The 121,367-nt window shown below is 33.3% G+C and overlaps 13 protein-coding genes across 18 annotated transcripts; 7 read left to right on the top strand and 6 right to left on the bottom strand.

Moving 5' to 3' along the window:
* The first annotated feature begins 30,311 nt into the window (after positions 1–30,311).
* LOC118035214 (uncharacterized) lies at positions 30,312–33,639 on the top strand. Its single transcript, XM_035040734.2, has 3 exons — positions 30,312–30,469; positions 30,682–32,348; positions 32,890–33,639. The coding sequence occupies exons 2-3, from the start codon at positions 30,811–30,813 to the stop codon at positions 33,137–33,139; spliced, it is 1,788 nt and encodes a 595-aa protein (XP_034896625.1). The 5' UTR covers positions 30,312–30,469; positions 30,682–30,810; the 3' UTR covers positions 33,140–33,639.
* Positions 33,640–40,043: 6,404 nt separating this feature from the next.
* Positions 40,044–43,217, top strand: LOC118035270 (transcription factor MYB119). Its single transcript, XM_035040807.1, has 3 exons — positions 40,044–40,492; positions 40,605–40,731; positions 42,336–43,217. Exons 1-3 carry the CDS (start codon positions 40,044–40,046, stop codon positions 43,215–43,217), a joined length of 1,458 nt encoding a protein of 485 aa, XP_034896698.1.
* A 611-nt stretch (positions 43,218–43,828) lies between these two features.
* LOC118035271 (GDP-mannose transporter GONST2) lies at positions 43,829–47,541 on the bottom strand. Of its 2 annotated transcripts, XM_035040808.2 has the most exons (9): positions 47,355–47,540; positions 47,059–47,266; positions 46,771–46,910; positions 46,420–46,549; positions 46,040–46,138; positions 45,738–45,892; positions 45,531–45,647; positions 44,527–44,624; positions 43,829–44,447 (listed from the first exon to the last, which is right to left on the bottom strand). In XM_035040808.2, the coding sequence occupies exons 1-9, from the start codon at positions 47,513–47,515 to the stop codon at positions 44,404–44,406; spliced, it is 1,152 nt and encodes a 383-aa protein (XP_034896699.2). In that variant the 5' UTR covers positions 47,516–47,540; the 3' UTR covers positions 43,829–44,403. The 2 variants fall into 2 exon arrangements, with proteins under 2 accessions (XP_034896699.2, XP_073267315.1); XM_073411214.1 differs by having other exon boundaries at positions 43,829–44,624; positions 47,355–47,541.
* A 4,088-nt stretch (positions 47,542–51,629) lies between these two features.
* Positions 51,630–53,242, bottom strand: LOC118035215 (uncharacterized). The gene has a single exon (XM_035040735.2). The coding sequence runs from the start codon at positions 53,049–53,051 to the stop codon at positions 51,900–51,902; it is 1,152 nt and encodes a 383-aa protein (XP_034896626.1). The 5' UTR covers positions 53,052–53,242; the 3' UTR covers positions 51,630–51,899.
* Positions 53,243–63,831: 10,589 nt separating this feature from the next.
* Positions 63,832–69,180, top strand: LOC118035216 (probable anion transporter 1, chloroplastic). Of its 2 annotated transcripts, none has more exons than XM_035040736.2 (10): positions 63,832–64,277; positions 64,444–64,551; positions 64,649–64,804; positions 64,896–65,111; positions 65,402–65,611; positions 66,342–66,479; positions 66,712–66,813; positions 67,113–67,178; positions 67,425–67,509; positions 68,733–69,180. In XM_035040736.2, exons 1-10 carry the CDS (start codon positions 63,897–63,899, stop codon positions 68,828–68,830), a joined length of 1,560 nt encoding a protein of 519 aa, XP_034896627.1. In that variant the 5' UTR covers positions 63,832–63,896; the 3' UTR covers positions 68,831–69,180. The 2 variants fall into 2 exon arrangements, with proteins under 2 accessions (XP_034896627.1, XP_073267495.1); XM_073411394.1 differs by having other exon boundaries at positions 64,137–64,277; positions 64,430–64,551.
* Positions 69,181–69,549: 369 nt separating this feature from the next.
* LOC118035217 (cytochrome P450 86A1) lies at positions 69,550–71,510 on the bottom strand. Its single transcript, XM_035040737.2, has one exon. The coding sequence runs from the start codon at positions 71,371–71,373 to the stop codon at positions 69,838–69,840; it is 1,536 nt and encodes a 511-aa protein (XP_034896628.1). The 5' UTR covers positions 71,374–71,510; the 3' UTR covers positions 69,550–69,837.
* A 3,116-nt stretch (positions 71,511–74,626) lies between these two features.
* LOC118035219 (uncharacterized) lies at positions 74,627–75,249 on the top strand. Its single transcript, XM_035040738.2, has one exon. The coding sequence runs from the start codon at positions 74,832–74,834 to the stop codon at positions 75,102–75,104; it is 273 nt and encodes a 90-aa protein (XP_034896629.1). The 5' UTR covers positions 74,627–74,831; the 3' UTR covers positions 75,105–75,249.
* Positions 75,250–77,304: 2,055 nt separating this feature from the next.
* On the bottom strand, positions 77,305–80,262 carry LOC140955959 (josephin-like protein). Its single transcript, XM_073411433.1, has 4 exons — positions 79,960–80,262; positions 79,868–79,927; positions 79,573–79,700; positions 77,305–77,716 (listed from the first exon to the last, which is right to left on the bottom strand). Exons 1-4 carry the CDS (start codon positions 80,260–80,262, stop codon positions 77,305–77,307), a joined length of 903 nt encoding a protein of 300 aa, XP_073267534.1.
* A 1,790-nt stretch (positions 80,263–82,052) lies between these two features.
* On the bottom strand, positions 82,053–83,317 carry LOC118035220 (uncharacterized). Its single transcript, XM_035040739.2, has one exon. The coding sequence runs from the start codon at positions 83,213–83,215 to the stop codon at positions 82,292–82,294; it is 924 nt and encodes a 307-aa protein (XP_034896630.1). The 5' UTR covers positions 83,216–83,317; the 3' UTR covers positions 82,053–82,291.
* Positions 83,318–86,436: 3,119 nt separating this feature from the next.
* Positions 86,437–98,871, bottom strand: LOC118035222 (phosphomethylpyrimidine synthase, chloroplastic). 3 transcript variants are annotated; one of them, XM_035040742.2, is made up of 15 exons: positions 97,910–98,871; positions 96,741–96,806; positions 96,519–96,653; positions 96,318–96,383; positions 95,615–95,800; positions 95,439–95,525; positions 95,238–95,351; positions 95,032–95,156; positions 94,808–94,942; positions 90,081–90,359; positions 89,864–89,991; positions 88,595–89,421; positions 87,609–88,291; positions 87,130–87,226; positions 86,437–86,985 (listed from the first exon to the last, which is right to left on the bottom strand). In XM_035040742.2, the coding sequence occupies exons 1-13, from the start codon at positions 98,714–98,716 to the stop codon at positions 87,611–87,613; spliced, it is 3,636 nt and encodes a 1,211-aa protein (XP_034896633.1). In that variant the 5' UTR covers positions 98,717–98,871; the 3' UTR covers positions 86,437–86,985; positions 87,130–87,226; positions 87,609–87,610. The 3 variants fall into 3 exon arrangements, with proteins under 3 accessions (XP_034896633.1, XP_034896632.1, XP_034896631.1); XM_035040740.2 differs by lacking the exons at positions 86,437–86,985; positions 87,130–87,226; positions 87,609–88,291; ... (1 more) ...; positions 89,864–89,991; positions 90,081–90,359 and adding exons at positions 91,343–91,895; positions 92,335–92,458; positions 92,533–92,853; positions 93,430–93,555 and having other exon boundaries at positions 94,834–94,942; positions 97,910–98,868; XM_035040741.2 differs by lacking the exons at positions 94,808–94,942; positions 95,032–95,156; positions 95,238–95,351; ... (4 more) ...; positions 96,741–96,806; positions 97,910–98,871 and adding an exon at positions 90,439–90,668.
* A 2,225-nt stretch (positions 98,872–101,096) lies between these two features.
* Positions 101,097–106,589, top strand: LOC118035273 (uncharacterized). Its single transcript, XM_035040809.1, has 6 exons — positions 101,097–102,270; positions 102,347–103,362; positions 103,614–104,564; positions 104,808–105,125; positions 105,424–105,912; positions 106,218–106,589. The coding sequence occupies exons 1-6, from the start codon at positions 101,097–101,099 to the stop codon at positions 106,587–106,589; spliced, it is 4,320 nt and encodes a 1,439-aa protein (XP_034896700.1).
* A 2,008-nt stretch (positions 106,590–108,597) lies between these two features.
* Positions 108,598–110,649, top strand: LOC118035223 (sugar transport protein 8). Its single transcript, XM_035040743.1, has 4 exons — positions 108,598–108,733; positions 108,851–109,170; positions 109,473–110,099; positions 110,197–110,649. Exons 1-4 carry the CDS (start codon positions 108,598–108,600, stop codon positions 110,647–110,649), a joined length of 1,536 nt encoding a protein of 511 aa, XP_034896634.1.
* A 2,588-nt stretch (positions 110,650–113,237) lies between these two features.
* On the top strand, positions 113,238–120,062 carry LOC118035224 (uncharacterized). Of its 2 annotated transcripts, XM_035040744.2 has the most exons (9): positions 113,238–113,693; positions 113,835–114,039; positions 114,208–114,298; positions 115,027–115,172; positions 116,415–116,658; positions 117,009–117,113; positions 117,204–117,386; positions 118,028–118,229; positions 119,075–120,062. In XM_035040744.2, exons 1-9 carry the CDS (start codon positions 113,534–113,536, stop codon positions 119,566–119,568), a joined length of 1,830 nt encoding a protein of 609 aa, XP_034896635.1. In that variant the 5' UTR covers positions 113,238–113,533; the 3' UTR covers positions 119,569–120,062. The 2 variants fall into 2 exon arrangements, with proteins under 2 accessions (XP_034896635.1, XP_073267568.1); XM_073411467.1 differs by lacking the exon at positions 113,238–113,693 and having other exon boundaries at positions 114,021–114,039; positions 114,216–114,298.
* The last annotated feature ends 1,305 nt before the right edge of the window (positions 120,063–121,367 follow it).

The following is a 121,367-nucleotide window of genomic DNA, read 5'->3' as shown; positions in this document are numbered from 1 at the left end:
TTTTATTGTTTGTTTAGGTTAATGAAACTACTTGAAAATGATTTTTATGATTATCTGTATATATGTAAAATAGTGTTAAAATGAAAAAAAAAAAAAACAAGAATAAGTTAGAGATTGAGTTCATGATTTAGTATTTGTTTATAAGTGTATTAGATATTGCATTTTAAAGTATTTTTTTATTTGAAAATATATTAAAATAATATTTTTTTATTTTTTAAATTTAATTTTTAACATCAGCATATCAAAACAAGTAAATAATATAAAAAAAATTAAAAAATAATCAAATAACAATTTAACCGCAAACACCAAACAAATGCTTAAACATATGGTTTGTCTTGTCACAAATGTTCATCTCTTGAGAATTATAAGTTTATTTTTCTATAAAAATATTTTTTATTAATCAATTTTTAAAATTGCCAAACTTGATTTTTAGTTGAAACAAACAAAGCATTAGATATGGAATATTTACAAATGTAACCTAACATACGGGACCTTGACCTTTTCTTTTCAACCATATATTATCCGTGCATTTTTTTATGCTTTAATTGGTTGTTAAGATACTGGAAAAAAAAAAATTACATGTTACGATAAACTCATACACAATTACAACAAATAGTTATGTTTAAGATGATATTCCAGAATCCAAATATATATAAAATAATAAATTATTTAATATTTGAGATAATAATTAATTAATATATTAAAATAATACATTTTTTTCTTTTTAGAGTCTTGGAATAAGAATTCTAGGTCAATAGTAAAAGTTCAAGTGATTGCATAAACAGTCTTAATAGAACTTAAAATATTGAGAATGTTTATGCAAGCACTTGAACTTTTACTATTGGCCTAGAATTTCTTAGTCTAAGACTCTAAAAAGAAAAAAAATTATATTATCTTAATATATATATAATATAAGCAATAAATAACTTAAAATAGACTAAACTTCAAGGAATAAATATGTTTGTTCTTAAATTTTAAAATGGTTAATGATATGAAATTTATATAAGTTTATTTTAAGAGATAAAAAATGTCAAACTCTTACCTGAAATGGTTCGGGCGGTAATTTGTACCCCCTAAACCTTATCTTTTTTAGTGAATAAAAAAACTAAAAAAGTCCTCTATTTTTGTGACATTAATAATGAACAAATATATCATTTACATATTATTAATGAAATAGTAAGCATGGTAGGTCCTTTAAAAGATATTGTGTACACCTATAAATATAGAAAAATCATTACATTGAATACGAATGACTCGCATAATTGTTCAGATGGAGAGGCATATGAGTTTATCATGCCTACAATACTTTTAATTTAATAGATCATTTAAAATCATGTATATAATCTTAGAACTTGATAATGGTTGAATTTAAATACTCTAGTTCTGGCATGTTTACCAGACCTACAATACCTTGAGCTTGACTAATTATTGAACCCAAGTACTTTGGGTTTGACATATTTACAAGACCCAAGCTACCTTAGGTTTGGTTAAACGCCGAGCCAAGGTCCTTTAAATTCAACATATTTGTCAGACCCCATTTTGTTTTCAAAAATTGATCTAACGGTCCTAATTGATATAGATATTTGCTTCGAATGTGATAAGATACGTTGGATGCTTAGTATACCAATTGACGTGGAAAAACAAGATCAAGAGATATATTTCTTAAGGGTTATGATGGATTTAGGTTTAATTTAGTGTGGTAAGCTTTGTTAGATTAGATTCAGTCAAGGGTTCAGATCTAGTTTTTACAACATCAACTGATTGTTATATTTTTGATATTTATTTAATTATTTTTTATTTCAATATCTTACTAAGGTGAAGAAAAACTAAAAAAACATGAATAGTATCTTTCATTTCTTAAGAGTTGTATTACATTCATCTTCCTTTTTATTATGCCAACTTTGCATTGTCTTTTATAACTAGTAGTTAAAAGACATGATATTTATATCTAGGAGACAAGACATAGAACATCTCAAACAAAATTTTCACATTTACCAACTACTTGTTGAAAGAAAAAAAATTGGATGAACACATCATACATAATACTTTTTAAAAAAATTAGAGCTTGTAGGTCTATGTAAATCATCTCTATCTATCCTTATCAATAATATAGCCCCTCTAGATAATGTCTTCTTCACTACATACGAGCTCCTATAGTTTGGTGCCCACTAGCTTCGGTTTTCACTTAGTAACTGTAAGATTTTTCCTAGTACAAGATCTTTTTTTTTTTAATTCTCGGTCAGATATTTCGGTCATATACTTTGGTCATTCTTCTTTGATATAACTAGTGATAGCAAATTGCAACTAATCTCTTATTAATTATCATGTTAAGCAGCTCTATTTCATTTTAGTCTATTCAGCTTTTTTTAGTTTAGATTCTACCTGCACTTATAGAGATGAGATTTCTACTTTCAAAAGTATTACCGCTTTCATCTTAAATACCAATAAGTAAGTCGTAGCTCTAATATATAAAAATTGATATGATAGTCCTGATATATATTTGCTTCAATATAATAAAATGCACTAAATTCTTGGTACATCGAGTAACATGTCAAGATAAGATCAAATGACAAATTTCTTAAGGGATGTAATGGATTTGAGTTTTAATTTAATATGGTAAGCCTTATTATATTCAAAACAATCAAGAGTTTAAATCTAATTACTATTACAAACTAACGGGTGAAATGTGTTTTTTAATTGTTTTTTAAAGTCAATATCCTACTAGGGTGCAGAAAAACAAAAAAAAAAAAATGCACTTCTTAACTGTCCATATTACGTATTCCTTGTCCTTATTTCCTATTCATAGCTGGTGGTGAAGAGACGCAACATTTATATCTATGAGACACTACAAGAGACATAGATCATCTTGATGAAAATCTTCACCTGCATCAACTACTCCGTTAAAAAAAAAAATCTTCGGTATTATTAATTTTTGTTTTATTATATATAATAATAAATATATATTCAAGTAAAATTTTAAACTCAAATCAATATAAAAAAAAGCTTGTTTCAATCATTAAAAATCAATTTTAATTACAAAAAAATTCATTTCAAATACCAATATTTTTCAACTAGTATCAACTCAGTTAATCCGGTTTTGAATGAAAATAATGGTTTGAACCCAAAACGACCCAAAACTTATTTTTTATCTCAGTCAACATGGTTTGATTCATATTAACCTAATGGAGCCGATTTTAATAAAAAAAATTAACAATTTTAACCCTAAACAGTTTGAAACTAATTTCTTACCTCGGTTAACATGGTTTTACCCATATTAACTTGGTGAGATTTGTTGTAATCGAAAATGATAGTTTTGACCTAAAATGGGCCGGAACTCATTTTTTATCCCGGTCAACATGATTTGATCCGTATTAACTCGGTGAACTCGATTTTAATGGATAAAAGGCGGTTGACCCAAGAAAAATATTTTTTTGAATTTGTAACTTTTTTTAATTTTTTGGATTCATCTTAATAAAAATAAAAATAAAATAACATGTGAGAAAATTTTGGAAAATCCGAAATTGGGTTATCACATATACTATGATCTTTTATTTGATAGAAATAAAAATAATTTACAATAAATCTATTCGACAGATGTACATATTAGAAGAAAATTTACATGTTACATTTGATGTCACATAGCTTTAGCAAGATTAATTATTTAATTTAATTTAATTTCTAAAAATAAAGCAGCCATTCATATATATATATATATATAACGTCAATGAAAGAAACAAAAAACAAGTTTCCCCGGGCAAAACAAAATGGATCGAATTCCAATGCATGAAACCCAAGCGACAAAACTTTTGTCTTTTTTGTTCATATGTAATAGCAGTATCATGTATATATACAGAGCAACTAAGGTAGTGGACTACTGGGTATCAATCGATGTCAAGAGACAAGAACATCAATAGAAAGCAAAACTTTGTCACAAAAATTCGTTGGCTCGCAAAAGCAGAGCATACTTAAATTAACAACCACTTGAATAATAATATCTAATAAAAAAAAATTTTAAAAAAAATATTTATCATTTATATTTATGAAAAACAAAAATTATTCTCACGCGCAAAATAAAAAATTGTCCAAGACCAGCCCTCCCTTACCAGACATATAAAAATAATAAAATATGTTTTAAATTTTTTAAAAATCTCACTTATAATTTTATAAAAAAATCACCATTCATATTAAGCGGCTATGCTCGCAAGTGAGAATATGTAATTTATATTTTGTATGGACTTGAATGGCCATGGCTCTTGAACAGTACTAGTGGTGTGTGGGATATCAAACCATGGCCAAGGAACCACCATCTGTGGCGTGTGGCCACCTTACAACGACACGGTGGCACCGATTACTTTGAATGTCGAAACGCCCACCTCAATAATACTTTTATTTGATCGCTATATTACTAAAACCCTTTTTCCTGCTCTATACTCGCCTTACAGAAATCAAAAAGCCTTTTCTGCTCATCCTCACGACACCGAACACTAGATGATATGGAATTCCATCGGGTCGGAAAACCCCTCCACTTCCATAACCGAATAGATCATGGGTTTTTACCCGTTTTCGTGAAAGAAAATTAAAGTCCCTCCATTATAATTATCATCCTTGCTTATGATGGATATTCTTGATTGTTTTTATCACAAAACCCGGCCCTTTAATATATTTTTTTTTAATCTAAAAATCCTAAAATAAAAAGTTTTTTCATACTAAAAAAAATCGAAACCCTGAGAATATTGTGATGAGTTTTTTTTATATATATAAAAGATTTTTTTAAAGGGGATTTTCGTGATTATCCACTCCAGTTAATTATTTACCTATATGGTTAAGAAATATCTTTTGCTCTTAAAATATTAAAAAAAAAAACGTTTGAATTACATAATTTTCGATCTCTTGTTAGCTAGTTTCTAGATCATACAGAGACTTGAGCAAAAAATGTAAGGTGAATAGCCTAAAAATTATTTGGTTAATTCTAAAAAAAAATTACGTGCGAGTATTTTTTTTTATATATAAAAAAAAGCTCATTAAAAAATATAAGATAATTAATAATCTATTATCATACAATGCATAGGTTAATTTTATTTTTTGTAATCATGCATAATTTAACAAATATGTTTTCGCCTTTGAAAAAATAACTAAAGAAAAAACTAAAAAATATTATCCTTTTTTTTTTTAGTTTTAACGTGGGGGCCAGCTTGCACGTGCCTCGACTAATCCCACGGGCCCTGAAGTTAACGACCATGTAAGTCTCTAGTGGCAATCATATGAGCAACCTAGAATTCGAACCTGAGATCACAGAAAAAGCAAACTTCTTAATCTCAAGCTCTTACCACTGGCCACCACCTAGATAGTTAAAAATATTCTCTTTTCATATGCTTTTCAGAGTAAATGAGCTAACCTCGAAGACTGTGTCTAATTAGACCAAATCAGTCAATTCTTAGTTTCAATTCAAATTAATAGGAGTTAAGTGGACCCGCAGAGCATGCGGGCTTATTCTCTGCTTAATGACTAATCATAGTTTGATCTAATTAATTATATCTATATCAATGTTTGTATCATAATGTATATATAAACCCGTGTTATGCAAATTAATTTAATTATATTTTCCTATATTTTATAAACTTGTTTATAATTTAAATTATTTTTATCTATAATAAATTTATTTTATATCCATTATTAACTATTTGCATATTTTGTTTATCAACTGAATTTGAATGAGAAAATTAACATCACTAACTATAAATAAAAAAAAATCATTAGATTTTTTTTAATAAAAATATGCATACAAGTTATTTTATATACATTCGATGCATGTCTATTTAAAATTATCAGTTATACTCTATTTTTAAGAGAGAAACGATTTACTGCTAATTATATTACACACGATTTAATAATCTCATTTAGAAAGAATTCAATTCGAAAAAATAATTAGAGTATGAATGAAGTATAATTCAACCTCTATATCAGGATAAAAGTTTGAGACAACTTAAGAAACTTTAAAATGGATCGATATGATACCAGAGAGACAATTTACTTGTTTTATATTTAAAAACTAACACGTAATATACATTTTAAATTAATGAAAACTTATAATACGATCTTTTATTTAATAAAAACAAAAGATTTTCATTCATAGATCTTTTATTGAAAAGTTGAAGATTATTTTCTCGCCCCGCTATGCATGTTTGTAGATAATATTTTATATTTTACATTCGATGTCTCGTAGCTTTAGCAGGATGATTAACTATTTAATTAATTTAGTCTCTAAAAATATAGCAGCCGTTCATTATATATCTAATTAACGTTATGATACAGGCAATGACTTGGAGTGAAAGAAACAAAAAACAAAGTTCCCCGGGTAAAACAAAAATGGATGAATTCAAGCGACAAAAACTTTATCTTTTTTGTTCATATATATAATAGCAGTATCATGTATATATACAGAGCAACTAAGGGAGTGGGCATCAATCAATGTCAAGAACATCAATAGACATGAAAACCTTGGCACAAAAATTCGATGGCCCTCGCAAGAGAGAAATTGTAATTTATATTTTGTATGGACTTGAATGGGCATGGCTCTTGAACAGCGCTAGTGGTATGTTGAATATCAAACCATGGCCAACGAAGAATCAACCGTGGCCCCCCTTACAACGACACCGTCGGTGACAACGATCACTGGCGTGTCGAAAATCCCACCCACCTCGCTGAGATATTTTTATTAACTGCTACATCAGTATAACAGCCTCGCCATTTCTTCAAGAGAGCAGAAACTCGAAAGACATATGTAATGATGCTTAATTTACAAACAAAATCCTGATAGTTGTTTATATATATATATAAGAAATCAACTGTTTAGAATTTATAAAATCCACATTTTATCAGCGATTATATGGAATTTGTTGTAAGAAAATTGTTAGATTAATAATATTGATTTATCAAATACATGTACCATGCATGAATGCAGACTTCCAGCTCGGCGATGAATTTGTAAATCTCAAAGTACCTAATGATTCTTACACGTCTTGATAAGCACAAGCTGGAAAAAATAAAAAAAAACATGTTGTCGATGAAAGGGAAGGTGTTTTTGTCATTTGGAGTGAAAACGGAACCAAGAATTGCTGAGAGAGAACGATGGAACTATCAGAGGCTTTTTATTGGGCGGGAGAGGAAGAGAGAAGATCAGTAGATGAGGAGATAAGGAGATTGGCGTGGCATCGGTGTCTGCATGTCCCTGTCCAGTCTTCGTGCCCCATTTGAAACAGAGGCCACTCTCGACGTTTTCCTTCTGTTGGCTATCTTCTCTTAAACGACAACAATCGAGTCTCGACGAGCTCATCCGTACTCTCTTTTTTCCTATTGTTTGAACAGTAGACAAGTTCGAGCTCATTAAACATGAGAATTCCTGTCAAGCTGGTTTTATATATATATATATATAAAGTCGAATTTTATTGAAGATTATAGAACTTCATTAAGTGTATGTAGTTCTGCCTGAAGAACATATTGAAAAAGAGAGCAAGAATGCGAGATTACATTTACTATACATGTTTGTTCATTTCAGAATTTTTTCTGGACTTCTGAAAAGGTCATTTCCTGTGTATAGAACTATTGATAATGACTTTAACCAAACTGATAACATATGAAGTGTGAGATCGAACATTTAGGTCTGATCATGGCTTTCTGTAAAGCTGCTTGCTAGTGCAGGGGACATGAATCGCATCTCTAAATGGCTGTTGCATATAAAAAAATATCCAAGATCTCAACCTAATTCTGCCGAGGGCTATCCACTATATCTAGTTATGATCATTTCTCATTAATATATGCTCATATATATACACAGATCACAGTACTATGAATATTTAATTTTGTGCCCAAGTAATCATTTACCGTGGTTTCAATCTTCTTGTTAAGATCAAGCTCTTGAACTTAAGCTGTATATATTATATAATTTGGCTTCAGAGTTTTGTAGAATTAATGAAGGGAAACGGTAACCTTTTTACCCTTACCAGCTTTGTGAATGTATTTGTTGTTTAAATTTCTAATAGAAAGGAAGAGAATTTCTTGCTAGAATTGTGATTTAAAATTATAATTAACGATGGTGATTTTTAATAGTTAATAAATTTTATTGACTTAATAGTTTCGAAATAAACCTGGTAACTTTTCCTTAAAACCATGTTATTTTTTCTTAAAAAATAAATTGTTCAAGTAGTGGAATTGTAATTGATCACACGGGTAGATTCAAGGGCTTATAAAAAAACAATTTTTTTTCAGGCTAGAAAATTATTTCATTGCTAACTCAAACCTAGCTCCTGGCTTTAGCCTGAGTTTAGTAAATTAACTCGTATGGGTTTAAAACAAACCACAAGACTTCAAATAAATTCACTAACCATGTTCTTAAACTAATTTTTCAAAACTTTTACATGTAAATTATCTTCTTACAATGACTGCAACTGATCACTCCACTTCTCCATTCGAGCTGAGAGTTCTGGATTATGTTGTAGTAACGTCATGTCTAAAAGCTTTGTCTGGAAGATCGTCTTACATGGAAGGGATAGCGAATCCAAAGTGATAAGAAGGGAAGGAATTTTTTAAGATAAGAAGTGGAGTGGATAGAAATCTATTGGGAGACGTCGGTCAAATAAAAAAAAAGTGAGATTAACTGCAAAATCATATTATAAAATAATATAAATTATATTTTAAAATTTTATTTAATAATTTAAATTATTAATTGAAATAGTTTTTTGATATATATATTATAATTTTATTAATTAAACCATTATGAATTTCAATATCATCACTTATATATTATTTGATAATAATTAAACACAAATAAATATAAGTTTATACAGGTTTCAAGTTTAAAGTGTTTTTTATTTAAAAAAATATATTAGAGAATTATATAATTATATTTTAAAATCTTATTTAATAAATTAAATTTTTAAATTGAATTGATTTTTTTTATATTTGATCTCGAGATCATATGTTAGAGTGAACATAAGTTATATTTTCAGTTATTATATAATAATTTAAATTATTTTACTGAGATAATTTTTTTTCTAAAAATTAATTACTCGGATAGATATTATTGTGAGCACTCTCACTTTGATGCAAGAAAGGTTCCAAATTTGAAAAAACCTAATAATCTGACCTCATTAGCGAAAAGGATGTTTTGTCACGCCTAATTTGGCCACGGCATGGAATCATATATACACTAAATCATTGAAACTAGACACATGACCCGCGCGATGCCGCGGGTCATTTTTTTATATAAAAAAATATTAAAAAAATAAAAATTTAAAAATTTTAAGTTTTTTTGCAAGGCCATACCAAAAAATCTTAGGTTTGGCTGCAACGCCTGACCTAAAAGTAATATTTATAATATTAATAATAAAATTAGACTTGCATGACCCAAGTTTATGTGAGCTTGATTGCAACACTGGACTCAATAATATTGGATGTGGGTCTGGCTATAAGGTCGTGTTATAAAAGTGTGATAATTAAATAGACTAATTAAAAAAAAATAAAGAAAAAAAATCAACATGAAGGAAAAAACTAATGAAGAAAAAAAAATGAATTAATTGGGTTAACCCTTTAAACCAGGTTATCCCGTAAAACCTGGGATTTGCGTCATAAAAGTTTGATAACTAAATAGAAAACAAATGACGGGTTTACCCAGAATTAACTGGGTTAACTCATCAAACCAAGGATACATGCCATGAAAGTATGAAAGTCTGATAATTAAATAGAAAGAAAATTAACTTTAACAAACTAAACTAAATGAAAAAAATAACTCGTCAAATCAGGTCAACTCATCAAACCCGAGATCTGTATCATGAAAAATCTGATAACTAAATAAAAAAAAATTAACATTAACAAACTAAATCAAACAAAAAAAATTCATTAAAAAAATTAAAAAGAAAAAAAAAAGCTAATATTGTAGTAATCCATAGTGTTTTTGTTTTTTTTGAAAAAAGCTATAAAGCTAAGTTTTCAACCAAATCAATATAAAAAAACGGCAAAGACTATTTAAAAAAATAATTCAATTTTGGGTAAAATAAATGAAAAAAAACATGTAAAAAAAAGAAACGAAACGGGAAAAAAAACGTGGGGAAAGCTACAGTGTTTTAAAGAAATAAAAAAAAAAAACTAAATTTTCAACCAGCTCAATAGTAAAAAAAAAAATCAACAAAAATAATTCTGAAAAAAAATATGTAAAAATTGACAATTTTGAAAAAAAAAACAAATAAAAAAAAAACATGTGGGGAAAGCTAAAGCTAGATTATCATTCAACTCAATATTAAAAAAATAAATTTGATAAAAATAATTTTTAAAAAAAATATATGGGGAAACACTGTAGCAAAACAAAAATTATGCAGGGAAGACACTGTAGCAATCCATATTATTTAAAAAAAAAACTACAAAGCTAAATTCTCAATCAACTTAATATATATAAAAAATAAAAATCTACAAAGACCATTTTGAAAAAAAATAAATAAATCATAAAAGAAAAAAAATGTATGAGAATATCATAGCAATCCACAATGTTTTAAAGAAAAAAACTACATAGTTAAATTTTCAACCAGCTCAATATTTACAAAAATTAGTAAAGATAAAAATTAAAAAAAAAAAAAAAACAAAGACAAAGAAGTCAATTTTGGGTAAAAAAAAAAAGAAGAAAAAAAAACATGTAACAAAAAAAAAAAGAAACAAAAGAAAAAAAATTGCTACAGTGAAAAAATGCTACAAAAAAAATAAATATATATATATATATATATATATATATTACAGTGAATTTCCTACGCGTTTTAGATTTCTTTAATATATCTAAAACAAGTCTTCAATTGAGAAATATTTTTAATTATTTGAACTTTCAAAGGGTTGGAAATGTTAGGAAATTAAATGGAAAGAATTAGGCAAACAAAACAAATGCAGCCAAGATTTTTTTTTTTATGAAATAAATAACTAAAATCAATGATAAAAAAACGCTACATTTTACACAACAATAATTTTAAATACAATATAGTATTTAATTCTCTAAACTTTTTAATTATCAGTATTTTTTGCGTATATGAGCTAGTAGGGTGTAGACAGAAAGTAAAATGAAACCTGAGAAGAATATTCAAGAATATGTCTCTAAATATTTGTAGATAGATGATAAACTAAATACAATGAGAAATTATTTTTTTTTCTAAGAAATTATGATGGTGAGAATTACACACTTACCATCATAAACACATGCCCCACACACACACACAATTCAACAAAAATATTAGTTACCACATATATTTAAAAAAACTATATTTAATAAATTTAATAATTGACGCTAGCCTATTAAAATGATTAAATATTAATCATATTAATGCTAATTATTTAAATTTTATACAACACCATCAAAATTCTTGTGTTATGATGGGTATCTAAGTGTTAAAAATGATGGGAATTAATTAGGCATCAAATTTAATTTTAAAAATAAATACAAACAGGGTTGAAAGGGTTGTTAAGGACTTGAGCTATTAGCTCCTTTTACTTCCTTTTCCTGTGTTTTTCTTGCTCTTTCTACTATCCATTATAGAGCTCTAGGTTTTTCTTTCCATACAGGGATTTTGAGTCAGTTTTTCAAAGTTTTTAACAAATTCCAGTGTTTATTACTGTGATCGGAAAATATTTTTAAAAAAAGTTTAAATTTTATTTAAAATTAATATGTTTTTAATATTTTTCATATCATTTTGATGTGTTAAAATTAAAAATAATTTTTTAAAAATAAAATTATTATTTTAATTTATTTTAAAATAAAAAATATTTTAAAAAAATTCCCACCTCCAGACAGTCCTTAAAATTGTCAGGCATGAACAGGAAGGGCAATCTGTTGCCGTGGCCAGGCTGCCTTGCTGTGTGACCACTGATTCAGGGGCCGGCATGAGATCACCGCTGCTATTATAGCCTTAGAAAGTTACAGGGAAATTCCGTACATGATCGAGGTATGTGATGGGACCGGTGACTTTACTGTGAGATAATACAATACATACAGTTAATTTGATGTGCGCGCGCATACAATACCTGGAGAGGTAACCGGTGCTTACAAACCGTTTGCTAACGTGGTGGCTTCAACGTTTCGTGTGATTTCAATCAACAAGCCGTTTGGTAATTAAAAGTGTGTTTGGTATTGCAGTAACTATTGTGGTTGTGGTTTGAAAAAAATTATTTTGTAAAAAGTATTTTTAGTTGAGGTTGGTTTGAAAAAATAGATGTTTGGTTAAAACTGTGGTTAAAATTGAGGTTGAAGAAAAGTAGTTTTAATGTGTTTGGTTAAGAATGCTTTTGAAATTGAGGTTATAAAATAATTTTAAAAAATATATATTAATATTGATGGTTTTTAATTTAAATTTTATGGATTTAACTATTGCTATTACATAATGAAATAAATCATACTTAAAAAAATTACTTTAACAAAAAATTATCTACAATTCCATTACATACAAAATTCATTTGAAAAAACTACAAAATTAGATAAAATATTATCAAGAATAAAATTAAGATTACACTACGAGTAAATTTAATTCACCTTAAACTAATTTTTTTTAAAAAAAAAAATTGTTGTTCACGTGAAATAGCACGAGTGAAATCAATTAACTACATTGGTTAAAAAAAAACTGTTCAGCGAACAGTGGAGGCATGCTCCACTGTTCACTGAACAGTGCATGCCTCCACTGTTTCAAAAAAAAAAACTGCAGGCATGCTCCACTGTTCACTGAACAGTGCCATGCAAAAAGCAGTCATTTGCTGCTTTTAATTTTCCTGCGGCCAGAACACAATAAATTAAGGGACCCACGCATAGTAAATAGCTGTTTTTATTTAACCAAACACTCAGTCATTGCGTTTCTTCAGAAACGCAACCTCTACCTCGTAGCCAAACGGGCTCTAATAAACGCGAGTTACTGTTTATTGGGTCCCACGTGCAGCTGCGTTTAAAACGCGAGAAAAGAAGAAACAGCTCCTGCCTGCTTTTTGCGCGTCCAAACTCAGGCTACTGTTGTGAACAGTGGATCATGCTCCACTGTTCACAAAACAGTTTTTTTTTTTTATATTACAGTGAAGGCATGCCTCCACTGTTCAGTGAACAGTGGAGCATGCCTCCACTGTTCACAGAATACTTTTTTTATTTTTTTACCTATGTAGGTAATTAATTTCACTCGTATTATTTACGTCAACAACAATTTTTTTTTGTTTTTTTTTAATTAGTTTAAGGTGAATTAAATTTACTCGTAATGTAATATTAATTTTATTCTTGATAATATTTTACCTAATTTTGTAGTTCTTGTCAGATGAATTTTGTACGTAATGAAATTGTAGATAGTTTTTTGTTAAAATAATTTTTTTTATATAAAGTGTCATTTATTTCATGATGTAATAGCAATAGTTAAATCCATAATATTTCAATTAAAAACCATCAATATTAATATATATTTTTTAAAATTATTTTATAACCACAATTTCAAAAGCATTCTTAACCAAACACATTAGAACTACTTTTTTTTAAACCTCAATTTCAACCATAGTTTTAACCAAACACCTATTTTTTCAAACCAACCTCAACTAAAAATATTTTTTATAAAACAACTTTTTTAAAACCACAACCGCTACCGCAATACCAAACACACTCTTAATCTACCTGTTTCGGTTCCATCAATAAGGAAACAACCTATCAAGATCTTTTATTTTTTTATTTTAAAAAATATTTTTTTAAAAAAATAAATGTTATTCTACTTTCTTATTTGTTTAAAATTAATTTTTTTATTAGTATTTTTAGATTATTCTAATATATCAAAAAATCAATTCAATTCAAAAATCTAAAATGTTAAGTGAGATCCCAAGATATAATTTATATTATTCTCTAATACATCTCCCTAAGTGAAAGTTTTTTAGGTTTGAAACTTGCACAAAGTCCATATTACCTTATGTTTAATTTTTATCAAATAAATAGGGATAGTGAGATTCAAACTCGTGAACACTTTTAGTCATCAAAGCTCTGATATCTTATCAAAGAATCAATTCAATCCAAAAACTTAAACTGTTAGATAAGGTTCTAAGATATAGTTTATATTATTCTCTAACATAATATACTGATATCAAAAATAAATTTTTAAAAATAAAAAAAAAATATTATTTTGATGCATTTCTAAACTTAAAAAAAAAATTAAAAAACAACTATTACCACAATATCAAACAGACTCTAAACACTCTGTATTCTAGATGGGAAACGTGAGCTCGACTCGGGGGTGTTTGGAAGTATAGTCTGACCGTGTTTTTTTAAAAATTGATTTTTTTTCTTTGATTTTTTGTGTTTTTTTTTATTATTTTTATGTGTTAATATCAAAAATAATTTTTTTAAAAATTATACTTCCACATATATAGTAAGTACATGTCTTGGTTTGTGTGTGTGTGTATTTCTCAATTCTAAGTTTTTTTAAAAAAAACTTTTGAACAGCTATAATTTGAAGTTCATTAACAAGATAAGTAAATGTGTATGTTGCGCGCAACTGACGCTGATACGAAATAACCTGGCTTAGTTACTTAAAAATCAAAACATGGAGTTTAATTCTAGTTGAATTAGATAATATATTAATATAGCAAAACCTAGTTAACTGGGCTAGAATTTTAATAAAGGGTGAGTAAAAAAATAAAAAAAAACTGATTAAATAGAGAAAATTAGGAAAAAAATAATCAAAAAAACCAAATCATGAAAAAAATTGATTAAACTGATTAAAATTTTAAAAAAATTGGTTGGTTTGGTTTCGGTTTTATAAGCCTAAAACAAAAAAAAGGGAACCGAACCAAACACAAATCGAAAAAAACCGAAAACAAAATCGAGCCAAACCGGAAAAAATCGAGTCAAATCGGTTTGAACATGTTTTTATCCAAAAAACCGAACCAAACTGAAACCGGTTTCGGTTAAAAAAAACAAAAAATTTCGGTTTGGTTATTTTTTTATCTAAAAAACCGAACCGAAACCGGTCAGTTTGAACCGGTTTCGGTTAAAAAAAAACGAAATATTTCAGTTTGGTTATTTTTTTTATAAAAACTAAACCGAACCAAAACTGGTCAGTTTGAACCGGTTTCGGTTAAAAAAAAAACAAAAAATTTTGGTTTGGTTATTTTTTTTTATAAAAACCAAATTAAACTAAAAATAATCACCCCTAATTTTAATGATTCAATAGAACATGGTAAAGTTAAAACGAATGAAAAAAGAAATTATGGACAATTAACTTGATTAACATATAAAATATAGCAGTTAACAAAAATCATATAGTGTTTTTCAAGTAATGATGATGTATAATGTAGCTTGATAAGTTGATTTATTGAATATCATCACGTCAGTATATTTTTCAACGCAGCACTACACTGATTTGTTGATTGTCATATTAACAAATCAATCGAAGTGTCTTGTAGAGGCACTTAAGCGTCACAGGCCTCCATCCCTCCATCACTGCCGCTTTAATTAACGGTGCAAATTCACACGCCGCATGGATTTGTAGAAGCCTTAGATCGAAGACCCCATCATGGAAAATTTAAAGAAATAGCTTAGTGGTAGCTGAGCCTTCTTTTCTGTGTATCAACTCAGCTGGAACTGAGCTTTCATTAATTTCTGTACAGGTGCATGATGATATAAATTAGCTGGTCCTCAAGGGTGTCGCGTGATGATAAAAAATTTAAAATCTATATAACAAATTTCGAGTTTAAATCAGGATATATATTTTCTGGGATCTTAAAAAAAAAAAAAGTAGATATAAATTAGCTGATGATTCTATATCTTGTTGGATATGGATTAGGGTTCCTCCAGCTTGCACTTTCTTTCACCAGCTAAAGTGATCGTCTCTGTCTTGCCCGTTTCCTGCAATTCTGAAATAACCTATCCTTCATTTTCCTCTGTGATGCATGGACTCCATTGCCACGAGTTAAAATTAAGAAAGATAATCTCAAATTTACTGCAATATTGTTTTAATCCATGCCTGCCATAGATCATCAAGTAACCGGAACGCAGACAAGAAGGAAATGACCTGGTGTTTTAGTTCACTAGTTTCAACTTTTAATTCCTTAGAGAGAGACAAGGTCTGCAGAGGCAGGCAAGAGAGGCTTGCTGATGCACCTAACCCATTAACTCAGAGCAAATAATTGGCTAACAGCTTCTTGTCTATGGTCCCAAACTCTAGCCGTACCCACATGAAGGTGGTCCACTTTGGTTATCATTTTTCTTTCGCATGAACATTTAATCTGTAAGCTCCACCAAACTGATCAAAGATGGAAAAGGATTTCGGTAGGGCATATGTTAGAGAATAATATAAATCATATTTTAGAATCTCATCAAACAGCTTAAGCTATTAAATTGATATAGTTCTTTAACATGGTATCAGAGCCTTGATGACTAAGTGGTCACGGGTTCGAATCTCACCATTCTTATTTATTTGATAAAAAAAATTAAGCATGAGGTAATGTGAGTATATGCAAGTTTTAAATTCAAAAAGCTTTCACTTAAAGAGGTGTATTAGAGAATAATATAAATCATATCTTAGAATCTTCATCTATTAGCTTAAACTATTAGATTAAGATGGTTCTTTAACAATGTAGATGTGCATCTCATGCTCATCACTACAGTACGCGCTGTTATTTCCCATTTCCCATCCTCTATAATGGCTATTTTCTTTTTGACTATTTCGTCCATGAGCATCAACGATAATACTTATTAATTGGCCTTTTCTCTCTGCAATTTCTTGTTTGTCTAGACCTTCCATGCTCCCATCATGCAGTCGGAGTGCGCTACACTGCTCCTTGCAAGGGATAGGTTATATATCATGTGATGCGTCTTTCAGCCAATAATTTTGAGGTTCAAAATGCATTACCTCTTCCTTCTGAATTTGCATCATGTCTGGAAATTACTGGAGGAAATAGAGTAGTTTCTTAATGATTTTCTTCGAACGTACATGAATTCTTTCGTCATACTCAACCAAGATAATTTAATCCTATGTTGACTTTTCCTATGGTTAGAAGATAATCTCAAGGTTAATTGATTCAAACCATGAATGGCAGTAATTTAATCATATATTAATCTACTTTTGTTTGAAAAACTATTCGAGGAAAACTGAAAAACAAAGATCAGTCCTTATGAATTGTTTTCTTAATTTGGATCTGCAGACAAGTCATCTGCCATCATCCCTATCGACCCACGTAGCCCACCACGGACAGCTACTTTGCTCTCATCCTTCAAATTATTTTTCAGGATTTTTCTTGGACCTAGCATCCCAGAAGAAAATAATAAAGACTGGACAGCAACGACCAAAAAAAAAAAAAAAAAAAAACACGACGGACAGTTTGAGTCGATCACCAATTCTGAAATAACACAGAATCTTTGAAGATGACACTGTACGCGCCTGTTTGATCAAAACGAGAACCAATCGATCACCAGATTCTTCAGTGGGAAAATCTGGAGTCCTGAGGGGTGCCAGCCTGTCTATATATTCTGTGCTCTAGTTTTTCTAATTTTTTATTATTAATAATTTACATGGATTGGAATATTTGTCCCTTCTCCCTAGAGACCCGTGGTTGCAACTTGCAAAGAACCTCTTTTTTTTTTTTTTTTTTTTTTGTTGGGTTCAAGTTGATCCACAGGGCCCATGGATGGGCCAATAAGCTGTATGGAAAATCAAGAATGGGAGTCTACAAAATACTGATGTTTCTACATACACTATTAAATTATGAGTACAAATTATAAATAAAAATTGCTTTGGTTATGGGCCCATAGGTCACTGACATAGTTTATTTTTAATTGATATTTTTTTTAATCTCATCTATTAATATTAGATTGATCGAAAATTAAACTTTATAATTTATTTTAATTTATTTTATATAGAGTTATTTTAGTCTTATGATCCGAGTAGTTGGTTTAACAAGTTGACTCGAGTCACTTTATTTATTTATTTATTTATTCATTTATTTTTATCTTTTAATATTCGGTTGATTATAAATAAAGCTTTGTAATTTATTATGATTTATTTTTTATGGGGTTATTATAGTCTCATAATCAAAGTTATGGACTTGACATGCTAAATTGAGCTGACCTAAGTCAATCCATTATATTGTTATCTTAATATTAAAAAAAAATTAAAAAAAAATAGTCAAATTATATTTTTACCGGTAATTTATCTTTTTTTTATTATTATTTTTAAAGTCAACTAGGTCACGTTAGATTAACTTTCACACAGTTTAAATTTAGTTTTCCACTATAATATCTCAATATTTTTTTATATTTAATAAAAAGGTAATGCAACCCGCAGTAAAATATGGATTAATAATATAGGAGTGTTTGAGAGTGTGATAAATATTGATTTTTAAAGTTTTTTTTATTTAAAAACATATTAAAATAATATTTTTTTAATATTAAAATTATAAAAAAATTAAATTTACATTAAAAAAATAAAACAAAACAGAAACAGAAAGTCGAATCGCAGCTATAAACAGACACGCATTATTCTCCGTATGAACGAATGATTATGAGTGATTGTAGTAGAGAATTGATATAATAACCACGTGGACTGTCATGGTAGGAAGTAACAAACGATTTGATAGAAGGATTGAAAAACGAAAACAGTGTGTTCCAACTTCCATGTGAAATCAATTCTAGCCGTCAAACGGACGTCCGATAAGAACAATTATATTCGTTAATTTTAAAACTTAAAGGTGTCGCCATCACTGACAGCCTATTTCTCCTGATGTAAACCTTGGTGGGCAAGTTGGGTGATTTTGGACCGTCCATGCCTCACCTCTTAGCTCTCCAACTAGATATTTGTCTTTGCATTTTATTTGTCCTTTTTCACAGATTTTATAAATAATTAAACTCGAAGAGAATCAAGTAATAAAAAAAACACACCAGGTGTCATTTTTATTGTTTTTATAATGGAGATATTATTGTTTACCAACTTGTGCAGAAGTTCAATTAAGAAGGATATCTTTCCAGATATAGTACGTAAATCACATGTTCATGTCTAAACCATTTTTTTTATTTATTTTCTTTATATTTATTTATTGTAGTTTACTTAGATCCATGACGGTAGATATTAAAAATGAACAAATTCGCACTCGAGGTCTTGACCCAGTGGTTAAGGAACTTGTTCTCTTTCTTTGTATTCTGGGTTCAAATCTCATCGTACACGCCTGTCACCCTCACGGTGTCTTACATGCTCACTGGGTTTGCAGGATACTCAGTGAGCTGTGGGATTAGTCGTGATGCGCGCAAACTGACCCAAATACACACGTATAAAAAAAAAAAAAAAAAAAGGAACAAATTCAACAATACACACATAGCCATGGAGGCTCAATGACTCGTAATCTTTTTGAATTTCTTATCTTGTTGTTTATCATTTCTTTTTGTCATGGAGGCTCGATATTCCTATTTGATAAGAGTAAATTCTTGCCTTAATGAATAATGATATAGGTTGCATTTGGTACGTTGAATCTTATATTCTTTCTCAACCTAACCCCTAAAACCGTGATTAATTGTTGGAAATATTATTATTTTATTATTTTTATCTTGTGACTTATTGAGTTGTTTTGATTTCATGATAAGAACATATAAATTAAAGAATTGTAGTTGTTATTATTAAAATTAAATTATAAAACATGTAACAAGTTATTTGAAGCTAAATTATATGTGAGATTCGTTTGTGGTTAGGATGTTGAGTTTTATAATCTAATTAACATAAGTAATTTAATATGAAATTTTAACCTGATTTAAAATTCCATTAAAAATGAATGAGAATTGTTCTCAAATAAACTTTGAATAACAAAAGTTTAAAACTCAAAATAACTTTGTGAATTGGACAATGGATCAATGAGCTTGTTGATATGAACTTGAGTTTCATTAATGAAAAATATTTGTTATCAAGTTCTTGTATAGTCAATAATTGTTTTTAATCCATAAATTATCTTAATTTTCTAGTCAACACATTAATTATGTGATGAAAATTAATCTTATTATAAATAATTTATGAATTATTAACATTCATGAATATATTTCATAAGTATATATATTTATGAATATGAACATTCATCAAAATTAATAAATATAAATTAATCAAGAAGATTAATTAATTATGAAGATTAAGAAGAGAAACTAATGTTTTTGATTCTTAAGTATTGTAAATAGTGTACTGGATGTGTGGAAAGTCACATGAAACTTCTAGAGTTATTTCCTTCATTTGCTAATTATTTTTCATAGACACTTTTTTTTTACTGTAGAGTTTATGTTTGGTCTTTGTAAAAAAAAGTTAAATATAATTTCATTAAGTTTGTTGAACTTTATTTAAAAGTATATTTAAATAAATAGGGAATGTTTGAATTCTGAAAATCTTGTTGAAATTAGTGATTTTACACTAAATGAGAAATAATAAAATTTTAATGATAAATAATTAATTATCAACAAGAACAAAAATTTTAATTTGGTTAAATTTTAAGAGTTTCCACAAGTGTTTTGCTTGCTTTTACTTGAAGTATCATTTCAATGTATGTTTTAGTATAAATATTAGGATTTAATTTCAATATCTTATATATGATTCGATGATTGTTTTGCATGTATACTAATCTTATATTATGATTACAAGATTATAAAACCAAACATTGTATGCTCTGATATTTAATTTTTTGTGACAATTTGGACAGGAATTATTAGAAACAATGTTATTCCCATTCGTTAGTTTGCTAGCCATACTCCACCATCTACTTTAATTAATTATACATACCATGATATCCTTAATTCATATTTTTCACTAATAATGATACTGAAAAAATGTTGGCATTAAATAAAAAGTCTTTTACAGTACAGATTCAACCTTCTTGGTCATTTCCTATCACAAAATTTAATTTGTTAAAAAAATTGTCATACTGTTTTTTTTTTGTCAAGTATTTTGGTTGTGTTGGTAGTATTCAAGAAAGAATAATTTATCTCGATTTTTCTTTGTATATCATTAACAATTAATTTTTTAATTTGATTTAACTTTGGAATTCAAAAATAATAAAATATGTGAATGAAATCTAATTATTTCAAAATTATATATTCCCGAGGATGTGTTGAAGACAAAGACAATATATAACCTATACATGATTTTTTTATATATATTAAAAATGGATTGAGGTCAACAATTAGCAAAATTAGAATAGCATCATCCTATAATTAAATAAATAATCGACATTAAAAATTAAGGTTACCTTGTGAGATGATTGGATGGGAGTTTTTTTTTTTTTAAAATAAAATTGAAAGATGCTTTCCGTGCCAAAAAACATCAAAACGAAATTTTTTTAAATTATTTTTAATATTAGCGCATTAAAATAATTTGAAAACATTAAAAATATATTAATTTGAAGTAAATAAAAAATTTTCAAAATTTTTCAAAAGTGCTTTTGAAACACAGAAACAAACACCATTTGATGCTTTTAAGCATCCCCGCGGTTGTTTAAAAGCTTATTTGAGAGTGTGGTTGTAATTGTTTTTTAAAATATTTTTTGTGCCGAAATACATCAAAATGATATTTTTTTTTATTTTTAAAAAATTATTTTTAAAATCAACGCATTAAAACGATTCAAAACATACAAAAAATAATAATTTTTAACAAAAAAATTAATATTTTTAAAAACATAGGTACACTAAAACAAACTGGCTAAAGCATGGCATGGAACATGATATCTTCTTTAAGCATCCCCAGTGCATTTTATTTTTATTTTTTTGCATCGGTTTTTGCTAGAGCAGAAGTGATATAAATAGTCATTATTATAAAAAAGGAGATGTTTTTGCTGTCGAGGAGTGTAGAATTTTACCTTTCAATTGAAGAGCACGAATCAGCACTTGTTCAAGTGTTATCTCAAGTTAATTGAATAAGTATAGTCTGCTCCAATTTATTGTCAACGAGAATGGAATTTTTGTAATTATCTTGATAATAAGCCAATTTAGACCAATATCGAGGCTAAACCTTCAGAGGAAGATTCAGTGAATATTCATTTTTCTACTTGAAAAACACGTTCCCAAAAAATATTTTTCCTTCAATCTTAGAATTTTCAACATTTCGAGAAAATATGAAGAGTCAAGCCTACAGACTAAATCCATCGTCCATGGCCCAAAAATACGCAGCTCGTGTGATTTTGGAAACAATTTAATGTGTATTTAGGAGTGTGGCTGTGGTTGTTTTTTAAAGTGTTTTTCATTCAGAAAAATATGCTAATAATATTTTTTTATTTTTTAAAAATTATTTTTAAGATCAGCATATCAAAATAATTTGAAAATATCAAAAACATATTAATTCAAAGCAAAAGAAAAAATCAAATTTTTTCAGAAATACTTTTAAAAAGTACTCCCAAACAGCCTCTTAATAAAATTCTTTTGTTTTGTTTAGAAATCATTAAGTATATTTTATTCTTTATGAAATTAAATATAAGATGTACTACATTTGTCATAAAACATCATGTGTTTTTACCATTTAGTTGCTCATTATTTAAAGATATTTTAAACAGTAATAACATTTATTTTTTAAAATATTTTTTAAATTTTTTTATTAAAATAATATATTTTTTAAAATTTATTTTTAATGTCAACACATTAAAAATAATAATTATGCAACGACAAACATTGCTTTACAGTAATAATATGCAAAATAACTGGACCACATGTATCATAATCTCAAAAAAGAAGTTGACTGTTGACCTGTATCATAGCATGAAATTAACAAGAGAGAGCATGCATGTTCAAATGTATATACATGTATACTCTGATGGGGACACCGAACCGGAAATATTATTTATGCATGCGTATGATCATAGACGATGGAGGATAGTCCAAACCATTGAGAAATTAGGCTTTAACTTGTGTTTTGGGTTTAATTTATATGAACTTTTAGATGGGTTTTATTATTTTGGTTTTATTTGTTGGGCTTGATTTAATTAATGTTAAGTATTTTATTTAGTGGGCTATAAGCCCAACCCCTTATTCTAGTTAGGGTTTTAGTATAAATACCCTACTTCTCTAAATGTTAAGGGACTTTTGAATGAATGAAAAAATGCAGATTTGCACATCTCCAACCCCTCTCCTCCTCTTCTTTAGCTTCTTTCTTCTTTAAAGCTTGTTTCTTTTTCTTGCTTTAATTCTTTTACTTATTGTTCCGCGTCAAATTTGGTATCAGAGCACGGCTTTTAATTGTTCTTACAATTAATCGATCCATGTGTTATGTTTAACCCTAGAACAATTTGGGGGAAAAAAAAAAGTACTGTTCATAAAAAATTTTACTGTTCATCCGCCGGAAAAAAGCCCCTGTTCAGAAACCCACTGTTCACTGTTCAAAATCGCTGTTCACTACCGAAGCTCTGTGCATCACCGCCGATTGGAAACTCTGCCTCAACGCCGGTCAAACCAAGACCCACGGCGGCAGACTCTCCTACAAAAGGCCACTCTCCACGCCTTTGACAGATCGCACCAAATCATCTTCAACGGCACCTCCACAAGACCACAGCAGACCTGTGGCTTCAGCTACCATCGCCCTCAACCATTAGCAACCGACAGAGCAGTAGAACCAGCAGGCGCACAAAACCCATCACAGCCAACGTCGACTCGGGGTTTACAGCAGCACCAGCCACGCCTTCTCTCAACAACCACCAAGATCCACGCAGCAACAGATCTGTCATCAGTGGATCTCCGGCTTCAGCAGCACAAAACCACCGACAACAACCCATCTTCGGTTCCAAACCATCAGCCGCAACCACCGGTATACCTGCACATCAATCCCACAGATCGATCGGCCATTCAACATCAGCGCCGGTCACAGCCAACGATCAAAGGGACACGCCGGTTCACTGCCTTAACAACCCGCGGCGCCGCTCCCACAGCAGTTCCCTGTCTTCAGTTCCAAACTAGCAGCCGCAACCACCACAGGCACCACCACCTCTTCCCTTGCACTGCCAGACCCATCAGAACCAGCAGGCTTCGTGCGCCGCCGCCGACAACAACAACAACAGGTCACAGAAGCCAGCAGCAACAAATCGCAGCAGCCAAGGAAGAAAGAAACATACGCTGAATTTTAATTAACCTAGACACGTCAGCTGCCACATCATCAGGCTAACCACGTCAGCATCCTGGAGCCACATCATCCGCCACGTCATCAATCCGGAACCACATCAGCAGTTCAGACAGCTACACCACTGTTCGCCACGTCAGCAGAATCGCCATGTCATCAATTATTACCACATCAGTTGCTGCATAATCTACGGTCCATCCGCGATAAATTCCACAACTAAATCTTGGTCGGTAAATTACTCTACTCTTTGGTTTGTTGATTTTACTTCTTTGGTATTGCACTTAGTATTCGAAATTATCATTAATATTTCTTTTTGTGCCAAAAAAAAAAAAAATCCTCATCAATATTTTTATTTGTTAATTATGTTCATCAACCTCTTTCATTAGTGATAGCTAATATCTTGTTCTATTTGATAATTATAAGTTCTCGCTTGTGACATCGTGTTTGATTAATCATTTACAAAAAAAAAAAAAAAATTCTAGTATTACATGCTTACAATTTTATTAGTGTAATTTGTTCTTGATTAATCTCCACATTTAAAAAAAAAAAAAGATAAAAACAAAAATTAGCTTTATTTTTGTATTGTGATTTTACATGCAAGAACCCTTTGTGATCTCAATTCCATTTATAAGTTAGTATTGCATGCATTTGTGTCACGATCATCTAGTGTCTAAGCTCAAGTTTACACTTACCGTAGACTCAACCTTTAGTGATACCCTGATGATCATTTCAAAGGAACTGCAAACTTAGGTGATCAACATGTTTAGAAGAATTGAGCCCCAAGAGAGTTTTCGAATAAGGTACTCAAAGACCAATAAATATCACAAGAATAATCATTATGGACAAGATCACTCTGAGCGACACCAATATGACCATCATTTAGGTTACTCTAAACATGATGACTTTGATGAGCGAGTCTTGAGTCCTAACAAAATAGAAGCCCCCACTTTTGACGGTCGTCATGACCCTTGGATATTTGATATGTGGATTCGTGATATGGATCAATTCTTTGAGTGGCATAATTTGTCTGATAATAAAAGAGTTAGATTTGCTAAGATGAAACTCATTGATAAAGCCAAAATTTATTGGAGAGACGTTGAGGATTGTTTAGAGATGAGAGGTAAACCTCCTATAACTGATTGGATCAAAATGAAACAAAAACTTCAGGAAAAGTACCTACCCCAGTCTTATAGGAATAAACTCTTAGACCAATGGAACAATCTAAAACAAGAGAATAAGTCTATCAATGAGTACATCAGGCAGTTTAACGATTACATGATTAGATGTGCCATAAGAGAGAGTGAAGCCATGACTTTGCGTAGATTTTATAGAGGCTTAAATGATGATCTTAGAAGAGAAGTTGTATTTCAAAGTGTATCTACCCTTGACCAAGCTTATACCTTAGTTAAAGACTACAAGTTGATCACAAAGAATCAGTGGAAGAATCGTCAAGACTCTTATAATATCCCTACCAGGTCCCAATTCAGAAGTAGTGATTCTTTGTTAGGTGCTTCAACCTACAGACATAATCCTAGTAGCGCCCAACTTTGTAAGAAAGATAAGGGCAAACGAGTTGCCAATGAAGTGTCTAAAGTGAGTTCAAAGGTTAAGTGTACTAATTGTTTAGGTTTTGGTCATATCTCTTTAAATTGTACCTCTAAACCTTTAGTCATCCAAAAATTTAGGGATATAGGTAAAGAGGAATATTGTAGTGTTGAAGTGTATGAGCCTAATCTTGAGGATTTTAGTGACCTAGGTGACGAGGATGTGCAAGAAGAGGGACCCAACACAATAAGTCCCAATGAGCTGGAGAATGAGGTTAAGAAAGAGTCTGATATGTCTGCTTTAATGGTAGAGGAAGTTTTAGGAAACTCTTCAGTGGAATCACCTATAGAGATAAGTATGGTCTTAGAAGAGTCTCATGATATTAGTTCTCCTGAATTATCTGGTTCCTCACCCCACATGCTTGGTGTCCAGGACATCATAAGTTTAGAGCAACATGTTGAACTTCTTGACTTCTTACCACATGCACGTGATGAGGAAGATGAAGATAATCCTAGGTTACTTGATTGTGTCCATACCATATCTACACAGGTTTCAGACAATGCTTGTCTCATTCCACACCCTCAATCATTTAGTGTTCATAGTTACAAACCTGAGGAACTGATAGAACACCTTCCCATATCCCCTCACAATAGGATGTCTAAGTCAGCTGAGTCATTACCATGTAGGGTTCATAATTTGCATATTGAGATCATGAAACAAATTCAAGCAAGTAATGAACAATACAAATTTCGAGCTGATTTACTTAAGTATCATGATGCACTTAATGTTGGAGATTATTTCATGATACAGATTAGACCTGAACGGTGTCCTTTGAAAACCGAGCATAAATTGCAAGTAAGTAGTGCTAGACCATTCAAAGTGTTGCAAATGATTGAATCAAATACTTTTGTCATTAAATTGCCATTAAACTTTGATATTAGCTCTACTTTGAACATGAAAGACCTCAGTATTTATAAAATACAACCCATCCCTGATTCTCCTTTTGATACCCCTACCTCATTATCCATATCTTTGGCACAAAAGGAACATATTAATGCTACTTTGAATGCACAAGTTGTTTTTACCAGGGATGGTGAACTTCAGCAAATCCCAGTATATGAATTCGACGACCAGATTCAGACTATACTTGGATTATCAGAGGAACATCACAACAACTTGATCCTTGTCATTGAGAGCATTATCGGAGCTGTCTTGACCTATACTCGACGGGGTCGAGTTCTTCCAACCCCGGGAGAATTGATGGGGACACCGAACCGGAAATATTATTTATGCATGCGTATGATCATAGACGATGGAGGATAGTCCAAACCATTGAGAAATTGGGCTTTAACTTGTGTTTTGGGTTTAATTTATATGAACTTTTAGATGGGTTTTATTAATTTGGTTTTATTTGTTGGGCTTGATTTAATTAATGTTAAGTATTTTATTTAGTGGGCTATAAGCCCAACCCCTTATTCTAGTTAGGGTTTTAGTATAAATACCCTACTTCTCTAAATGTTAAGGGACTTTTGAATGAATGAAAAAATGCAGATTTGCACATCTCCAACCCCTCTCCTCCTCTTCTTTAGCTTCTTTCTTCTTTAAAGCTTCTTTCTTTTTCTTGCTTTAATTCTTTTACTTATTGTTCCGCGTCATACTCCCGACGAGAAGATGAACAAATGATTTGAACCAGAAAGAAAGGTAATTATAGGTATTTCTGTATTGAATGAAAGTGGAAAAGATTCCAATGCATAATATAGGCCAATATGTCTTTAAAAACAACTTGTTATTTGTACCTTTTTTAACCTTTTAAAGAGTTATAGAGTATGTGAAAGGATCAATAATTTGGCAGTGCATGCTCTGAGAGATGGCGGCTTGTTTGTGAGTTAGGTTATGATTGTAATTTAAAATGAATTTTTATTTAAAAATATATTAAAATAATATTTTTATTTTTTTAAAAAATTATTTTTAAAATTATTATGTCAAAATATAAAAAATTAATTTTTAACAAAAAATAAATTAAATTTTTTAAATACACGAGTTGACCCATATTTTCAAACGGGCCAACCCTAAACATTAGCAAGTGTGATTAATAATCAATTCAATTTTTTTAAGTATTAAATTAATATCTTGATATATTTATATGAAAAATAAAAATATAAAAAAATATTATTTTATTGTATTTTAATTAAAAAAATTCAATAAAATTTTCTTATTATCCAAAAAAAATCTGAAGTCATTTTTTTTTGAATTACCAGCCAATCTCCTTTGCAAAAATGGTCAGAGACTATCTATTTTAAAAAAATATAGCAAAACTCACTTTATCCCTCCTCACGACATCATCTCTCCCGTTTGTTTGTTTTTTTCACCATGCAAAACTTTCATCTCATTGTCCACCTACAACATTCTAGTTATATTTTATTTTAGGGTCTCTATAATTATTTTTTTTAAAATAATGACAATCTTATAAATATTTAAATAAATTTTGTTAATTTTTTAAAAAGAATATAAAATGTTGTTTAAATACCAAATTGTACAAGGCAAAACGTGATTTTTCAAATTATAAAAGTAAAGCGTTATTAAAGTATCAAACTAAATAAAAAATTTTAATTTTCAAATTATAGAGATAAAATGTTGTTCATGTATCAAATCACAAGATGCAAAGCATAATTTTTCAAGTTATTGAGGTAAAATGTAATTTGCATAAATGTAATTTTTTAAAAATTTCTTTTGTTAAATAAAATTCGAAGTTTCTCCTTTACAAGGACAATTTTGCAGAAAATTGAATTAATTCTTTTTTGCGAAATGCCGGAAGAAAAAAGAAAAGAAAAAAAGAAGGTTAACATTTCGATAAAAAGGGTAGCCAGTTGATGATCCCTTTTCTCGACGTAAGAGTTAAGACTACAGTGGAAAATTACATCACGCTCCTCGTCTGTACAGTTCCTGTGCTCTCCATTCCCGGTCACCATTAACATTAATTAATTCTGCTTTATTTATTTTCTAGGTGCTTTAACTACATTTATTAATTTTGCAAACAGCAACGAGAGAAAAAATATATATACTGACACGTTGTCAAAGGAGCAAACTGTAGAGTCGGCGAACCCACGGTCTTACCGTAATTTTTAAATTTTTTAAATTATTTTTTATAAGAAATTTAAATCAGTATTTTTTAGTTTTTTTATACACTATTTTTTAGAAAAAACATATTATTTTAATTTATTTTTAATTAAAAAATAATATTTACAACCCTCCTAAACATGCCGGTGAACTCACGGCTTAAAACAGTAGAGGTCGGTGTGAACACGTGGCGCAATTTAAGAACGGCAAAGATGAGATCCAAATCATCCGTGAAACGGGCCGCTCAGAACTCGAAAATCAGGTTCCTCGTCTTGCTTACCTTACATGGTGGCAGCTGACCCGGATCCAAATTAAAACAAACATTAACAGAAACAAAAACACCCATTGAGTAATCAAATGACTGGTTACCCGCATTCCCTGTTTACCCTTCAGATCACACAGTTTTTTTTTTTTTTTTTTTTAATTTAGTGCATAATTCATACAAAAAGATTTTTATTTGTAAATAAATTAAAATATATTTTATATTTTTTTTTATATCAGCACTTTAAAATTATAAATGCAACTATTGAAATTGCATTCCAAATCACGTTTGATAAAAATTTAAATTTATTTTACTTAAAATTATCTTTTTAATGTTTTTTTATCGTTTTAATATGCTCATATAAAAAATAATTTTAAAAAATATTATTTTAATATATTTTAAAATGAAAAATATTTTGAAAAGTAATTGTTGCTAAAATCTCAAATACTTTTTTAATGCATGTTTGGTATTATGGTGCAAAATATTTTATATTTAGATGTAAATAAAAATAATTTTTTTATTAGCAATTGAAAATTATCAAAAAAATACTAAAACACGTCAATTTAATATTTTTTTAAAAGCAAATATATTTTTAAAATGCATCAAAATACAAGGAAAAACACAACACCAAACAAACACCTAAAAAAAACCATAGCTTTTAGGTATGGATAGATTCTGAAAATAACATATGAAATGGTTATGTTATTATTTTTTTAAAATGTTATTAAACATTTAAAAACAACAACCACAATTTAAAACAAAAAACCATATCTAAATTGATAATTTATGAAAAGGCACTTAGCGTGTTATTTATATTATATTGTAAGGTAATTTTTAAAAGTATTTTTTATTTAAAAAAATATTAAAATTTTTATTTATTTATAATATCAGCACATTAAAATCATTATAAAATAATAAAAAAATAATTTTTTTTTTTTTAAGTCAAATACACTTTTGAACAAATAGCCTATTAGTCTTTTAGAAGGTATTTAGTGCCTCTTTAAATTTTATTATTAGATGTTTTATAAAAATATTTTTAGCTGAAAAAGACTTCAAACTAATACTTTTTATAGTATTTTTATATGATTTTGATGTTTTAATATAAAAAATAAAATAAAATATTTTTTATATAAAAAAACTATTAAAGAAAAAAAACAATATACGCGACAGTCCTCAACAACCACTTAAACTGCAGCTGGCTTCTAACAGAACTGGCTACAGTCTGGGAGATTTTTTTTAATAATAATAATAAATAAATAAATAAAAGACGAAAGTAGCTCGCCTCGTGCGTGGGTGTCTCAGTGGGGTTTATATATAAGGGACAGAGATAGCCTCTCCTCGCTCTTCTTGATAAGTGAAGATACGGTTTGTACTTCGCTTCTCACTCCTCAGTTTCTCGCCGGATTCCATCTAAGGATTTCCAATCGAAAAACTGTTCATCAAATCTAACGTAAGTTCCTGCAAAAGTCTCTCTTGAACTTTGCATCATTTCTTGGATCTCACTTCCTTTTTTTCCATTGTTTTTCGTGCCGTTAACTGCGTTTTCCTATTCCTTTTCCGATCCGATTTTCATGGAAAGTAATGATTGTTTACCGGGATTCAAAGTTTTTTTTTTTTTTTTTGATATATTGGCTTATTTTATATTCGTTGTTTATTTTCTAGGCTCCTGTGAATTAAAAGGAGAGAAAAGGAACGCAAAGTCTTTAACCAGCTGCAGCAGATCTAAGGGAATTTGATTCTGTTTTTATAAGCTTCCTTTTAGCTTTTCTCGGACAAAAAAAGAAGGAAAAAATGGGAGTGAAAGTTGCTACAACGACCTGTTTTCAATGGTCGCAGCCAATTACAAATCATTCACCATCTTCCTCTCAATCTCTAGCCTCTGCAATTTCATCTCCATCGTCTAAACGACAGCGTCGTTTCGATGGAACTGGAGGTTGTGTGCTCCTGTGCAGATGCTTACAGAGACTAGACCGACGGACTCTGTTTGGAACTCCATTAACAACAAAGCTACAGAGGGCTCGTTCTTACGAGTTTCAGAAATCAAGAGGTCAGACTATAAAAAGAGCTAGCAGTGCTAGCTTGGATGCCTTTTCTGATGAAGAATTTTCCAAGAAAATTCAAGATTTGGCTCTCAGGTTCCAGCTTTCCGACGACGATGACGATGGCAGTGATGCAGTGGATTCCGAATCAGAGATTCTTTCTGATTCTGGAGACAACCTTGGCAGTATTAATGGCGGGGACATTTATAGTAACTTTATCCGTGAAGATTCGTCAAATTTAGTGCAGGACCAAAGGCAGTTTCCTCTGGATTCAATGGAGCCTCCGTGGCCAGAAATCCGGCAAGAGCCACCAGATTGGTCAGGGAGAGATGATATAATTCCAGCAAGTATTGAACGGAAGGCGAATAGTGTCGACCTTCCACTTTCGCTTCGAATGATAAGGAGAAAGATGCAATGGCAAGAAGGTTTTAGAGAAGCAGGGGAATCTGCTTATTGTTCAGTGAAGAAGGCGTTTTCTTCCATGGTGTTCATAATTCGAGAACTTCACGCTTTTAGTTTGCAAATGAGAGAGTTTCTTTTCACTGAAGATTTGCAAGGGATTCTTGCTCGCGTACAGATAGAAATGCATGCTTCTTTCGTTTGGTTGTTTCAGCAAGTGTTTTCACATACACCTACTCTTATGGTGTATGTGATGATTCTCCTTGCAAACTTTACTGTACATTCCATGGCCAATAACACTGCACTTGCAGCTCCACCAAATTCAGGGTCCTATGCAGCTACAACAGAGAGTATATCTGTCGTTGAAACCCCAGACCAAAAGAATCAGAAGTTCGATTCTTCATCAGTAAAAATGTTTTCGGTATCATCTTCAAGTGGCAAAACAACTTCAATTGGGGGCAATAATGGCGGTGGCGGAAAGGTCCGGCCGCTCGCCAGTGGCACTGAAGGCGATGGATGGTTCGACCAGTCGAACCAAATAAGAACAATTGTCCCAGACGGGGCATCTCAATTGTCATCTTTAGGGACATCAAGGGAGGCCGAGTCAGCGTCAGAGCAAGTGAGTAGAGAAGAGGAGTTGAGTCGATGGAATTCAATCGTAGAGGAGGCTTCTAAAATGCAATATTTTCCATTGAGAGATGAATCCCTTGATCATGAGACCATTCAGAGATTTGTTTCACCTATTAACGCCAAGATCGAGGCGGATGATTATGCAGAGTATTTTAGAACAGATTTACAATATCAAATGGGATTGTCTCAAGACCCTAACAATCCTCTCCTCCTTGCCAATTACGCTCAATTCCTCAACATGGTCGTCCACGATTACGACAGGTAAAAGCTTACACAATCTTTGCCTTCCATTTCTTAGTTCCTTCCATTGTAAATTGTAACTCCATTATTGTCAATGGAGACTTTCTCAGAAGCCAATTTGTCAAGTATTATGATATTTTAGCAAGTTGGGCACTGATCGAGTTTTTGAGTCCAGAAATTCATGTTAGGGTGTCAAGCACCTAGTCGGAATATCTCCTAGGTTTATTCTCCAACATTTTCCATATCTAGGACGCTGCTTTAAATTTGACTTGTCGTCTTGTATATTTTTCTGTTCGATCCCCGTTCTGAATCCTGACAGGGAATGTGTGGTTGTAGTTTTCCCTTCATGGCAAATATCATCTTCTGCGCGTGACCCTTTACGCGCTTGGCCGGCCATAAATATCTTCAACTTGCGTGTAGCATAGCCTGTTGACCACCACTTCTTGTTTATTTATATAATATTTATGGGCTTGATCTTTTGCTAAGCTAGAGCTTTTGCACTATTAAGTCAGCAAATTGGTTGCCTGGTAACTAACCCTTTTCTTCATGTGTAAATTAACAGGGCAGAGGAATACTTTAAGCGAGCAATAGGGGCGGAGCCACCGGATGCAGAGGCGTATAGCAAGTACGCAAGCTTTCTCTGGCACGTGAGAAAGGATTTGTGGGCAGCCGAGGAGACTTTCTTGGAAGCCATTTCTGCTGACCCTACAAACTCTTATTATGCTGCTAACTATGCTCATTTTCTTTGGAACACTGGTGGAGAGGACACGTGTTTCCCTCTTAGCTCCCAAGATAATGCCCAAGAAGTCTAATGGGGAAAAAGAAAATAAAAAATCATGAAAACCCTCAGACTATTTCTCATAACACCTCATCACAATTCCCCTTGTTTTCCACCCCCTGACCAAAAAAAAAAGTTGCAGTAATTATGATATATCTGCCGAAAAACAAAGAGAAGAAAATGAGATTTAAAAAAAAAAAAAGAAACTTCCTTTGAGGGGTGGAGGGAATCTTCGGAAGGGGAATGGAAGGTGAATGGTGTGGGTGGGTAGTGGCCGGCGGTGTTTGGTTGCAGGGATGCACGTGACCATGGAGAGGATTAAGTGGTCATATGCACTTGAACGTGGCAACATTAGCCTTTTGATTAGGCTTAGACATGTGTTTTTGCTCACGAGGACAATGATAGGAGGGGTAGTTTCGGGCCTTTCGGCTTTTAATTTTTGGACGACATTATCATGTGGCAAAGTGTAATTATTCCGTTTGTCAATATATGCCATTTTCACAATTAAGTTGATGATCTTCGAATTTTTTTTTATCTCAGTTATTTTTTTAGTGCTTGTTTAATTTTTTTTAATTTTTTAAAGCTTGTTTGTTTTATGTATTAAATGTGTTTATAAAAAAAATTAAATTTATTTATTTATTTTAAATTAATTTTGTTAGTATTTTCAAATTGTTTATGTGCTAATGTTAATATTTAATTTAAAAAAAATAAAAAAATATATTATTTTAATATATTTGCAAACAAAATATATTTTTAAAAATAAATATTATTACTTTTTTTTAAGCTGTAAATTAGGTTTTTCTTTTGCTTTTGTGGTTTCACAATAATTTTTTAAAAATTTATTGTATTTTTTTTTAGAAGGCAAAAACTTGTATATGAAGAAAGAACTTTTGATGATTATATTATTTCGCTCTCTTTTCAGCCAAAGATTTATTCCCGGAAAGAAAGAACAAGACGAATCGGCAAAAAATTATACATAAATAAATGCACATGCAAAAGTTTACATAATGTTGTTCGAATTATTGTCGATAATTTGTATTGTTGTGTATTGTTGTTCTTGTCTTGGCTTATTTATTGAGTGTTTGTTATTATAGCCTAAGGTATTTTTAAAAAAATATTTTTTTATTATTTATTTTTAAACATTATTATATCAAAACTAATTAAAAATACTTAAAAAATATTAATTTAATATTTTTCTAAAATAATAATTTAAAAGCACAAAAATAAACATTAACATGGTGTTTTAAGTTGTTATCATTAGTTATACAATTTATAGCTTTTTTGGACACGGGAAAACCAAATAAGGCCCCAGTGCCCGCATCAAATGGAAAATTGGACCGAACAAAAGCACTACAAAACTTCAATATTAAACATATTGAATGCAATGAATATTATGGGTATGGGTCCTTGGGATTCTATCACACCTATTTAAAAATATAATTATGATTATTTTTTAAAATATTTTTTTATTTAAAAATATATTAAAATAATATATTTTTTATTTTTTTAAAATTATTTTTAATATCAATATATAAAAATTATCAAAAAAATACTAAAAAATATTAATTTAAAATAAAAAAATTAATTTTTTTTTTTTTGAAAAGTTTATAAAACACAAAACGTTATATTCCCAAAGTAACAGCTTTCCACGTGCAGTGATGGTGGTACTGAGGTCCTCCCATCTCTTCTCATTTACCCTCCATGCTATGCCACCTCCCCACCCATTTCCGCCTAAGAAGTAAGAACGGATACCATTGAATTTGTACGGGCAAATAGACATTCTTTATTTGTTTTTTTCGATAATTTAAATCAACTTTTTCTTGTTTTTATAGGTAAATGCAGGAAAACATTGGACGTTTAGGATTATAATAGTAATTGTTGTTTTTTAAAATGTTTTTTTTTTAATTTTAAAAATCATTAAGATAATATCTATTTTTATTTTTGACAAATTATATCAAAATAATTTAAAAATATAAAAAATCAAATTTTAACCACTCTATATATTTATATGAACGGTAAATTCTCTATTGACACCTATAAACACAATCCAAAAACCTTTTATATAGAGTTTCATTTGATGGAGTATAACTAAGAAGAAAAACCTTTTAAATTTTTCATCCAAAAAAACCTAATGTTCCTTTTATATTAAACGCCCAATCTTGTAACTTCTACTAAACAAATGTTGATTTATTTTACTTATTCGACCAAATCCTCAAGCTATTGATTTTGTTAATTAAGTTTTAATTTATTTTGTTAAAATCTCCTCAAAAATATATTTTTAACAGTCTTTTATTTATTAGAAAGAAACTAAAACACATGGGTTTTTTCATGGTAGCAATTCACTATGATATTTTTTTTCAATTTAGTCCTTAAACTTTATTTCTCATAAATTGAATCCTTTTACACCCAAATTAATTGCCAATTTATTAGGAAATATTAAGGTGGGTCATAATTGAAAAAATAGGGACCAAATTTAAAAACAATGAGAAATTGGATGGCAATTTCAAAAAATGGATGAAAAGTTCACTTTTGTCTTTTTGCTTTTCACATGATAACTTTTCAATACCTCAATATTTCAAAAATTCAATTTTAGTCCAAAAATGTATTTCCCTTATCTTTTAGTTCATGGTTTGAGAGAGTAGAGAGAAAGTGGTTGAATTCCAATCGATGCTAGAGAAAGAAAGTCTCGATTGATACCGATTATAGCCACAAAAAAGATAATCTTGGTGTCAATGAGTTTTATTTGATGATAGGAGTTTAGACCAGGTGTTCTTTTCCCTTAACCTTATTTGAGATGATAAATCTGAACTCGAAAAGATTTATTATTTCAAGTTGATTTTTAGTTTTAAGATCAATTTCTGAGTTATATGATGTCATCGATAGGTTCGTCAAAATATATAAAGTGTTTTATAGGTATTGTGGGTCAAAACATGTTGAAAATCAAGTTTTTGACAAGAAATGTCCCTGGCCTAAATTTTCAGTGACTTTTTAGCTGCATGAAACTAGGTAGTTTGCCTATTTATCTTCTCATTAAAAAAATAAAAGATTATCTTCCACTTGAAAAAAAGAGTCATTTAGGCACACGAGCTTGGGCTAAAAGGCCTATACGTTTGAGCTTTTTAGGTTGTTGTGACCTTACCGGCACCAACCACTCCTCCCTCTTAGCCTTTCTAGGTTGTTGGGACCTTACCAACATCAATCACCCCAACTGTGGAGCTAAAAATAAGGCTTATTCCTTCTCGAATTTAATAGCTAATTGAAGAGAAAAAATGTGCCCAAATTGATCTATTTAGGGAAGATCTCTCCCTCTAAAAGATTCCTCATACTCTCATGTACTGGGCGGCGTAGGTGGTGAAACTAGCAATTGAGTCATCTGTTGAGGAAGAGAAAAAACTTTAAGTTACTCTTGTGTGGCTAAAAGGGTCTTTGTGTGGACTCTCACTTGTTATGCTAGTTATTGGGGGTTTGGAGAAGCTAATGATGCACATGTAGTGGAATAGTTTATAACTTTTGGGTTATTAATTTACCATGAAAAGAAATTAGAAACTGTGAGAAATGGAATGAATTAAACTAGGTTTTGTGCAAGGTTCTCATAAACAGCACCATTGGTCATGAAAGGAATTTTTTATTTATTAATGACATTATATTTCATCCTCAATACAAGTGGATTTGTTTCTCTTTTCTAGGTTTCTCATTATATCTTTCTTCATGATCTTGAATATCTAATATTTAATTGGTACTGCAATTTATGATTGTGTCATATTTTTTTTAGTATAATATATTTTTATTATGAATTATAAAAGCTTTTAATAAAATTATGATATTTAATAACAAGTTTTTAAATGTGTTGTAGGCTATATAAGAAGTTTGACTTCTTTAGAAGAAAAATATAGAAATTGTATTTATGTTTCTGAAAATTTTAAAAATGAAAGCCTTAAAGAAGAAAAAAGATTTCATTTTTCAAAAATTTAAAAAGAGTAAATTGTAAAAGTTGCTTTTTATGGGGGCCTCAAGTTCTGAAAAACAGAGTAAAATGTTTTGCTAGATGAATGTCTTGTTTTCATGGGCTAATATGATAGCTTACTAGTATGCAAATCCTTCCCTGGCTGCTTAAACAACCTGCTAGTGGATGATTGAATTGGACTACGATCGAATCCAAGTATAACATTTCAACTCCTCTCATGTCATTCATCTCTCTTTCACTTGTAAATAATTATTGATAACCAGTATCCATTCTAAATCATAAATTTAAGGGATTGATTTGACGACTAAGAAAATAACTTTAAAAACAAAAATTGAATTCAAAATTTTAGAATTAAGGAATTTTTATATAAACCATTTGGTGTACATTAATAATATTAAAAAAACTCATAATCATATAATATCTTTTATCATAAAAAAAAAACTAATTTATAGATAAATGGATTCTATTGGCACAATATTTTTGAATTGAAATGCCAAAATTATAAATATTTTTTTCTCACATCTCCCCTTATTATAAACTCAAATTTTTGAAGTGTAAAAATCTTTCAAGAATAAAATAAAATCCATGATTTTATAAGTAATATGCCCAAGCCCAACCCTAATAGGCCAAGCCTTGGGAAAAAACTTTGTCTCTATAATCCCAGTCGTATGGAATAGTTTAGCTCTCATGGGCTCAGCCTTAAAAATAACCCAACACCATAGGCTCAGCCTTGAAAGAAGCCCGACATTCTTAAGCCCCGTCTAGGGACAAGAGCCTAGTTTTCATGGGCTCAATTACATTGTTGGTCCTACTCTCGTTATACTCTTGGGTGTATAAAAATTATTTAAGAACCCAACATATTTATATCAATATTAATGTTGGGTACGAGATGGTGTATAAATTTTTTTCAATAGTCCACCATATTTCCATCACATTAATATTTGTGTAAGGGATATCTATCCTCCATTAATGCATATGTCAGAAATATTTTCACGTAAGGGAAATTAATCCTCATTAATATATATGTTATAGATATTTTTACTAATTAATGCTTGTGTAATAAAAATTTATCATAGTTATCAAACCTAACCTAAGAGTTGATCCAGCAGGCAGCACAGGTTGACCCGGGTCAACTGGAAAAAAATAAAAAATATATATGTTAAGTTTTAATATTTCATATAAAAAAAAATTAAGAAACAATGCATGTGAATAGAAGCTATACATGTTGTAAATAATGAAGTTTAAAAGATTATTTCAAAAGATTTTATATCCCACATTGAAAAGATATTATGTTATCCTTTAAGTTGAAGTATTTAAACAAATTTTTTTTTTATCCCACATTTTTAAAAAACATATTTTTTTCATGTGAAAATAGAGTATATATACTAAAGAATTTCAAATTTCACATTGAAAAAACAATTTTTTTCTTGTGAACATAGAGTATATATACTAAAGGATTTCAAATTCCACATTGAAAAATAAAATATTTTTCTAGTATTTATATAGTGAATCTTGAAAATGATTAATAACTAACTAATAAATATGAAAAAAAAGGTCTCTGACTAGGAGAAAAATTGCATTTGAAAAAAAAACGGGTCTCTATCAAGTTTTGCCGGGTCATCTAAGTCACAGGTCAACCCAGTGGGTTGCCAGTTTGACATTCTTTTGCTATGGCTGGTCTTTCACTTTACCCGGATTGGCTAGCCATTGGGTCAACCTGCTGAGCCAGCCCAAATTTAATAACTATAATATTTATCTCTCATTAATGCTATCGATGCCAAAATTTTATTCTAGCATCTCCTCTCCATAAAATATCAAAATTTTTAGGCTATATGAAATTCTATAAATTCTACAAGCTCTAGGATCTTTTAATTTTCATTATTTACTATATATTTATTTTCCTGAGTTTTTTTAAAAAAATATTATTGTTTTTTTTTTTTATAAAGGATATTAACTTAAAAATTGAAGAGTCCTTGAATTCATAAAAGTTGATATTTTACCTGTATCACACTACTCATCAATCATTTTAGTTAAAAAAAATATATTAAATTATTAAAATAAAAAAATTAATTTTACCTCTAAACTTCTTAAATTTTGTTGAGACATCATGCCTCGAATTCTTGCCCTCGTAATAAAGAGTTTTTGAATACTAGGAAGAAAATCATCTTTACCTGGCAAGACACAGACTTTACTCACTAATCACTATGCTTGTGCATAGCAACACTCTCACTATTCCAGCCACGTAGCAAAATAAAATTTAATTATCGTAATTACATTGGTACCTGGGTGTCCAATGACTTGAGAATTAATAATTAATTAATCAATAATAGCTAGCCATTTGGCAGATAGCCAACCAGAAAATTAAATTCCGAGGCTTGGAATTCTCCAGTATTTCATCACCCTATTGACTAGATTTAATTTCCAAAAATTACATGGGCACACCTTGTTCTTACCATATTTGGATCCCATCTAAATTTAATTATAATAATTATAAAGTTGGCGGTTATATATGGCAGTGGGCTTTGCATGAAATTGTTTTTATCATACGGGCAAAATTGTCTTTTCCGTATTGGTGGCGTGAAAAATGCCTCTGTAATTGGTAGGGCCCACAACCTTCAAGATAACTTTCCAATTTTGTCCATTATTTGAGATTTATTACGAAATGATTAGTTAATTGTGAGTTTAATAACGAACCCACTAATCTCTCCACCTCTTTTCCTACTTTTGTCCGAGAGAGGAAGCTCAGGAGTTACACTCAGCTCTAATTCTCAGCCATTAGATCAACCAGGTGATCAACGGCTATTAGGCTATATGCACATTACAAGGCTTGGTACAAGCAAAATGACCAGCATTTGTCATGGGGTTTTCTTACAAGTAAAGAAGTAAAAACCTACGAAACAACTCCATAAATCAAGCTCATTTCTACGCTTAAAATCTTCTCTCCTTTTCTTCTTAACTCGAGCTCTTTGATTTGATGGAAGGAGGAGGAGGAGGAGGAGGTGGCGGTGGCCGTTTTAGCCATCAATATTTACAAAACAACCGTTCCATCTATCAACCAACTCCACCATCAACAGCCACAGATAGGTTTTTACTTTGTCAAAGCCATTACACGCCCCAAAATATTCAAAACGATGATAAAAGCAAAGAAACCCTTGTTTCAACAAATGGGCTGTGTGGTTTTTCTCCACCTAGTGGTGCAATTGGTGCTGTTCCTTGGCAAAGTTTTTCAGAGACAAGTTTTGTCGATGGGCTTTTTGTTGATGGAGATAGCCTTAACCGGGCATATGATGGAAACCCTAATGGGGGTTTGAGTGGAGAAGTGAATAATGTTTCAGGGAAGAGTTGTAAAGGGATGGGAAAGAAAACCAAGAAAGGATCTTGTGCAACTTTGATCAAGGGGCAATGGACAGAGGAAGAAGATAGGTAATAAAAAAACACTTTGTTTAAAATGTTTTAGAATTTCTTTTCTCCTCTTAATTTTATGTTGTTTGATGGTTCGAGTGAGACATCATGGATTCTTCTTTCTGCAATGAAGGAAACTAATTAGGTTGGTGAAGCAATTTGGAGTGAGAAAATGGGCTCAAATAGCTGAAAGGGTGGCTGGTAGAGCTGGGAAGCAGTGTCGTGAGAGGTGGCACAACCATTTGCGGCCTGATATCAAGGTTTCTTCTCCTTTCACTTCCTCTAGGGTTTTTTAATTTAGTTCTGTCTTTCTTCACGTTGGTGATTTCTATAATAATTAACAGATATATTGTTTTAGATCTTTTAAACTTTTCTGTGGGCTTCTTTTTATGAGAAGCTTTGATGGGGTATCTAAGAACAATCTTGGACTTAGATTCTGAGATTTTTTGCCTTCTTGATTTCCGGAACTTCCCTAATAACTAAAATACTGGCTAGATTCTCATTTTCTGGGCTATTAATTTCCAAAGTGTTTGACAAGACAAACCCTAGATAGCCTTGTCCGATTTGTCTTACAAGTACAATATCAAGGATGTGGATTTTATTTTCCTATATATTCTATGTTTTCTTTTTTTTTAAAAAAAATACTATGCACGATCAGCCAGTTTATTGGCGTGAAGAAATATAACCAAGAATAATGCACTTAAATCCTTTTTTCTGTTTTTGTTTTTGATGATAGAATAAATCTCAATTACATCACAGTTTAAATCAAATTGAAGTTTTTTTTTTTCTGGGTGAAAACGCAACAGACAGTATAGATAACATTAGGCACCAATACAGGCATGGCGTTAATCGATCGTATAGTCCTTCTGTAATTCTTCTACACCTGCAACTCATGAGATCAGCCTTTCAATACCAAAAGACTTGTGAGTCTATTGAATATGAAGACACCTCATAGTAATTTTAGCACCAAATTGAACACTTTAGTCAAATATCCTAATTAATTCTTCTCAATTCTACAGAAGATGGTCACCGTCCCCGGAGAAAAAGAAATTCTATAAATTAGATGGGTTAGAAACAATTTGTTTTTATGTTTTAAAAATATTTTAAAAAATTAAAAAAAACTATTTTATTATTTGCTTCAAATTAATATATTTTTAGTGTTTATAAATCATTTTGATGCGTTGATATCAAAAAATAATTTTTTTAAAAAAAATATATTATTTTAACATATTTTCTTTGTGAAAAACATTTAGAAAAATAATTGCAACCACACTCCCAAACATGCTCTAAATAGATCTTTCATTTTTATTTATTTATTTTGAGAATCTGCAATTGAATCTTTTTCTTCATTTCTAATGTATTTTTTAATTCTCCTTTTCTTGGGTAACCAATTTTTTATTTTTTAAAAAAAAAAAAAAACAGATGACTTTTAGTTTAATTACCACACATTACATATTTACATGCAAATACCTTCCACACAAGCCATTCGATCATCTTCTGTTTTTGTTTATATATATCAGAATATGATTTGGGAAAGTGTCTGGAATTTTATTCTAGATTTTTTTATCAGATGCAGATCATAGGAACATTCATATTTTTCAGATATTGTTCTGCATCTTCTTGACGTTTCTCTTTCTTTGAGTGTTCAGCATCATGTGATGTGGGATCCCTCTTTTTCTTTTTTCCAAAACATCGTCACTGTCGACGTAAAAGGCATTAACTTTAATCATTCGTTTGAAAAGTTTTGTTGCCTTTTCTGTAACAACCCTTTGATAATAATGCCAATATTGTTATCTTGTGTTGTCTTGTAGTTAATTACTATTAAGAGAGTATGACGGTTCTTGTGTTTAACGTTTTGCCGCAGAAAGATAGCTGGAGCGAAGAAGAGGAGAGAATATTGGTCGAAGCTCACACTAAAGTTGGGAACCGATGGGCGGAGATTGCAAAGCTTATTCCAGGAAGAACAGAAAATGCTATAAAAAATCATTGGAACGCTACGAAAAGAAGGCAGGATTCAAGGAGAAAGCACAAGCAAACAGGAAGCCAAAGTGGAAAACCTCAACCCTCAATACTTCAGGACTATATTAGAAGCAAGAACCTTAAAAAAGCGTCAACTTCTGTTACCTCTACACAAAGCACAACCACTAACACCCCATCAAGCTCCATATCTGAAGACCCGTCAAGCCAATTCAACCATTTTCTCCCTGAATTATCTGAATCCGCCTCGGATGACTCTCCATCATTACTTGCACAATCATGTAATGATGATGAACTTCTGTTCATCCAAAATTTATTTGGCAACAAATCCAAAGAGCCATCATCAACAGATAAGGTTGCTACAGAGAATCCAACAATGGAGGTGGACAACTTCAATGCGGATTCTTTTAATGACTCCTTGGATTCCTGTGGTTTATATCAAAACAATGGATGTCAGCAGCTCAAAGATTTAAGTGACAATGACTTTGATATTTCTACTTTGAATCCGAAGCTGTGCACCAACGGTTTCCAAGCAGTAACAGATCAGCAAACACCCACTTATAACCACCTCCATTCTGATCTCTACCTTTCGTATCTATTGAATGGAGCAAGTAATGCTCCAGGTTCGTCTTATATTGAATATGGATACAATAGCACGAACATGGACATGGAGATGGATCAAACACATCCTCTCAATGGAAAGAAGGAGATGGATTTGATAGAGATGATTTCTTCATCTCAATTCTCTCAGGGTATTGACAATATTTAGTTTTTGCTGCCTGATACAACATTGTGATTTAACCAATTATTGTAGTCCTTTTTTTCCCTCCTTTTTTTAAGGATGTTAATTTGGTTAACTGCTTGTTTTTAAAGAACTATATATCCTAGTTCTAATGCTTGTGATTATTGGGGCAATCTAGGCATGTGAGATGCAAAATAAACTGTCAAGAATGAGTTTGTTCTTATGGTTTTGTGGAAGTTGACTGGAGAGAGGCATTTCTTTATCATATGGTTGTGCATTGCAATGGTTTGTGGGCAAGTGGTGTTTAATTTCTGTTTTATAGGTGTTCTATTTTTCCGTTTCGTCTTTACGATTAAAAATTGCTCCTTCGAACACTCCAGACATATCCAATTCTTACATGCTCCTGATCCATGTTTTCTCATGGAAACTACTCGAGTTTTTGCCTACTTAGGATAACATATTCTGATAACATGTTACGTCGTTGAATCAGCTTTATGCGCAATCCTGAGAAAATTTAACAGTTTTGCTTGGATTAGCTACGGTTGACATGCTGGGATTTTTTCTCTTTTCTTTTTTCTTTTTTTTGTGAGAAACCAGATATTGGAATGCTTCCACCAAACGGCGAAGACGATCGATATATATGCTGTTAGAGAATTAGAAAATTAGCGTTTTCCGGATGAGCTTCCAGCGAGGCCCACCATCGATCTGACTACGGAAACCAGGAGAAGGTATGAAGAAAGTACGATTTATGAACTGCATCCATGATAAATATTACATCAACGATGTGCAAATAGCCCATGATATTCGGATGCCAACGTGGCAATAATTATGACTTGTCTGATTTTTGAACAAGCTTAATTAGCAGCCCATTTTCTATGGCATCTGTCAAGTACAGGTAAAAGTTATGGAAGGAAAATCATCATAGAGCATAAGCAACATTGAGTAATGAATCCAAAGACGACATTCAGTACTTTCGCCTCCTCCGGTAATAGAAAAGGACGCGGAGACCTTCCCATACGACAACTCCACCCTCATGAATGAGCAACCACAGCATTCATGTTGTTCAGGCTTGCGGTTTTCGAAAGCAGCTTGCTTTCCAAATCCCTTAATTCTTAGTTCCTCTAATAATTAGTAAATCCACTTATATATAAAGCTTTGATTTTGACTACTAATATAATTGCTTAACAAGATTACCAAGAATCTGCTTCTGGGATCAGGACATTTTAGCCCTGGCAAAGAATATTCCGGCAAACAGACCTGCGAGAAACAGACAATATGATAAGGGAATTACGCTCATAAAATAACTGTACATTGTCTGAAGAGTGTTGTCTATTACCGAAAAGTATACTGAAAAGGTTTGGTAGACTGAGTGGAACCTTGAACAGAACAAGACCAGCAAAAGATAAGGGAATCTTGTTTAGGGAACCCACCAGACTGTAGTAGAACAAGAGACTGAGTGAATATGATGCTAAAAGAACATCCTCATTAGAACTCTGTAAACTGAAGTTAACAACAATGTATTTATCAATTTGAGGACTTTTACTACAATGAGGCTGTTTGTTTACTCATTAAAAATCACGTTTAATGTCAAACGCAAGATGCAAGTGTTTGGAAAGAAAAAACCACTAATTACTATTCATAAGTCCCATTAATTTATGTGTTTGGAATGCAGGATTGAAAAAAGCATCTGAAAGTTGCTTTTCTTGCATTGTTCATGTAATTGCACTGTTCAATGAACAATGCAATTATATGAACAGTGTGCATCAGCACACTGTTCATGTAAACAGTACAATTCTCTTACATTGTTCACTTGCACTGTGGTTTTTTTTTTATTTAGTGTGTTAAGTTTTTTTTTTTAAAAAAAAAAATAGTTTATAGTTAATTTTATACTTGATAATATTTTATCTAATTTTATTATACACTAAAAAAAATATGAAAACTGTAGTTCTTATCAGATGTATTTTGTACGTAATGAAATTGTAGATGATTTTGTAGAATAATAAAAAATATTTTATATTAAGTATGATTTATTTCATGATGTAATAGCAATAGTTAAATTCACAATATTTAAATTAAAAATCATCAATATTAATATATATTTTTTAAAATTATTTTATAACCTTAATTTCAAAATCATTCTTAACCAAACACATTAAACTATTTTTTATTCAACCTCAATTTCAACCACAGTTTTAACCAAACATCTATTTTTTCAAATCCACCTCAACTAAAAACATTTTTTATAAAACAATTTTTTTCAAACTACAACCACAACAGCTACCGCTATACCAAACACAAGCAAAATCATCCATTCTAAAAGGATAGGGAGCACAGAATTACCTGTAAGTTGTGGGGCCAGTTTGATGTAGGAACCACAGGGAGGTGAAGCTAATGGCAAGTCCAAGTAATCCACTGGCTGTTGCGACAACCCAAAACATTGGTAATTTAATCACATCCCTGCAAATTAAAACCACATGTCAGAATTACAATCTACCGATGGACGATGGTATGAAGAGAAAAAAGCATACAGATTCTTACTGCACTTACGTAGTTCTTATGTATTCCCATTCATCGAATAGCAGAATCAAGATGATACCGAAAGGTAGAGATAACAAATTATTCAGCAGGACCATTGAGATTTCATTAAGAGATCCACTTCTGGTTAACTGCTTTGCCGTGTCCATCACCTTCCGCAGGGTAAGCTGTGACAGGGTACAAATGTCGTGGATTAATGGTCGAAAATTGCAAAAATAGAAAGCCATTGACACTGACACAGATAGCAAGAGTCACGGCTCCATGGAATCAGGGATTGAGGGCTAAGTGAAATGACAGGCTTTTAATCTACATACCGAGTAGCAGGCTGTTAAAATACAATTCATGATTTGCCATGTGTAACCCATGGAATCAAAGGAAATGTCTGTGATACCACCACTAATGGCAGAGATGATCTGCAAAACAAAAGGAGAAATCAAGGGCTTGTTATTTTTGCTGAGCCTGGCTTACCATATTGTAAGAGTACTAATCCAGCAGACACTCATAAGTTGTTTCCAGCAACAATAAGATCATTGATGCACAAGCATAAAATCTATCTGCGATATGATTTTTGGCCATAAATTAAAGAATCCTTTTCAAATCAAAGACAGTCATATCTGCGATATGATTTTTGGCCATAAATTAAAGAATATAGCTCTGCTCGCTCATCGGAAACAAGAGAGGGATTGTCACGTACCATCAAAAACATGGCAGTCCATACTTTCTGATTCTGATGTTTCCGGAAAATATACAATTCCCCAATTGCTGTTATAATATTTGTCACGTTCTTCAATATTGTAACCATCGCTATGTTTATGTATTTCAAACTGAAAGCAGAAACGAACCAGAATCAACTGCAAAATAATAATTGAATACACTACTATTTCTCATAAAAGAAAAGAGAGCATATTGCTATCCAGCAACACGCATGCCCGACAACTAATAAAGACAACCACGTTTTGCTTCCCCCAATATCCAAATGACAGTTAGGGTTCACTCCTCTCCACTGTATCTGTAAAACCCAAACAAACTGCTTCGCATAACATACCTATACATGCCTGATACAAGCATGCCAACAAAGATTACGTTGACAGGGATCCATACCCTTACTAGTTTCCAGTTGAGTTTTTCAACTGAAACTACCCCAGACAAGCTCAGTACAGCAACAACAAGACAGCTGACCAAATTCTGCATCAAAAGGAAGGTTTCAAATTTCGAGAGGCTTCGATATGTTCTGTTATTTAATAGTTGATTAGATAAAGAAAGTTTGCAGTAGCAAGATACTTTTGTACAATTCAATCAACACACTAGAAAGCAAAGGGAGGGTATAGCGTACTTGGTAAAACATAAGTGATATCCCTGCATTGAAATTGTAAGTTGATAAAGCAATTTTATTCAACATTATCATGCCACAAGACGAAATGCAGTAAGCCGTTCCAGATATAAGAGGCCCATATTTTTTTCCGGATCCATGTTCACGTTTTCCATCCCCGCCGTTTGGGAGACCGAGACTCTCACTATCTGCTCCGTTCCCTCTAAAGAACCTGCAAAAAAGAAACAAATTGATAACAATCCAAAGTTCAAACTAATAAACTGCATTTAAAAAAAATCAATGCTAATTCCCATTATTACCCGTTACTTGTAGCTCTCCGTCCTGCATGATTAAAACTGAAAATCTTGTACACTGCAGCATTAATCTTTTCAGCACCTGAAATCGTTCTTCCCTTTTCGGGCCTAAAACCAGGCTCCGGAAAATCCTGGCCAGGAACTACATCTAACTTGAAATCAGACATACCGCAAAGCCTGCAAATGGAAAAGAAAGGAGGAGTTAAGGAAAACAAACGCAGCATATTGGAATTGAAAACCCCATGCACGGTTACAATACAAACCTGATGCCGGTTCTGGTAGCTGAAAGAATCTGGCGGTCATGAAAAAGACGTGAACAATATTTGTTTTAGAGGATCTTTTTAGAGAGCACGCAAAGGGAAAAGGTTAACCGGGAAAAAAAAAAAAAAAAAAAAACCGTGGATCTGAATATATTAGAAAAAGAAGTGGCTGAAGGGGAGAAGACAGGAGTTGACATTAACATCACAGAGCGAGATTCTCGTAGGAGAAAGCACCGTCCATGGAGTTTGAGCATCGAAAAAATAAAGTGCAGTTTTCGAGGATTTAAAAGTCAAATGGATGGATTGATTACAGGTTTTTTTTTAGTGTCTCTCTGTACTTCTTGGTTTGTTTATTGCGAATGGATCGAAGATGTGAGAAAGAAGGGACTTGGAATGAAAAGAAGAAAGCTTGGGAATCAGATTGTACTTGTTTTTGAATTCTCTCTAGCTTTTTGCACGGAAAATCTGCCTTGCTTCTTGGCACGGAAATGGAGGTGGGTCGGATTTTGATGGGTTGGGCGGGCTCGATTGCATGCAGTGCTCAGAGGAAAAGAAAAACTCTTTTGTGTAAGAACTTAACAATCCATGCATTTAATGATATCTACCTGTATCTGTACTGTATATCCATTTAAACGTCAGCATCGTCTCGGAGCATTTATTAAACACAACTCTCTGTATAAGAACTCAACATTTATACATGTTACGAGGATTCCTAGGTATTCTTTTAAAATTAATGCCGTTAATGAGATCAATTTGATTGTGTTTGTGTGTAAGAATTTTTAAAAATATATCTTTACTAAATTCGGTTTATCTTTAAATTTTATGAGAAATCTAAACAAATTTATTGTTTTATCATAGAAAATATAAAGGGACTCGTGTTTTTATTATTTTTAGTGGATTATAAAATTTATTCTTTCTCAGACCCAAGAATTCACAGTAGAAGAAATAGAGGGGATGGCAATGAGTTTAATTTTGGCATTAAAAAGGTTAAAGGAAATGAAAATTAAAATCTTAAAATCTTTCTGAAAAGAAATAGATCCTTGTTGGTCTATGTGGAAAACAAAACACAAGAAAAGAAAACAACAAGAAAGACAAAATTAGAACTGAAAATACTACTTTTCATCCAAGATCCCTAATTCGTATTTAATTTCTGAATTTTTATTGCTATTCTAATTTGCCTCTCTCTAATTAGTCCATAAGCTGGCCTTTACAAGATAGAAGAATTAAAATTCTAAATAATTAAAAAAAAACATAAAATTCAAAATTAAATTGAAAAATAAAAAAATATATAAACAAAATTCAATTAAAGAATATCTTCACAAACCTAATTTAAAGTTCTTCTAAGAGCCGAGCTTGGCTAATTACATCTAAATTGTAGCCCAATCCACGAGCTTTTTTTTTTGTTTTGTTTATTTGATGGAACAATGTTTTATTGAATTTAGCTTTGTCCCACTCGTTTATAAACTAGTTTACTTGATTTTTTACCGTAGGTATTTCTTAATGTAAATTTTCAATAACCCATGCAACTTTGAAAAAAAAAAGTGGCATGGTTTTTTTTTTTTTTTGGTTTTCCATAGAAATACAGGCATCGCCTACTGGCCTTGCTGCAAAATCGGTCAATTTCAGCTAAACTCCAGCTGTAATATGAAATAGATTAATTTTTTTATATTAATATATTAAAATGATTAAAAAATATTAAAAAAATTAATTTAAAAAAAGATTTAACTCCAATTCCAAAACATCTTCCGGCACTGACTTCGCCGGAGACCTCCATTTCACAGCCAGCCCAGGAGATATGCATCAAGCTGAACTGGACTAGTTACTAATGCCTGGAAAATGTAAGGCCTCTTTAGAAGTATGGATTGGATTAGCTTCTTATGAATGACTAGGAGAGAGTCTCCTCGTCCAAGATTTAATTATTTGTGGTTATGTTTGAAGATTATTTTTAATTTGTTTTTTTTGTGTTTTAATAATATTTTAAAAAAGTATATTATTTTTTTTACATCAAATTAATTATTATTTTGTATTTTTAGATCATTTTAATATATTAATGTTAAAAATAATTTGTTGCAAATAAAAAATATATATTTTTGATATATTTTAAAATATAACTACTGTCATACTTTCTCTAATTATGATTTGTTAGTCAATTTTGTGTCTATTTGTGAGTATAGAATGTGGTAGATGTTTCATTATTGTATTTTACAGAAAAAATATTAAAATAATATTTTTATTTTTTAATTAAAATAATAAAAAATAATATTTTTTTATTTTTTTCATAAAATATTATTTGAAACATAATTTTAAACAACGTTACTATAATTCGATCGTGATTTTTGTATTTATTTTATAAGTGTGGTAAATATTTTATTTTAAAATATTCTTTTATTTGAAAATATATTAAAATAATATTTATTTTATTTTTAATATTTATTTTTAAATAAAAACAATCTAAAAATATTAAAAAATTTATATATTTTTTAGATTTTTCATAAAAATATCTTTTAAAACATAAACATCTTCACAATAACGAGGCGGTACTTGAGCAATTTTCTCACATACTCAGCCCAGCTTTACGTTAGGAGTAGGAGCAATTTTTTTCAGCTTTGCTTTCTTTTTTGGGACTTTAATGACTTCGGTTGACCTGCTGCCCACCCACGACGAGGTGGGCTGACCGGGATTCTTTATGGACCCATAACATAATCATGCGTGGGCGCCCACCTCTTTAAAATAGCGTGTATGACCGAGAGCACATCTTCATCATGAATGATAGACTTTTTAAAAGATAAATAAATAAAGAATAATGGTAAACAAACATTTTTTTATATATACAAACATGTAGTAATTACCTTTTTATGGAATTTTAATAATTTAAAAATCACAATTTTTACCATTTATCATTTACATATTGAGATATCAATTTATATGAAAACTTAGCATGAACAGTTTGTTTATAAATCATTTTTTACGTATATCATTAGTGGTTTGTTTAAATCTTTTATAAATATATTATTTTAAATATAGATGATTTGATAGAGAATTGAATAGAAAAGAATTTAATTTTAATACATGAAAACTAATTATATATTAATAAAAAATATTTACGGGGGCGTGCAACTACTACATGCCCTACTTTAGTAAAGGCTCTAGATAACATAAGAAAGTACGACTTATCAAAATCTCTACATGCCCTACTTTAGTGTAAATATATTATTTTAATATAAAAAATAAATTAAAAAAATATTATTTTAAAATAAAAAATACTTTAAAAAATAATTTATATCACCGACACATGTATGTCAAACAGCACCGACGCCTCATGGTTTAATTGATTAGCAAAACTTTTTTCTTTTGCCTTATCTGGACAATCCAATTTATATCATTAATCGAGTTAATGAAATAAAGATTAACTTAAACCAAAAACAGCAGCCCCGGTTCATCTTAGATTTAAGGTATCAAGTAAAAATATTTCACTGAAAAATTAACTTATAGAAAATAATATAAATTAAATTTTAAGAATTTATTTTAAATTTTTAAATTTTTTTGTTGAAATAGTTTTCTAACTTGGCATGAGAATTAACTTTACTGACTGGACGGTGAAGAGTTCAAATGTTATCCTTCAATTATCTTTTCTAATTAAAATTAATTGATAAAATAATATAATATAAGTTTATAAAAAATTTAAGTTTAAAAGATTTTGATTTAAAAAGATGTGTTAAAAAATATTATAAATTAAATTATGTAATCTCATTTAAAATTTTAATTAAGATGGTTATTTAACAATCAATCACATATAAAATTAACAGCACGTCCTTATTAATTTAACATCCACTTTCACAAATTTAGAATCTATTGAGAATTATAATGCTCAAAATTCACAAACACACCAAGAGCGTGTTTACTGGCCCATGCATATCATAGACTGCAATCTAAGCAACACACACAATTAGTGCTCCCAAAATCCAAATGGATGGCGAGCTATTTACTACATGACAGGTATGGTGAACATAGCCCTTGATAATGGTTAATAATAAATAATCAATAAATAAAAAAGAAAAAAAATCACAAGCAAAACAAGCCAGGTGGCATTAATTATCTACTAGTTAAGACCCTGCAGTCTACTCCTTGGGGCAATGGTATGGGGCGGTGACCATATTTTGGTCACGGTCGCAGATCAAGAAAAGTCAAAAGCTCGCATGACACCATCACCATCACCACTTAGACAATCCATCAAAATTATAAGAACTACATAGCAGAAGGAAGGGATCATACGCTATTATCATGGTCACACTCACACAGTATATACAATCACAAAGCAAGGAAGCACAGCCCTTGGATTAAACACCAACAGCTCCTCCTCATCCAACCTGGTGTGGACCCCACTACCACCTCTTCCCAGGACAGAATCAGACCCGCCATCCTGCTTGTCCACATCCTCTTCCAGGTCGCACCCGACCCGACCCGCGACGACCCGGCAAACTAGCATCGCGCGTTTCACATTCATGAACTTGAACTCCTCTTCAATCTCCTCAGGTATCGCCATGTGTGCTCTCCAACTAGTGGATAGTGTAGAAATTCCGTCCATCTTGGGTGAGAAACCAGACTTGATTATCCCACAGACACTGCAATATTGCTGGTTACAAATGCTAGAATCCTCATTCAGTCCTAAATCACACATAAAGGTTGAACAGTAAAACCTCAAGAGCTCGTTACCATCAGCAATGCACCTCTCGTCTCCTCTCTTACTGTTTCTTGCAGCTTTGGCTCTGACAAACTCCCTGTACTCTTCAAATCTTGACAGTATCTTTGGACTATTATGGATCTTCAAAATTCTATGGATTTCTGGGCTCTTCTCTTTACATGACCACCCGGTTTTAAATATGATATGGACTATGTTCTTGCCTGAATCGCCATCTAGAAGCTGTGTAACAGCATGCTTGGTAGCTTGATGTTGTTCAAGAAGCTGAGGTTTTTGGAAAATCTCACCACAAGCAGTGCATGGAAAGATATCATTTCTTAAAGGAAAGAAATGGTGATCTGTTGAGATATCGGATTCCTCGCAGGACCCAGTACTTGACTTTATCCGTGGTGGAACTTCGGGCAGGTGAGTTTCAGGCGGTATCGTGGTGACTATGGATTGCTGTGATGATCTTGCTGAGGTTAGAGTCGGAGTTCCAGATTGAGTTTGAGTTTTGGACGATTTAGAAGAGAAAATGCTTTTGAGATAGGACCAAGAGGAAGATAGAGCTTTGTGGGATTTTAGGCGAGAAGGAGAAGAAGAGATGGGAGCAAGAGGAGAGACTTTTTTGCGTTTCTTGGTTGGCGGAGGGTTATTAGGGTGGTGATCATCTAATTTGGTTGTGAAAGTAAAACAACCAAGATGGAGAAGAAGGACAAAGAGAGATAGGAATTTGTTGAAGACTGATCCTATATTGGGTGCCATTGTTTTTGGGATCAGCTTGAGCTCTGGCGATTAACTCTTCAGGACATCAATGACGCGTTGCTCTCCAAGAGAAAGGGGGATCATGTGAGAAGGAATGATGGAAGAAGCTAGGAAAAAGAATAGCAAAGGAAAGAAAGAATGAATGTAAAGGAAGCTGACATTAATGGTGGGGGCATGGAAGAATAAAGTTAAGAGTACGTAGGTGCAACGCAACTTCACAGCAAGCATATACCAGTCATCTATATTTTCTTTCCTGTGTGGGCACAGCATTATATTTTCTCTTTCTTGTTCTTGAGATAACGATGGAGTTAATTAAAGCACAAAATATCATTGTAGCCGAGGTTGTCTGTTAAGATCACCTTCAACCGAAAGTAACTGCCAATATATAGCTCCAAGAAAAATTCTAAAATCTTATATACAAAATCTCCTCCCCGAACTGAACTACGCATTTGATCTTTAGACTTTCAACTTACTAAAAATATTACTGCGGCACACTCTAAATTCAACAAATTGAACAGGGTCTGGCAATCAAGTTCTGAAAGTTTAATTACCTTAATTAATTAGTTAGGTCGATCGATATATATGGAACGGAATTAATCCTGATCAACATCTTCCCGGCCCAAGAACAATTTCCAACATTATAAAGTTGCTGGGGCCGGGGTAAGATTCATATCTATGGCTATATATGAGAGGTGTCCATATGCATTAAAACCTGCGTTCAGCTCATTTCAGTTTATTTAATTTCTCTTAGCTAAAATACCCTCGTTATCAACAGGAGAAGTTTGCAGATGATGCATGCATTAGCTGCAAAAATGCTGATGATGCATGCATCCATCACCTGCAAATCAACATTGATGGCATCTTATTATTAATTATCGGAGGAATGTACGTAATTCAAATTCCTAGATAAGAAATGAACGTGGCTATCTCCACACGTGCAGGGGTTCCTGGTTAATCAGACAAGCTTGTGTGTGTGTATTTCCTGACTCTTACGAGCTCTTAACTACATGAATTTCAGTGACGTTTTCTCAAAATCTTTATTTATAAATCTTTAGTGATTCACAGGTATTACCACTCTTCCTCTTCCCGTGCTTTACAGAAGAATCCGATGCTTACAGTTCTACGACGTACGAGTCTCTGCCAATTTTGCCTTTATCCTTGTTTTCTTGTCTGTTTTCAGCATATATATGACCCGTAACACGTGATCTTCTGCAGAGTCTCAGCCTCTAGTTGAGTTCTTGACTATAGCAAGTAGCAACAACAAATCTCCTTATCCCCATGAGCAGAAGTGACCATGTATCGTATGAAGAGTCTTTAAAAGTAATTTTGTGAAGTTTTTTTCTTCTTTTCAAGCCATATTTGAGGAAATGATCATTTCTGTATCATAACTAGCTAGTAGATTTTAGTTACTGCCCTCCCTCCCAATTTATAGGAAAACAATCCGATTTGTTTTTAGCATCGTGCAGGTATTTTTATCACACTCACACCACAACCCCGACCAAGCTAGCTGACGAGTAGTTCTCGGTTTAACACAGATATCAGAAGTCGGCCCTCGGTCGCCATTCTTGCATTTTTCCTGCAGTAATAATGGTAATTAAATCTTTTTATTAAGGTTGTTTTATTTTGGTTTCTGAATCTTTCCTTCAACTCGAGAGACATTGGAAGGCAAAGCCAAACTTTTCAGAATATCATGTGGGCCACATGATCGTATACAGAGCGCTGGGCCGATATGATCTTTCTATTAGACCAATAATTACTCTCGGATGCCTCTTGCTTTACATGGTATTTCTACCTTTTCAAAATGCTTTTTAATTTATTTTTCATTGAATAACACACAATTTTAATTTTTCTTTCCAAGTGGGCCAATATGATCTTTTCTATGAGGTCAGTAATTACTCTCGGATGCCTGTTTGACATGACTGTTTTTTCTACTATTTAATTTGTTTTTTATTTAAAATAATATAAAATTAATATTTTTTTAGATGTTTTTTTAATAATTTTAATGTGTTAATAATCAAAATAAAATATTAAAAAAGAATTATCTTAACTTATTTTCAATTAAAAAAAATATTATACTACAACACCAAACATTCATAATCATGTCCCATGTTTAATAATAGATTAAATTTTATTATACTGAATTGAGTGTATTTAAAGCCTGGTTTAAGTTGATATAATTCTAGGAAAAAAAATCTATTATATTCTGGCCGGTTAAATAGAGTACAAATTCATATGTTAAAATTACCTTGTCACACCCTTACAAAATTATCATGTGTATGCTCGATAATTTCTTTACCCTTGTTGTCGATCAGTCATAATAACCATGAATTAAGAGATTTAATTGCTGGGTTAATTGTGACACAAAACATTAATTATTGATGTCATTATATGTCGTTTCACATAGACTGAGAGAGGACTAATAGCTATCATTGAGACAAATACTATCAAGTGAGTTCGGAACAAACTTTATGTCTTTGAACAACATCAATAACCTTTTGATGAAATGTCACCTTAAATTAGCTTACAGGATATGAAACCAAATGATTACATTGACAAGCTTATTACAGTGTTTGAGGTCTTTTTTTCAAGTATTCTTTTTAAATATACTAAAATATTTATTTTTTATTTTTAATATTTATTTTTCACATCAACATATTAAAACAATTTTAAAATATTTTAAAAAAAATTAAACCTTAATACTGAACACCGCTAAACCTAGTTGTGCACAGCATTTTTTTACCAGGCGACTCAATACGTCAACATCCAGAGCATGTTGATTTATACCTCACAGGAACAGATATGGTCAACAAATAAAATTGACTTAAAGCATAAGAAAAGGCCTCGGTTCCTGGTTCGTTGCTTCTTTTGAACCTTTTCACTGTTATCTCTTCTTTCCCTTTTCCGAGCCTCCTAATATAAAAAAGAAAGAAAGCTGCCGACATTACCCACAGTTCACAGATGGTGAACTCTGCTCTATGGGTTGGCTGGTAGACATTTTAATTTTGATTTTAATTAAAAATATAAAACAAATCCTAATGCTCTATTATTTGTGTTACACACACCCAAGCTTTAGGGGTGATTATTTTCAATTCAATTTAGTTTTATAAAAAAAAAAAATTAAATTGAATTTAAAAAAAAAAAAAACCAAAATCGGTTGAAACCGACCTGTTTCATTTTGTTTGATTTTTTAGAATAAAAACCAGTTCAAATCGGTTAGGCTCTGTTTTGACTCGGTTTTTTCTGTTTTTTGTTTTGGATTCTGTTCAGTTTTTTTTTTATTTTAGTCTTGAAAAACCAAAACCAAACCGGTTGGTTTTTTAAAAAAAATTTTAATCAATTTTTTTCACATTTTAATTTTTTAGTTATTTTTTTCTGATTTTCTTGATTTAATCAATTTTTTTCATTTTTTTTTTAGTTACTTTTTTCTGATTTTCTTGATTTAATCATTTTTTTAATTTTTTCACTTACTTCTTCCCGAGCTATCATTTTTATCACGCCACACAAACGATATCATACATACAAATTAAGAGAACATATTTAATATCATAGTAATGATTTTTATATATTTGTTTTATTTAGAAATATATTAAAATATTATTTTTAAAATTTTTTTAATACTAACATGTAATCTAAAAACATAAAACAAAAAAAAATTGAAACATAAAAAATGGCTTAAATCTAACATAATCTTTATCTGATAATGATACTTTCCCTATGGCTTACAATTTGTTCCATTTCAAGGCTTTAGTTTGAAAATTCTTAATTATATCAACATCAAAAACTACAGATGTGTTCATTTTCCTTGCATGCGTCTCTATATTTATCCTAAGTTTTAATTAATTATATATGCAATCTTGCAGCCAACTATAGGTGTCAAAATTAGTGATAAAAAATTAAAAATAAAATCAGAAAATAGAGATAAAAAAACTAAAAAAGAAAATAGTGTGGCAATTAAACAAGCTTCTTCCGGTGTACTTCCTATATTTCTTTTTGCAGTGCTCTGTTTGAACACGTGTGTATGAAAGAGAGAGAGACATAACGTATGATAGGGTGAACTAGTTCTGTGACGGTGATTCGCGCAAGTTAGATATTTTTATTTTTTATAAAAATATTATATATATATATATATAATAAATTTATGTAGTTTAGAAAATCTAAATTTAAATTAAAAACCTTGTACATATAATCAAATAAATCAAGAATTAAATATATGAATAAATAAATAAATATTTATTAATAATATCTAAAAAGAAAACTTAAAAAATCAAGAAACAGATGTAAATTAAAATATCTAATCTTGAAAAACAGATATTTACCCGATTGTGTCTGTTAAATTTATTTATTAGAATATTTTTTTATTGAAGCAAACAATAATAGAAATAGAAATAACAAATTAAATCGATCAAATAGAATAAAAGAGAAAAAAAAAACACCATGTAAAGCTACACATATTAGAAATATTATCTAAAAATAATTTTTTTATTTTCAAAATAAAGTTTTTCCTTACAAAAGATTAAAAAAAATATAGATGAATCAGAAAAAAAAAATTAAATTTAAATGCATAACTAAAAAAAAATCATCATTTAAAAGAGGCTCTCCGAACAAAATAAAAAAAATACTAATTTATATATAAATTAAAAAGACATAGAAAAAATCATAAAAAAATAACCATTGATTTAAAAAAAGAATTATCAATAATAATAATAATAATAATAAAGCAAAGGTCAGACATAATTGGTTCTAGCAAGTCAGGTTAGCCTACCTAACCCATTCTCTCAAGCCCCATGCAGGCAAGCCCTAATAGACCCTTGTGATTCGGCCTTAATTTTATTTTTGTTTGCAATCAACCGCCCCAAATGTTTTTTAAAAAAACATAAGATGATGTGACGTGTGATTTATACCTAGATTATGACCATTGTGATAGCCGAAAAATCATGATTTAAGTTTTTTTATCTAAAAACTTGTTTTTCAACCCTATTTTTTTTTTTTATCCAAAACACTTATAAATACCGTAAGAACCATGATAAGCTCTATATGGCCTCAACTCCAAAAAACCACCCCAAAACCAAAATTAACCTAAATCAAAAAAATTAAACCAGCTCATATCTATTTTTTCACTAACTTTAAAGGTAAAAAAAAAACATTTAATATAAACTCTCATCATTAGATATAATCATTTGACATGAATATCATCTATTTTGGTGACTTAAATCGGCATCAACAACACTTTTCTCTCTCTATTGACAGAATTTAGAATCCTCGCTCTCTCTCTCTCCCCCCTTTTAACTAGGGACTAAAAAATAATAAAAATGAATTTTGCACCAAAATAAATAAGAAAAAATATCGAGGCACTGAAATCATATAATTTGCATTGTTTTTAAAGTTTAAGGACCAAAATACATTTTCCATGAGACTTATAGCATGCCATTCATGTTTGATATCTTTTTTTATTTATGTCCATCTTCTTTCAATCCTATATTTTTTTACAAGTCATCAAAATCAAATGGTTTTCAATTAGTACTATATTGTCAGTGAAAAAAAGTTTGAGAAGCATATTAAAAATATATAATATTTTACAAAGTACAGTGTGAGGGAATAACAATGAAACCTTGCATAATAAAAAAACCACATATTTTAGAGTAAAATAGCTAACAATTTGTCATGAGAAAATATCATTTATTTACACACAAGAGCAGCGTGTTATTTTTCTTTTTTTCTTTTTTATTTATGTGATCGGAGATTTAATTATTTTGAAAATCCATACAATTTTTACGACATTCGTAAGGGGGAAAAGCACATATATACAGACAATGTGTATGTATTATCCTTTTAATGTTTCGCAATGCATATTATTCTCGTTTATATATGGATTAATATCCCTTTATCACGTGAATCTCTTGCCTCTTGCCCTCGTCTATAGGTTATGAAATATTGTGGAAGATTTTTTTTCTTTTTTTCTTTTTTCGAAAGAGGCTCCGCCAGTGACTCATCAGACCTTCAAAATGCCAAGGGACTGCAGCCACTTGGCTGGGAAAGTGCTTCATTTTCTCTAACCAGGGCAATATACAAATGGACTCGAACCCATGAAATTTGGTACTATCAATGGTAATCATGAGCACTGGCACATTTACATGTAAACTAGCCTTTAGTTTCAAGTCATTGCATCTCTTACAATAATTGAGGGCTGTGTTGCGTTAAAGTGGAAAAAGAAAAAATGGCACTGCATTTTCACTTTATACTATATAGTTTATAGTCCACGGTCGTCTTACCCCTACAATGATTATCAAAATGGAAAAAATTATCCCTTGTACCTCTTCTTTACCTCGTCAAAGAGAGGGGGGGCAGCTGGGTCATGAAGCGTCTATTCGGACCCAGTTACGGGGCCTGTAATTCTGACGCTATTGATGACTCTGACACGGAGTTTTTAATTTTCTTGTACATTTGCGGATTTTTTTTTTTCCGGTAGATTATAGTTAGTTTTACAAATAAATAAGTTCCTTGTTGTATCAATTAATAAATACCAATAAAAATATTCCTTGACATATATATATATAAGAATTATAATGACAGGAGAAAAAAAAAAAAAAACATGCTGATGATATGTTATTTATATATATATATATAGACTTATTGACAAATTTAATTTTTTTATAAATTCATCTATAATATTTAATTTATGATATGACAAGTGACTCTTCCCCGTCCCCTTCATTTCTTCTTCTTCTTCCTTTATTTTTATCTGAAAAAATCACCACAAAACCCCCCACCTCAATTTTATCACAAATTAACCTCCAACTACAAATTTAGTCACCCCAATATTCAGTTTGTCAACATCCCTGATTTGATTCAAATTTTATTAAGAATTATCAACTTCAAACAAGCAAAATTATTTGTTTTTTTATTTGAACTCAATTTTAAAATGTTAATTTTTATTACATGTTTTTGTAATGCATGTATTTTATTTTGGTTTTTACTTGATTTATAGTTTTTTTCATTGAAATTTATTGCATAAATGTATGATTTATTCGTGTTAGGATTTGTTTGAGATTTTATAAAATTATATTTATTTGTAAATATATAATTTGAAATTTGAATTTATATAAACAACTAACAATGAATTAGTTATACTATTAAAATAGTAGAATAAGTTTAAGTTAAATTAATTTTCTGTTATTTATATAGTTTAACAATTAATTAATACATGTTGTTTTTATTTTCGCCAAGTAATGCCAACAAGTTTATCACACATATACTCATTTAAAAAAAAAAAGATTATTCAAGAGTTAATTAGTTATCCGTAATGAAAATTAAATTTAGAGGTTGCGTGCAGGTTATTTAGGATGATAACGATGAATTAACTATAAAAGATGATGTTTTTCATCTTGATGAGCTAATAGATCCATGTCGAGTTGCTTCGTCTAATGACTCGTAAAAAAATTTAAATTTTTGTATTGTCGAGAATACTTGTTGATGCTGACATTGAGTTAGATGATGTTTTAAGAACTAATAAATATACACAAGTTGATGAAGATTATGATAACGATGAAATCAACATAGAAGATTGTGATAATTATGACAAAGAAAAAAGACAATTTTAATTGATTTGCATAACACGAATGTGTAATGCTATAAATTATAATGTAACATTTATGGATGAAATTAACTTTAACGTAATGACAATGATATTTATTTATCATTAAACCACAATAAAAAATTTATTTTATGTGATTTTAGTATTATACACAGAACTTGTGTTATTCAAATGTTGTGAGATGAGATTGAAAAAAAAATTCTAGAAAATAATTAAAATAATAAGGACTAAATTGGATAAAAAAAATTAAATAAATAAAATATCGAGGAATGAAATTAAAAATTTAAAACAAAAAAAAAACAAAAAAATAGATTGAGAACCAAATTGAATAGAAATAATAAATAAAATAAAATGTTGAACTGTGAAATTAAAAACAAAATCAACTTAAAAAAACTTTAAAAAAAAATAAATAGCAATAAAAAAAACAAGAACCATAAGTGATACAAATACAAACTGACAATACAAATTTGATTTTTAAAATGACTAGCAACAAAATTCAAAGTGAGGAAAGAAAAAAGAAAAAAGTTAACCAAAACTCAGCCGCTTATTTGATGTGCTAATAGACTTGATCAATAAAAAAAGAATAATATGATGCTTTTAACATCGTCATCATAAGTGGCGATGGATTGCTAGGAGGCACTATCCAAAAAGTGCAAGCTCCTTTTCTTTGTTGGCATATGCATAACACACGTAAGTTATTTTTTTTATTTATATTTATATTTATTAAAAAATTGAGTTGCCCCATATTTAAATTAATTATAGCTAAAATTTCATGATGAAGATATAAAAATGCCTCTGGGCTACATTTTTTTTTCCTTTTAAATGCAATGCAGTTATTTTATCGTGCTATCAAATAGTTAAAAAACCAAAAATCCCATGGACCCCAACTTTATTATTTTTATTTTAAACGGTATTTAAGTCATTTCATGACACATCTAAAATGTAAAAAAAATAAAATTATTTCTAATTAATATAATAATAACAAATAAACCTCATTGAAAAGATTGTTTTACCCTACCTAACTAAATGATTTTAGCGAAACAGTCATTCACTAAGCTTTTATTATTGAATTCACTCACGATAAAATGTAACCGGGCATGGTGAATGACCAAGCTTTTATTATTTTATTTAAAAAAAAAAAAAATTAACTGTGAATCATTTATCACTGACCTAAGACCATCTATCACATCACATTGCAATATCAGTTACTAAAATAATCAGTAAAAAATTAAAAATGCTTCTTTATCCAACATTATTTAATTAAAACTACATAATATTCATTCACTTTCACTTCATGGGTGGCCTTTTCCTCTCAGCTAAGCTTAACTAATAATTAGGATAAATCACTTGGAGCAGAGCATGGGCTATCGCCCAAATAAACAACTATAGCATTTGAAGTTTGGATCCAGACCAAAGCCCATGAATGGGGTTAGTTTCCTTTCCACGTAACCAAAGCCCGTCGAACTCAAAATTAAACAAATTACTAATGGGCCTAAACTTTATTGTTATCTTTAGCCCACGAAATAAAAACACACTTAGTTAATTAACATTAACATGACACACACAGGCTAAATCATTATAGCAATGCCTAAAAAATAATATTGACTGTAATAATTTTTTTTGTTATTATCTTTTTTTAATTTTACCTTTTAGTAACCCTAAATTTTTTTGTTTTAGTTTTTTTTTATCTCCTGATATCATATAATTTTTTTATATCATGCTTTGTGTTTTTTTTTTTTTAATATTGGATTATATATAGGTGTTATAAATTTAGTTTTTTTTTTTCTTTTAGATTTCAACTTTTAATTTTAGATATGTTGTAATTAGGGTTTTATAATTTTATAATTTTTTTATATGATTTTTTCTCAATTTCATTATATATTTATGAGTTTAACTGGTTAACTTAGGTTGACTTGAGTTTTTTTTAGACTATCTTTTTTAATTTAATTTATTTTATTTTTCAATATTGAGTTGGTTGAAAATTGAGTTTTATTATTTTTTATTTAATTTTTACATGGTTATCTTGGTCTCATAACTTAGATTGCGTATTTGACAAGTTGATCAAATTTATTTTTTTAGGTCATTTTTTAACTTAATATATTTTTTTTTATATAAAAAAAACTAGTTTCATTATTGTTTTTTGATTTTTTTTTATGAGTTATTCATAACTTAGATCACGTGCTTATAAGTTAACTCGGTTCTTTTTTGGATTCTTTTTTAATTGGACACACACACACACACACACACATTTCACCCTTCAACACCTCAATCTTATTTTATATGTATATTTTTTCCTTTTAATTTTATCATTGAATATTAAGTTATTTGATAATTGAGCTTTATATTATTTTCTCAGTTAGATTTCTATGTAGTTATCTTCGTTTTATTTATTTTTTTTAGAATTTTAACATTCAACATTAAATTTATTGAAAATTAAGTTTCATATTTATCTTATAAATTTATCATGATCTTAAGGGTTAAAAAGCGAGTCATGAATTTAATAAGTTAGTTTAGATTGTCCTATTTTTTTATCATTTGTTTAATTAAGTTTTTTTTTTAATTTTATCATTAACATTAATTTGCTTAAAATTGGGCCTTTGTAAAGTGTTTTTTCTATATTTTTTTATATAGGGTTATCTCAATCTTACGACTTAAATCAGAAGTTCGATAAATTAACCCATATTAACTCAAATATATATTTTATTTAATATTTATTTATTTTTTATCATTTAGTATTATGTTAATTAAGAATTGTCTTTTCATAATTTATTTTTATTTTTTTCTATAAAGTTATCATAATCCAATAATTTGGATTGTAAATTTAAAAAATTAATCCAGAATAATTTAATATATTTTTATCTCAATATTTAAAAATAAATACCAATTAGTATATTATGTATTAATATTTTTTTAAAAATGTTATTCAGCATATATCATATTTTTAAATTTTTTATTATAAAAAAACATGTTAATAATATTTAAATATTTGTTTTATAGTTAAAAACATTTAAACAACCCCGCAGCACACCAATAATACAGTATAACCCCAACGGCCAACTGGCAGCTGATATTGTTTTCCGTTATACTCCCCGCCTAAAATCCCCGTCAATCACAGGAGGACACATGTCAAAACCAGTACCAATCCCATATAAATATCTCTTCCACTACTACTATTCAAAATATCATATCCTGATCTCTCTCTTGCTCAAATGTGGTAAAAAACAATAACAGTTTCCCTTCCTAACGTCACCACCATGAACACTAGTAGAGCTCTTCTCTACTCCTTCACCGACCCTACTTTTCGCCCTCTAAAATCTCCTCCCGATATCTCATCCCCTAAACGAAGACCTAGAGAGCGGCTTAATTTTCGAGTCCGGTTACACAATCACCGATGTTGTGTTTCTCGGGTCTCGGTGAGGAATTCGGGTCGGGGTGAGACATGGAAAGTGTATGCTGATGTTAAGTCGGAGCCGTATGAGATATTGAAGTCGGTTCCGGAATCGGTGAAGTTGGAGGAGGATGCTTTGGACGATGTTGTTCTGGATAGTACGATGCCGTGGTGGGAAGAGTTCCCTAAACGATGGGTCATTGTCATTCTTTGTTTCTCGGCTTTTCTTCTTTGCAATATGGATAGAGTATGTTGCCCACATTTGCTTTTCTTTTTTCTTTTTCCTTCTTATTATGTTGAATTATTATAAAGAGGAGAAAATAGTACTCTAACTCCGATTATGGAAAATAATTAGTATATTTAATTTTTTTGGGTAATTAAGAAGTAAATTATGAGCAGATGCTGCTTGGCAGGTAAATATGAGCATTGCAATACTTCCAATGTCAGCCGAGAACAATTGGAACCCAGCCACTGTCGGTTTGATCCAGTCTTCATTTTTCTGGGGCTACTTACTCACCCAAGTAACTTTAACATCCCTTCCCCCCCCTTAATTATTATTATTATTATGTATTTGCTTATTAATAATTTTATTTCACATATTTTTGTTCTAATTGATAGATTGCTGGTGGCATTTGGGCGGACACAGTGGGCGGGAAGAAGGTTTTGGGATTTGGTGTCATTTGGTGGTCCATTGCTACGATTCTTACTCCTGTTGCTGCTAAAGTTGGATTACCCTTCCTACTCGTTGTTCGCGCTTTCATGGGGATTGGTGAGGTAAGTTATCTAGCAAAGAAAAAAAAAAACGAGTGACTTTGTGTCATATTCTATGTTGGATGTTTGTTAAATTAATTTGGTACTGCTTCAGGGTGTTGCGATGCCTGCCATGAATAACATTCTGTCCAAATGGGTTCCTGTATCAGAGAGGAGTAGATCATTAGCGTTTGTGTACAGCGGGATGTACCTTGGATCAGTCACTGGCCTGGCCTTTTCACCATTTTTAATACATCAGTTTGGATGGCCATCGGTTTTTTACTCCTTTGGTTCTCTAGGAACGGTTTGGTTTGCTGCATGGCTCAGTAAGGTAAATTTTCTCTGTAGATTATCATTGTTTTTCATATGGGATGTTTCTTGCCAACTTATTGGAAGTTGCAGAGAAAGTAAAATTATAATTCCATTACTATTACAAAAAGCTTTTTGGTATTTAACAAGTTCCATAATCTGGATGGTTAAACCTTTGTTTAGCCTTTATTTTTTCTGTCCATGGAAATTAAGATTCCTCATGCAAAATTTGCTTTAAATCAAGGGTTCTCTTCCCTAATAAAGAACGTGTCACCTTTCAAGATGCTCATTTTTCATTCTTTCTACCTATAGGCACACAGTTCACCTCTCGACGATCCTCAGCTGCGGCCTGCAGAAAAGAAGTTGATTTTTGCGAACAGTTTTTCCAAGGAACCTGTTGAAACGATCCCTTGGAGACTAATCTTGTCGAAAGCCCCTGTATGGGCCCTAATAGTGTCTCACTTCTGTCACAACTGGGGAACATTTATTCTTTTGACATGGATGCCAACATATTATAATCAAGTAAGTCTTTTTTTCCATCATGAGATTGAATGATTTGACCTGGTAACATATAAAAACATATCTCAGATATCTTGAGAATTCTCAGAGTTTAAACTGTTCATTTGACATTTGGACTCCATTTGTCTTGTTGTGCATGAGTTGCAGCCAGTGATTTTATCTGAGCTAGCTAACGGGTAAAATAGTCAATGGAGTAACCATTAACCACGAATAATGTATGGTCAAGGTCGTAATAAATCAATGAAAAAGTGGTGAGAATCAATGGGAAACCATGTATCACTTGCATGACAAGAGAAACTTGGTGTTGTGACTCGCTGCTTACTATGGGATGGCTGACCTTGAAGCTGTTATTTTCAAGTGAATCGTTTACTCCTTATTAGATAACCCTTTATATGTCATAGACTCTCTAAGGATTTTAAAAATCTTGTTGACGTTATCTTCACGCATTGTAACATGTGAGGCACAGGTAGGAACGAAACCATAAAAGGCTACTTGTTATAAGATACACAGTTCATTTACAATTCATCTATCCTGTACCTTAACCTCCTTGTCAAATTCTGCTAACGATGCATTGAATCAAGGAAGTACATGCTACTTTCTCTTTGACCTTCAGTTTTGCTATCTTCTTGCTGACAAATTGCAGAAGATATTTACAGCTTGGCAATTGCATTTCTATAAAAGCAACCTTTCTCTTGATAATACCACTGAGCAGAATCTCCTTTTGGCCATACAGGTCTTGAAGTTCAATCTTACAGAATCTGGCCTTTTCTGTGTCTTGCCCTGGCTTACAATGGCATTTTCTGCAAATTTGGGAGGTTGGATTGCAGATACTCTTGTGAGCAAAGGTTTATCTGTTACAACAGTCCGTAAGGTATCATTAAGGGTGGTGCAAAATTCACCAATCCCCCTCTCTTATCATCTCTGCTTTATTTGCTTCTTCTTAGCACTATTTATTTCCTGTACTTTCTTCGTTCATTCAATTTGACATGGCAAATGAAACATGCTTTGTAATAGTGATGTTAAGCACTATTTATTTCATCATGTTCCTTCACTCGTTCAGCTTTGTATGGATAATTGAACATGCTCTCCATCCTCCTTAACAGATCATGCAATCAATTGGCTTTCTTGGCCCTGCCTTCTTCCTAACTCAGTTGAGCCACATTGATTCTCCTGCAATGGCTGTTCTGTGCATGGCATGCAGCCAGGTTTGCTTCTTACATCAAAACATGCACCGTTCCACTTTTCAAATTTATATGTATTGACTTGCAAAGGTATTGCACATTGTTTACCATTTGTTATCGTTTATTTGTTCGCACTTTTTTCTGTCTTGTAAGTTCTATTTATGACTGACCATACATGGAGTTCCGTTGTCTCATCTCAACTCAGAGAAATTTCTGCTAAGAGTTTAATTATTTTTCTGTATCTTTTTAGCTTTAGTGGAATGAGATCATTTTTTTAAAAAAATTCTCTTCTCTTGAACTAACTGCTTCTTTTTCTTCAACAGGGAACTGATGCATTTTCCCAGTCTGGTCTATATTCAAACCATCAAGATATTGCCCCCCGATATTCTGTGAGTATCAATCCTTGTAATGCTGTTGTCTGTTGATGTCCTAAATCTGGCTTGTTTAGTAGTGGGGGCTACTAATTGTGTTTTAATTGCTGTCACGAATCAACTACCATTGGGTGCCTTTCAAGAGGTCTTTGAAATTCAATGTTGAATAGCTGTTTTTCCTGTATTGTTATATGCTGTCATTGCTTCTATTTCCTAGGAATGTTTACTTAATTGTTTCTATTTTTATTTGTAATTTTTTTCCAGGGAGTGCTGCTTGGTCTATCCAATACAGCTGGAGTATTGGCAGGGGTGTTTGGAACTGCAGCCACTGGTTACATCTTGCAACATGGTAAGAACTCATCCTTGGCATTTGTTGCTGCTGGTAAGACAAACTCGAAAGTCTACTATACCATCCTTGAAGAAAACCAACAGAATTTTTTTTGAAATTTTCTAGGATGCCAAAGTTGTCCAAGTCACTTCTAGCTTAGTCATTATGGTCTTGGATTTGGATCGAATTTAGTCAAGATCAATTTGAAGGCTCAAAAATAGAATTTTCGTTCAAATTAACCTTGTTATGGTTTTAAAGACAGCTGTTTTTAACTTTGTGTATTAGAGTTAAGTCCTAGTTTCCAAGAGGACAATTGGATGGTTAAAACTTAGGATTTTCAAATTGGAGGTCTCATAATCAAATCCTAGAATAGGTTTTTAGAGGATGAAGAGGGTTGCCTCCCATCGTCTAGTGCAAGGTTTAGTAAAACCGGATAAAGCAAAAGTGAAAAAAAGAAGAAAAAAGGATTGCCCCTACTGCGTGGTGTAGGATACTAACAGTTTCACTGAATTTACATAACTACTAATGTGGCAAACTATAAAAGGGTGATATGTCATCTATTTAATGAAATGATACGACAGTTTCACTCTTTCAGATTCAGGTTTTTTCATGTTTGTATTTCGCACTATCTTGTCCACTAAATCTAAATCATCAAATTTAAATGAATGGTCATGATTTTAGAATATTTTAGATGGAAAAAACTAACTAGCTACTATTCTCCTTTTTAATCTAGATAACTTGGAATTCTGAACATGAGAGGATTTGAACCGTTTCTTGAGGGAAATTTAATGTTGTCATGCCTAGCGTCACTCATCATAAAATGCAGCCTATTTCACACTGAAGTTGCATTCTTGGAGTAACAGTTATTTGGGCTTCAAAGTTCAATTCCTCTAGTTGTAAATTGTAATGAATCTGTTTCTATTTCTAAAAAATAAAGTCAAACTGTTAGAAGCTAAAAACTAAGGATTCCATTAGATTTTCTGATAAGAAAACTTCTGTGGACATGGTCCTCATTTTGAATACAGAAAAGAGAACAGGGAAATGGCCGTGTTACCCTGCTAGATTCTCATTGCCTTGGTTAAATGTTGCCTTTTAATTCAAGCTTTTGAATGCTTCAGAAACTAAGTATTACATCGCCGTTTCCTGTGTGACCCACTCCCTGCCTTCTTTATTGAAATTTGAGACACTGAATCCTACACCATCTGATTCTTGTGCATTGATTCACTCCCTCGTTACCTTCTCAGGTTCTTGGGATGATGTTTTCAAGGTTTCAGTTGGGCTCTACTTGGTTGGAACAGTCGTCTGGAACCTCTTTTCAACGGGTGAGAAAATATTGGATTAGCTTTCATGGAAGTTAACATAGGTGACAGCTCAAGCTAGCCCAGTGATTCCCGCACCAATACAGAAGGATCAGTTGATTGAATGGGAAAAAGTGAAATTGTGAACGAGATTAAATGGAAGAACAACTAGACAAATAACTTCATACAAAACTCTTGAGCTTGAAGAACTGGCAAAATTTCTGAACGCCAAAATTGAGCTCAAAGTTTGTGTTGCATGCAATGTCAGGGCCTCTGGCACAAATGAAACAATTGCATTCATCTCAATGAAGAATATACCTGTAAAGTATCTCCAAAGCTGCTTGTAAATGTTTACATTCAATACCTAATGAATCAATTCTATGATTTTACAGCATGTTTCTTCCTTTGTTTTTGCTTTCGCGGCAATTATATTATCTAATTATCAATCCAAGTGAAAATTTCATTAGGGTAATTTTTTATTTTCGTGTACACAACTTTTGGCATAATCTGTGGGACAACGGGTAATTCTTTCCAAGTGTTTTATTTCTGCTGAAGAGTGAGCTTGACTCAATGGTTTTACGCAGAGAAATTGATGGAACTACATGTGGATCTCTGTTTTTAATTAGTTTTTGTCCAGGTTGATGCAACTTTCAAATGGTAGCCATTTATTAGATGTATCTTTTTGTTGCAGATTCTCAAGCATCACAGCAGGCAAGAGTTAATAATGGTAGTGTACATTTCTTCTTTTTTACTCACATAATCATATGAAAGAAACATCTGTTGATATCGAATATACAACATTACACGACAAACACTCTTAATTTTGAATGGCTTGTATACGTACGCACTGGATTTAGAACCCAGCAATGAACAAGAAATTTAAAAACGGAAACAAAAAACAAATAAAAATGACCCTTTAACAGAATTATGGGCAGGAATACCCCCATGATTTGTGACTGAATGGCTGTCTTGGTCGTTTCCTGTAAACACCAAGCAATGCAAAGTTGAGCAAGACAAGCTCCAGAGATTTGACGAGAATGGTGAAACACTCCTATGCAAGAGTACGTGGATGCAAGAATACGTGGAGCCCATTCTTCATGAACAAAGTAAGAGACATCTTCTGCTCTACACGGTGACCAGGAACCAGTGACAAACGGTAGCGCAACAGCACAGCAGAAGCCACAGACTTCATTTGCAAGTAAGCCAAGTCCTTCCCTAGGCAAGTCCTGGGTCCAGCATTAAAGGCCACAAACTTGTAGCCATCTTTAGGTGGCTCAAACCTGTCCTCTTCTGGTGATAGCCATCGCTCTGGTTTAAATTCCATGCAGTCCTCGCCCCATATGCTCTTCATCCTTCCAACAGAATAAATAGAATACGTAATCGTTGAACCTGCTGGTACACGTGTACCGTCGGGCAGAACATCGTTTTCCACGACGTATTTGAAGTCTTGTGGTACTGACGGGTATAAACGCAATGTTTCAGCTAATGCTGCTTTGAGATAAACAAGTTTATCAGCTTCATCAAAGACTAGAGGCTCATCAAGCCATTTCTGGCGATCATTTCCACGTGTTTCCGTGAGTATGGCTGATATTTCCTTGACTATCTTTGCTTCGACTTCAGGATGGTTCATGACTAGCCAGAAGAACCAGCTAAGAGCAACAGATGAGGTGTCGCGGCCGGCAAGGACAAAGTTGAGAGCAATTCGTTGCAGAACAGAGATTGGAAAGTGGTTACCTTCAACGTCTCTCTTCTTCATGAATCGTGATAATAAATCATCAGACGGGTTTTCTTTGCGTGCTGCGATGGCATCATCCATGTATTTTTCCACAACTTCGAGGCTCTTCTTTAATCTCCTCTCTGCTCCAATTCCTAAAAGCTTCTGGACTCTCCACAAGATACCAGGGTAAAGAAACCTCTGTAGAGTAGCCTCAGTGGCCGTGTCAAAGGCAATAGCAAATGGATTTTCTGGCATTTCTGGCGAGAGAGTCTCTGGATCCTTGCCAAATGTGAGTCCACATATGTTGTCGAAGGTTAAGCGAAGCAATAATTCTTGCAAGTCCACCGAATGCTTCGCTGTAACTGCCTTGTCCAAAATGTTCCACAGACGATTCTTGATTGTCTGGTTCACCCATCGAGCCATGGCTTGCCGTAAAGTCCGAGTAGTGAACTCTAAAGCTGCAGTTTTGCGTTGAATGAGCCACGTTTCTCCATCACTATTAAAGATCCCTTGGCCTAAAAGATCATGAAACGCAGCTTGCCATTCGGGTCCTTTGGGATAGTTATCAAACTTGGTTCGAAGAATATGTTCCATGTTTTTGGGGTGGCAAGTGACTGTGTAGAATCCTTGTTTGCGAGCCAAGAAAGGAAGTGGTATCGTGCACGTCTGGTAGGTTCCGGCACCACCAGTTGCGCGGAGGTTAGCAGCAATCCAATCATGGAATCTTCTCCGGTTCACGAACAGTAATGGAAGGCTACCCACTACAGGCCATACTTTTGGGCCGGTAAGTTTACGGGCTAGGAGATAGAACCATAGAAGATAAACTGATGTAGCAGCTGCGAGGGTTAAGAGGAAAGGCAAGGTTTCCATGTCAAGGTTTGGTGTATTTTTCTTTCTTTTTTGACGGGGGCTGCAGAGGACACTGAATGAGAGGGATTGTATAAAGAGGTTCTATATATAATATGGCATCGAAGGAAAGTCTTAGGAGCAGTTGTTAGGAAAATTTGTGCATGGCGGTCACTGCTGGGTTGATAGGAACTGTGAGAGAGAAGCACACGAAAACCATGCAAACTAATTTTAGTGGTCTTGTTTCTGGTCACCGGAGTAGGTGCGCAATGTGCCAAATACTCGCTGCCATTGTTTCAGAGACTTTCTGCCCGCAAACAGACCCCGACAAGTTTCTAAGCTGGAACGGTTGAATATTTTATCCTATTTGTTGAGGAATTTCAGAGTTTTTCTCCACATTAACACAGTAAATGAACTTATTTTTCAAATTAACACTGTTAAAAAAATAATTTCTATTCTAGCTTAGAAACAATACAATAGTGACGCAGCACTAACACTTTAATTAGATGAAGTTGCGCGTGTAACACGTGCGCAATACCTGATCGCGCACATGGTAAACCCGCACGCGCCACCAACATGTAATTATTTTGAAGAATTGCAGGAGCTCGGTGGCTGGGACACAACATGGACCCTCCCTTCAGCTTTTTCATGCAAAATAATAATAATAAAGCTTCTCGAGGTACTCAATAAACGCTCCAAATCCTATGAAAGGACATTGATGGATGGTATCAATGAATCGTATTTTTAAACGTGTAGGGATCGTGGACCAGCAATGAATAAATAATAGTGTAGCCATGTAATCATGAACTTCTTTATTTTATATTTTATATATATTTTTTTAAAACATAACTTTTAAAACTACTTTTTTTAGCTTTTAAAAAATCATAAACGGTTTTTTTTTTTTTTTTGTTTTCAAGAATTTGAAAAGGAAAAAAAAAAACAGCAATTAATGAAATAAACCAGTGACCAGCACTTGCACGACCTATATCAATTTATATAAATTTTATCACATCTCATTTACTATATATATAATTTGTAAATTGTGCATATATTACATGCGTAATTAGTAAATTATTTATTTGAATATACATCAAAACTACTAGAAAATATTATCACGTGGGAAATCACTCCACCTTTTGTCCTTGATAATTTTTATAAGGAAAACAACACTATAAGCACATATTCTCTCATGTAAACCATGTACACACAAAAAAAATGCTTTCAGAATGATGCACTTTTTTATATATATAGAAAATGATAGGTTTTCTTCAACTACTACGAAAATAATAATTATCTCTTATGAAAGATATTGTGACATCTAATCGTCGGCCGTTGCCTGAATTGATTTTCACTAGAATCCCACATATTGTATTTTTAGTATAGAGATACGCAAATCAATTATATCTTTTGTTATTCCATATATATACAATGAACTTTGTTGCACCTCCATTAATGTTAAAAAGAGGATGGACATCACAACTATGAAGGGTAATTTCATGTTTTGGATTTACTCAATACTTATAAGTTTGAGTTTTTTTAAAATTATTAAAGGTTTATATGATTATTAATTTTAAAATTGATAACATTAGTTGAGATATAAATAAATTAATTTAAACAACCATCACATTAATAACAATAATAAAAAAGCACGATGCTGGGATTCATTAAATGTTCATAGTTTTTAAATCTAGCCATCCAAACCCTAAAGAGCTAGGGATACGAGGCTGCCTTAGAATAGTTAATTTCGAAGACAGGCTAGCTGTTCTCTGATTTAGGACGTAAAGAACAGCTCTAGCTCTTAATTGTTCCAGAAGCATTTCCGCAATTAATTGGCCGACTGTGCATGTTCTAGAACTTGAGATAGTTGTTAGAGACGGTTGACCCGCACTGAGAAAAACGGGATTGCTCTAAAAGGAGGAGAAGATCTCTAAAGCATAGCATGCATGCAACGAGAGAGAGAGAAACAGGCAGCCGAGACATGTAAATAAGTTGATTTGACTAAAACGGCCTCTAAGTGTAGTGGTTCTGAGAAGAGAGGAGACGTCGAGAAAAAGACATTAAAAAGCTAACCCTACTGTTGCCTTTTCTTAGGGAAAACCGACACCAACTCCTTGAATATTAGCTGACGTCCAATCCTTATTAATCATCTCCAAATTAAAAAAAGCTTATCAATCACACAAATTTCCCATCAACTATTTGCACTTCACCTCTTATTTCCACAACAATCTCAACCGTTCTCTCGGCACTGCCCGGTCACATTGCAACATAACCAGTTTTTCATATTTTTTAAAATGTTTTTTTATTTAAAAATATATTAAATAATATTTTTTTATGTGTTAAAATTTATTTTTGATATCAACACATTAAAATAATTTGAAAATAAAAAAATATTAATTTTAAATAATTTTTTTTTTAAATTTTCTCAAAAAACTTTTAAAATACAAAAAAAGCCGTCATATTAGACGAGTGTAACATTGAGGATGTTTGAGAGCGTGGTAGCGGTTACTTTTTAAGGTGTTTTTTGCTTGAAAATGTATCAAAATAAAATTTGATTATTTTTAAATCAGCACATCAAAACGATTAAAAAATATTAATTTAAAATAAAAAAAAAAAATTTTAATTTTATTTTAAAATATTTTTAAAAACACAAGAAACACCCTTTCTCTCGTTTTTAAAAGCGAGTCATGGTCAAGTGGTGTACAACCGGGCAGGCAAAAAGTTGATGAATGCTACGTACCAACTAGCTTGGTAGCTAGCGATTTGTTCACTAAGCTAAAGATCAAATGTTAATCCTTAAAATCAGGGGCGGAGCTACATGTGAGGGAAGGGGGGGCGATCATCTCTATTCGTGTACAGCATGAATCCCCCAAGTATAAATAATAATAATAAAAAAAAAAAAATGAGCATCTTGCTTGACCAGATAAGATGTGTTAAGAAGTAAACGCAAGCAAAGTAGTAGTTCGTGTATCCCTTGAGTTAAGAAGCAAGCAATCAATCCCAAGTCAGAGTTAGATAACCTATTTTTCTAACAAGAGCAATCCTAGCAAACAGGCCGGGCCTTTGTTACACTCTCTTTGGATCATGTGTTTATTTCTCCCTCAAGGCAACAAGATGGTGTCCTCCGGGGCTTACGCGGCCCAGCCTCTTAATGATTTTTATCACAGATTTGTGGTTCTTTTCAATTCTATTTTACTACTCACAAGTTGTTCTTGTGATTTTAATGATTATTTATCTATAATATTACCATTCTGCCACGTGTCAAATCTTTATCCATATCTCCTATTTTTTCTCATCCTCCATTTTTCCTGTCGATGGAGAAATTCGCGAACCTATGGAAAAAGGTTGAGGATAAGCCACTTGTGGGGAGCTCGTGCAGGAACCATAGCCATGCAATCATCTTAGTTTCGCTACTATCTTTGCTCCCGCATTTTTGAGAAATCAAGAGCATAACAGGGAGGTACGTGCTCCTGGTAGATAAGATAATGGCTTCTCTTCCCATTGTCTTTGCTTCTCCTTCTGTTAGGGTTTATGCAGCCACTGCAGCAGGAGGAAGCAAAGAGGAGAAGGGGCTTCTTGATTGGATTCTTGGGAGTTTGCAAAAGGAAGATCAGTTCTATGAGACTGATCCCATCCTCAAGAAAGTGGAGGAGAAGAACAGCGGTGGCACCACCAGTGGCCGCAGGAACTCTGTTGCTGTACCTCAGAAGAAGAAGAAGAATGGTGGCTTTGGTGGGCTGTTTGCCAAGAAAGATTAAATTTGTCTGTTAATCTTAACCTGTCTGCATTTGATGATTCTTGAACTCTTCAGTTTTATGTTTCTATCTCTTGTACACTGCTTACTCTTTTTGGTCCCTTCTCTTCCATGTCGAAGAATTATGAATTCATTGTTGTTACTTATTACTACAAGAAATAATTTATTGGTTAATGCAATATAGAAAATCCAATGAACTGAAACTATTTTAACCCCAACACATGAAACTGAAATTTACGAACAAGAAATTGCTGCAGCCAGAACCATTGCTAATAACCTGATAAATGAAGAAGATTAAATCAATGTCTCAAACAGCTTTCAGTCATGATTTAATTAGAAACTTCAACTCTGACATGAGAGCATAACTACATGATTGGCATCCCCTGGATAGGATAGGGGTCTCCATGACTCCTCTTCCATCACAGCTTCGCCACTGTCTACCAAATACTGCAGAAATGAGTTCCTTTCTGGTTTACCAATGCCTTCTAGGATCATTTTAGCCTAAACCCACAACCACAACCTAGCCATCCTCTCAACCTCTGCTACCAGCACCAGCACCAGCACCATCAACTATTCACCACCACCACAGTACCACTTGATAGCAGCAGCTCTGCAATTTTATACCACTAATCCAATGCCAAAGCTAGCACGTACCATCCGCCACTTGCATTATACACATCATATATTTTCTTACTGTTTTGCTGTAGCAATGAGAATAACCTATCTATAAGCATCCACACTTTACCAGAAACAACAGCATCATCACTTTCATTGAAGTGAAGGCAGGGGAGAGAGCAGATCAACATCCATCCGCAACGCAAACCTATCATGTTTTGCGTCTTTTTACTGGTTATGCTTACTCTAGATTCCACAAGTAAATCTTCATTAGAAACAAACAGAAATTGTCAAGATATGAAACCAAGCTCTTCTAAATTCATTTTGTATGTCCTTCGTTTAGCAGGTAGTGATTCTTGCTGCAGTTTTTTTTTTTTTGAATTATTTTTTTATTAGAATTAATAGAAAATAATTCACTTTTACTTCATATATGGCTCTCTCTCCAATTCAAATATGTCGGCTTGCTCATTGCAAATTAAGTCTTGGATTTTCATAGGCTTGATATCCATGATATTGATTCAAACAACTTGATACTAGTTTAGCGAAGAATCTGTCATTGTTGAAGTTGAAACTAAATATGGTGGTGCATTTTGCATCCTTATCAGAACCTTTTCTATTTCGTGGGACGAAATGATTCATTCCAAACAAACTGATCAAGGAGCACATATTTGCTAAAGGCCAAATACAATACAAAAAATGTTCTACAAACAGACTCCGGAAATGACTTAACCAAGAAAAGGAAAATTGGATTAACTGAACAATCAACTTTCTGAAAAGCTCAATACCTGCAGATTTCCTAAAGTTAGTTCATTGCCTGCCCTTGATGATCTTACTCTAACTTCCGCAGTGATATTAGTATCTTGAACCAAACTAGAAGAACGGAGGTTGTCTAAACGCAGCCTATGATTCCTCTCTCCCAAATGAAATACACACGCACATGCAACTTGGAAGTAGAAAGTGTGTTTCTGGATGTTGACTTTAGCCCAATTAAACTCAGCATTCCAATCAACAATTGCTCTCTCAACAGAGAACCTTTTTTTCTGGTTGTGTTGTACCTCAAACTCTTAATAGTAACTGCTGTCTATTGGTTTAGCTACACCACCCTCCGAGAACAATTAAAAAAATTGTACCTGTTGACCTATGATTCTTCACATGCGATCACCTTTACTTGCATGTTTACCTTACACTAGCTTGTTCATCAATCTTACTGCATGATGGGGTTTGGTTAGGGAATGCATGGATATGCAAACCTTGTGAAATTTCTTTACTTCTCTTCCGTGATACCGATAACCTGATCTTATGGCAATAATCTGCTTGTCATAAAGTTAAATGAAGAATGTAAATTGGCGCATCGTTAAAATTGTTTTCTCTGTCAAAGCAGGATGAATGGAGAACGTAAATTTATGCAGCTACACCAAACTAGTTATGACAGGATTGATTTTTAGTTGAGTTGTGGACTGAGATTCTTACAGGACTTTTTTTCATAGCAAAGTTAAATGAAGTTTGCACTGTTTATTTTCTCTTCTCATTTTCCTCAAGGGCTACAACAAAAAAAATTAAGACAATATAACTGATGCTGCAACAATAATTTAACTAGGATTTGCAGAAACAGAATTTGACCTCGGCAGAGAAGAAGAGTTAATGAAGTCAATGCAATCTTCTATGGCTTCAGCTATGTGAGTATCACTAGGAGCAACAGATGGTTTTGATCTTCCTGATGAAGAAACTCCAGGTGAAGATCGCCTCCCTAAACACAGAGCTTTTGCGACCTTCCTGCCAAAATGCTTGAGAAATTTCACTGGTGACACTATTGATCTTTTCAGGAGCCTGAACCCACAAGTTCGACCAGGCCATCTATTCCCAGAAACTGTGTCTCTAGTTGATGGATATTGTGTGCTGTTGGTACCAGCTGGTTTGTGTTTCACTTGATTAATCCTTGTTGACATGATTACAGGATTTTTGTGAAAGCTTAACACATAGAAGAAGAAAATGTACTCCCTCCTGGATTGGAAGTAGTGGTAAGAGGGATGATGTTTAAATATGGAAAATGAAGGTAAGAGAGTGAAAAATGATAATAATAATATAAAACAAGAGAACACTAGAACAGAATGAAAAGGGTCATTGTTTTGAGCCTTTTGAGGGGTAAGAAAAGATGCTGGAAAAGTTATTGGTTGAGAAAGAAAGGCATGATTGCCTGTGAAACTCTTACTTCAATCGAAAGAAACTGAATGTGAAAGGAACCTTGCGAAGCATTCAAATAGCCGGGAATCTAACTCGATTCTTGCAGGTTCCGATCAAAGGGTTCACCGCTCTAGGAGTCTAGGTTGCACTGTCGTAAACTCCACTCCTGTGACGTGCAAGCAAAAGGACTCTATAAAATGTTATAGTAAAGTGATGGCTTTAAGATCATTGAGGACGTTAGCACCTGTCTTATAAATAACAGTAGTAGTAGGTAGGTATGATCAGTTTCTCTTTGTTCATTTCTGTACAGGAATTGAGCTCCTACACACCTTTTAAATCAATAAACAATAATGTAGATTCGATTCTCTTCATGAAAGGCGCCTGGTGAATCTAGTGACAGAAAAAGCAAGATACTCTTCTTGCAACATTACAAATATAAGATGGCTACATATTGATATTTTGTGGGGACAATGAAACCCAAAGTATACGTGAAAGCATCATCAGGACAGCCAGGCATGATTACTGAGCAATATTCATGGAGCAGGACCTTGAAAACTTGTCTTTAAAGACAACACGCCGTACCAGAATTGCATCAATTTGCTTGCTCTTTCATGGCGGCCTTGGTCCCCTTAGAGTTTCTAAAGTGAACGGTCCATGTTATTTTAATTTAATCTTCTGCTTTCGGAAGGGGGTTCTAGATAGGGCAACCTTTCGGCAGAGTCTGCTTGGTGGTTTATCTTGAATGTATAAAATATATAAGAGCTTTTTGACTGGAGATGCCTTTTTAATGCAGTGCCTTTTCCATATTCAAGATGCTGTTCTTCATTGTGAGACCACTAAAAACGAAATACACGATCGGAGGTGATGACAATATGCCAAAATGATATAAATCCGGCTACAATTTCAAGATACCAACAGCCTAAAAACTTCCAAACACGAAACCATCAAGAAAGGAAACCCTTCATGTACGTTGAAACAAAAATTGGGTAAGAATACATACAGGTACAAACAATTAACATGACAAAAGATGCATAATGATTAAACTTTAATGAAGACGGATTTTCTTTTAGTCCATGGCATTATGCAGAGACAACAGTATATCTACTTATTTTCATATCTACAGAGAGGCAAATTTAACTGTAAAGTTAAAATAACGTCTCTGCAGTCACTACTTGATCTTGCTACTGCAATTGGTAACTTTTCTCATAGAAAAATGTCACTTGCAAAAGCATTCAAATGATACCACCACCACTTCTTAACTGGCCCTTGTTCTGGCAGATGATATAAGCAAAACCTATGGTTACAATGTCTAAATGATAGCAAGGTTCCTAGACTGAGGCCATGAGCAAAAAACACATTTAGCAACACAGGATGAAATATTTACGTGAAAAACTTGACTGGGAAATGAATGTTTGACTGCAGAGCAATTACATTGTTTTGAAGGAACATTAACGCGCTCGCACATTTCAACAACACTTAAATCCAGCAAACAAAACGAAAAATCAACTAATATGATTGCTCACGAAAACTTCTGAGAAAAAATCTATAAAAATCGTGAATAGTAGAAATCGACAGAGAAAGATGGGCACCAAATTCCAAATGCAGACGGTATGACAATTTGGATCCGTTGTATTTCAGGCATAAATTGCTTTGTGTTAAGACACCATAGCACGAACCAGAAAAGTTCTGTGAGCAGCAGAGTCAAACCTGCAACAGTTAAGGCTTCATTTCCAAAATGAGCTATTTCATTCAACCCCGGATCCTTTAAAGCCAATGCATAGAAGCTGCTAAATTCTTCAAAGCTCTTCTCCAATTACAAGATAAAAACTGCTATACAAATTATAGACATTCAAAGCTTCTACTTCCACCGCAACCCAAAACTTAAAAGTAAAAGGGATTCACTCTTTCTCGTTCATGACAAGCAAAACCTCCCTGCCATGACTTCAAAAAAAAATCCAAAAGTCCCCTGACCTCTTCAGTATCTTCGAAGAGAACAGACTTAGAAAGATCACTATCCAAGTGATCCAACGCCTGCTCTTCCAAAGCCCAGCATTCAATCTAACCGGAAAATTGAGCACAATAGCAAACAAAGTATCATCAGCCCCATCAAGATCAATAATGGAAGCTGCATTACGCCGGTCATGCCAGGCAACAGTACTGTTATCTTTCTCTTGAAGTGCAGCAATTAAAACAATAATTTCATGATTTCCAGTAAACGAATTATGTTGAGGCTTGAAGACAATAGATAATGTTGCCCATGACTGCTCGTCAGGATCATCAAGAACAAGTTTCTCACAATTTAATTCAATCTCACTCGAATAAATATCTATCTGGGAGAAAGCAAAGCGGACAAGTTCAAGGGACATCACGGATAACCAGGCGCGTTTTCGTTTCAGCTACGACGACGTATTGCAACAGGAGCCAGAATTAAAAATACTTTCCTTCCCGTTCGCACCAAAATTTTCCTTCTTTTTTTTGTTTATTTTATTTTTCAATATCACTTGATCTCTTTTTAGTTTTAATTCGAAATTTATGGCTTTTCCATACCTGAAATGGCATATTCACAATACTTTTATTTTTCAAATTAAAATGGTTTTTAGAATAATCCTTTACTTTTCTATAGCACTCTTGCTATGAAAAAATAAAAACAAAGAGATAAGGTCTCGGTTAGAAAATGCTTCAAGCAATAGCACTTGTTCTTAGTGGCAAACTGCTATCATTGATACCGATTATGGAAATCTGAAAGCTACGATGAAAGGCAGTAACACATTTTACGTCTACCGTTGTATTTCCCTTTCTTCGCTCTTCATTATCAATTGGTAAATATTATTTTTTATTTTATTTATTTTTAATAAATAAATATAATTAAAAACACTAAAAATTATTAAGTTAAAGCTAAAATAAAATTATTAATTGCGGCTTGAGCAGGAGTAAAATCAAGCCGCAATCACACGGGCTCAAAAGAGGTATCCTGCACATACCTTAATAATTTTACATGTTTTAAAATTAACTATGATTATATAAATCTCTAAATGATTCTTGAGATTTATAAAATTAAAAAACCCGACCGGGGATTATCAAAGAATAAAGAAAGCTGGAAGGTGGTTTTCAAAATTTATGGACTGGTTTAAAAGCAACGGTTTACACGTAGGGGAAATGGGAGTTAAGCCTTGAGCACACCAACTTATCCTTCTAGGCCTGACTGGATTATTCATTCATAGGTTTTTTTACCATATGCTCTTCTAAGAGAAGCGATACATCCAAGTATCCACCTCGAAGCATGAAAGGTTATTCGATACCTGTGTTCCACGTCTTGTTTTCTTTCAATACAGGAAAACACCACAACTTACAAGTTAAAACATTCCAATCAACATTATTCCTGAAATACACCTTTGTCTTGGCCCCCAGCATCTTCAACTCCCCCTAGGTTACATTCACAGCTTTCTTCAGCTGCTCGCAGGTATCTTCAGTATCTCGAATTCAAATGCAGCAACTCACTAAATCGCCTATGAAAAACACTTAGGCTTCGTTTGTTAGTCTCACAAAACCTATAACTATTAGCTTCTGGCAACTCCATAAGATGAAAGGTTACAAGCAATAGATGCAAAGCTAGGGCCTGCAGACAGAAGAGTGTCACCATTGCCAATTAACACAACAATTCATCTTCTTTGTACAGTAGAGATGGTTTAACCTGTCAATTTAGCCCCCCGTTTGAATTGCAGCGCGCTGCTGCAAAGATTGGCCAAAATTACCTCACTCTCGAACACCCCCTTAATCCCATATCACAAAGCCATATTAACATATTGTGCGGCGTGTAAATCACAAAGCCATATCAATTTAGTCCACATCGATAAACTCCACAGTCCACACATAAATAAGTAAATGATAATCTTAAGTCATTGCCATTCAGTGTAATCTATACTCCCACCGAGCTCAGCACACCAACAACCATCTCACAAGAAATCGTCTTAAGAAACGCGACAAGGAAGAGATCATGAAGGAAACTTAAACACCAAACAAACAAAGAGGTCAAAATCTGGCAACAGAATAAGCAAATGATAATCTTAAGTTCCCCCATCATACTCTAATCATTCACTATTTATACTACAATTAACAATCAATGGAGTACCCAAGTGTATAAGCTAGCAAACTCAAATTAAGACTTGAAACAAAGAAGCAAGTATAGAACCAAACATCCATTACAGAAGTAAGGGAAACAGACACACTAGATAAGAAATAATTGAAGCACAACGGAAGACTGAGGGCAGCATCTAGCAGTTATGATAATTTTTTGCATGTACATACAAAAGTATATCCATCAGTCAAAGCCACAATGCGAGTATAAAAAGCTCAAATATACCTTCACACACACACGCACACAGTCTCTCTATTCCTTCAATATTCGCGACGATAATCATGGTAGCTGTGACTCTCCTTATCAGTAGCAACTTTCTCTTTCTCGTAGTTACTCCCTTCTTCCAAACTTAACCCTCCCATTGCCCCACTGATAAGGGACCCACTACCTTTCCCATGTGAATAATCGACGGGAGCCGACGGTCCACTTGGCACACCATAATTAGACGTCTTTTGGAACAATCCCGGCGGCGGCGGCGGCGGCTTGTGATCGTAGGGCGATGGTGATGATTGGGCAGATAGATCAACTGGAGCAGAAGGCCCACCTGGCAAGCTGTAATTGGATGCTCGATTGTAGAGAGGGCGGGGTGGTTGTGGAGGATAATAGGCAGGGTAGTAACCGTACGGATCGGCGTAGCCGTATGGAGATGGAGCGTATTCCCTGTAGTCACGTGCAGGGGGTGGTGGGGGAGGAGGAGGGGCAGGGGCAGGGTTGTAATAATGACTGTAATTAGGGGCAGTATGGTAATCCTGCACTGGCGGAGGCAAAGGCCGTTCTTTCACCTCTAGTTTCACCCGGACTTTACCCTGTGGACGACCAGAGGGACGTAGGAGCTCGAGCGTGCGGACTTCGCAGGACAGCGACTCATCTGAGACGATGAGATTACTCAGTGGGAATCTCACGGTGCCTACAAGAGGTTGGGGGGTTTCCGATGGCTTGGAGTGGAAGATCTCGAGGGTGAGGACTGAATCGTAGATCTGGCGAGTTATGGGGAGAGTAAATCGTTCGTTCCAGACTGGGCGAGTTGAGAGTGAGTCGTCAGCGTGAGTTGCGAGTCGGTGGTCGGAGTTGTCGAGATAGAAGGTTGCGTATGGTTTGAGATCGCCGTTTCGCCAATTAACGTTTTTGAGGTGTTTAGCTGAGATTATTGTGATCTCGAGATCGTGAGACTTCGAGGAAGCCATGAGATTTTTCTATGCTGGTGGTTGTTGCTGCTAAAGTGAGGAATTAGCACGAAAAGATAAAGAAAAGAGAAGAGCACTACTTTGGATGGCTGTGGATAATGATTTTTCGTCATGCTGAGTGATGTAGGTCCACCTAACTAAGGAGCTGATTGGTAGCGTGTTTTGAATGGTATCCTTTAAAAAATTAAATTTTATTTATATTTTTTATTATTTTAATATATTCCTAAATAAAAAATACTTTAATTAATAAATATCCCTCCTTACATTTCCAAACAACTCTAAATCAAATATTAAAGCAACCAACATTGTGTATTTTTATTTTTTTTCTTTATATCATTATTAAAATGTAATTATATATTTGAAGTTAATTGTTATAAAATAAATAAATAACTGTATGTAATAAATCTTCTTTAGTTATAAGATCTAATTACGCTTAATTTGTTAAAGAAATAATTATAAGATTTACTCGTCAAATATTTTATTCTTGAATGGCTAACATTGGATTTTTTTATATGGAAATAAATGAAAATATGTGATCACAAATCTGATAAAAAAAATTATAATTTAAAATTTATATAAATCTCGTTTATTATGAATAGTTAAGCTTTGAAAATATTATAATTTAACATTTGCTTTTCATTTTTTTGGGATAAAATGGCAGCATTTTCAAGACTTTAGTTTAGATGGTGCATTAAGAATTCAGAAGAATCACGGAATAAGAAAGGGCTAGAGGTGGTGTTTAAAGAAAGGGAGTATTTTAGGGCTTACATGGATTTTGGGAGAGATGAGGTGAAATTTAAAAGAAATATTATACATTGGTCCGGGCTTGATAAGCATAGCATTGCTAAAATGTAATGTGTAACCAATTACCACGTTAAGGGGACCTGCATTTTGCTTAAAATAATTTACAAATAAAAAATATTTTACAGCTAAAATGTTCTCCTATAAAATATTTTACATGAAAAATATATTTTTTTTATAACGACAATAAGATAATGATGGTAATTATAATTATGTGATTGTAATAATAATTACGTGAAAAAAAAATTAGGGGGAGATAGTGATAATATGGTGGCAATGGTGATTAGGTAATTATTATAGTGGTGGTAGAGAAGAGGTAGAAAAAAAGATGATGATGATGCGATGATTATAATTATAATAGTGGTGATAATGATGGTAAAAATAAAATAATAATGAGATGATAATGATAGCGAAGAAGATGATAATAAAGTGATTATGGTAATGATAAAAAAAGAGTTATTAGTGGAGGAGATGATCATGGCGAGACTAATGTGGTAATTATGAAATGGAGGTGACGGTTAAAATAATTAAATGATATTGTAAATAAATTTGTATAATATTTCACATAATTCACGAAGTAAAAATATTTTTTAATAAATGAATTGAGTTTGAAGTTTGACCGTAAAATATTTTATATTGATTAATTTTTTCATTAAATATTTTATGAGAAACAAAGACAAATTTAAAAAAAAAAAACAAAAAAAATTAACAAATATTTTCTTATAAAATATTTTATGCAAAACAACCAAAATATTAACCCTAACTAAATTATATAAAAAAGGACTATAAGTGTACATTTATTGTATAGTAGAAGATTCAATTAAGTAGGCCAACACCACCTCCAGCTGAGAATAACATAACAAATATATCTCATCTCCGCGAAAGTTCCATTACCTCAACTTCCACTCGTTTTGAATCATCCATACCTCTCTTCTTCTTAGCAAAAACAATAATATAAAAAATCTATTTTTTCCAATGGCATCCTTAACTGCGAGCGAAGTTGTACATGAATTCGGTTTCTTCCGAGTATATCCAAAGATGGGTAGTTTTGAATTCTCTTATTGCAAGATTGCGAGAAAATACCTCCCTTCGATGATCCAGTAACAGGGGTTCAATCCAAAGATGCTATCATCTAACTTGAATTTTGTGTCAAATGCTGTTTTTTTTTTTTTTCCCCTTTTAACTCCTCTCTCTCTCTCTCTTTCTCTCTCTCTCTCTCTCTCTCCCCCCCCTTCTTCTTCTTCTTGAATTTTGTACCATCTCTGCAAAATTTCAGAATAGCCCTTGCAATTGTTTTTTCTTCGCATTTGATCCAGATGTTTTTTATCACTATTTTTTTTTTTGAATAAGCTATAAAATTATAAATATTTTTTAAATTTTACCACCTATAATTTTTTAATCTTTTAAATTTATTATTATTCTTTTAATTGCTACTTATTTTTTTTAACATCATTTTTAATTTCATCATTCTTAAAGTTTTTTCTATCATTTTCATTACCATTTTTTTTTGTTGCTATTTGTTTTTGCTTTTTGCAATTTTTTTTTATTGATATTTTTTCACAGACTTCTATATGAAGCTCGAATCCAAGATTTTACAAGTTGTTGAATTTTATATTTTAGATCAAGTTTATAATATTTGTCCAGGTGCACTAGTTTTTTTTATTTCTTTTTTTAAGGTAATTTTATTTTTTGTTATTTTTTTCAGTTTGTCTATTGTTGTCTTTCAATTTTACCTCGTGCCATTTTTTAATCCCTCAATGATTTATGAAATTATATATATTTTTTAATTTCACAATTTAATATTTTTTTATCTTTTAAATTTTTTTCTTATTCTTTTAATTACTATTTATTTTATTTATCATCATTTAAAATTAAATTAGTTGAAAGTTAATTTTCTTTATTAAACTTAAATTAATAATTTAACAAGATCCAAGTTTTAAATATTGAACTTAAGTTTTTTTTTTAACTATTTACATAATCTTTATAGGCTCAAGGTTTTTTTTTTATACTTTTTTTAATTGTTGTTTTTTTACCAATTTTATTTATTGTTGTTATATTTTTACTTTCACATTATTGTTAATTAAACCAGGAACACATTTTTTTTTTACTCTAACAACAGGCCGAGGTGCAGATAACAAATCTAGTATTTTTCTAAAACAGCTAAATCATTATGAAATGACTATTTATCCCTCTATTTTAGGATGTAATATTTATATATATATTAGAACATTAAAGTCAAGGAAATGATTGATATTATAAAATTTCGCATATGATTTTTAAATTATTATTTACATTATTTCTCATGTTAATTTTAGAGATATTTTTATTTATATTAAATATTCTAAAATTTTCTATTTAAAAGATAAGGCAACAGAGTTAGTTTTAGTCATTCCATAAAATTATGGAGTGCTATAATAATAGGAGAGGAAATAGCTGCTTTCTAATAATGCTTCATAAGAAATAAAGGGTAAATACAATTCAAACCATTAAGGAGGGCTGCTTCTCTCCCTTTCTATGAGGGCCAAAAAGAACAAGACGTTTTTCTACCAATCTTTACAGGCAAAAATTAATAACCAAATTACAGTTCCATTAGTTATCAAATCTACTGTTATATTTTCGAAGCAATGATATTTGAGTAACTTTCAAGGATCTTGTCACTGATTCATGTAGAAGCTTGGGAGAATTTTTATTTTTTATATTACTGGTTGAAGTTTGAAAATAGCTACCCTTAGCAACACCTCAGCCATCCAAGTGATAAGCCTGGGCTTGATGATGAATCAGCACACATGGATCAGCTAGCCCGAGCCATGGAAGGAAGGTGCCTCCCTGTGCAAGAAAAAAAAAACGACAGAAAAAATGCACACTTCCTACGCAGGCATTATCCTGTTCAGGTTCAAAGGGACTTTCTCAGCCTGGTCAGCTGCCTCCTCTAGCCAGTTGGCCAGTTTTGAAGCAGGACGCAGGCACCCCTGGTGCTTTCTTTCGTTAACAGAATATAAAGGATAAAACTTTAATGGAGAATGTATCAACTGCATTTTATTACTGCAACACACATGGAGCACAACAAACATAAATGTCTCCAGGCTACCAAACACAATAAACCATCAACTTACCTACTTAAAAGCTAAGGCCAATCATTGCTGTTCTTGACAAGCTAGGATGCATCAGAACTGCAAGGATGTTTTGAGAGACTCCCAATACTCATGCTTCCTGCAAGAAAATTCTGAAACTTTTGAGTGAAAAAGGTTTGCATATTCCAGGTATGAGCAGTTGTGAGTAAAGAAACTGGCTAGGTTACTATTGACAGGCCATGTATTAGCACCACAAACATGAACAATATTCAAACACAACGTGTTTTATGCAAGCATAGTCCTTCAATTAGTAGCATTCATGACCGTTTACAGCAAATGTCAAGTGGATTTAGATAGCAGGTTGGCCACATGTTCGGCATTCGTTGCTAGCAATTGCCTGAGGGGAGTCCTTCCCCCCATGGATAGAGGGTATGTTCTAGTATTACAGAAGCACTTTGTTTACTTTGACTATATTTTACCTGTACTTTGATTCACCTTTTAGTATTCATACAAAAACTCACCTTCACCTCTCAGAGGAACTGTTGTAGCTTGCTGGCAGGTAAATTTCTCCACCAACTTCACCATGTTGTTCTCCGCTTATAGTTTTCCTAGCAGCCAGGAACTCCGCGCTCATGGCATCCATCCCATGTTGCACAGCTTCCTCTGCACTACCATAACCATGCTCCTCTGCATACTTTCGAACATCCTCTGTTATCTTCATAGAGCAGAACTTAGGTCCACACATGGAGCAAAAATGTGCCACTTTTGCACCTTCTGATGGGAGGGTTTCATCATGGAAGGACATGGCCGTCATGGGGTCCAATGATAGAGCAAACTGATCCATCCATCGGAACTCAAATCTAGCCTTGCTTAAAGCATCATCCCAGGCTTGAGCATAGGGGTGACCTTTAGCCAAATCAGCAGCATGAGCGGATATCTTGTATGCTATAACCCCAGTCTTCACATCATCTCTATTTGGCAGTCCAAGGTGCTCCTTTGGTGTGACATAACAGAGAAGTGCAGTGCCAAGAGCCCCAATATTGGCAGCGCCAATGGCAGAGGTGATGTGGTCATATCCAGGAGCAATGTCTGTTGTTAGGGGTCCAAGAGTATAGAAAGGAGCTTCATTGCACCACTCTAGCTGTTTTTGCATGTTCTCAGGAATCTTATGCATTGGAACATGTCCAGGCCCTTCATTCATAACCTGAAAAAGCACATGAAAATGTAGGTCACATGTTAAAATCAAAAGAAAGCACTTAATCTTTCAGAGAGTAGCATGGCTGGAAAAATAATAATCTTGGGCATCTATCGGTGTCATCTCTGGTTTGATAGTTCAATGCATCAAAGCCACTATTATTTACACCAAGAGCACAAGAAGATTTGAAAACCAAATAGTGTACCACTTAACCAGTAAACATGAAGTGTAGACTTCGAAAAAATTTATCCACCGTTGCAGACAATACATGAGGCTTAGAGGTTCTAATATATATACTAGCAAACTAATTACCTGTACATCCTTTTCCCATGCTCGACGAGTCAGTTCCCCTTGAGTTAAAAGCTCTGCGAATTGGGCAGTGTCATTGGCATCATATATGGAACCAGGCCTCAGTCCATCGCCAATTGACAGGGCCACATCATATTGGTTGCATATGTCAAGAATATCATCCCAGTGCTCATAGGCAAAGTTCTCCTTGTGATAAGTTAAGCACCACTTCGCATGGATTGATCCTCCTCGTGAAACAATTCCTGTCATGCGCTTTGCAGTTAAGGGGATGTACCGCAGCAGAACCCCGGCATGGATTGTGAAATAATCTACACCCTGCTCAGCTTGTTCAATCAGGGTTTCTCTGAAGACTTCCCAGCTAAGGTTTTCAGCAATTCCATTTACTTTCTCAAGTGCTTGATAGATAGGCACAGTACCTACTGGCACAGCAGAGTTCCGGAGGATCCACTCCCGAGTCTCATGAATGTGGCGACCAGTGGAAAGATCCATAACAGTATCGGCACCCCACATAGTTGCCCATTGAACCTTATAAACTTCTTCCTCAATGGAGCTCGCAACAGCAGAATTTCCAATATTTGCATTAACTTTAACCAAAAAATTTCTTCCAACAATCATCGGTTCCAGCTCCAAGTGCTTCTTGTTGGAAGGGATAATTGCCCTCCCACGTGCAACCTCTGACCTCACAAACTCCGGATCAAGCTTTTCACGAGCAGCACAGTACAGCATTTCCTCGGTTATAATTCCCTGCTTCGCATAATACATCTGAGTGTACCTTGGTGTACCTAGCTTCGCCCGCCTGTCAACCCATTCTTTACGAAGCTTAGGAAGTCCTGAAGATACAACATCATTCATTTACACTAGCTGATTGAGTTGATGATAAAGGTCAATCTTGCTTACCCAGGAAAACTACCATGACAAGACACAAAAAAAAAAAGAAAAAAAAAAGCTGGCACTAGAAAACAACATAACCCAAGAAACAGTAGAATAAAACCAGTCTAAATTAGAGGGAGAAAAAGGGGGGCCAGAGCCAAGTTTAAATGAAGTTCAAAATCCCCCTTCTAAATTGAGACTTTTCAAGTAAGTTCTGATGTAATTAATGTCCACCCCAAAACAAAAATGTTACATTTTGGCCCTCCCAAACAGCAGATTCTGGATTCGTCCACTGTCTAAAGTCCAAATTTGTTAAGTACCAACAAAAGTCAGTAAATTAGTAGTAAAGGCAAGGAAGGTGATTAACAGAAACTTGAAAGATAGACAAGACAAGCTGCATACCTACGCGGGGACTGATGTTTTGAGGACCACTGGTATCGTAGTTATCAAAACCTGGTTCATCGCCGGACAAATGGACTCGCCGGAACGGAACTTTTAGTACATGACCAGATTCTTCATGTTTAACTTCCCTGAAATCAAATCAAATAAGAAGTGACAAAAGCCACTTCGGATGACGAACGACACCATATCTATAAGTAGTAGATTGTGGAAAAATTACCTGTATTCTTTGGTGCTCTTTGGAAAACACTGTTCAAAAGAAGGAAGAGGAAGAAAGTCAGGAGAAGAAGGATCGACTGTGTGCTTCTTTCGGTTAGTTGTTGTTGGTGGATCAAATGTGAGAGTAGCTCTGGCTCCCGACGCCATAGAATGAGCGCAAAACTCCTTCTTGCATGCAGCACTTGAAACAACAAATCCAAGTGGCAAGCAGGCAATGGTATTGCCATTCTTGGTTACAGCTGAGGATGTCAAGATAGCAGTGGCTTGGACAGACGCCATTCTAGGCAGAACACAAGAGATAACAAATTCAGCAGATAAAATCGAATTCAGAAATTGCAAGAAAGAGAGAGAAGCTGAACCTGATGGAAAATGAGGACTTATCTCTTTCGTATCAGCGAGCGAGCGGTTGAAAGAGAGACAGAGAGAGAACCGATAAAAAGAGAGAGCTGGTACACTGATGTGGGCTTATTTTATAGGGAGGAGGGGATTGATAGTTTGATACGGTTAGGAGGTAACTAAGAAGATGAAAAGGTAGCTTACGTGGATTTTGAATATCTATTACGTGGCGTCCTCTTCCCTCCCTGTTTAGCAATAACTGAATCTCAGTCACCTTCTCGCCCCCGTTTTGGGAATGCGCATGAATAGAGTTTTATATATATATTCACTGATGACAGCTGTCTACATGATTTAAAAAAATCCAAAGTTTTATGCTTGAAATCATTTCATTGGGTAGTTCAAACCTACCACGTCTGTCACTTTCATGATATTTTATATATTTATTGGGTTTGCAGTATATTTAATAAATTGTAAAATTAATCGTAATGCATACAACCCGGCCGAACACCCACGTAAATAATAATAAAAAAAATGCAAGAGTGTTTACGGACCCCTGCACTTGTCTTCTTCCCTTCCCTATACCCTGATGACCCGACCAAATAACCGTAGCTGGCGGATAAATAACTCGGACTAAAATTAACTTCTAGTTCTTCATTTTAGTTATCCGTCCAATGTTTATCCATTTAATGTCTGTTCCCCATTATCGGTCCCCAGACAAACACTTGCTTTTGCCAGGCTGATCCAGTTCCTCTCCTATGGTGAGACAGAAGGCATGACATCAGCTATGAACCAGTTATCATCATTTCAATGGAGTTTCATTTTCACATCTGATGGTCCTGAACAATGAGGTTCCACCCAACTTTCAGATGCAAGAATCTGTAACATGGATATGACTTCTATAACTCCTGTGAGAAAATATGCACAATGTTTTTCCACCAAAACAGCTTCTTTAACATATTATTATGTATATTTTCACAGAATAATCATTTATACAACTCGAAAAAAAAAAAAAGGTAACAATTGCCAATGACCTGAAACTGTACCAACTTAAATAATTGCCAATGGACAACAGATTTCAAAACCAACCAGTAGTGTAAAGGAGGGCAATGTCAAGATGGTGAGAGACTTGGCTAAGCTCCGGCAGCAGAAAGCGGCAGAATTCAGCTTTTCCCCCATTTCTTCTGCATTTGGGCCAGTAATGTTAAAATGACATCAAAAATTTACCTCATTGAAACATAATGCTGCAGGAGTTAAGTGTTTATGCCATTAAGCTCATATTATAATGGCTTGAGGCACTACAGGCTAGCTCCATTGTTTGCATGATGGTGAAAAGCTGAGAGCACAATCACTGTTCATTAGGCGCCTGCTTGTAGCGGGAGAAATGACCCTTGCTTGCCTTCGACAAAAAGAGCTAGCTCTTTTGGAGCAACTACCAACTTCAACCACTCTTGCAGCTCCTCACCTTCTACTTTCTCTTTCTCTGCAGATAAAAAAGAGCGAATGTCAGAACATGGAAATTACAGGAAGCAACTCTTCAAAACAATACAAACACTGAATATACAGTAATTCAGCATCATAAACAATTCAATATGCAAATCCAGAATCTAATCTACATCAACTTCTGTGGGCTAGGTAACCTGGATAGAATCAGATAACAAATACAAATTATGATATCTAATGGAATGCATAGAGGAAAAAGTACACGCAAAAACCACTTAAGCAGTTTCACGATTTTAAAATTAACCATAGTTAATGGTATTGGTATATTAAAAATTTAAAAGTTCTACTAGATGCGTAGACATATTAAAAGTCCTAATAAAAAGGATGTGCAGCAATTATTGGACTACAACTTGGCAATTCATCAATAATATAATGCATTGCACACTCTGGTATTGAATTTAGCTGGCAGTAAGAACTACCTTCCAGATGGGCACCAAGCCCCTCCAAGACAGTTGGATTAGCACGCACAACTGAAAGTGCTACATCAAGGGCAGATTGCAGCAATGCTTTCACCTCTCCTTGAACAAGATCAACGAGATGCCCCTGTGGTGTTCAATTTCAACTCAGTTTTTAAGCAGACTACTTGTGAAGGAAATGAATTTTAAATAGCACAACACCTGATCCCTTCCCCATGGAGCAGCTCCAGATTCATCCATCCCTCCTCCAGAGAGTGTAGCTAGAGACACAGGACCTATTGTCTGATTAAGACCATATTCAGCTACTGCTTTGTATGCCATATCAGTAGCCCGCCGAATATCATCCAGGGCACCTGTTGAGACACGACCTGAATAAACAACTTCTTCTGCTGCCCGTCCTCCAAGAAGAGTAACCAAGCGGCCACGCAACTCATCAATGAAGAGCAAATATCTATCCTCGTTTGTTGGGGGTGTATAAGTAAAGCCCAAGGCCCCTCCTGACCTTGGTAATATGCTCAACTTCTAATGACATGGAAATAAGTAATTGTTACTGTGTTATCTACCATTTGGACAATGCTAAGTGGTCCAAATATGATGTTCCATTTCTAACTTTTTGTAAGTCATACGCCCACAAAAACCCAGGCAGTAGTTCTAATAAAAAACCATATTACTTTTCAATATTAGCAAAGTTACTGGTATTTACCTCCATCTATTTATCTTCCTAGAAGATTAGAATTTTTTTTTCATTTGATAGTTCAATTCAATGAGTCCTTTAGAATTAGGTGTGCAAACAACTAATAGGATTTGGATCTCCCAGTATTCCATATGTAAAAAATTTCTCCATGAAAGCCTATATCCAGGCCAATTAGAAAATCAGACAAGAAAAAATTGAAAATGCAGTTAACAATCAATTATAACATCATTTTTGGGCTCAAGCAATGTCCTCACGCAGATGACAATATGACACCAGTATGGATATGCCATTAAAGGTGTCATAATTTCCATGGATACAGCTTCACATTTGCAAATTAATACTGTGAAAAGTAACAAATATAGAAACCTACACCAAACAGTTAGAGTTCCTGTGATGTTTTTTACCTCCACACGTGGCTGTCCAGTAAGAATATTAGCAACAGCAGTACCTACTACTGCATGGCCAGCTTCATGACGTGCAACCACAGCCTTCTCACTTCCTTGCAACTTGGCAGTCTTCTTCTCAATGCCCTATGAAAACAAATAATTGGTTCAGTTCTTCCATTATACTCAAGGTTTAAAAACTCACTTTTTTTTTCAATTATAGCTGACTATTTATGACCATCAAGGAGTCAGGGAAGAAGGGACCCTTGGTATCTTACAGCACAAAGTCACTAAAATCGAGAAAACATAGAAAGTGCTCTGAATTATAAGTAGATAGTAGAGCATAATACACATTACTACTTGCAAAACAGAGGAGCTTGAGTAATACAAAGACAAGTGGAAAATGCTCTCCAGGCTTGTAGCAACATTATATTCAGGCTCGAAGTATTTAAAGATACAGATAAAAGCAGCAAAGATCACCCAACAGTTGTAGAACAAAGGGCCTGTCTTGTTGAATTAGCTTGGAGTCCTGTTTTATATTTATTTAGCTGAACATGCTTGTTGTTTACTTTAAATAAAGTTTTCTTAAATTTTATAAATCACGGGTATTTGAAATTATATTCACAGCTATCAGCTGAGTTATTTGTGTTGGGTCTTAGATCTGGTCTACAAATGTTTGTGGGTCTTATTACATATCCTGCAAAGTTGCATTTCCCATTTTAGGGAAGTCCATATACATTCACGATTACAAGAAATCCTGAATTCCATACAGTTATGTAATTTTTTCAATTCCACAGCAATTGTGCAGAAATTTCAAATGCTTTAAGCTCTCTTCAGGACTGTTAAATGCAACCCTACTTCCATGCCTTCGGAAAATCTACATGTGCAGCATAGACTTTGATTTCATAAGCATCAGACGTCAAATTAAATTGCTCCATCAAAACAACCCTTAGTAAAAAACTTCACACGGTAAACCCAATTATCCATCAATCTTTCAGAATGAGAAAAGAAGAAAAACCCCAAAGCACTGTCTCAGCATTGATGCAGAACAGATGGCAAATCTTGATTTTTCTTGGTGAATCAATATCAACTTTTACCTCATTAACAACAAGTGTTAACACATATAGACACTTTGGCTGTTGAAAACCTAGGTAAAAGTCACTCAAAAACTTTCTGCAGGTGTCCTACATGTCTTTTTGGGAGTTCTATAATAGCTGTCCTAAATCACCAACAGGAACTAAAATGTGAGAGGTTAAATTATTATCAATTGTCAATCTCTTGTCAACAAATAAAAATGTCTCAACTATAAATCAAACAAGAAAGAGCAACACCAGAGAAAACAAGAAAATTGATCACAAATTTCCTGCACCCACATCACCTTCCCCAAACACACACACACACACATAGTGAGAGAGAGGGAATTACAGCTATTGACCGCTCCACTGCCTGAATGAAATCAAATTTCTCCACTACTACTTTGTTTTTCCTTCCAGCCAACAAAGCAGCTTCGTTTACCAGATTTGCAAGATCTGCCCTGCATGATGTAAGAATTAAAAGGTCACACAAGCTAATTTTGCCAGAAATAAGAGATAGAAGATCTAATATTAATCAAGGGGGGAATACCCAGTTAAACCAGTAGTCATAGAGGCAATGTCACTGAGGTTAACATCCTCTCCCAGAGGCAGTTCTTTCTTGGAAACATGTACTTTTAAAATGGCTTCTCTTCCATTCCTATCAGGTGTTTCCACCTAATGACAAAAAATCAGACATAGTTGAACTATACAGAGTGCATGTGTCCTGCCAAGATGCAAGTGAATCAAAGTACAAACCATAACCACACGATCAAATCTTCCTGGTCGGCGAAGTGCAGGGTCTAACACATCTGAGCGATTTGTTGCACCAAGAACAATAACAGCAGAGTTGCTATCAAATCCATCCATCTCCTGCAATGCATTTCAAACATTTCAACTTCAACAATGACATAGCGAGGACGTTTCAGAGATGAAAAGACTTTCAAACAAGAAGCATACAGTGAGCAACTGATTCAAAGTCTGCTCCCTTTCATCATTGCTAACAATGCGGTATTTTCCATCACGACTTTTAGCCACAGCATCTATCTGCACAATGAAAAATGTAACTCACGTTAAGAAGTCCATGGTGTTAAACATTTAACATCCAAACACAATAAGGATTCCCATAATCTTACCTCATCAATAAATATTATTGATGGTGCCTCCTTCTTTGCCCGGGCAAAGAGATCTCTCACACGGGAGGCACCCATGCCGACATACAACTCAACAAATTCACTTGCAGAACAACTTATAAAGGGAACTTCAGCTTCTCCAGCAACAGCCTTTGCTAGAAGAGTCTTACCTGTCCCAGGAAGGCCCACCTGTAGGATAGACATATAATTCTCACTAAACTTATGAAAAATTTGAACTAAGGAATCAATCATTGCAGCCTCTTATATTTATCTTCTCGGATCAGGCCAGTCATCACACAATATTTCAGCACACACACATGCCAGCAGTGGTTGGGGAACTGAGCAATAACAAAATTAGGGAAACCCAGTGTGCAAGAGTGATAAAATACAGCATTTATATTTAAGGAATAGAATCACAGCTAATACAGTGGCTGGTGAAAGAGAATGAATGTCTATCAACAACTTCCCAGTTTTTGGGTTCAGAGTTTACTTTCTCATGTTATCTTTGTAGATTGTCTGATCAGGTGAACATTGAAGAGGACAATGAGATGATTGGGTGGAGTCATGTATGGCAGTTTATTTTAACTGAGACAAGCAAAGTTGACATGTACAACTAATTAGGGTGATTTTTGCAGGAGACATGATCAACAGTCAACACGTTTTCAGGCAATAAACTTCCATCTCAAGCTTTTCTTTCTTTACTCACCAGGAGAACACCTCGAGGAGGACGAGCACCAAGTCTTGTATACCTGTCTGGATTCCTGAGAAATTCCTGCACAGTAAACATCAGCAAGTAAAGATCATTTCCTGAATTAGTAAGGTGGATTCAGGAAGTAGGGTGGATTCAGGAAACCAAGCAAGACATGATGGTCCACTAGGAGTAACAAATAGATCCAATATAACATACCACAATTTCTTCTAGCTCTTCTTTAGCTTCATCAACCCCAGCAACATCAGCAAAAGTTATTGTTTCACCTTGCTCAGACACTTTTGAACCTCCAGAACCCCCAGACTTGCGGTTCCTAACCTGACCAGCTGTATGCTGCACAACTTTACATAGATCCACTCAAAATCTTGCTACATTGCATTAGGTTCAAGACAAATGAAAAAGTAGGATGAAAGTTCGCACCTGAGAAAAGGTAACAGGGAAACGTTGAAGAAGCCCTGCGAGCACAGCTACGTAGAACAAAGCTATCTGAAAGGAACAGAAGAAAGTAAGTGAAGTTAAGCCTCATACAGTGAGATAACTCCTGCAACAACACATCATAAAACTTATAACTTTTCTTTCCAACTTTCAAGGCATATGATGCATTTATTTTCCCCTTCTAACACATGCCTAGTACAGTGCAACAAGAACAAATGACTGCACAACTGTGCATGCACATATGAGAGAGGTGTAGTATCCAAAGTTCTGTGGCACATTTGGATGAAAATAAATCCAAGAATTTTCAATGATCGCTTTAATTTGAGCTATTGTTAAGGGAAGTTCTTTTTTTTTTCTTTTTTTTTTTTATTGTTGGGGTTTTCAAGGGAGTTTCCTCAGTTAATATTAAGTAAGATGTTGACAATCAAATATCTAGATTCTCATTATTGTGATCACCCCATGCCACATCTTATCCCCCTTGTTGTATTCTTCTCTTCATTTTCCTCTAATAACATCTAACTTTTATCCAAAGAACCAAAAAAATAAGCGATAACCCTTGCATCATGCTAGACAAGTGCTAGTGATCCGTGATCAACATAAATGGGGTAGAAGACAAGAACAACATCGGAGAGAAAAAGGTTAACTCACATGAAGAAATGTGATATAAGTCATACTAATAGAGAAGCAACAACGAGGAAATTAGCTAAAAAGTGCTGCAAATTCCCTATGAGGGTTTTCAAATCGCCAGTTCTAATGAGAATTCTGTTAAAAAGTACAATTTAATAAGTGGGAATCAATCTAGGTTCCATAACCAACTATTTAACAATTAATGTACATAACAGTATCTCCTAGGTAAACAGAACCCCAGATAATTAAATTTCAAGGATAAAAATTTGCTTCTCTCAATCAATTCGTAAATGTCCAATCCCTATCGAATGGATGCGTGCTTCCTATTTTTAACATCAATGCTAGTCTACTCAGTAATGCTCTTAAAAATCAAACTAATGTAAGACATAAACTTGCACTAGTTGTATCAGATTAAACTAGCAAACTTGGAAACGAAATTAAAGAGGACAAGATTTACAACAATTGCTCCAAATTAACTTCAAAAATCAAGAACATCAAATCATAACTAACTTCCAGTAAAAACTCACCAATGCTGAATTCAAGAATCCACCGGACCTCTTATCAGGCGAACCAAACTCCACCTGATTCTCCAGCATTTTCTCATACGGAGTCTTAATATCAGTAGGCCTCGTCGTAGTATACAAAATCTTTTTCATAGTAGGCGTCACACTCCTTAACAACGATTCCGAGTCTTGAAACTTGCTATCAACCACTTCACTGCTACTCTCTTGACCACTAACTCCTTCATCTTTCAACTTAAACATTATATGCACACCATCAACCTCCACTTTTTGCACTTGATTACTACTAATTTTACCCAAAAACTCACTATACGGCACGCTGACAAAAGTAGTGGGTTGCCTTGGCTCCGACCCGGGCAAAGGAATCCCGGGTCGAAGCAACCGCATAACGAACATAACAATCCCTAATTGCAAAAGCAAGACACCAATTTCTTGCGCTTGAATTAAAGGTTGCCATTTCCAATTCTGCTTCTTGGAAAACCACCATTGGCTTTTCCCTTGCTTCTCTCTCTTCTGCTTTGACCCTGAATTCGACGATGGCGGTGATGGCGGTGGGTTGTTTTGTGGCTCGGTTTCGGTGCTTCTTTTCTCGCTAGAATCGCTATCTTGACATCTGGCTAAGATTTTATAGTCTCTGATTTTGGTATTCGATAAAAAATTGAAGGATTTAGGGTTAATTGAAGGCAAAGTAAGGGAACTATTAATAGGGATAAAACGGTGGTGGAAAACCCTAGATTGGAGTCTACAGTATTGAAATTTAACAGTAGAAGAAGTTGCAGAAATGTATGTTATTGGTCTTAGAGTTTCTAGCATCTTTGAAATTGATTTGTTTTGAAACCCTAATTAACATAACAGATATAAAGAATAGATTGGGTATGCATGAAATTTAGTCATACGTGTTTGCTGCTACGAAAGAGCATGTTTTTGGTTAGGAAGATATTGCAGCGAAATGGAGATATTAAAGAGAGAATGCCGCTGGATATGGTAATAAATTTCCCCCGTGTTATTAAGGATAATTACAGATCAGTCCCCGGTCTTTGACATATCACTGATTCCCGGACAAACTTTTTTAGAATGATTACGTAAGGGACGTTGTTGTTTTTAAAGTGATTTTTATTTAAAAATATATTAAAATAATATAATTTTTTAAAAATATATTTTTTATATTAGTATATAAAAATATAAAAAAAATTAAATTTAAAATAAAAAAAATTAAATTTAAAATTTTTTTAAAAAAATTTTAAAATACAAAAATAAACAAGACTTTAATACATCTATAATTGGCTACAAAAAATAGGATAAATTTAGAATTTATAAAATCCAATTCTATAAATAATTATTATAATATTATATAATATTGCTTCTGAAAGGGTTGCATGGAAAATACTTTTTAAAATAGTTTATATTTTTTTGAGAATTATAAAAAAAAACATATTTTAAATATCAATTTAATATATTTTCTAAATTAAAAATATCTAAAAAGAATATGTTCTGCACTCCCGCGAAGTATAGGAATTGTTTTGGTGGCTTCCGAGCCACTCAAGTTAAGCCCATTTTTGTCCATAATCGCCCATTGGTTTGCCCATTTAGGTCTGTCTGAAAAAAATCTATTACGTGATGTTTGCTTAGTTTCAAAAAAAAAATATTAACTAAAAAAATATAAATCGGGAGGGATTTGCTATGCAGTAGTGGATCCCCTTTACCTTTGACAAACTATTCACCAAGTTTTTTTTTTTTATAGTTTTGTTTTTATTAGATCAAATTATAAGCTAATTTGTTAAGAAATTATGGGATTGAAAAATGAGGGACCAAATTAAAATAAATGTAGGGTATGGGTGTTTAAAACGTTTGAAAAAAATATTTATTGCAGTCCCTATACTTTACAAATTATAAATGTTGGGTCTTTTTAGTTTTTATAATTAAAGGAAAAAATAAATTTTAGTTTTAAACTTTATTTTTTTTATTTTTTAGCTCTTGGCGTGAGAAATGTGAGAGAAAATCACCAAATTTTAGCATTAAAGAGAAAAAATTTATGTTGGAATCGATTTCATATTATGATTTTTTACCTTGATATTGCCAAGAAAAAACAAATTTGATCTAATCTTAGTAAGAATTTTGGTTTCGGGTTTTAAGATGAATTTTTAATTTTTTTAAAACCATAAATATATTTATCATATATAGTTTTTGATTTATTTGATTACATGAAGACATAGAATTTTTTTAATTTTCACTAAAAAAATTTTTAACTACAAAAACATGTTAAAAAAACCTATATATATAATTTTTTATTAAAAAACAAAATATTTAACCCAGGCAAAAGACGATTATCTAAAACTATTGCATTCTAAGAAGAAAAAAGAAGAAAGGGAGATACTATCATGGCCAATCACTGCTTATTCTCTATATTGCATTTCTAAAAATATATGCATTTCTAAGAAGAAGAAAATGTTTAACTTCTTCTGTTATTTTTCTTTTGTAACAAAAAAAATAAATAAATTGAGTCCTGCATCGTTAGAACGTGGAAAAAGAAAAATCTTTTAACAGTCTCTGTGCCTTTTAACACGCGAATGAGACTAGGAGATGGGAATCAGGAGCTAAAAAAAATCTCAGTTTCCACCGACGCCAAGGCCTGCAAAGAAATGAAATAAAATGGAGATATGGAGTAAAACAATGGGCTAAGATCTTGCAGGTCCAATCTCTTGCAGCAATAGTAACTGTCCCTGACTCCCTGTACATGTTTTCTTTCGTTTTTGTCCCCTGTTAACCCATGAATCAGGAGGAGAAGAGAAAAACACAAGTGGAAGTCCTAAATAAAAGGATCTATCAAAGCTCACAACCAACCAAAGATTTCTAAAAATGAAACCAGCTAAAAGATTTTTCTTGGCTGTCGTTCTTGGTTACAGCTGAGCTCTCATTGTCAAGCTCCCCTTTCTTTTTTGGGATCAGAAGATTGGCTTGAATCCTTCTTTTTGTTTAGGTAGCCATTGATATTCCATCTTAATAAGAAAACCTTTTCAAAGACTATACTTGAAATGTTAGTCTGTTAACATGTAGATTATTATCCTATGTAATGAGTTCCATTACTGGGAGTCTGAAATTGCAGATAGTTAAGAGGCAGCCTGTGAATTACATGTTTCAAGTAATGTCAATCTCTTTGATTCTTTCTAGATCGTTTTAGGGATAAATTTTTAAAATGGGTATTGATGCAATGGAATTTCAAGCTTTCATGTGGAGAGTTCTTAAATTTTCCATGGGTTCTTGCTCTGCATTTGTACAAAAATATCCATTTGCTTCAGGTTTTTCGTTAACCTTGCTGGCTTTATACTTGTTTTTTCCTACAGTTTTCTATTTCTTGATTTACTCTTTACCATTTCTTGGTTGCACTGCTGTTTTTATCCGTTTTTATTTGAATTCGCAAAAACATGGGGTGGTTGAGAGGAAGGAACATGGAATATCATCTGACGCAGCTGATGCTGCCAATAGAGATGATAACTCTTCTATTGAAGCTCGAAGAATGTTGCAGAGAAACGTCAACCAGAATAAAGACAAATCGGATACACACGCTGTTAAAGAGGAAAAGAACATGGTTTCCTCCATGCCTTCAAATGATGATTTCATTGGCAGAACTGCCTTGGTCGAACAAAAACCGAAAGTAATCATGGAGGAGAAAGCAAGCTATGCTTTGAATAGTGGAGAAAGTTCCTCTTACAATGTTTCCCTTGGTGAGAATATTTCAGAATTCAGCGAGGCATCAAATCCTGAGACTGTCTCATTTGATAGCTTTAACGAGCAGCCTGCAAAACTTCTTGTTGGTGGTGAGGTGGAGTCGGAGAGCTCAAGCTCTGCAGTAGATGATGAAGAAGAAGAATCAGAAAAGGGTTGCAAAAACGCTGTAGAATGGACTGCGAATGATCAAAAGAATCTCATGGATCTTGGGGATTCTGAGCTAGAAAGAAATAGGAGGCTGGAGAGCCTAATTGCAAGACGTAGAGCAAGAAAGTCATTCAAAATGAGTAGTAGTGCTGCTCCAGGTACAATGCATCCTGTTTTGGTTGCAAGAAGCAACACTTTTCATGTTTCTAAGAGTTCAGATGACCGAATACCTAGTTCAGCCCCTTCTATTTTGTTACCAACCCAAAATCCATTTGACCTTCCATATGAACCATTTGAAGAAAAACCTAATCTCATGGCAGACAGTTTCCAGCAAGAATTTATGGCAGATCACCTGAAAGAAATGCTCTTCTGCAGGCATGAGAGCTTCTCTTTGGGATATTCTCCCCCCCTGGAGAACACACAGTTAGATCAACATGAGGGCACAGGATATTCTAGATCTAAAATGCTATTAGGTAAGACAGACTTCTGTTTTAGTTTCTTCATCAACTAAGAAAAAAAAAATACCAGAGACCTCTGCTACTAAGACTGAATCAATAAACTTTTTTGCAGATAAGGAAAATCATGGCCTGCTGGCTGATCATTCATTATTCCAACGTGGTGAAACCTTGCGCCGTGATTTAACTGTAACTGATCTCGTGACGGAAGAAGCCCGATCTTCCAATCAGGTTACTAACAAACGGGAACGGGATAGAGAAGTTGAAACCAGTAGAGTCAAACACAAAGGTGACAATATGGGACAATATCATGACAAGGATCCAGGTTTAGGTGATGGAAATGATATTCAAAGGGACACAGATCTAATCAAGCACAAGAAAATTTGGCCAAGACCATTTTCTTCCACAGAAAACATTTTTAATGCTAAGACAGCTGAGAATTCAGAAAGCCTACAGCCAACAACGTTCAAATTTCCCGAAGTGTTTTGTAATCGTGCACCGAACTCTCTCCCTTGTCCAGTTCCTAAGGCTAGTGCTGTTGCTGAACCTTCATATGATTCCAGCCCGTCTGCAATTTACAACACAGGAATGGAGGAACATTTTTTTTACAAGCACAAGGATCCTTGGCATACCCATACCCATTCCATAGCTTCTGACATGCAAGTGGAGGTCTCAGAGATCGGTTCACCCCCTCTGACAGCAGATGGAATTGCTTCATCCAATGATGGTGAGTCCTTGGTTTATGATGGGGATAGTGAACAGGAAATTACTTCCGGGAGTGAAGATATGTGGGGAGCTTCGCCTCTTGCTCCAAAGGTTCAAGAACACGAAAACGTGACTAGACAAATATACGATGTAGGTGAGGGGGATATTACAGAAGATCCAACTTCATCATCACTTTGGTCGCTATCATCTTCAAGAGCTGAAATATCTCAGGAGGATCAAGCCCATTCAATGAGCATTGATCCAAAACTCTTTAATTATGTCAAACACATAGTCGAAGGGGAAAGGGAGCAGAGGCCTTTTAATCCTTCAGATGTAGTTCCACCTGAACATTCCCAGGAAGGAATACAACTGATGGAGGATTCAATGCCACAAAAACCTTCTGAGGTGTACTTTCAGAAGCCGCAGGTCAGTTAATAACTTTAATATAATACATTATTACAGTTTGCGGATGAACTTGGATCAAATTACAGTTTCTTATGCTTACTGTCCATCAATTTTTTTTTACACGTTTAGACTTCAGTGTATTAATTATTTAACTCTCTTTCCTAATATTAGAGCACAGAATCTTGTATATTCTAATTCATATTTCTCTACCTCAAGAAAAGAATTAGAAAAAGGCTGTTGGACTCATCTTTGCAACTCAATAAATAAAACAGGAATCAAGGAATGCTCCTGGGAATTCTGCAGAAGATATGAACATAAATTGCGATGCAGATGACACGGTCACATACGATGACAGGGGAGATTTGAAATCAAATGAAAACATACATGTTGAAGCTGAAAACTCCATGATGCAAGTAGTTATAGCCAATCTATCAGAACCGGCTGAGGGAAGTAATTCAAAATCTAACAGCAATATCATGAGCGAATCATTGATTAATCCTGAGAAGTCTGTAGCGGGTATGGACGGCAGTTGCAATGTAAATGACTCGAGGCTCCTCGTAAATGACGACTTAGAAGACTCGAAATCAAATGAAGACAGAGATAGTGGAGCTGAAAAAGCCATGCAAGTACTCGTAAGTGATCAGTCACAACCAGATGTTGAAAGTAATTCAGACTCTAGAAAGCATATAGAGAGCAAATCATTAAATTCTCCTGAGAAGTCTGGAGAAGATGCAAACATTACTTACAAGGTGAATGATCCATTAGTTCACATTAAGAACAGCGTGGAAGAATTAGAATCTATTGAAGATATTGACCGAGATTATGAAAGGCTGACTGAACATTCAGACATTAAGAGCACTTTAATGCCAGTCGAGGTTGAAGACAACCCGACTTCAACTCAAGGCAGAAGAGAAGATCAAAGTACATTAACAGAAGTTGGGGTTTCTGGGGTAAACCAAAGTTTTAATGATCCCACTACATCAGGCATACTGCCAGAATTGATAGTTGAACAAGCTTCTACCAACTCAAGCCTATCCTCATCTCCAAAGTCTGTTTTAGGATATAGGATCCCAGCAGATATGGGTTCTTCATCAGATTTCAGTCAACTGGTGTCCACTGATATGGAGGAAAGATTACCTCTGACTGCAACTCAAGATACCAGTCATGTGGTAAATGATTCGGTAGATCACCCATCTATTGATAACAAATCGGAAAAATCTGAGGTCTGTGATCCTTCAGTAGCTCGATATTTATGAAGGGAGTCCAGTAAAATTGTGTTCACATATCTTTCGTTTTCATATATCATTTTCTACTGCTTTCAGCTGTGATTAAATCCCTGTAATTTTCAAATGTCCCATTCTTCTCATTCCCATGCATGTATACAACAGTTTTTTCGGCATTGATATAGAGGCACAAAAGCCCATTTTAGTAAGATATCTGAACTAGATGCACCATTCGTTGAGCAGGAACCATCTAACACTCAAGGGAAGCCTACTGAAGAAGCTACTGAGATGGAGAATATGAAGGGATCATCGCTTGATGACGAGGAAACCATGGAGGATTTAAAATCCAGGAAAAACATAGATGACGAATCAGAAACATCGATTGGTAATGAGGCACCTGTAAAACTGTCAAAACCACAGAAGGAAATTAGCCCCAGGTCTTTCGAGAATCTTGAAGATGCATCTGCAAGACTCGCTGACAATGAAACAAACATTGATGCTTCAAAATCCGAGGGGGAGCATTCTACTTCAGTTGTTCCTGGACTTATGGTAGAAGAAGAGGTAGTCACATGTCAACCTGTATTATGTTCCCTACATTGTTCCACTTATCATTGCACTTATGTCATCTTGACATTATGGATCATTTTTACTAGTATTGTTTCGTTTTCCTTCTAACTTATGGTAGAAGAAGAGGTAGTCACATGTCAACCTGTATTATGTTCCCTACATTGTTCCACTTATCATTGCACTTATGTCATCTTGCACTTATGTCATCTAACTTCTGCACCAAAGAATTATTTCACATTTTTAGCTAGTAAAAATAACATGAAGAAAAACTAAGCTATGTGACATTGAATAGGAGTCAACAAATCGTCCAAGAGATGTTGCTGGAGAAGTTAACCTCATCAGTGAAGTTAGTGATCCATCGATAAATATAAAGGAAGATTTGGAGAAGCTAAGGTCTTTTGAAGGCAGTGAAGGTGAACCTCAATTTCCAACTAGACAGGAGATATTTGTGGAACCAGTAAAACCAGCCAACGTCACTTCCCTAGAGGGCCATGACTACAGTCCTGGAGTATTTAATGAAAATGAAACAATTGTCGTATCATCTCAAGCAATGGAGGATGTTGATAATTCAAGCAACAGCAAGGAAACTGACGGGTTTGGAACACGTAGAGCAGATCAGGAAATTGGAGACTTGTTAAAGCCAGCAGGTGCCATTGGCACCTCAGAAAGCACCAAGGATGTCCAAGGGAACCCTAAAGATTTAACAGATCAAAAGGCTGTCTTTGACCCATCAAAACCGACAGTTGATGGTGAAAATATCTTAGCGACTCTTGAAGCAAAGGTAATATGATGTTCTAAGCAGTGTTTTTCCTTACAACCCATTCTACTGCTAAAATGAGGGTGTAAAAGAAAGGGGGCAAACTTTGCTTCTGAAGCTGCCATGAAATGGAACTGCAGTTGTAAAGATTTGAATTTCTTTTCTTTTTCCTCTCATTCTTTGAACTAAATAGAGCATGAAATTTGGTATACCCTCATTTTCCTCTCACTTGCAAGTTCTTCTCTATTGCTTTCACAGCAATTGAATACTAGTAACTCTCCTTTCCAGCTCTGTGACATTGACCCGGACTATATACTCCTCATTTGCAGGACTCTGCAGCTGACATAATTCATAATGTGAATGAAGAAGTTGTGAGTGAATTTATAAACAATGAGAAGTTCAACCATGTACAAGACAGTGAAGATGACGAATATCAAAGACTAGATAGCCAAGAAAATGTTACGGAACCACTTAAAGCAGTGGCGTTTACAAATTCAGAATCCATCAGGGACCTTGAAAGTGAATCAAAAATATTGGCTGAAGATGAAGTTAATGTCATCCCATCATACCCGGCAGGGGAAATTAACAGTTCAAATGACAGAGAAAACACAGAGGATCCTGGAAAGTCAACTGTTCATTTAACTGTTATGACCATATCCGAGCCAAGCAGGGTTTATGTCAAGCAGGATCCTGGAACCTGAAGACAAAACTTGAGATTGATGGACCGATCCACCAGTCACAGAATCACTCAAAAACACTATGAACTCTGAAGTTAAGATTACAAAATCAGAGGCAAGTGACAGCCACATGGATCAGCTTGAGGTATCATATAATGGCAAATATTATATTTCTGTACAAATGTACGCGAGAGGAGTCAAAATGACATTAGTTGTCGAGTCAAGCTGACAGCAACTGACAAGGTTAAAACCTTAGTTTCTCTCATTCTCCACAGTATAGCCAACTTTCCAATCTCTCTCTCTTTTTATAGTAAATAGAAAGTTTTGTTCTAAATCAGATCACATGTCAATGCTACTTTATGAAGCTAAGTACGAATCAGATCAACTTATTTCCTGCGTGCATATGTATACATTGATGCATATTTGAACATATACTTTCCTTTTCTCATTTGATTGACAGAACACTAGTCCTCTAGTGTTGGAAATATTTTAGAGGGCTTTTCCCAACCATTTCTTGTTCCTAGTTTCTCCAGGTACAGCAGAGACCATACTCTGGAATTTTATGAATAAATTGAAGCAGTAACTGTAATTTTATGTTGACATCACCGATAATGGACACAGATGAATTAAGTATCATATTCTAGTCGTGAAAAATTAAGGATACCACAGGTAAAAAGAAATCCTAAACTGGATGTGATCCAAAATACCAGCAAAGTGTAACATCTATTAGATATATAGACAAGTTCAAATCCAAACACGTCGAAGCTTTTTGATGGAAATTTAGAAGTTCATTACAAGTCAAAAACCTTAAATACCAAAAACAACACTTGATTTTCATTACCCTAGTAATAATGAATAAAAAAAACAAACTAGTAAAACTATTTCTTTCGAATAAATAAAAATTGAAAAACATAATAATACGGAATTAAAAAAAATAAAAAAGTAAAATTAATCAATGAAAATATCTATTTTTCCAAAAAGCTCCTACATCATTTTTTTTTTATTTCCTTCTTTATTTTCCTTAAGATTCATGTCCTTTCTTTCTTTTACTATATGTTGCATCAATCATAAATGCTTATTTGTAGAAAGTATTTCTCAACCGCATTAATGCTGTTCCTGGAAGGAAACTGATCGTTTCGTTATGAAAAGGCCAAGAAAGATATTTTTGCAGAATATAAACCAATGGCAGAGTCATCAGTAGTGAAGGATTTAGATGACAGGAAAATATTCAAAAAATAAAATTGCCAAAGATTTTGCAGTGTCTAGAATGAACAGAGAGACCCCATTGTGAGATATAATTGATATTTAAAAGAATCCAATGCACAAGAGACGGGAACAGTATCGGGCAATCTCCATCAACATTCTTCTACAAACACCATGAGGCAAAGCCAACAAGTGATAGCATGAATGTACCTGTCATCTGTCAGACTATCAATCTATTGCTGAGTGTTGTTTATGAGTTACAATATCTATGCATGCCCGAGTTGCAGGCATCGTGGCCATGTTAATTTGACAAATTAAATTACCATAACTCATTTTTAATTTCTGTTTCTTTATTGTTTTTTATGGTTAACTCGTGCTGAAGAATACCGATCAGAGAGCAGAAGAAGGAGGTATTTTTATGGTTAACTTGGCTGGTTGCTGATTTGGAGAGAATAACAGTCCAGAAAAGCTATCCACAGGTGCAATCTCAAACAAAGAAAAAAAAAATTAACCAAAAGAGAGATTTTAGGAATCGGTTAATGAAATCTGATACTACTTGGAAGAGTTTGATACGATAAGAACCATTATTTAGCTCTCATAAATAAACTTCTATCCTTGCTTAATTTCTGCCACCTGGCTAAATGCTTCTGATCTGCTATCAATTTCCTAGGTAACAAACTTCTTCTGAACTTCAAGCTCTAAAGATGACTGTCATGAATATATGTTGCAGCTTTTCCTGTTCTTCCCAGCAGCAAAGTGACCTTATCTGATATTGTTATTAAGTGAAAACTCTTTTTATTTTTCAGAGGTATCGGATTTAGGTGAAACCATGCCCGAGTTAACCCTGGTCGATGGATCTGGTGTTCGTCGGGACTTACCCGCCAAGCTTACATGGCAGGTCATTGTTTGTACCGTTATTGCAGCCTGCGGTGGTCTCATGTTTGGGTACGACATTGGAATTTCGGGTACATACCTAAACTAGATCAGGCATGCTAGTTTTTTTTTTTTTTTTATTGCCTGACAAAGCACAGATAATCTTATGCTAATTGTTTTCTCGTACTTGTGGTTTTATATGATTCTAGGAGGAGTGACAGGAATGGATATGTTTTTGGAAAAGTTCTTCCCTGAAGTTTATGTCAAGAAGCATCAAGCTAAAGCAAACAACTACTGCAAATTTAACAGTCAACTTCTCCAGCTCTTCACATCTTCCCTCTACCTTGCAGCCATTGTAGCTTGCTTCATCGGCTCAATTTGCTGCAAGAAAAGGGGCCGCAAACCCACCATGCAGATTGCCTCCGTCTTCTTTCTTGTTGGTGCCATTTTAAATGCTGCTGCTCTCAACATTGGCATGTTGATCGCTGGAAGGCTTTGTCTGGGCGCTGGAATTGGTTTTGGAAACCAGGTGAAATTCAAACATATATTTATCAGGCAGTACCGATTATTTGAGAAGCTTCTTCATATATTTTTTAAGGTTGTTAGAGAATAGTAATGAACACTCACTGCTTAGTTACCTGCTCTTGCTTAGGATTGCTTCTTATTGTGGTCGACTAACATATTATAACACAATATATTAGAGTGATTTGTGGGATCTTCAACTTTGTACGGAAAGGAATAACAGAACACCACATTATTTTACTCAACTTTTACATCACTTTCAGCATGTTTGCTGCTTCCAAATAACCTATAAGAGAAATTCTAATGCAGGCAGTGCCATTATTCATATCAGAAATTGCACCTGCAAGGTACAGAGGAGGCCTTAATCTTTGTTTTCAGCTCCTTATCACAATAGGCATTCTAACAGCTAATGTGATCAATTATGCCACTTCAAAATTACACCCCTATGGTTGGAGAATTTCACTGGGTGGTGCAGCATGCCCTGCTTTACTTCTCCTCCTTGGCTCTCTTATGATCGTGGAGACTCCGACGAGCCTCATAGAACGAGGAAAGAATGAAGAAGGGTTGTATACTTTGAAGAAGATTAGAGGCGTTGATAATGTTGATAAAGAGTACGAAGAAATTTCGCAAGCTGTTGAATTTAGTAGACAAATCAGGCATCCCTTCAAGAACCTTTGGAAACAGTCAGGTAGGCCTCAACTAGTATGTGGTGCACTTATTCAAATCTTCCAGCAGTTCACAGGCATCAGTGTGGTCATGCTTTATGCCCCAGTTCTCTTTCAAACCATGGGGTTAGGTGAGAATGCATCATTGATGTCGGCTATAATGACTAATACAGTTAAACCAATAGGAACTGCGTTTGCAATTGTTGTGGTTGACAGATTTGGTAGAAGAGCATTGCTCATTGAAGCAGCCATTCAGATGTTCATTTCTTTGGTGAGCCAAAAACAAACGTCTCGATCGATGATTTCAATTTCCACTGCTGATATCTGTTTTAGCACCACTAAACCAGTTCATTTTTTGCTCCTTACAGGGTGCAATTGGAGTAATCCTCGCAGTGCATTTGCACTCCACAAACGTTGTGGCGAAACATTATGCCGTACTTGTGATCGTCTTGGTCTGTGTGTTCTTGGCTGGTTTTGCATGGTCATGGGGTCCCCTGGGATGGCTAATCCCAAGTGAAATATTCCCGATAGAGACTCGAAGTGCTGGCTTCTCCGTTGCTGTTATTATGAATTTTGTTTTCACATTTCTTGTTGCTCAAACATTCCTCACCATGTTATGCCACATGCGAGCAGGGACTTTCTTCTTATACTGTGCTATGCTCGTTGTAATGTGCCTTTTTGCCATATACTTTCTACCTGAGACGAAAGGAATCCCAATTGATGAAATGGTGGAAAGAGTGTGGAAGCAGCACTGGTTCTGGAAGAGGTACTACAAGGATCAGGATACTGGTAGAGGAGGTCTGGAAATCCAACATGCATAAACACAAGGAGAATACAATTGCATAGAATTTCTTATTGTTTCTTTTAACCATAGGGTTTTCCTTTGTATTTATTTTTCATGCCTTGATTGGCACTGAGATAATTCCCTTTAATAGCAAATATTAAATTGGAGATGATCTTGATTATGGTTAATAGCTTGAGTTTTAGTGTTTATGACAAAACATGTTCCTTGTTGATGCCCTTTTATTCGTATTAAATCTTGTCGAGGAAGATGCAAGATTTGTTCAACAAAAACTCTTGTGTATTGCAACAAGATAGTGATCAAACCTCAAGAGTCCATCACTGAGTAAGTTTTTTTTATGAACAAACAAAACCATCAGTGATAATAATGAGTACAGTCCAAGTTATCCATAATAAAGGATATTGTGAGAGATTTTAGGAGTTAGATGAAAGTCCAAACTCAGATTTTTCTTTTCTTTTTTGCAACGCATGCAGAGATGATAATGATCAACTAGTTCAGAAAAACAACTTCATGCATAATATCTATGCATAAGAATTGGACATTCATGAGTTTTTTATTCTTACAATCCAACCTTGTAAGACATAGTTTTTTCGATTTTATTAAGAATATTTCTAATTGATTGTTTTATTTTCGTACATATAATTATTTATTTATTAACGGTAAATCAATTAATGAAATGAGGTTAAACTAACCAAATTTCATTAGAAAATGAAAAAAAAATAACATGTCCTAATTTAAATAAATAAAATGTTAGAAGACATTAAAATTAAATGAAGTGGGTGATAAGATCGAAATTCAAGAGGCAACTATTGACTATTGTTTGTTTTTGTGGTTGGAAAGTAATTTTATAAAAATTTAAATATTTTTGTTTTAAATTAAATATTTTTTTGATATTTTTATATTTTTTAAATATGATTGTTTTAATAATAAATTTTTAAAACTAAAAAAATATATTGTTTTAATATATCTTTAAATAAAAAATATTTATAAAAAAAAAAAAACCGGTATATATATATACACACATACATGCTTATACCTATTGAAACTGACGGTTGGTAACAATGCACTTTAACATTTTTGTTGACGATTAGCGTTCAAATTACCATTCCAATTATAATTATTAAATTCGGACCGGGACAGCTAGCATGTACTGTAAATTTTTTAACTCTTAACCACCGGAGGATATGATTCACATATATTCTTAAATTTCATTTTAATAGCTAATTGTACATCCATGATTTCTTACCAACAAAAACAATTTCAGATTAACATAAAAAAACTCTGCTTATTATAACAGTTGATTAATTTATTGTTTTAAAAAATGATTTACAATAATAATTATATTTTATTCATTTGTTAATTGACGTGACCATCTCCAAGACTCAATTAATTCTTGATAAATATTATTGGATGTTCATATATTACTGAGTTTCAATAATATTAATTATTTATTTAATTTTATTGATACTAATCTTTTTTTTTTAATTTTAGAATGCGTTAGTTTTTCCTTTATTTTTATACTTGATTTCTTTATTTTTATACTTGATTTCATGCATAGTTATCAGACCCGATTCAGACTCAACTAAGAAACCAGACCTTGGGTTACACTAATTAACTCAGGTCAATCCAAAAAAATTTTAAAAAAAATATTTAAAATTTTAATATTTCATATAAAAAATTAAGAAACAATCCATGTGAATATAGACTATATATATTATAAATAATAAAGTTTAAAAAAAATTATTTCAAAATATTTTTTATCCCACGTTAAAAAGATATTATATTAATATGTTTTCTTTTAACTTAAAATATTTAAATAAAAAAGGTTTTTTTATCCCATATTAAACAAACATAATTTTTTTTTCTTATGAACATGAAGTATATACTAAAGGGTTTTAAATCTCACATTGAAAAATATTTTTTTTTTTATGAACATAAAGTAATATATTAAATGGTTTCAAATCTCTTATCGAAAAAATAAAATATTCTTTTTATATAATGAACTTTAAAAATAGTTAATAACCAACTACAAATAAATAAATAAAAGGTTTCTAGCTAGGAGAAAAAATACATTTAAAAAAAAAATCTCATCCGGGTTTTGCTAGGTCACGGGTTAATTTAGTTTTTTTTTTTTTATCTTTTGTCTTATTTGGACTAGTTCAGTCATCAAGTCAATTAAGTTCTAGATTAATTCGTTGGGTTGATTTAAATTTAATAACTATGATTTCATGTTGTTAGTTGATTTAGTATACATCATTGTTACAATGTGATGTGAAAATGATTTTTAAAATTAAATAATAAAAAAAAAATTGTAATAAAAATTATCTATAATAAAAAAGTAATTTTCAAAATTAAAAAAAAATCAATCATGTTTATCTGTAATTGAAGAAAGGAAAAAGAAAAAAGAAATCAAACCCTCTATAACCACTTATCTGTAATAAAAGGAAAAAAAGAGAGAGAGAGAGAGAATTTTCAAAATTAAAAATTTACTTAAAAGATTATTGTAATTTTGCTTATATGCATAAATTAGTTTATACCATTTAATTTATTTATTTTTTCAAAAAGAAAATACAATGATATTTTTATCATCTTCATCTTTTAGCTGATTAGACGAATCATCTTGCAGTAGTCCACTAGTTGACCAGTCGAATTCTTTGGATCAATATTTCTTACTACAGGCTCGCCGTTGTCATTCAATCCAGACCACATCTTTACCTTATCATTGCCTTGCCAGTGGTTCTCTTCTTGTAGGCTGTAACTACCGCCATTTTCCCGCTATAAAATAACGTCAGGAGTACCTTTGTCTACTTCTATTCTCTTGCTCGTATCTTTCTCCTTTTCAATCATTCAAAGCAAATTGGGCCCAAACATTTAGATTAGTTCCAGACAGTTAGATCAGACCAATGGAAAGCAGCAGCTGCATTTACAAAGACCCCAATTCACCCATTGAAGCTCGTGTGAAGGACCTTCTTTCAAGAATGACTTTGAAAGAGAAGGTTGCCCAGATGACCCAAATCGAACGCTCTGTTGCCACTCCCCACTATCTTCAGGATCTTGGAATTGGTATTTTATATATATATCCTCTTCAATTTATATGTTATAGTCTAAATGATTCAATGAAGTTTACGTTTGCTGTCGTTTTTCTGTTTTCGGGTTTTCTTTCTTTTAAGCATTTCTTCATTAAGTTAGTGGACTATTTGGTAGGGAGTGTAATGAACGCTGGAGGCAGCGCACCTTTTCCAAATGCAAAGTCGTCTGACTGGGCGGATATGGTTGATTGGTTTCAAAAGTTAGCACTTCAGTCGCGGCTTGGTATACCCATTATATATGGGATTGATGCTGTTCATGGTAATAATGGTGTTTATGGTACCACCATATTTCCGCACAATGTTGGCCTTGGAGCCACCAGGTGAGTTTTTAATTCTGTTCTTTTATTGAGTGGGATAGCTAGCTTAATGTTCAGATTAACATTTCTGATACGTTTACATCATTTGAGAAATTAGAGAAAGATTAATTTCAGAGTCAACTTATTAGTGTCACTGCTTGTCCTGAACTGTAATGCCAAAATGTGATATAGAGATGCAGATTTGGTGCGGAGGATAGGTGTTGCAACAGCTCTTGAAGTTAGGGCTTGTGGCATTCAGTATACGTTTGCTCCGTGTGTGGCTGTAAGTTCTTGTAAATGCAATTGGGTACTCCTTTTTGAGTTCTCTGGTTATGATTTGTTCTGCAGCAGGATTTCTAGCTGAATTAATTGACTGTCTAATCATTTTAATATAAAATTTTTGTACAACTTGCAAAATCACCAAGAAGAAACCAATAGAATCACCTAGTTCTTCCTAAGAAAATAAAAGTTTTTGCATTGAAAGCGTGCAAGCAGTGATAGAAAGAAGTGTAAAAATTTATTTAGATGGTTTTATTACCTTTGTTTAATCAATGTGGTATTCATGGTCGGTGAATATTTGCAAGATTCAAAATAACTCTCTGTTTGGAGACCAGATGCAATGCTTGATAAACTGGATTGGGATCCTCTCATATTCCTTTTGTCATATTTGTTAAATCTGACCTATTAAATTCAAACCAAATGGACATGAGTTAATGAATAATTAAAATGACAAGAACTTAACCACCATAATATAATGAAAATAGGGTTCTTTAAATTTAATGACATAAATAATTCTTTTATTGAGTTGGCTTGGTACTAATCTTAGAAGATCATTTATTATGAAAAGATGTGGTGCCTCTAACACAATAGTATGGTATCTTTAAAGAAAATCCAGAATTAACATACAGTGGTATTGTTGGTTTTCTTCGTTGTTCTTTTCTTCATTGTTTATATTCCTTCTTGCTTTAGAGCTATAGTATGCAGAATAATTTATTCAATGGGTGCTGACAGGTATGCAGGGATCCCCGGTGGGGAAGATGCTATGAAAGCTACAGTGAAGACACTAACATAGTTAGAGAGATGGCCTCTATTGTTACAGGCTTGCAGGGACAGCCACCTGAAGGACACCCAAATGGCTACCCTTTTTTGGCAGGAAGGTAGAGAAGTTAATATCAACCATTTTTCCATTTTCATTACTATCATGGTTTGCATATTGCATCTTTACTAGGAGCCATAGGAACTGGGCCGAGACAAATGTGAGACTGTTTGGACTCAACTCTAGTGTCTCTGTACATCTATCAAACTTGGCTTGAGCTTAAGGTACTTTTATGTCACCCTGCTTACCTAAGCTTATCACACTTGTACCAAAGTTGAGCTCAGTTCACTTGGGTCAATGACTGTTATAACTTATAAGCTATAGCTTGAGTGGATATTCAGCTGAAGTTTGATATATCACAACTTAAAGACTACAGCCTCATAAAAATACTTAACAAAGTAAAAAAAAAAAAAAGTAGACCCCTGTAGCCTTGTCGAGGTGATGCAGCATCCGTTGCCTAATGGGTTACACTCCTGTGGAACTGAACTACTCCAATACATGCCTCATGATAATTTAGTGTCAAACATTTGAAGGAAAGTTGTATTCATGAATCAATCAAGCCGAATACCAGATTTTGGGGACTCAACTTGTTTATATAACAAGCATAGAAATTTGTTTGAGCTTGAAATACACCATGAGTTGATCTGTAAAAGATGTGTAAATGTATTTGGTTGAAATACATCATGAAAGAGCTTGCAAAATCTTCAAACTAGCCAATTTCCAGTGGATCTTGAGTTGTTTGGATCATTATTTTTAATAAGTTAAATAACAATATCACATTTCTCTGGACACCAAATGATTTTTTTTTTTCCGGAGGGTGGGGGGTGGGGCTGATCTGTTCTTGAGGACTTGTTTTTGCATGGAGAAAATTTTCATACTTGTGTTTAAATTCACGTGTTGGGCTTACTATTTGTGGAGTAATATCTACACACGAAAGGGTGTTGATTATAGTGTTGCAAATTCTAGAACAAGTGGCTGCATAACCAAATGTTGTGCAGTTAACGTTGTTTCTCTTTCATGTTAGGAACTTTTGTGAGCAGCTTTCTGATAATACGACCTACAAGCCTTAGAAACTTCTCTTACAACACTGGCAATGAGGCTCTAGTTGTGCTTGTTGGAGTTAATGCAAGAAAGTCATTGCCTGAAATTTATTTCCTAGTTCAATCTACACCGCCTGGATTCTGCAGATCAGTTCCATTCTCGTGCATGCATAATGTCGACCTATATATGTTGTTTTGTAAATTGACTTGCTACTCTAACCCCATTGGTAATTACTTTTTCATTGATGATTATTTGATCCCAGAAACAATGTTATTGCCTGTGCTAAGCATTTTGTTGGAGATGGGGGTACTCACAAAGGTTTAAATGAGGGGGATACTATATTGTCTTATGAGGATCTAGAGAGGATTCACATGGCACCATATCTAGACTGTATTTCCCAGGGTGTTGGCACTATTATGGTTTCTTATTCTAGTTGGAATGGACGCCAACTGCACGCTCACCATTTTCTCTTGACAGAAGTTTTGAAAGACAAGTTAGGTTTTAAGGTAAAGATTGCCTCTAATTTTTATTTCAGAATCTTCTATCTGTAAAATGAATGTTAAACTGACACTAAACTAAAACAATGATATGCAAAATTTGGTTGATTTCTTGCTGGCTTGTTAATCTCGAAGTTTTCTTTTTGGTGATCAATAAGACTCAAAACCTGACTTTTGAATCATTTAAATTTTGAAGTGTTTCCACCTTTTCTCTTTCGTCCTTTTCTTTTCTGGAGGGAGGAGATAGCAGGCTGTGTTGGATTATCACTCCTGCTTTCATCAAATACTTTTATGTTTTTATGGAAATGAATTTTTGAACGTCTGGGTACTTCTGACTGGGAAGCAATTTTTTGTTGCAGGGTTTTGTTATTTCTGACTGGGAAGCACTAGACCGACTTAGTAAACCTCTTGGGTCAAACTATCGTCGCTGTGTTTCCACTGCTGTTAATGCTGGAATTGACATGGTAGAGACAGCACTCAAGTTCCAGCAAGCCTATAATAAAAGTTTCTTTCCTTGATTTATGCCCTTACTTCCCAATGTGCAAAATATGCAGGTAATGGTGGGGCAGAAACATAGAGAATTTATGAAAGATCTGATTTTTCTGGCAGAATCAGGGGAGATCCCGATGACCAGGATTGATGATGCTGTTGAAAGAATACTGAGAGTGAAGTTTGTGGCTGGTCTTTTCGAATATCCGTTTGCTGATAGATCTTTACTAGATATAGTTGGTTGCAAGGTAACTTTCAGAATATCCAACACATAGTAATTGCATAGTTCTCTCATTAGAAGATACAAAATTTCCCCATTTTCCAGCCAAGACGAATTACTTTTTCCATCTCTTTTAGGTTTTAAAATCACAAGTGAGAGGTAGACACGGTATACTTGTAGACAGTGACATTCCCACTGTTGTATCATGCATCATTGTCACTGGATCTAATTTCCATCTGAGGTGGTAACCGACACCTTAATCGCAAAACTGAAATGGTAAAATCAACACTTCAAATAATTTTTTAGGTACTGTCAAATAATATTTTGGGTACTGGAATGCTGAATCCATCTGTGGATGGGGAGATGACTGATCAACATACAAAGGGAAGAGAGGAAAAAATGTTGAATTTGAATATTTATGGAGGTGGGCAACACAGTAATGATAATGCCACCAGTTGGAATACTGGAAACTGATTTAATAATGTGAATGAGGAGATCAAATCCCGAGTATTAGAAAAAGTTGTGCGTGTGCATACAGTTTGTACATCTATATCATTTTTTTTCACCACTAGAGTTTGTAACAGATTTAAACCTTCATCTGTAGTTGCAGATAACACTGTTCAGTATATTCCTTAAGTTACCTTTCTTTATCTTAATGCTTTTATGCAGCTGCATAGAGAATTGGCACGTGAAGCAGTTCACAAGTCCTTAGTTCTTTTAAAAAACGGGAAGAATCCAAAGAAACCACTTCTTCCACTAGATAGAACTGCTAAGAAGATTCTTGTTGCTGGAACACATGCTGATAATCTTGGATATCAATGTGGAGGTTGGACCATAGCCTGGAATGGGATGAGTGGCAGAATCACCATTGGTATGCAGTTCTGTGGATTTATCCCTAATGATGAAATTTAACTGAATGTGCATGTAGATCCTCAGATGCCTAGGGGGTTTCTAGTTTTCTTTGAAGATGCTTCCTGGTAGGAATTTCTACTATTGGGGAAGTGCATATATAATCCACCTGCCACATGCATTTGCTGCATGAATACAAAGTGACACTTTATTGCAAGTTATTCGTGAGTTCCTTGTCCGGATTTCATTTAGTTCTTAACTTGGATATGCTAACAACTATCTATTCAAGTTGATTTTGATCACTTGTTGGAATATTCATGGGTTGCAAAAATTGCATTTGCATCTTTCTCAGGATGTGTCTGTTTGTGGGTGAGCGGGTGTGATGTAGGTGATAGGTCAAAGTGTGTTACTTTTTTCTCGCTAATGATTCTGTGTTTTCCTCTCACTCCCCTTTCCTGAGAGGAAAATAGAATGATAAAGAAAGAAAGAGAAGAAGCCAGCTTATAGACTTGGAACGTGTGTTTAATGTCTTAACTCTCCTTTCAACTTGTATTGATCACTACGGTATCATGTTGGGGAACAAGATTTTGTCTGTTAAGTAGTTACTAAATTACAAAAACAGGGAATAGTCCTCATGCCCTCCCCTCTCCATCTCCCATTGAACCCTTTCATGATTCTTGTAAGATCCCTGGTGAGTCCCTACAATTATGCAAATTCGAGTTTAGTAGCTAAACTGGTTGGCATTGCTATTTTGAAATGCCATTGCAATAATAATTGTGTTACTGGAAAAATACACACACACTCTTTAGTACATGATGCTGTGAGAAAATGCAAGCATTACACTTATTAATGTCGCTTATGTTTCAGGGACAACTATCTTGGATGCCATTAAGGAAGCAATAGGAGAGGAAACCGAGGTGATTTATGAAAAAATTCCATCACCAGACACCTTAGCAAGCCAAGATTTTTCTTTTGCCATTGTAGCCGTGGGTGAAGATCCTTATGCAGAATTCACTGGTGACAATTCAGAGCTTGCAATCCCCTTTAATGGGGCTGATATAATAAGCTCAGTCGCTGATAAAATCCCCACATTGGTTATTCTGATATCTGGAAGACCTTTGGTTATAGAACCATGGCTCTTGGAAAAGATAGATGGTCTCATTGCTGCTTGGTTGCCTGGAACTGAAGGAGAGGGAATTACAGATGTTATATTTGGAGATTATGATTTTAGCGGCCGACTGCCCGTGACATGGTTTAGAAAGGTTGAGCAATTGCCAATGAATTTCAGAGATAATTCAGATGAACCTCTATTTCCATTAGGCTTTGGGTTAACATGCAAAGCGGGCACTTCTTTTGACTGAATAAATTGAAGGCCCAGATAAGCCCAAGGTCCAATATTTTGGATCAGGTAGGGCAGCAAATAAGGGTTCCTATCGTTAAATTCCGAGAACCAATTCTATGCTTGACATACACTTCATTCCAAGCTCGGTCTGCAAACCCTCGGTGGTCCATATCCGTATTTTCTCCAAGCTGTTTCATTGTTCGACATGTAATTAATAGTGAACTCGGTGTTGCGATGACAATAATGAGGAGGTTATGTGAGATAGATATATCACATCAATGTTGCAAGTGTGCAAATCTCTGTCAATAAAAGGAAAGGGAATTCGGAAGACTAAGAATTGCAGAATCAGATTCGCAACCACAATAATTTATCATGGTATGCTCCTTTTTCTCATCCATTTTCTCTTGTCCCAAGATGCCTCTAATTGTGGTACTGGAGTCTCTTTGTTTTACTCGAAAGGGCATTAATGTTATATATAGACGGAATGCTGCTTCTGCTTTCCATTGCTTCTTCTTTTGCTTGTGTGTAAAAGTAAGCCCTCGATAAGTAATTATTCTTCGATCTCTGATGACCAGATAAGCTTCGTAGGGAATCAAAATTACTTCATCTGGCAACCTCACGAACCCTTTTAACATATGGCTAGAAAATTAGAGCTGCATTATTGTCGAAAATAGTATGAAGTATATTTCAACTAATACCATTGTAGGAATCAGAATATATAGTTGAGAAAATAGAGAGCAATAGATAACCGAAAGTGTTAATAATTGACATAATTTTTGTGGTTGTAATTGGTAACTTGTAACCAGTTAAGTTCTTGATTGAAATAGGAATAAAGTGAATGGAGGTGCTTTCATGTGCAAGTTGCAGAAAGGTCTCTCCTCCTTTAGAAAAAAGGATAGTGGCTGTTCTTTGTCATTTATTGCTGAAAAAGCTAGTTGGGATGGCCCTGTTGCTACCAGCAATGAAACTGTATCACTTACGCCTATTGAATTTGATCGCAGTAGATATATGCTGTCCTGTATCAGATGGATTGAAGAGAATGACAGCATCTATATGCAAGGGACATGGGTGGTCACTAGGGTTTCACCATGTTTGCTCCATTAAAGCACGATGAAATGGCAATGGTGGTATCAATGGCAACAAGGCAGCAGGCTTGGCTTTTAACACCAGCCAATCTGGCTAAATGCCAAGTTCCAGTCCTTGAAATCTTGAGGTGGATTTCACTCTGTTCCTCTTGCTGATAGTTTGCAGGCATCACTAGGCAATTAGTTAAACACGAACAGGGGAGAAAAGAAGAGGAAATCTTGTGTGGAACACAAGGTATCTTGCTGCTAAACGAGATTAAATTCAAAAGAAACTTGAAACACATTTCTAGTGAACTCTTGGAAGTTACTTATAGCTCACAGATCATCATTGCGAGGATGATTAATTCATCGAAATGAAACGGATGGTTAAATCAATGTCTGTGGCATCATAAGAAAAAGAAATACTTTTCGTCTACAAGGCATTGTAAATCATTAATTCAATGCCATGATTGATTCATAGGAAGATTATTTGTGTGCCATGGATGCAAAACCTAACATTAACAAAAGCGAAGTTACTTTACTGAAATTTCATGGCAGCAGCCAGCAGCAGTGATAATTCATCATGACTAAGTTGTCTCATTTGGCAGCAGTCATTAGTTCAACAAAACACTTAATTAACAAGAAGATTCTTTCTTCTGAAGGAGTAAAGGATGCTTAAAAGGTCCCCCAAATGAAAATTCCCCCCCCACCAAGAGAGAATCTCTATGTCCACTTAAAAGAGTATAAAATCATG

The sequence above is a fragment of the Populus alba genome, chromosome 9 (genome assembly GCF_005239225.2).
Source record: "Populus alba chromosome 9, ASM523922v2, whole genome shotgun sequence".
NCBI lineage: Eukaryota > Viridiplantae > Streptophyta > Magnoliopsida > Malpighiales > Salicaceae > Populus > Populus alba.
This window is presented reverse-complemented; position numbering and strand designations above follow the sequence as displayed.

Excerpts from the sequence above, each read along its gene's own strand:
- LOC118035271 (XM_073411214.1), bottom strand. The coding sequence starts at position 47,515 with ATGTCTGATTTCAAGTTAGATGTAGTTCCTGGCCAGGATTTTCCGGAG. Across the intron at positions 47,267-47,354 it reads CGGAGAGCTACAAGTAACGG|GTTCTTTAGAGGGAACGGAG; the intron begins GTAATAATGGGA and ends TCTTTTTTGCAG. Across the intron at positions 46,911-47,058 it reads TATCACTTATGTTTTACCAA|AATTTGGTCAGCTGTCTTGT; the intron begins GTACGCTATACC and ends CTTTTGATGCAG.
- LOC118035219 (XM_035040738.2), top strand. The coding sequence starts at position 74,832 with ATGGCTTCTCTTCCCATTGTCTTTGCTTCTCCTTCTGTTAGGGTTTAT.
- LOC118035223 (XM_035040743.1), top strand. The coding sequence starts at position 108,598 with ATGCCCGAGTTAACCCTGGTCGATGGATCTGGTGTTCGTCGGGACTTA. Across the intron at positions 109,171-109,472 it reads GAATTGGTTTTGGAAACCAG|GCAGTGCCATTATTCATATC; the intron begins GTGAAATTCAAA and ends ATTCTAATGCAG. Across the intron at positions 110,100-110,196 it reads TTCAGATGTTCATTTCTTTG|GGTGCAATTGGAGTAATCCT; the intron begins GTGAGCCAAAAA and ends TGCTCCTTACAG.
- LOC118035220 (XM_035040739.2), bottom strand. The coding sequence starts at position 83,215 with ATGGCTTCCTCGAAGTCTCACGATCTCGAGATCACAATAATCTCAGCT.
- LOC118035273 (XM_035040809.1), top strand. The coding sequence starts at position 101,097 with ATGGGTATTGATGCAATGGAATTTCAAGCTTTCATGTGGAGAGTTCTT. Across the intron at positions 102,271-102,346 it reads TAAGACAGACTTCTGTTTTA|ATAAGGAAAATCATGGCCTG; the intron begins GTTTCTTCATCA and ends ACTTTTTTGCAG. Across the intron at positions 103,363-103,613 it reads TGTACTTTCAGAAGCCGCAG|GAATCAAGGAATGCTCCTGG; the intron begins GTCAGTTAATAA and ends TAAATAAAACAG.
- LOC118035217 (XM_035040737.2), bottom strand. The coding sequence starts at position 71,373 with ATGGAAACCTTGCCTTTCCTCTTAACCCTCGCAGCTGCTACATCAGTT.
- LOC118035216 (XM_035040736.2), top strand. The coding sequence starts at position 63,897 with ATGAACACTAGTAGAGCTCTTCTCTACTCCTTCACCGACCCTACTTTT. Across the intron at positions 66,480-66,711 it reads CTGTTACAACAGTCCGTAAG|ATCATGCAATCAATTGGCTT; the intron begins GTATCATTAAGG and ends CCTCCTTAACAG. Across the intron at positions 66,814-67,112 it reads TGTGCATGGCATGCAGCCAG|GGAACTGATGCATTTTCCCA; the intron begins GTTTGCTTCTTA and ends TTTCTTCAACAG.
- LOC140955959 (XM_073411433.1), bottom strand. The coding sequence starts at position 80,262 with ATGTCCCTTGAACTTGTCCGCTTTGCTTTCTCCCAGATAGATATTTAT. Across the intron at positions 79,928-79,959 it reads CTATTGTGCTCAATTTTCCG|GCGTTGGATCACTTGGATAG; the intron begins GTTAGATTGAAT and ends TTGGAAGAGCAG. Across the intron at positions 77,717-79,572 it reads CTGCTCACAGAACTTTTCTG|GAGGGAGTACATTTTCTTCT; the intron begins GTTCGTGCTATG and ends CTTCCAATCCAG.
- LOC118035222 (XM_035040742.2), bottom strand. The coding sequence starts at position 98,716 with ATGCTAGAAACTCTAAGACCAATAACATACATTTCTGCAACTTCTTCT. Across the intron at positions 96,654-96,740 it reads TCCCTGTTACCTTTTCTCAG|CATACAGCTGGTCAGGTTAG; the intron begins GTGCGAACTTTC and ends AAAGTTGTGCAG. Across the intron at positions 95,157-95,237 it reads GATTTGATCGTGTGGTTATG|GTGGAAACACCTGATAGGAA; the intron begins GTTTGTACTTTG and ends TTTTGTCATTAG.
- LOC118035215 (XM_035040735.2), bottom strand. The coding sequence starts at position 53,051 with ATGGCACCCAATATAGGATCAGTCTTCAACAAATTCCTATCTCTCTTT.
- LOC118035270 (XM_035040807.1), top strand. The coding sequence starts at position 40,044 with ATGGAAGGAGGAGGAGGAGGAGGAGGTGGCGGTGGCCGTTTTAGCCAT. Across the intron at positions 40,493-40,604 it reads TGGACAGAGGAAGAAGATAG|GAAACTAATTAGGTTGGTGA; the intron begins GTAATAAAAAAA and ends TCTGCAATGAAG. Across the intron at positions 40,732-42,335 it reads ATTTGCGGCCTGATATCAAG|AAAGATAGCTGGAGCGAAGA; the intron begins GTTTCTTCTCCT and ends GTTTTGCCGCAG.
- LOC118035214 (XM_035040734.2), top strand. The coding sequence starts at position 30,811 with ATGGGAGTGAAAGTTGCTACAACGACCTGTTTTCAATGGTCGCAGCCA. Across the intron at positions 32,349-32,889 it reads GTCGTCCACGATTACGACAG|GGCAGAGGAATACTTTAAGC; the intron begins GTAAAAGCTTAC and ends GTAAATTAACAG.
- LOC118035224 (XM_035040744.2), top strand. The coding sequence starts at position 113,534 with ATGGAAAGCAGCAGCTGCATTTACAAAGACCCCAATTCACCCATTGAA. Across the intron at positions 114,040-114,207 it reads GTTGGCCTTGGAGCCACCAG|AGATGCAGATTTGGTGCGGA; the intron begins GTGAGTTTTTAA and ends AATGTGATATAG. Across the intron at positions 115,173-116,414 it reads TACCCTTTTTTGGCAGGAAG|AAACAATGTTATTGCCTGTG; the intron begins GTAGAGAAGTTA and ends ATTTGATCCCAG.